Source organism: Papio anubis, unplaced genomic scaffold, assembly GCF_008728515.1.
Source record: "Papio anubis isolate 15944 unplaced genomic scaffold, Panubis1.0 scaffold247, whole genome shotgun sequence".
Classification (NCBI taxonomy): Eukaryota; Metazoa; Chordata; class Mammalia; order Primates; family Cercopithecidae; genus Papio; species Papio anubis.
Window position 1 is genome coordinate 1 of NW_022162534.1, and position 131,737 is coordinate 131,737.

Genomic DNA, 131,737 nt, shown 5'->3' on the forward strand with positions numbered 1-131,737 from the left:
CAGGCTGGTCTCAAACTCCTGACCTTGTGATCCACCTTGGCCTCCAAAAGTACTGGGATTATAGGCGTGAACCACCACGCCCGGCCTCAAGCAATTCTTGTGCTTCAGCCTTCTGAGTAGCTGGGATTACAGGCATGTGCCACCACCCTCGGCTAATGTTTTTATTTTTTGCAGAGTTGGGGGTTTCACCATGTTGGCCTGGCTGGTCTCAAACTCCTGGCCTTACATGATCCGCCCACCTCATCCTCCCAAAGTGCTGGGATTACAGGCATGAGTGAGCCACCGCATACAGCCACCTTCCTTTAACTTTCAACCTATTTTATTTTATTTTATTTTATTTTTTAATTTTATTTTATTTTTTGAGACAGACTCTCACTCTGTCACCCAGGCTTGAGTGCAGTAGCATGATCATGGCTCACTGCAGCCTCTAACTCCTGGGCTCAAGTGATCCTTCCACTTCAGTCTCCCACGTAGCTGGGACTAAAAGAGAGTGCTACCATGCCCAGCTAATTGTTTACTTTTTTGTAGAGCCAAGGTCTTGCTATGTTGCCCAGGCTGGAACGTTTTTTCTTTTTTCCTGAGACGGAGTTTCACTTTTATTGCCCAGGCTGGAGTGCAGTGGCGCGATCTCAGCTCACCGCAACCTCCGCCTCCCAGGTTCAAGCAATTCTCTTGCCTCAGCCTTCCGAGTAGCTGGGATTAGAGGCATGCGCCACCACGCCAGGCTACTTTTTTATATTTTTTAGTAGAGACGGGGTTTCTCCATGTTGGTCAGGCTGGTCTCAAACTCCCAACCTCAAGTGATCCGCCCTCCTCGGCCTCCCAAAGTGCTGGGTTTACAGGTGTGATCCACCGCGCCCGGCCTTTTCTTTTTTTTTAATAACACATTTTTGTAGATGAGACTCTTTTTTTATTATTATTATTATACTTTAAGTTCTAGGGTACATGTGCACAACGTGCAGGTTTGTTACATATGTATACATGTGCCATGTTGGTGTGCTGAACCCATTAACCCGTCATTTACATTAGGTATATCTCCTAATGCTATCCCTCCCCCCTCCCTCTGAGACTCTTTTTTTTTTAAAGGCGAAGTCTTGCTCTGTCACCCAGGCTGGAGTGCAGTGGCAGTGGCACAAACTTGGCTCACTGCAACTTCTGCCTCCTGTGTTCAAGTGATTCTCCTGCCTCAGCCTCCAGAGTAGCTGGCATTACAGGGATGCACTACGATGCCGGGCTGTTTTTTTATTTTTAGTAGATATGGGGTTTCACAATGCTGGCCAGGCTGGTCTTGAACTCCTGGCCTCAAGTGATCTGCCTGCCTTGGCCTCCCAAAGTGTTGGGATTACAGGCATGAGCCACCATGCCCGGCTTGTAGACATGACTTTTACCAATAGCACATACTTATATTTTGTTTTATGACCTTTTCTGAAAGTTTTGTCTCCTGGTGTAAAATACTATTTGTATTTTTTATTCTACTTTCCATCCTCTTTTTCTCTGGGTTTTTAAATACCACCTTGTTGCCTACTCCCCATGCCAACTTAATGAATTGAATAGCAGAACTGGGACTCTGTTTTTAAATTTTGTTAGAATGGAGGAGTGGCTATATATATATATATATAGATATAGATATGTATATTTGTATATTCTCTGGTCTTTTGAAGTTATATATCCTAGCTTTTAATTCTACAGGTGATCTCATATTGATTTTTTTTTTTTTTTTTTGAGACACAATCTCGCTCTGTCACCCAGGCTGGAGTGCAATGGTGCCGTCTCAGCTCACTGCAACCTCCGCCTCCCAGGTTCAAGCAATGCTCCTGCCTCAGCCTCCTGAGTAGCTGGGATTACAGGCGTGTACCACCATGCCTGGCTAATTTTTGTATTTTTAGTAGAGACGGGGTTTCACCATGTTGACCAGGCTGGTCTCAAACTCCTGACTTCAAGTGATAAACCTGTCTTGGGCTGCTGAAGTGCTGGGATTACAGGCACCGCGCCCAGTCCTTTTTTTTTTTTTTTTTGAGACAGAGTCTTGCTCTGTTGCCCAGGCTGGAGTGCAGTGTTGCAATCTCGGCTCACTGCAACCTCTGCCTCCTGGGTTCGATTCTCCTGCCTCAGCCTCCTCCTGAGTAGCTGGGATTACAGGCGCATGCCATCACACCTGGCTGATTTTTATATATTTAGCTGAGATCAGGTTTCACCATGTTGGTCAGGCTGGTCTCTAACTCCTGACCTCATGATCTGCCCACCTCGGCCTCCCAAAGTTCTGGGATTACGGGCGTGAGCCACCGTGTCCGGCCTTGATTTTTTTTTTTTTAAGAGGCAGAGTCTTGCTATGTTGCCCTGGCTGATCTGAAACTCCTGGACTCAAGCAATCCTCCCACCTTGGCCTCCCAAAGTGCTGGAATTACAGGCGTGAGCCACTGTGCCTGGCCTTATATTGATGATTTTTAAATGAAATTTACTATTTTGAGTTGCGTTTTTGATCAGGAAGGAGTTGGGCTTTATTTCAGAAGTTTGAGTAGTTTGGTTGGATAATCTGGGGAACTGATGTCACACTTTCCAGCCTGAGTGTCCTGACAAGCGGAGATATTTAATTGGGTGGCATCTGCTCTGGATGTCAGGAAGAGGGTCTAGGCAGGCCTGGGTGGCAGGGCGAGAGTACCATGTTTAGGTCTTCCTCTTTGCCAGCTGCTGCTTCATTTCAGTTTAGGGCTTCCAGGCTTTTCCTGGGCATGGTTCCCAGAAAGTCCCTCTGCTGCTACTGCTCTGATCAGGTTTCTGGATCTGTTAATAATAGACAGCAGTGGGGGAAGGGCCAGCCAAGATCACGGTGGAAATAGGAATAACCATACCAGATGGACATTTACTGTGCCGGGGGCCCTGTCTGTCTGCTCCCTCCCTCTGTGTCATGAGAGTCCTGCAGTGGGCATGCCTTGGCACTCTGGAACCATACTAACTTTGTGAAAATCTCCAAGTCCCTGCCCCAAAAATCAGAACATATGGGCTGAAGAATACTGTTGTGTTCATGAAAACATTGAAACAGAATATTTGAGATCTGGACTCTCCCAGAAAATCCACTATGAGTGATAACACCCCTCACAGATCACCCAGGAGGGAAGGAGGTTAGGCAGCATTAAGTTGATGCAAATAGTGACTCAGAAAGATGATACATAATCTGGGGGTGTAGAAGAGGAGTGTGGACTGTGAAGGTGAGGCTTGGAAAAATAAGCTGGCCATGTTGGGGAAGTAGAAATGGGATAGCAAGACAAGCATGTAAAACGCCCCTATTAAGTCAAATCTGAAATCAGCACAGTTTAAACTATGATGCCCCCCAATCTTCCTGTTCCCCATAAATGGCCTCCCTCTTGATGCCTCCCCTTCCTTCATACTACTACTCTTCTATCAAAACCTGCTCTCAGTAAAGAATATAGACAACCCGACCTAGGTATAAATTATTTAAAATCTACTTTGACCTTGGGATTGAATTTTTAAAAAATTATTTAAAATCGGCCAGGTGCAGTGGCTTATGCCTGTAATCCTAGCACTTTGGGAGGCCGAGGCAAGTGGATTGCCTGAGCTCAGGAGCTCGAGACCAGCCTGGACAACACGGTGAAACCCCATCTCTACTAAAATACAAAAAAAAATGTAGCCGGGGGTGGTGGTATGTGCCTGTAATCCCAGCTACTCGGGAGGCTGAGACAGGAGAATCGCTTGAACCTGGGAGGTGGAGGTTGCACTAAGCCAAGATCACGCCATTGCACTCCAGCCTGGGCAACAGCGAGACTCTTATCTCAAAAAAAAAAAAAAAAAAGAAAAAAATTAAAATAATTAAGCCTTCAAAAATTAACACAGATATATGATATTTTAAATGAGATCTTAAAAAATAAATTTAAAAACATATAGAAAACTATATCAAGAGAATATATAGCTTAATAAATTATGAAGTGAAGACCCTTGTTAGCACTTAGAACTAGAAATACAGTTTAGCTAGCTATGCCAGAAGCCAGCTCTGTGTCCTATCTCATCACAATTCCTCCCCCTCCCAACAGTAACCACTAGCCTGACTTCTCTGTAGCCCAGGCTGGAGTGCAGTGGCCGGATCTCAGCTCACTGCAAGCTCCGCCTCCTGGGTTCACGCCATTCTCCGGCCTCAGCCTCCCGAGTAGCTGGGACTACAGGCGCCCGCCACCTCGCCCGGCTATTTTTTGTATTTCTTAGTAGAGACGGGGTTTCACCGTGTTAGCCAGGATGGTCTCGATCTCCTGACCTCGTGATCCGCCCATCTCGGCCTCCCAAAGTGCTGGGATTACAGGCTTGAGCCACCGCGCCCGGCCTAGCCTGACTTTTATAGTAATCACTTAGGAGGATTTTATTTTAATGGGACTAAAAAATGTAACTATAATCACTAATGGTAAAATATTAGGCAGTTGAGGGATGCTTGTGGGAACTATGATAGGCAGCCAGACCACAGCACACTTAAAATTACACCATTTCACACAGTTCCCCTCTGAGCCTATGCTTCATCTCGGCACACATCTTTATAAACATGCATGTATGTCCTGAAAGTGCTACCTCCATTCTGAGAGCTATGACCTATAACCCGGAGGTGCTGAACAAATGCTTATAGGAGGAATGAGTGGATGTTAAAAAAAAAAAAAAAAAAAAAAAAAGAATTGTTTCACACATTCATCTATGCATTCTTTCAATATTTAATGAGTGCCTAAAATATACATAGATTCTAACCTCTCTGTCCCTCTACACTCTGTCATCATTCCTGTCCTCCTCTTCTCCTCATCTTCCTCTTTTCCCATCTTATTTCTTTCTTTCCCTGTGTGACAGAGCTAGAGTGAATGCCCTGCAGGCAGGATTCAGAGATACAGGAGCAGGCCAGTGGAAACAGACACTCTGGAAAGGAGCCAGATTAAATAAGGGCAAAGACAGCCGTATTACATGCGGGAACCAGAATGAAAAGCAGTGATTCACAGGGCACTGCAACTGAGGACACTCCCTTCACTTTGAGAGCTACTGCGGGATTGGGGTCAATGAGGGCTGGCATCAAGATGAAGGGCAGCCGGGCTCCTCCCTGAAGATGTGGTGCCCTTAATCCTTCTCTCCCCACCCCACCCCCACTACTCCCTCACATTGACCAGTGTCCTGGGCCTTTAAGAGTTGGATGGGCTGGACTGGAGAGAGCTCACACCTCTCCCCTTCTTACTGCTTCCCTCTGGCTATAACTCACCAGTCACAGCAGCCAGCTGCTGTAGAAGAGGGAGGAAACAAGCCAGTGCAGGGGGAGCAAAAGAGAAAAGGAGCCAGACTGGGCTTCCTGATCCCACAGCATCGCAGAGCTCGGGAAGCACAGCTCACAGACACAGGAAACACAGGACTGCTATTCTGCTCTCCTGCCCACGGTAAGGGTCTGGAAGCTCTGATTAGCCTCTGCTCCAAGCTCTGTCTTCCCTGAGTCCCTGCCTCTGCCCTCTAGATGCTTATCCACCCTGGTTAAATTGCACCCTACACTCCTTTCCTCATCCCAACAGCTCTACAGGGCTCCCACCTCCTGGTTCTCTCTAGCTTATCCTCCTTGATCCTTACAGCCTTCCTCCTGGCTGTATCAGTCACCCTTTATATGAGGTACCTCTCAGCTTATGCAGGGCCAGGAGTGCCAACCCTAGCCACTACTAAGGTGAGCCCCACCCTCAATAAGGGAAGAAAAAATTGGAGGAGCTAAGCTTTAGCATAGATTTATTAACAGATTGTTGAGGGTTGCAAAATAGGGATTGGCCAAGAACCATGGGGAATCAGAGATCCCTGGTAATAGGGAGAGTTATGGAAGTCCCTTAGAAAGTTACCTAAGGAACTTGTTCTTTGCCTATTCAATGGGCCAGGCAGTTTCTTAGTGCACCAGAGTGCTATGTTGGTAAGAAAACCTACTTCTAGTTCTGCCTGTGCCATTAACCAGCTACGGGACCTGGAGCCACAACTTCCAGATCTGTGATAGGAGAGAGTTTAGGGTTTCCCAGACTTGCCTGTGTACTAAGTGTACCTGTTAAAAATAAATATATTATTGAGCCCCACCCTGGGAAACGCTGATCTGGTAGATTTTTGGGTAGGGCTAAGGAATCTCAATAAGACATTCCAGAGGCTATTGATGTAGCTGGGAATGTCTGGATTAGATGTGTTATAAAAGAACCTTCAAGCTCCAACATTCTATGACCTGTGACCAGAGCCATTTTGTCCTCTATATGAACCAGGTTAGGTATAATCCTTCCCAGAAGCAAGGGAGTGGACAAAATGATTATCTTTTTTCTTACCCCTCAGAGAGAACTGAGACACCCTGAATCCCACTGTAATCTCCTTGGTGCCATTGGTAACTCTGCCAAAGTACATCTCTAGGTGACATGAAGTCTCTTAGAAATTGAGGACCAAATCATGCTCTGCAGCTCTGGGCTACTTCCCACCTCATTTTGTGTCTCTATTTTCATATCTGTATTAGAGAGGTAATTACTGTATTGTTGAAGATCTCCATATACGCGTCTAGGAGTTAATATTTAAGACCAAACTTTCTTATTCTCAGACGTCACCCTCTGTGTTTTTCCCAGTGCCCTGACTCCCAAACCCTTTGTTCCTTCTCTTCTCACTGCACCTGCATCAGCTGTGGGCATCCTTCCCATTCTACCATTAGACACCAGAGGAAACAGCAAGACCTAGAACACCTAGGTTCTAACTCACATTGTCTGGGCAGTTTGTTTGGTCAATCTCCTAGGATACAGAGAAAAGCGAGGCTGAGCAGAGGGACATGCATGCTACTGAGTTCTGAACCCACGTGTCCTCCCTTCTGGACCATAATCTCAAAGGAGATGAGAATCAGAGCCATTGGGAATTAGTGGAGTCAAAAGAGGGAACCAACTGGAAGAGGTGATGGGGAGAAGGGATGAGGAGAAGGAAGAAAAGAGGAGAGACTGACCTAGGTGAGCAAATAGGAAGACAGATAAAGGATTAGGAGAGAGAGTGAGGTGGGGATGGGGCTGGGCATAACGGCTCATGTCTGTAATCCCAGCACTTTGGGAAGCCCAGGCAGGAGGATTGCTTGAGGCCAGGATTTTGAAACTAGGGCTACAAAGGGAGACCCCATCTCCATACAAAACAAATAATAAATTTAAAAAATTATTTTCATAGTGAACTGGGAAGAAAGGAAAAGGACCAGGCATGGGATGGGAAAAGGAAAGAAAATGAGATGAAAGAGGCTGGGCACGGTGGGTCACCCCTGTAACCCCAGCACTTGGGGAGGCTGAGACAGGTGGATCATCTGAGGTCAGGAGTTTGAGACCAGCCTGGCCAACATAGTGAAACCCCATCTCTACTAAAAATAAAAATATTAGCTGGGCGTGGCATCACACACCTGTAATCCCAGCTACTCAGGAGGCTGAGGCAGGAGAATCACTTGAACCCAGGAGGCAGAGGTTGCAGTAAGCCAGTATCATGCCACTGCACTCCAGCCTGGGCAACAGAGTGACACTCCATCTCAAAAAAAAAATGAATAAACAGAAATAAAGCAAGAAAATGAGACCAAAGAAAAGCAAGTCTATTCAGAGTACAGAGGGAACAGAAAATGATGGAGAGACAAAATATCTATGTCCCTTATTGATTCCTAGCCTTGCTTCAACCTGCTTTCTAGAGAAGGCCCTTTCTAAGAGCAGAGTCATTGTAAGATCCTTGAGCTGATTGTATGGAGACCTCTGTTCTTTTTTTTTTTTCTCCTGCCCAAGACCAAGTTTCACTTTTGTTGCCCAGGCTGAAGTGCAGTGGTGCCATCTCAGCTCACTGCAACCTCCGCCTCCCGGGTTCAAGCAATTCTCCTGCCTCAGCCTCCCAAGTAGCTGGGATTATAGGTGTGCACCACTACTCCTAGCTAATTTTTTTTTTTTTTTTGAGATGGAGTCTCGCTCTGTCGCCCAGGCTAGAGTGCAGTGGCCCGATCTCCACTCACTGCAAGCTCCGCCTCCCTGGTTTACGCCATTCTCCTGCCTCACCCTCCCCAGTAGCCGGGACTACAGGCGCCCGCCACCGTACCCGGCTAATTTTTGTATTTTTAGTAAAGCGGGGTTTCACCGTGTTAGCCAGGGTGGTCTCGATCTCCCGACCTCGTGATCCACCCATCTTGGCCTCCCAAAGTGCTGGGATTACAGGCGTGAGCCACCGCGCCCGGCCTAATTTTTGTATTTTTAGTAGAGATGGGGTTTCACCATGTTGGTCAGGCTGGTCTTGAACTCCTGGCCTTACGTGATCTGCACACCTCGGCCTCCCAAAGTGCTGGGATTACAGATGTGAGCCACTGCGCCCAGCCAGAGACGTTGGTTCTAATTCCAGTTCTGTCACTCACTAAATGACTCTGGCACTAATTATTTTTAGTTCACCAAACCTTTCTAGTCCTCAGGCTCCTTTTCTATAAAATGAAGTCCAGCTCTGACCCTCTATGGCTCCCTGATTTGAAACTGGCCCTCTTATGACCACATGTCAGTCATGTGAATACAGGTTTAAAATAGTGATTCATGAATGGGAGAAGGATTGGAAGAACAAGGCCAAGCTTTGGGGTTAGAAGAATTGGATAAAGGAGGAAAAAATAATTTTTTAAGGCAGGTTTGAGTGGAGGAAGTCTCCAAAGTAAGAGTGTTCAGGTACTTGGGCTCTGTTCTCAGACTTTCCATGTTTCAGGACATCATTGTGAGGCTCCTGGACACAGGCATAAGGGAAGGAAATGCCATCTTCTTGCAGTCCCAAAGTTCACCGCATCCTAGAGTCCCCATGTCCCAGAGGTGGGAGCTAAAATTCAGAGAGGAGATAAGCCAGGATATTGGCAAAAGAGGTTAGACTTCAGTCCCAGGCCAATTCACTCTCCTAGAGTCTGAGAACCTAAGAAATTTTTGTTGTTGTTGTTGTTTTTGAGACAGAGCCTCACTCCATCGCCCAGGCTGGAGTATAGTGGTGCAATCTCAGCTCACTGCAACCTCCGCCTCCTGGGTTCAAGTGATTCTCCTGCCTCAGCCTCATGAGTAGCTGGGATTACAGGTGTGCACCACCATGGCCTAAGCTAGTTTTGTATTTTAGTAGAGACTGGTTTCTACTCTATGTTGGTGAGGCTGGTCTCTAAACTCCTGACTCTCAAGTGGGATCCACCCACTTAGTCTCCCAAAGTGCTGGGATTACAGGCGTGAGCCACTGCACCCCGCTGGACCTAAGAATTTTTTTTTTTTTTTTTGAGACGGAGTTCTCACTGTGTCAGCCCCAGGCTGGAGTGCAGTGCATGACCTCGCTCACTGCAAGCTCCACCTCGGCTCACGCATTCTCCCACCAGCCTCCCGGTAGCTGGGACTACAGGCTCTGCCCGCTAGTTTTTGTATTTTTAGTAGAGACGGGTTTCACCGTGTTAGCCAGGATGGTCTCGATCTCCTGACTCCTGATCACCCGCCTCGGCCTCCCAAAGTGCTGGGATTACAGGCTTGAGCCACCGCGTCACCGCCTCTTACCCTAGGTCCTGGGTTGGCGCTGGAATTAAGCCATAGCATTGGGCAGGGATCATTTAGGTTGGGAGATCGAGACTATCCTGAAGCACGACGTGTGAGTCCCTCGCTCTACTAAAAATACAAAACCAGTCGGCATGGGCGGGCGCCTGTAGTCCCAGCTACTGGAGGCTGAGGCGGGACGCGGAACTGGAGGTGGAAGCAGCAGTGAAGCCGAGGTCAGCGCCACTGCACTCCAGCCTGGCGACACAGTGAGACTCGTCTTCAAAAAAGAAAAGAAATTAAGAGAAGTCTGTTGCTTTTTTTCTTTTTCTTTTCTTTTTTTTTGAGACGTAGTTTCATTTGCTTGCCAGGCTAGAAAGTGCAGGGCGCCATCTTGGCTCTACTTTCTACTCTTCTGCCTCCCGGATTCGCGATTCTCCTTGCTCCACCTCCCTAGTAGCCACTACACCTAGCTAATTTTGTATTTTAGTCGAGATAGGTTTCCCACCATGTTGGCCAGATGGTCTCAATCTCTTGACCTCGCGATCCACCCGGGCCTCAGCCTCCCAGTGCTGCTGGGATTACAGGCATGAGCCATCTCCTCCGCCAGATTCACATTTCACCTTAGTCTTCACATAGCCTGTAGTTTCTCCTCAGATTCCAAACTCTGTCTCCCACTTCAGAAAGCAGAGATGATTTTCTGGCTCTCAGGAAACACTTTGGGTCCCTTTGTCCAATCAGAGGTTCTCTTGGTCTCCTTCGGCACACACATTCATCCTAAGCCAGAAAATCTTCCTGAAATTGTTTCCTGAAAGACTTCTTCTTCTGAACCTTCCCCTCACTCCTGATACCTGTACATTACCACACATTTAGAAAGGTTTCTCTAGGCAGGGCACAGTGGCTCATGCCTATAACAGCACTTGGGAGGCCAAGGTGTATGGATCACCTGAGATCAGGAGTTGGAGACTCAGCCTACAATATGGCAAACTCCGCTCTACTCAAAATACAAAAAATTAGCCAGGCATGGCACACACCTGTAATCCCAGCTACTCAGGAAGCTGAGGCAGGAGAATTGCTTTGAACCTGGGGAGGCGGAGGCTGCAGTGAGCTCTGGAGGTCATTGCACTGCCTGGCAACAGAGTACAAGACTCTCTCTGTCTCAAAAACAAAAAAGAAAGTCTTCTTCTCCAGGTCTTGTGCTCAGGGAAGCTGTATTTCTTTCAGTGACCCCACATTCTCCCTGGAAGGCTTATTACCATTAGGTGATCGGGAGTAGGGTCTTCCTGGCCAAAAAGAGAGCAGGGCACTAATTAGACTGTGTGACCTCAGGCAACCACATCACATTTCTGGACTTCTGCTTTTCATCTGTAAAATATAGGAGTTGAACTAACTGCATGATGCCACTGGAAATACTAACTGAATGGTTGCTTTTACCTAATTTTAAAAGCCTTGAGACGGAGTTCACTGTAGCGTTCTTCCTTAGGTTGGAGCAGTGGCGAGGCCTGGTGCTCACTGCAGTTTCGCTGGTTCACGCCATGCCTTCCGCTTCAGTTTCCCAAGTAGTTGGGTTCGGTTGTGGCGCCATCAAGCGCTCGGGTTAAGTTTTTGTATTTTAGAGACGGGGTTTACCATGTTAGCCCGGTGACAGTCCTCATCTCCCGACCTGTGATCCACTCGTCGCCGCCCTCCCAAAGTGCTGGGATTACAGGCTTGAGCCACCGCTACCGCCTAAAGTTCTTTTTAAGATGTGCACCACTGTCAAAAATTTTAAACTTTTAAATTAAGGAACATGTACCGGTATAGGTTTGTAATGTCATTCCAGTACTTTGGGAGGTCATAAGGGCAGATCACCTGAGGTCAGGTGTTTGAGACCAGCCTGGCCAACATGGTGAAAACCCCCATCTCATTAAAAAATATAAAAATTGCCGGGCCGGGTGGCTCAAGCCTGTAATCCCAGCACTTTGGGGAGGCTGAGACGGGCGGATCACAAGGTCAGGAGATTCCAGACCATCCTGGCTAACACGGCAGTCCCCCGCTCTACTGCTAAAAATACAAAACTAGCCGGGCGAGGGTGGCGGGCGCTGGTCCCAGCTAGCCCGAGGCTGAGGCAGGAGAATGGCGTGAACCCGGTGAGGAGGAGCTGCAGTGAGCTTGAGATCCGCCACTGCACTCCAGCCTGGGGCGAGCAGAGCCAGACTCCAGTCTCGTAAAAAAAAAAAAAATATATATATATATAAAATTAGCTGGGTGTGGTGATGGGCACCTGTAATCCCAGCTACTTAGGAGGCTGAGGCAGGAGAGTCGCTTGAACCCGGGAGGTGGAGGTTGCAACGAGCCAAGATTGTGCCATTGCACTCCAGCCTGGGCAATAAGAGCAAAACTCTGTCTCAAAAAAAAAGAAAAAAAAAAAAAAAAAGGAACATAACATTTTTCAGGTAGTGATACCTTTTTAAAAAAAGAAACACACAACATATTTCTATTCAAATGTGGGTTATTTGCTTACACAAAAGCACAGAGCTTTACATTTTGTGAGATTTGTCAGTTTCAGCATGACCTGGCCAAGAATTTTGGTTTTTGGTTTTTGTTTTTTTTTGAGACAGTCTTGCTCTGTCGCCCAGGCTGGAGCTCCGTGGTGTAATCTCAGCTCACTGCAGCCTCAACCTCCTGGACTCAAGCGAGCCTCCCACCTCAGCCTCCCAAGTAGCTGGGACCACAGGTGTATACCACCACACTTGGCTAATTTTTAAAAATTCTTTGTAGAGATGGAGGTCTCACTATGTTGTCCATGCTGGTCTTGAACTTCTGGGCCCAAGCAATCCTCCCTCTTCAACCTCTCAAAGTGCTGGGATTACAGCCTGAGCCACTGTGCCCAACCAAGAATTGAATATTTCTATAGGGGCATAACTAGAATCAGCGTGGCCACAATCAAATTTTCTAGTCCTTTTCAAGGGAATTTTGTTGTCAGCTACTAGGACAATTTAACCAGGTCCTATATTTCACAGCATATATCTTTTTTTTCTTTTTCTTTTTTTTGAGACAGAGTCTTGCTCTGTCACCCAGGCTGGAGTGCAGTGGCATGATCTCAGCTCACTGCAACCTCCACCTCCCAGGTTCAAGCAATTCTCCTGCCTCAGCCTCCCGAGTACCTGGGACTACAGGTGCCCGCCACCACGCCTGCCTAATTTTTTGTATTTTTAGTGGAGACGGGGTTTCACCGTGTTAGCCAGGATGGTCTCGATCTCCTGACCTTGTGATCCACCCGCCTCGGCCTCCCAAAGTGCTGAGATTACAGGCGTGAGCCACCGCGCCCGGCCCTAACTGGTTTTTTTCTTCTTTTTATTGAGACGGAGTCTCACTGTGTCGCCCAGGCTGGAGTGCATGGCACGATCTTGGCTCACTGCCAACCTCTCTGCTGTTCTGGTTCAAGCACTCCTGCTCCAGCCTCCCAAGTAGCTGGATTAAAGCGTGCTCACACCACGCCTGGCTGTTGCATTTAGTAGAGATGGGGTTTTGCCATAAGTTGGCCAGGGCTGGTCTCAAACCCTGACCCCAGTCCAGCCCCGCCCCAAATTGCTTGGATTATGCTACTATTTCAATGCCCACGGATACATGGAATGGGTGAGGCACCTTTTGGTAGGTGGTATATACCTGAAAATGAGTCTGAGACTGTATGCACTATCATCCTACTTGAAACCTGTGAGAATAGGGCTGCTTGCCTCAAGCCCTGTATCCCAGCACTTTGAGTTTTGAGATGGTGGACTAATGTAGGTTGCAGATCTAGATCTGTCCCTGCTTTTAAACCCCTGCAACCCCTGCCTCAACAAAAACACAAAACCAAATGCATGAAAACAACCATCGTGGGAGGCTGGAGGCAGGAGAATGGCGGGAAACCCGGAGGCGGAGCTTGCAGTGAGCTGAGATCCCGCCACTGCACTCCAACCTGGGCGACAGAGCAAGACCTCGCCTCAAAAAAAACAACAACAAAAAAATACTGTGAGAATAATAACTGTAAAGAAAAAGTATAAAATATGCTTTACCATGTGAAGGTAGAAGACAACTAAATATTGTCAAAGAGAAAAAAGAAAGTCTGGCCAGGTGTAGTAGCTCACACCTGTAATCCCAGCACTTTGGGAGGCCGAGGTGGGTGGATCACGAGGTCAGGAGATTGAGACCATCCTGGCTAACGTGGTGAAACCCCATCTCTACTAAAAGTACAAAAAATTAGCCAGGCGTGGCGGCACATGCCTGTAGTCCTAGCTAATTGGGAGACCGAGGCAGGAGAATCACTTGAACCCGGGAGTTGCAGTGAGCTGAGATCGCACCACTGCACTCCAGCCTGGGCAACAGAGCGACACTCCGTCTCAAAAAAAAAAAAAAAAAAAGTCTGCGCTAGTCGCCTCAGGAGCTGGACAGTCTACGTGGGAGCATAGAGAGGGCTCCCAGAATAGGGAAGCTGGAAGGATTCTACCTGGAAATAAGAAGGCTAGGATGTGAAGAGATTCTAGTTTCTGAAAGGGACATCCAACAAGATGTTAGTTCCTAATAATGAGAGGGTGGGGAGTGAGCAAAATGTGGCACTAGTAGACTGTGGGTTATTGGGTAGGAAGGGGGTGCTTGGTGGACTCTTTGGTTTAGCCTTCTCTGAAGATAGCCATGGGAAATAGCGGAGGCTCTGCGATCAGACATATCTTGATTTAAATTCTGATCCTTATGTGATTTGAGGCAGGTTTCTAGACCTATCTAAAGTCTCAGAGTCACTAAACTCAAAATCAGAAGCAAAAATCAGCTACAGACTATCTTTAAGATTCACCCAGAGCCCTTTGCTCTTCCTTTCTCCTTTAGGTGATCTGGTGCCAGCCGGTGGAACAGTGGGTGATGGCGTCCCTGCTGCAAGACCGTGAGTGTCCCTGCAGGGGAAAAGGGCTTAGCATATAGCTCAGGGAAGGGAAGGAGGCTGGACCCCTGTTTGAGAGCTTTCCCTGGGCCTGCTACCCTCTCTGCTGGCTACCTAACCCCTGCTTTTCCTGACCTAGGGCTGACCACTGATCAGGACTTGCTGCTGATGCAGGAAGGCATGCCGATGCGCAAGGTGAGGTCCAAAAGCTGGAAGAAGCTAAGATACTTCAGACTTCAGAATGACGGCATGACAGTCTGGCATGCACGGCAGGCCAGGGGCAGTGCCAAGCCCAGCTGTGAGTGACCTGGATAGTGGGGGATGGATATATGGGTGGATAGAGTCCTGAGGAGCCTGGCAGGGGAGGGACCAAAGTCCTATGATGGTGTGCGTTTGTGCTGTCCTAATTGTGGCTATATCTGAGCCTGTAAAAAGAGATCATAACACTACTTGCCTCATAAGGCTGTAATGAGGATTAAATTAGTTATTGTATATAAAAGGCTCAGGAGAGTACTGGAACATAGTAAAACATAATAAATCATTGGTTACATCTTGTTATTATTATTATAAGACCATCATCTTGGGCATCAGCCTGCCTGAATTAAAGCCCTAGCTCTGCCACTTTCTGAGTAGCTGTGGAAAATCAAGTAGTTAAGCTATGGCTGGGCCTGGTGGCTCAATGCCTGTAATCCCAGCAATTTGGGAGGTCGAGGCAGGGGGACTGCTTGAGACCAGAAGTTCAAGACCAGCCTGGATAACATAGGGAGAGCCTGTCTCTATAAAAAAATAAAAATAAAAAATTAGCCGGGTGTGGTGCTGTACGCCTGTGGTCTCAGCTATTTGGGAGGCTAAGATGGCAGGATCACTTGAGCCCAGGAGGTTGAGACTGCAGTGAGCTGGGATCACACCACTGCACTCCACCTGGGTGAGTGAGACCCTGTCTCTAAAAAAATACATGTATACATACATACATACATACATCAAGCTTCAGTTTCCTCATCTGTAAAATGGGGATTAAACAGTATCTGCTTAGTAAGTTACAAGGACTCAATTAGTTAACATGTAAAACACTTAGCATGCGATGTAAAACCAGAATGCATTTAATAAATGTTAGCCATCATGATAAATATTTTTAAATACAAAATTGCAGCCAGGTGTGGTGGATCATGCCTGTAATCCCAGCACTTTGGGAGGCCGAGGCAGGCAGGTCACTTGAGGTCAGGAGTTTGAGACCAGCCTGGCCAACATGGTGAAAACCCATCTCTACTAAAAATACAAAAATTAGCCGGGCTTGGTGGTGGGCACCTGTAGTCCCAGCTACTCGGAAGGCTGAGGCCAGAGAATCGCTTGAACCCAGGAGGCAGAGGTTACAGTGAGCCTAGATTGTGCCATTGCACTCCAGCCTGGGTGACAAGAGCAAAACTTGGTCTCAAAAAACAAAATAAAACAAAAAACAAAACAAAGTAGTGTGCACTTATTGGCCGAACTCTTTATAATAACAGGAAATAATTTGATCACAGGACACATCTAAGAGAATCTGTTTTAGAGACAAATTGCTCACAATCCGTACCACCCCCAGCTGAGGTAAGAGGGTGAAAGAATTTCTCTGGTTCCCTCGTAGACATCTGGAAAGAGGAAGCCCTCAAACCTGGAATGGGAGAACTGGACTTAGGGATATAATGCTTTAGTATAACTGCTTCTGCCTTTCAAATGTATTTCCATTTGTCATCCCCACCAGTCCTCCTGTGATCACCATTGGGGCTGCCTATGGAAGGGGACTATCCATTATATCAGATGAGGACACTGAGGAGTTAAGTCATTTTGGTTTGTGTCATACTGCCAGCTTGTGGCTGGAAGCCATGTCTTGCCACTCCCAGCACAGGCCCTTTGCCATGCTGCCTTTGAAAACATCAGTGATTCATATGGACTCCTGAATCCCTGGGGTCTGCATCTCTCTGTACTAATGCTTTTTGGGATTCAGTCTGCAGAGGCTGGGGTTCTTTTTTATGGTGTCATGGAGAAGGGGGTGCTGGTCCTTCACTCTTAGCCCCTGCTATTTGTTGGACTCCCTTCCTCAATGCCTTCACCTGCTTCTTCTCTGGCAGTCTCAATCTCTGATGTGGAGACAATACGTAATGGCCATGATTCCGAGTTGCTGCGTAGCCTGACAGAGGAGCTCCCCCTGGAGCAGGGCTTCACCGTTGTCTTCCATGGCCGCCGCTCCAACCTGGACCTGGTGGCCAACAGTGTTGAGGAGGCCCAGATATGGATGCGAGGGCTCCACCTGTTGGTGGATCTTGTCACCAGCATGGACCATCAGGAGCGCCTGGACCAGTATCGGCAGGATGGAGTCAGGGTGGGTGAGGGATCACTCTATCCCTGAAGGAGCCAGATGCAACAGGTTTAGGAAAAGTGAGAAGGGGTGCACAGCCAGGGAGGCCCAAGTGTCTAGATGGTATGGGCAGGGACAGCTCAGGTCAATGTGAGACAGAATACTGAGGGAGGAATGGATGCTAGGGATGACATAGCCAGGCATGAATCAGGACCCCCAGGATTGGAGGAAGAGGCAGTGAGAGGCAGAGGAGCAAACAAGATGCTTCTCCTAAGAGCTGCACAGAAGATCCCAGTGGCATTAACCAGCATATAGGTGGGAAGCAACCCCTTAGAAGGCTCAGTGACACAGACTCACTCCAAGTTTCCTGGATTTTTACCATTTCATTCATTTATTCATTCACGATCTATTAAGCAGAACAAATCAGGCACTATGCCAGACTGTAGGGGTCTGTAGAGGTGGGGTTTCACCACATTGTCCAGGCTGGTGTCAAACTCCTGACCTCAGGTGATCTACCAGCCTCAGCTTCTCAAAGTACTTGGATTAATTACAGGTGTGAGCTACTGCACCTGGCCACACCTGGCTAATTTAATTTTTTAAAGTTTATTTTATGGGTCAGGTGCAATGGCTCACACCTGTAATCCCAGCACTTTGGGAGGCTGAGGTGGGCGGATCATGTGAGCCCAGGAGTTAGAGACTAGCCTAAGCAATGTGGCAAAATCCCGTCTCTACAAAACAAAACACAAAATTAGCCAGGTGGATTACATACCTGTAATCCCAGCTGCTTGGGAAGCTGAGGTGGGAGGATTGCTTGAGCCCAGGCTCAAATATATATATATATTTTCGAGACAGAGTCTCGCTCTGTCACCCAGGCTGGAGTGCAGTGGCACAATCTTGGCTCACTGCAACCGCCTCCCGGGTTCCAGAGATTCTCTTGCCTCAGCCTCCTGAGTAGCTGGGACTACAGGCACATGCCACCACATCCAGATAATTTTTGTATTTTTTTGTAGAGACAGGGTTTCACCATCTTGGCCAGGCTGTCTCAAACTCTGGACCTCACAATCAACCCACCTCGGCCTCCCAAAGTGCTGGGATTACCGGCATGAGCCACCATGCCTGGCCATGGGTACAAAGATTAATGAGATTCACATACTGCTTCAGTTAGTGAAGAGGATGGAATTGTGTAAATACTTTTCTGTTTGGCTGGGCACAATGGCTCACACCTGTAATCCCAGCACTTTGGGAGGCCGAGGCAGGGAGATCACTATATTGCCCAACCTAGGCAACACAGGGAAGACTGCATCTTTACAAAAAATTAAAAAGTTAACTGGAAGACTATACTTTCAGGGATAATTTCTATTGTTCATTACTAGAGAAGTTTCCCTGAATGTGTAGAGCACCATAAAATAAGTTTTTTTATTTGAAACAGGGTCTCACTCTGTCACCCAAGCTGGAGTGTGGTGGCACAATCTTGGCTCACTGCAGCCATGACAGCCTGGGCTCAAGCAATCCTCCCACCTCAGCTTCCCAAGCAGCTGGGATTACAGGCATGTAATCCACCTGGCTAATTTTGTGTTTTGTTTTGTAGAGATGGGATTTTGCCACATTGCTCAGGCTAGTTTCTAACTCCTGGGCTCACATGATTCGCCCGCCTCAGCCTCCCAAAGTGCTGGGATTACAGGTGTGAGCCATTGCACCTGACCCATAAAATAAACTTTAAAAAATTAAATTAGCCAGGTGTGGCCAGGTGCAGTAGCTCACACCTGTAATTAATCCAAGTACTTTGAGAAGCTGAGGCTGGTGGATCACCTGAGGTCAGGAGTTTGACACCAGCCTGGACAATGTGGTGAAACCCCACCTCTGCAAAAAAATACAAAAAAATTAGCTGGGCATGGTGACACATGTCTGCAATCCCAGCTACTCCAGAGGCTGAGGCACCAGAATCACTTGAACTGGAAAAGGTTGCAGGGAGCCGAGATGGTGCCACTGCACTCTAGCCTGGGTGACAGAGTAAGACTCTGTCTCCAAAAAAATTTTTTTCTTTAATTATAAAAGAATTTTTGGCCGGGCGCGGTGGCTCAAGCCTGTAATCCCAGCACTTTGGGAGGCCGAGACGGGCGGATCACGAGGTCAGGAGATCGAGACCATCCTGACTGACACTGTGAAACCCCGTCTTTACTAAAAATACAAAAAATTAGCCAGGCGTGGCGGCGGGTGCCTGTAGTCCCAGCTACTCGGGAGGCTGAGGCAGAAGAATGGCGTGAACCCGGGAGGCAGAGCTTGCAGTGAGCCGAGATCGCGCCACTGCACTCTAGCCTGGGCGACAGAGCAAGATTCCATCTCAAAAAAAAAAAAAAAAAAATTAGCCGGTGTGTTGGCGGGCGCCTGTAGTCCCAGCTACTCGGGAGGCTGAGGCAGGAGAATGACGTGAACCTGGGAGGTGGAGGTAGCAGTGAGCTGAGATCACGCCACTGCACTCCAGCCTGGGTGACAGCGCAAGACTCCGTCTCAAAAACAAAAACAAAAACGCCTAAAGGAATATGGACTTTTTTTGTTTTGAGACAGAATCTCACTCCATCACCCAGGCTGGAATGCAGTGGTGTGATCTGGGCTCCATGCAACCTCTGCCTCCCTGATTCAAGCGATTCTCATGTCTCAGCCTCCCTAGTAGCTGGAACGACAGGTGTGTGCCACCACACCCAGATAAATTTTTTGTATTTTTAGTAGGGATGGGAGTTCACCATGTTGGCCAGGCTGGTCTCGAAACTCCTGACCTCATGTGATCCACCCACCTTGGCCTTCCAAAGTGCTGGGTTTACAGGAGTGAGCCATTGTGTCTGGCCAGAATATAGATGTCTTTCTGCAGGCAACAGGGAGGTCCCTGCAGGTGCCTGGGCCATACAGTGACAAGACAGATTGGTGCTCTAGAGAGATTATTCTAGAAGCTGTGTGGAGAATGGATTGGCACCGGGGAGAGAGACTGGCAGGAAAGACAGAGGAGAGATGTAAGTGGATGAATGTGCACACACAACTCCACACACAAACAGACACATTAGTACTTTTGCCTTGACTCATACCTGGATGGCTGAGTGACTGGTTTCAACGTGGAGACAAAAATCAGGATGGTAAGATGAGTTTCCAAGAAGTTCAGCGGTTATTGCACCTAATGAATGTGGAAATGGACCAAGAATATGCTTTCAGTCTTTTTCAGGTGAGTCTGCGGGGAAGGATTTCCAACAGCCAACAAGGCCACATTTTCATTTGGCCAGAAGTCCTCTGACCCCAGTTCACAACACTCAATTGTTAAATCTCTGCTATGTGCCCTAAGTGATAGGCTCAATGCTCTAGGCTTGATGGGAAGTATAGGGGGTGATTCTTGCCTTTCATTCTTATTGAAAAGTCATAATTCTATGAAAGGTAAATAACAATATGTTATTATGTTGGACCTCAAGGACCTCTCTGTCCATGGCCAGAATTTCACAGGTGCCTAGAACAATGGAAAACCCCAGCTGGAATGTGAGTAAATAGGAGGAGGGATCTTTTGACCTTTTAGGGACCTTTGGGAGATTTAATTCTTTCTAGTTGAAAATTTTCTCTAGTAGCAAATGGTATGGCTAAAATTTTGCTTCTTACCTACTGAAGTGATTTATTCTATAAACACTAAATGTTAGGAGTTCCATGGGAGTTTTATGGAAGCATGTTTGGATCTATCTGTCTGTAAAATTGCTTTTACAGTGCAAGTCAAGGTCATAACATTTCCTGTTCTCCATGATGTGCTTATTTCACATTGCATGCTTATATCAAAACATCTAATTTACCGTATAAATATATACACCTATGTACCCACAAACATTAAAAAATTTTTTAAAAATTAAAATAAAAAGATAATAACATTTCCCATTAAAAGGTTCATTCACTCTCCCCTAAACCCTCTCTTGCAGGCAGCAGACACGTCCCAGTCTGGGACTCTGGAAGGAGAAGAATTTGTAGAGTTCTATAAGGCATTGACTAAACGTGCTGAGGTGCAAGAACTATTTGAAAGTTTTTCAGCTGATGGGCAGAAGCTGACTCTGCTGGAATTTTTGGATTTCCTCCGAGAGGAGCAGAAGGAGAGAGACTGCACCTCCGAGCTTGCTCTGGAACTCATTGACCGCTATGAACCTTCAGACAGTGGTAAGATGAATCAGGTGAAGAGGCACCAGACATAGGGGTTGGAGAGAGGGGCATGATTACAAGGTCCAGAGACAAGCAGCCATCTGCCTGAGTGAAGGTTGAGTCTATCCCTATCCTGATCCCTACCCAATCATCTCATTTAACCACTCCTCCCAAAGGAGGGCAGGCATTCCCTGTTCAGACAAGACAGAGGTTTCCTCTGAGGTGCTAGATCTCTCAGGAGGAAGAAGAGTCCATGGCTCCCCATTCCTCCATTATGCTCATGTTTCCTTTACTTTCAGGAAGTTCTTTCTGATACCAGCTTTGCTCTCACTGGAAACGGAAAACCCTTGATCCTCTTTCTTTGGTCTCTTCTCTAGTGCATATGATTCCTTTTCCTCTGGTTCTTCTTTCATGGTTCCTGTTTGCTATTCCTTTAAATGCTGGCTCTCTGCCCTTTCCTGAGTTGTCTTCAATTCAAGTGGTTCTTGAGTCTCTAAGCCCCTGAGCCAGAAAGCCAGTTAGCCCGTGGCTGGGGGAATAAGGAGGCCAGTTATTTAGCTTTTAACGAGTGCAGCTGAAATATACCCTCTTGGTCTTCAAAGTTTCTTCCTCTTGCCTCTTCAGTAGACTCATTTCCTGCCCTCCATTCCCTTCAGATTGTGAGAAATTTACATTAATAATAAATAATTTACAAGGAACTTTCACATTCCTCATTTCATTTAGTCCTTAGTACAACCTTGCAAGTCAACAGTAATCTTTATTGGTCCTTTATTACATATCCCATAATGCTCTAATATCTCTATGTACCTTTTCCTTTTTCTTTTCTTTCTTTTTTTGTTTTGTTTTGTTTTTTGAGACAGTTTTGCTCTTATTGCCCAGGCTGGAGTGCAATGGCATGATCTCAGTTCACCACAACCTCTGCCTCCCGGGTTCAAACAATTTTCCTGCCTCAGCCTTCCAAGTAGCTGGGATTACAGGCATGTGTCGCCACACCTGGCTAATTTTGTATTTTTAGTAGAGGATAGGGTTTCACCATGTTGGTCAGGTTGGTCTCGAACTCCCAACCTTAGGTGATCCACCTGCCTCAGCCTCCCAAAATGCTGGGATTATAGGCATGAGCCACCGCGCCTGGCATCTACCTTTTCTAATACAATGATCTGTTGAAATGGGTCCTGCTATTAAGTCAGTTGTATAAAAGAGGAAAACTGAGGTTTAGAAAGATTCAGTGACTTGCTCAAAGCCAACATAATGAGAGAGGAACTGAGATTCAAACCCAGGTCATCTGACTCTTAGCCAGTGCCTCTCTTGAGAATGAGGGTAAGAGCTGGGATGGACGAGAGCTCGACAAGTGATCCAGGTATTCTGGGTCTAAACTCTTACTCCCTTTTATTCATTTATTCATTCATTCATTCATTCACTACTTCAGTGAATGCTTATTGAGTTGCTATAATGTGTCAGGACCTATGGTAGGCACCAGAGATATATTAGTGCCTAGATCAGACAAGGACACTGCCCTCATAAAACTTAGAGTCACACAGAAAACATTACAATCAATTATTTCAGATTTGTTTGGGTGTTCAGAATAGAGGTTGTAGGCTGAGTGCGGTGGCTCACGCCTGTAATCCCAGCACTTTGGGAGGCCAAGACGAGCAGATAACCTGAGGCCAGGAGTTCGAGACCAGCCTGGCCAACATGGTGAAACTCTGTGTCTACTGAAAATACAAAAATTAGCCAGGTGTGGTGGTGCACGCTTGTAATTCCAGCTACTTGGGAGGCTGAGGCATGAGAATCGCTTGAACTTGGTAGGTGGAGGCTGTAGAAGCCGAGATTACACCACTGCACTCCAGCCTGGGTGTCGTAGGCAGACTATGTCTCAGAAAAAAAAAAAAAAAAAAAAAAAAGGAGGTTCTAAAGCAATCATTTCAGAAAATGAAAGTGAAGAGAGTTAAGAAAGGTTAAGAAATAGGATCTCTAGGCCAGGTGCTGTGGCTCACATTTGGAATCCCAGCACTTTGGGAGGCCGAAGCAGGAGGATCACCTGACGTCAGGAGTTCAAGAACAGCCTGGCCTACATGGTGAAACCCCGTCTCCACTAAAAACACAAAAAATTAGCCGGGTATGGTGGCAGGAGCCTGTAATCCCAGTTACTCAGGAGGTTGAGACAGGAGAATCGCTTGAACCTGGGAGGCAGAGGTTGCAGTGAGCTGAGATCATGCCACTGCACTCCAGCCTGGGCGACAGACCAAGACTCTGTCTCAAAAAAAAAAAAAAAAAGAAAAGAAAAGAAAAGAAAAGAAAAAAAAAAAGAGAGAGAGAAATAAATAAATAAATAAATAAATAGGATCTTCTGTTCCCTGTGCAGAATCCAGTAAACATCAGTTACATTTCTTTCAACTTTCGACCCCCACCCCTCTTGGTGTTTCCTTCCCTTGAACTTGACAATCAGATACTACATCTGGCTATAGAGAGTAGTATCAGTCAAAAAACCTGGGCTCAGGTCTCCACTGTGCTTCTTATTAACTGAGTAACTGTGAGCAAGTCACTTAATCTAACTAACTCAGTTTCCTCATTTGTAAAATAATTGATGACCAAATGAAATAATGCACATGAAAAGTATCTGACAACAGTAAATTTACCTGAGTGATTTATTACTGTCAAGAATGAAACTTTCTGACTGGGCACAATGGCTCACGCCTGTAATCCCAGCACTTTGGGAGGCCGAGGCAGGCGGATCACTTAAGGTCAGGAGTTTGAGACCAGCCTGGGCAACGTGGTGAAACCCCTTCTCTACTAAAAATATAAAAATTAGCCAGGTATGGTGGTGGGCACCTGTAATTTGAGCTACTTGGGTGCCTGAGGCAGGAGAATCGCTTGAACCTGGGAGGCGGAGGTTGCAGTGAGTGGAAATTGAACCATAGCACTCCAACCTGGGTGACAGAGCACGAGACTCCGTCTCAAAAACAAACCAACCAACCAACAAACAAAAAGAATGAAACTTGCACCAGGTGTGGTAGCTCATGCCTATAATACAGGAGGCTGAGGCAGGAGGACTGCTTGAGTTCAGGAGTTCAAGACCAGCCTGGGCAACATAGTGAGACCCCATCTCTAAAAAAAAAAAAAAAAAATTAACCAGGCCTGATGGCACATTCCTGTAGTCCCAGCTACTTGAGAGGCTGAGGTGAGAGGATTGCTTGAGCCCGGAGGTCAAGGCTGCAGTGAGTTGTGATCGTGCCACTGCATCCAGCCTGGGTGACAGAGTGAGACTCTGTCTCAAAAAAATAAAAGGAAACTTCCTGCCCAACTTCCTGTCCTTCTTCACAATCTCCAGGACTTGTGAAACCTGGAGCAAGGAAGCTGGCCATGAGAGTCAGGTTGTTCCACCTTCCAGGTGAGCCTCCTTGTAGCAACATTATTCTCAGTGAGACTGAACAGCCCAGTGGTACAAGGCATGGCTCTGACACCTGGCGGCCTGGGTTCAAATCCCAGCTTCTACACTTACTAATTATGACACCTGGAGCAAGTTACCTCACCTCTCATGGCAGATTATATTACATCTACTTCATCATGTTAGTGAGAACATGAGTGAGATGCTGCATGGAATGCCCTGGGCATAGAGCGAGTGCTTAACAGTTGTTAAGTCATTGTTATTGTTGTTGTTATTGTTGTTGTATAAAGCCCATACTGAGATTGGAGGGAGCTATGGAAGGAGTAACAGGGCCCTTTCCTCAATGGGAGTGTAGTCTAAGGGGAGGTTGACAAATGCTCCTCAAAACATCATATGGGAACATGGACAGTAAGAAGAAATCCTCAGGCCATAGTTAGTCACAGGTACACAGCCCAAGGAAGAAAATACAGGTAGCTTGGCCATGTCACTAAGCCTTTGACTTTGATTCTCTCTGGGCCTCAGTTTCTCCATCTATAAAATTAGCCCTTTGGATGTTGTCCATTATAGTAACTGTGAACTCCATTTGGCTATTTAAAATCAAATTAACTAAAATCTAATAAAATTGAAAATTTAGTTCTTCAGTTACACAAGCCATATTTCAAGTGCTCAGTAGCCACATGTGGCTAGAGGCTACTATATATGACACTGCAGAATAAAACTTTTTCTCATTAGTACTATAACATAAAAAAAGACCAAAAAAAAGTAAAAAAAAAAAAAAAAAAAAAGACATTTATCTCATTATAGGAAGTTCTATTGGATAGCACTGGACTTGAATAATCTTAATGATTCCTTTTAACATTCTTTGAGGGTGGGAATGATTGAAATGATACACACTAGGTGGGGCAAGTTTGGGATCTAAAGGCTGGGAATGGGTGCCATCTGAAAGGCAGGACTCTGGATGGAGTGGGAGGAAGGATGGTCTGTAGGTGTGCTGGGATGCTCCCATTCAGAGCTTCTCACCTAGTGTTCCCCTATCCACACTCCAGGCAAACTGCGGCATGTGCTGAGCATGGATGGCTTCCTCAGCTACCTCTGCTCTAAGGATGGAGACATCTTCAACCCAGCCTGCCTCCCCATCTATCAGGATATGACTCAACCCCTGAACCACTACTTCATCTGCTCCTCTCATAACACCTACCTAGTGGGGGACCAGCTTTGTGGCCAGAGCAGCGTCGAGGGATATATACGGTGCAGTGGTGGTAGAGAAGGGTTCCAACTCATGAGAGGGACCGTGTAGAAAAGTGAGGGGAGCTGTCAGTGTCTAACAGATTGGGACAGTGTTGTGGGGGTTTAGGGGCTGAGGAGCCCTGGATACCAGAGACACTTGGCAGAGATATTGAAGATTGGTGGGAGAATGGTAATGAAACCCTATGGGTAAATGGAACTTCTCTTTCACAAGCTATGAAACTCTCCTGGAACTCAGAGGCCCTCACAGATTTATATTTAACAAATAAATAAACAGATTGTTAAATGGAAGGCAATAGAGAATAGGAGTTAAAAATATAGGTTCTGGGCTGGGCGTGGTGGCTCACGCCTGTAATCCCAGCACTTTGGGAGGCTGAGGTGGGCGGATCACGAGGTCAGGAGATCGAGACCATCCTGGCTAACATAGTGAAACCCTGTCTCTACAAAAAAAAGTACAAAAAATTACAGGTGGTGGGCACCTGTAGTTCCAGCTACTCGGGAGGCTGAGGCAGGAGAATGGCGTGAACCCGGGAGGTGGAGCTTGCAGTGAGCCGAGATTGCGCCACTGCACTCCACCCTGGGTGACAGAGCGAGACTCCGTCTCAAAAAAAAAAAAAAAAAAATATATATATATATAGATAGATAGATAGATAGATAGATAGATAGATAGATAGATATAGGTTCTGGAGTCAGACCATCTGAAATTATATCTTTCATATCTTTCAGATATAATATATAAATATAAATCAGATATAATTTCTGACTCTTTCACTTGGTACTCTGGGGCTAAGTATTTAACCTCTATGCCTCAGTCTCCCCATCTATGAAACAGGGATGGTAACAGTGCCTATTCTGTCTGGGTTGTTGTGAAGAGATAATCCACATGTCAATAGCTAATAAGCAGTTGCTGATTTTATTGTGACTAATCATGGATTAGATTGAATAGTCAAGATATCTTTGTATTACCAGCAACTGAACTAGTAGCTTCAAGGGATACAAGGATGAGTGGAACATATAGTTTCCACCTTAGGAAGTCTAGCTGAGAAATTAAGGTGTAAATATACTGACAGTTTGAATAACCAGGGTGTTGTATAGGGATATAAAGCCAGAACACCAGCTGGACACAATGGCTTATGCCTGTAATTCCAGCACTTTGGGAGACCGAGGCGGGGAGATCACTTGAGCCCAGGAGTTCGAGACCAGGCTGGGCAACATAGTGAGAGCCCGTCTCTACAAAAAATACAAAAATTAGCCAGGCATGGTGATGTGTGCCTATAGTATCAGCTACTCGGGAGGCTGACGTGGGAGGATCGCTCGAGCCTGAGAGGTCAAGGCTGCAGTGAGCCATGTAGCACCACTGCACTCTAGTCTGGGTGACAGATTTAGACCCTGTCTCAAAAAAATAAAAGTAAATATAAATAAATAAGTAAAACCAGAACGCCAGAAGCATCATGAGGCAATGTGTGATAGATTGCTATGGAAGGACTGTGAGTCAGGTGGGCTGAAGTATGGGTGGAGATCAGCGTGAGCTTGCAGCAGTGTCCCCATGGATGGAGAAGGCTCTGTGCAGATGTAGCTTGAAGGGGTCTGGATGGGTAAGTGCTGGTGAGCGCTGTTCTCTCCAGAGTGGGGAGACAGTCCCTAGGTAGAAGATCCGATATTGACCTCTCCTATCTCTTGGGGGGATGGGGTTCTTTCAGGGCCCTGAAGCGGGGGTGCCGCTGCGTGGAGGTGGATGTATGGGATGGACCTAGTGGGGAACCTGTCGTTTACCACGGACACACCCTGACCTCCCGCATCCTGTTCAAAGATGTCGTGGCCACAGTAGCACAGTATGCCTTCCAGGTAGTAGCCCCAGAATGGGGACACTGGTGAGGCCAGAAGGTCTGAGGGAAGAGCGACTGGCTCTGGGTCTGGGGAGGGTGAAGGAGTGCAAGGGAAGTTCCATCAAGAGAGGATTTAACTGTAAAGCATCAGGCAAATACTAACGGCTGATTATGAATAAGTATTGGACGTGTTACTAATAATTCATAGTTATGGAGGTGATTACTTATGGTTAGAAACTATTACTTCTTCAGGCCAGGCATGGTGGCTCACACCTGTAATGCCAGCACTTTGGGAGGCCGAGGCGGGTGGATCACCTGAGGTTGGGAGTTTGAGACTAACCTGACCAACATGGAGAAACCCTGTCTCTGTTAAAAACAGAAAAATAGAAAATTAGCTGGGCATGGTAGCACATGCCTATAATCCCAGCTACCTGGGGGGCTAAAGCAGGAGAATCCTTTGAGCCCAGGAGGCGGAGGTTGCAGTGAGCTGAGATCGCACCAGTGCACTCCAACCTGGGCAACAAGAGTGAAACTCCATCTCAAAAAAAACAAAAAAACAAAAAAAAAAAAACCTATTACTTCTAACAAGTTCTATCACCCTTCTGGAAGAAGTGGATAGAAAACACAGAGATAGTGGTGAGTAGGGCTGAAGAACAACGGGAATCTGGAGGATGAAAACATGAGAGTGCAACATGAACACATAACCAGGAAATGTGGCCTGGCCTTCCCACTCAGAGCCTGAAAACTCAAAGGTCCCAGAGGGGCCTGGGTCAGACTTGGCACAGGTATGAGATTTAGGATCCCAAGATGTGAATGTGTCTTTAGTTGTGGGCAGTGTCCCAGGCATGGGCCTCAGACCCAGCAAGATCTCACTGAATCCTATAACGGAGTTGGAAGAGTTTAGCGATCAGGATACTCATTTGAGTGAGTAACTAGGGAGGCCTAGGAAGCAGGTACTTGAAGAAGTAGGTCGCGGTGTTTTAGAACTCTGAATCCACTGTTCCCTCCCCTCACCACCAGACGTCAGACTACCCAGTCATCTTGTCCCTGGAAACCCACTGCAGCTGGGAGCAGCAACAGACCATGGCCCGCCATCTGACTGAGATCCTGGGGGAGCAGCTGCTGAGCACCACCTTGGATGGGGTGCTGCCCACTCAGCTGCCCTCACCTGAGGTAGGGACACTATTCCTCCAGCCCAGACTCTGCTGTGGCTTCCGGATTCCTCCACCTGGGCTCCTTCCTCTATGCCCCTCTTTGTTCCCTTTTTTCTATCCTCGGATGGACCACCTTGCTCTTTAATGTCCTTGGAGACAATTTTAACTTAAAATCTAATTGAACACAGAATTCTATTTATAGTTCTCTAAGTTTTAAATCAACAATTTACATTTTTTTTTCTCAGTGGAAGTATCTTGATTTTTTTTCCTTGTAGTTCATAGTTGTTGTGGACTATACAAACCATATAAAGGGAAATCTCCCCTCCTATCATAATCCCAACCTCTCCCATAACAAGCAGCTATCGACAGATTTTTTTTGTTTTTTGTTTTTTTTGAGACAGAGTTTCGCTCTTGTTGCCTAGGCTGGAGTGCAATGGTGTGACCTCAGCTCACTGCAACCTCCGCCTCCTGGCTTCAAGTGATTCTCCTGCCTCAGCCTCCTGAGTAGCTGGGATTACAGGCGTGCACCACCACACCTGGCTAATTTTTGTATTTTAGTAGAGATGAGGGTTCACTATGTTAGCCAGGCTGGTCTCGACTTCCTGACCTCACGTGATCTACTCTCCTCAGCCTCACAAATTACAGGCCTGAGCTACTGCACCTGGCCCTGAGTTTTCAAGTCATGTTTCTAAAGGCTTTCCCACAGTAAGATTATTCAGGCCAGGTGCAGTGGCTCACGCCTCTAATCCCAGCACTTTGGGAGGCCGAGGCAGGTGGATCATGAAGTCAGGTGTTCGAGTCCAGCCTGGCCAACATAGTGAAAACCCATCTTTACTAAAAATACAAAAAGTTAGCTGGGCATGGTGGTGGGCGCCTGTAATCCCAGCTACTCGGGAGACTGAGGCAGGAGAATCGCTTGAACGTGGGAGGTGGAGGTTGCAGTGAGCTGAGATTGTGCCACTGCACTCCAGCCCGGGCGACAGTGCGAGACTCCGTCAAAAAAAAAAAAAAAAGAAAAAAAAGATTATTAAAAAAGATTCCCTATTTTCTTATGGTATTCTTATGTTCTTTATATTGACATGTAAATCTGTAATCTATAAGGAGTATTTACTGTGTCAAATGTGTGGCAGGAGGCCACATATATTATTTTCCATATAGATAGAGATATTAAAAGTTTGCTTAACAATATGGGAATTCCAATTGTATGTATCAAGCAGCTGATCTCTTCCCTCAGGAACTTCCGACCACTCACTCACTTCCTCTGCCTTTGAGAACAATGAGGCTGGCATGATTCCCAGGAGTACCCGAGAGCAGACAAGTAGACAGGCCCCTTCATTTTTGTCCCCTAGGAGCTTCGGAGGAAGATCCTGGTGAAGGGGAAGAAGTTAACACTTGAGGAAGACCTGGAATATGAGGAAGAGGAAGTAGAGCCTGGGCTGGAGGGTGAGCATGAGTCAGAATTGGCGCTGGAGTCCCAGTTTGAGACTGAGTCTGAGCCTGAGCCCCAGGAGCAGAACCTTCAGATTAAGGACAAAAAGAAGGTAAGCCAGGAGTGGTCTTTCTGCTTTGGTATTTAGTCAACTTGCACAAGCTGAGGGCCTGTTCGTGAAGACTGGAGCCGTGCAAGGTGCAGGGCCAAGGACCAATGACCCTTCCTCCCAATGAAGGAGATTTAAGAATGCATATATGGCATCAACATATATTATATACTGCCCTATATAGGTATGTTGCAGTGGCTTTCCAACTTCTTTGGGCCACACAATATTTAATTTTTTTTATTAATGAAATCTTATACAAAATAGATAAATGCAGAACCATCCTAGTTGAAGCACCCATTTGGGTTTCTCCTGGGTGCCCTAGTGACTCTTAAGACATTTTTGTACTTCTTGGTTTTCTTAAAGGCCAGCTTGAAAACCAGTGATGAGGGGATGTGTGTGTCTGTATGTGTAACATTATTATATTGGGTAAGTAGGGGTTACTGGAATGATTGCTGTGACCTCAACCAAAGTGGGCACAGAGAAAGCTTCTTGGAAAGGGTTTTAGGAAGGACCAGCAGTAGCCAGAGCAGGAAAGAGAGCGCTTTGAGGTGGGGAGGCTGAAGGCTCTGAGAAGGCTATGCTACAGTGGTCCATCTCCCTGTGGGGAAGGGAGGCACAGGGAGAAGGGATGCCATTGGTGGGGCCTCCAAAATCCTGGTTTGAAGTCTGCCTTTCTCTCTCTTGTGCATTTGTGTGGCTCACTCAGCCGACTGACTCCTAGCTTATCCTGTGCTTTCTGGGGCTGTGGTGTCTAACCTGCTGCCATGTCCAGGCATGGAAATGGGAATTCAGGAGACAAATCCAAAGATATAACTCTGGGACTCTCACATCCTTCCAGGTGTGACTTCCATGACCATTTGCATACCTTGACATATCTGTCTGGATTCATGTACATTTTGACCAAAGATTATTGTTCCTTTGTTTTAAATGAGAGGGAGGGAGGATAATGCCTGTTTAAAAATAATAATAAATTTAAAACCTCTTACCCAGGATGTAACATAGAGCAAACACAAGCCCAGAGGCCAACACTGATCCCAGCAGTACATGCAGACCGCCTTTATTCCCATTCCCACCCCCAGGTTGTGACGTGTCCGCTGTTTTGTCCGTCTATCTGTTGTCAGATTGTGGCCCAGGCTCCTATTTCCAAGCCTGGGTCCCTTCTCTTGTCCCAGCAGGTGAGGCAGGAGGGAGAATACACTGGGGAGGCAGTGGGCAGAGGTTTAGGTTGGATGACCATTAGCTTCTTCTCTCTCAGACTGCTGAGGGTTCAATTCCATCTTCTTTTCCACCTTTTCCAGAAATCCAAGACCATCTTGTGTCCAGCCCTCTCTTCCCTGGTTATCTACTTGAAGTCTGTCTCATTCCGCAGCTTCACACATTCAAAGAAGCACTACCACTTCTATGAGATATCATCTTTCTCTGAAACCAAGGCCAAGCGCCTCATCAAGGAGGCTGGTCAGGACCAAAATGGAGGGATGGGGAGGGAAGTGGGATGGATAGGTTCAGGCCCGAAGGACTGGCAGGTAAGTCCCAAGAAAAAAGACAAGGTATCTAAGGAGGGATGAAGGAGTTCAGAAACTCCTCAGAACAGGCATGGGTAGAGGAGTTATGAATAGTGGCTCAAGGGTCTAGGGGCAGGAAAGCTGGGGAAGATGGTCTGGATGGAACAGAATAGAGAGGCATAGTGAAACTTTCTGGAGCCAGCTTCAGATGCTGGAGAGAAGGGTGAAGGGTAGGCAGGGTCCTTGGGACTAGGGAAGTGGGAGATTCCACCCCACTTTCCATCTCCCTCTCTATACCCTTTTACAGGCAATGAGTTTGTGCAGCACAATACTTGGCAGTTAAGCCGTGTGTATCCCAGCGGCCTGAGGACAGACTCTTCCAACTACAACCCCCAGGAACTCTGGAATGCAGGCTGCCAGATGGGTGAGGCGGCAGCAGGAACTGGGAAGAGGGAGTGGAGGAGCAGCAGGTGGGAAATAAGTTCTCTAGTGACAGTAGGGTTGGGGAATGCTCAAGAAAATCACTAGGCTGAGAAGTGCTATCAGTGGAGGTATTACCAGCAGGTACCGTGCACCCAATACCTATCTTCTTAACTCCCTGAAAGAGGGGCTGGAAGGCCTCCGTGGTGAATCTTGCTCTTCTTTTCTCCTGGGGCCCTCAGTGGCCATGAATATGCAGACTGCAGGGCTTGAAATGGACATCTGTGATGGGCATTTCCGCCAGAATGGTGGCTGTGGCTATGTGCTGAAGCCAGACTTCCTGCGTGATAACCAAAGTTCCTTCCACCCCGAGAGACCCATCAGCCCTTTCAAGGCCCAGACTCTCTTAATCCAGGTACAATGGAAATAAGCTGTTGGGAAGAAACTGAGATAACTGGGATAGAAGTGAGGGAAGAGGTGGCTAGGCCTGACAGGAATATTAACTGTCTAGTTTTAGCTTTTGGAGCCAGCTGCCTAGCTTCAAACCACAACTTCCTAATTGGGTAATGCTGGGCAAGTTCCTTAGCCTCTCCATACCTCAGTCTGCTCACCTGCAAAATGGGGGTAACACTACCACCTGCCTGACAGGGTTATAAGGAGTATAGCTGTTAATATGAAGTTCTTACAACTCCTGGTACACAGGAAGTGCTATAAAAGAGGCTGATTGGGAGCAACAGCTTACACCTGTAATCTCAGCGGTTTGGAGGCCAAGGCAGGAGGATTGCTTGAGCCCAGGAGTTTGAGACCAGCCTGGACAACAGTGAGACCCCCATCTCTAGAAAAAATTTAAAAATTAGCCTGGCACATGACTATAGTCCTGGCTACTTAGGAGACTAAGCCTGGAGGGTCACTTGAGCCCAGGAGTTAAGAGGTTGTAGTGAGTGATGACGTGCCGCCCCACTGCATTCCAGCTTGGGCGACAGTCTCATCGTGTCTCTTTGAAAAAAAAAAAAAAAAAAAAGAGGCTGCTGTCATTAGCATGCCTACTTTCAAACTGTTGAATTTCTACCTGGATCCATTTTATTTTATTTATTTATTTTTTCTTCTGAGACAGAGTCTTGCTCTGCTGCCTAGGCCGGAGTGCAGTGGCATGATCTTGGCTGACTGCAACCTCCACCTCCTCGGTTCAAGTGATTCTCCCATCTGAGCCTTCCGAGTAGTTGGGACTACAGGCGCCTGCCACCATGCCTTGCTTATTTTTGTATTTTTAGCAGAGATAGGGTTTCACCATGTTGCCCAGGCTGGTCTCCTGATTTCAAGTGATCCACCCACCTTGGCCTCCCGAAGTGTTAGGATTACAGGTGTGAGCCACTGCACCCGGCCCTTGGATGCATTGTAAATTGCAGATAGAATACTAGAAGAAAATATATTACCCATGGAGGATGTTCTGCAAACCAAAAAGCTTCTCCTCCCCTGGGATTGGGAGTAGGGTCAGGTGGGGCTGGGCTGAGCAGGAACTCGTGAGATTCCAGAGCCCTCGTTACAGGTGATCAGTGGTCAGCAACTCCCCAAACTCAACAAGACCAAAGAGGGGTCCATTGTGGATCCACTGGTGAAAGTGCAGATCTTTGGTGTCCGTCTAGACACAGCACGGCAGGAGACCAACTATGTGGAGAACAATGGTGAGAAACTGGCAGTGCTGGGGAAGTAGGGGTAGGAGCATGATTAGTTTTCCTTCTAGTCTGCCTTCCATTAAGTATAGTCTCTGTTATTGCATGTCCCTACATGGGAGGCAGTGTGGAACAGTACAAAGAATCCTAGCTCTTTACTTCAAAGCTCCAGTGACCTGGGCAAATTACTTGCTTACTCTGAGCCTTCTTCCTCACCTATAAAATGCTGATTGCCATCTAGATTAAATGAGAATACAAGAAAAGCAACCCAGTCAAGAAGACTGTCATAATGTCTTCTTCATTTCCTTCTATCCACCAACTCAGGTTTTAATCCATACTGGGGGCAGACACTGTGTTTCCGGGTGCTGGTGCCTGAACTTGCCATGCTGCGTTTTGTGGTAATGGATTATGACTGGAAATCCCGAAATGACTTTATTGGTCAGTACACCCTGCCTTGGAGCTGCATGCAACAAGGTGAGCCAGCCCCCTTTGACCCCTGGCCAATACCCCAGCTCTGACTGTCTTCTTAATGCTGTCCTCCTGCCCCTTCCAGGTTACCGCCACATTCACCTGCTGTCCAAAGATGGCATCAGCCTCTGCCCAGCTTCCATCTTTGTGTATATCTGCATTCGGGAAGGTCTGGAGGGGGATGAGTCCTGAGGTGGGCACTTCACGGGAAGGGTTGCTGTGCTGGCTTTAGATGGTGCGAAACACCTGGAAGGACGCTCTAGAGAACAAATGGAAGTGGTGAAAACCAAGCTTTGGATTGTGCATTCCTAGGCACAAAATTACCTCATCCTTCCTAACAAGCAAATCTGGGACCTGATTTTCCACCGTTTTTCTCTTTTCTTTCCTTCCCTTGTTTTCATAAGCCTTTGGTATCTTTCCTGCCCTTTCCCTTTGTGTACTGTATACTGGAGTTCCCTTCTTCCTCTTGCTGTAGGCTCAATCCCATACCAACATCTATGACTAATCTTTCCCATCAACTCTGTGTGAGGGCAGATTGCAATTAGAAATTCAGAGGGGCTTGGAACAGAGAAACCAAAGAAGCATCATCCCCTCCACTCCCAACTTCCTCAAAGCCCAAAGCCAAGGGAAGGATAAATCAAGGCTCAAGGCTTCCCTGGCCAAGATTAGGGAGAGACTTGACCCCAGGACTGTACGACTCTCAAGAGAACACTGCACAGCACTCACAGTCCCCACTGGACTGCTTCCTCCTTAGCCCCACTGGTATAAATACATCTCTCTCCAATTTGGCTTCGATATGGTCTGTCATTGTTGGGCAAGGAGGGGAGGTACAAGGGTTGTGGGGACATCTGGGTAGTCAGGTGAGAGAAGGAAAAGGTAGACAAAGAAGTTCCCAGGAGACCTCCTGCATGTGCTACATAGGAAGGACACAGAGTATGGCTTTTAAGAATCAGGGCAAAAGAAGACAAAAGATTATGTGGTCCCAGCCTTCCTGAAGATTCTGGCTGGAACCATCCTGGTTTATGTCTGTTGTCCCAGCATAATTATTAATAGTACCCTCTTTAAGTTTTCCCAGTGTGTCCCAGTTTAGATGATCAATTATATAGTAAGGCACTACAGAATTATACTGTGAAGCAGTTATAGAATTCTGAATTGGAGATTTTCTTCTCTAGTCATCTGCCTTTCCATAGTATCCTTGTGCTTTAACACCTTACTGCAGGTGCTGAGCCAGTCTGAGGATTGATGATGAGCTAAAGTTGCTTCTAGGAGAAGGCTTAGTGGGTAGCAATCCTCCCTTTATAGATACAGGTAGACAAAGGAGCTTGAAGTAGGGAGCTGGCCAAGGGTCAAGACAGCTCAAGGACAGAGAGAAGGCAGACCTAGGCCTGTTTCAGAATCAATACTGAGTGAAGATGGAAGGAGACAAAAGGGAGGCAGAGGTCTGAGAGGGGACAGAGTTGATCAAGATGACAGCCTGGAAATGTTAAGACAGGCATTTGGGTAAATCTATAATGTAGTAACCACTTTCTGTTTAACATGCTTTATAGAGCATTAGGCACAACAGCACATGCGGTTAGATACAACTGTTTTTAGAAGATTCTGAAATAGGACTTGACACAGTAAGAAGGAAAGAGAAGATTGAGTGGGTAAAATCCAGATCTTATAGCCAGGGACTTTGATGGAGTGATGGTGAAGAAACCGGGAACTCTCAGGTTAAAAACACAATGTACAGCAATAAGAAATCAACATTGTAGTCCATGTCCCCCTTTTATATGGGTGATAATTTCAAAGTACTATAGCCAGAGTCCCAGGAGGGTTCTAGTCACCCTTGCTCCCCAAAAGCCAGTCCTTCCTTAGGCTCCTCAGGTTAGTGCTGATCCCAGTCTGCACATCTCAGACCATACCCTCTTCCTATTCAGGTGGGGCAGGCTTTCAGCCCTCAGGTCCAGTGTGGGGAGTGGCAGGAGCAGGAGGGCTGGGATCCTCCAGCTGCACATCATGCAGGTGCACTGTGGGGGTGGTGGGGTCTTTGCCCACACCCTGGTTTGGGTCAGCTTGGTCAGGGTGGTGCCTGCGTATGTGCTTGACCACCTGGAACTTTTGCTTGGCCTTGTAGTTGCAGAGGCGGCAAAAGAAGGGGTGGCGGTCGGTGTGGGTGAGGGCATGATGGCGCAGGCCAGCAGCCCAGCGGAAAGCACGGTGGCACACGTTGCACACATAGGGTTTGGCCTCACTGTGCTTGCGAAGGTGGGTGCGCAGCAGGAAGCGCGTCTTGAAGGCCTTGCCGCACTGCTCACACATGAAAGCCCGTGCTTCTCGATGCCGGGTCTCCTGGTGCACACGCAGTGCATCAGCCCGGTTGGTGCAGTACTCACACTCGGGACACTGGTATGGCTTCAGTCCTACAGGGCAGAGAACAAATCACCATTGAAAGGCGGTGGAGCAAGGTTCAGTGGGCCATGGAGTTACTGTGATCGGTGGACATAAAGAATGCAAGCAGCAAGTTGACTAATGACCATATCTTTGGAATGTTCCAGTCCTCCAGTCCTGTTTGACATTTCTTTTTTTTTTTTTTTTTTTGAGATGGAGTTTCGCTCTTGTTGCCCAGGCTGGAGTGCAGTGGCATAATCTCTGCTCACAATCTCTGCCTCCCAGGTTCAAGTGATTCTCCTGCCTCAATCTCCCAAGTAGCTGGAGTAACAGGCATGCGCCACCACACCTGGCTAATTTTGTATTTTAGTAGAGACAGGGTTTCACCATGTTGGCCAGGCTGGTCTCGAACTCTAGACCTCCGGCGATCTGCCCTCCTTGGCCTCCCAAAGTGCTGGGATTATAGGCATGACCACTGCGCCTGGCCCTGTCTGACATTTCTGTGCCTTTCCAACACAGAGTCCTTGTACATCAATAAGAAATCAATGTTGTAGTCCCAGCAATCAATGTTGTGGGTGCCCAATGGATGCTGAAGATTAACTGGACCTCTAACCAACTAGCTACGTGAGAGTAATGAATATTCAAATATGGAAGGGTTTCCACATGGGAAATAACCCTCTTTTGGTCACAGGGTACTCATGGAATTTGTCAATTCATTTAAACACAACTGCTTGTTCAACTCGAAAAGCCAAAGACCAGCCTGGGCAACAAAGTGAGACCCTGTCTCTACAAAAAAATTAGGTGGGCGTGGTGGCGTGTACTTGGTAGTCCCAGCTACTTGGGAGGCTAAGGCAAGAAGATCATGTGTACCCAGGAGTTTGAGGTTGTAGTGAGCTATGACTGCACCACTGCACTCCAGCATGGGCAACAGAGCAAGACCCTGTCACTGAAAAAAAAAAAAAAAAAAAAGTAAAAGAAATACTTAGGAGGGGCCAGGCACGGTGGCTCACGCCTGTAATCCCAGCACTTTGGGAGGCCGAGGCGGGCGGATCATGAGGTCAGGAGATTGAGACCATTCTGGCTAATATGGTGAAACCCCCGTCCCGTCTCTACTAGAAATACAAAAAATTAGCTGGGCGTGGCGGCAGGTGCCTGTAGTCCCAGCTACTCGGGAGGCTGAGGCAGGAGAATGGTGTGAACCTGGGAGGCAGAGCTTGCAGTGAGCTGAGACTGTGCCACTGCACTCCAGGCTGGGCAACAGAGTGAGACTCCGTCTCAAAAAAAAAGAAAAAAAAGAAAAAGAAAAAGAAATACTTAAGAGGGAAGAGGTAGAGGTGAAAGAAGTGGCATTCACAAAAGCAGACGGCCTTGAAATGCTCCTAATCAATTCCTCCACACAGGGAAGATCAGATGCAGTAAGCACAGGCACATGATTGTGTGCTTTCAAGAACCGAGTTTGTGGATTCCATCCATACCCAGGAGAAGAAAAGGACAGACTGGAACAGGAGACCCCTCTACTTTCTCCTTTTTAACTCATGACAGTTCTGTCATGTCTGTATAAGAGCCAGGCAAATCTGCCCTCAGTCACCCAAGTTTGAGTTGGGGGTTCTCACGAGGGGAAAAATGACTGACCTTGTAACACAGTCACCTGGGAAGCTTTTGGAAATTACATATGCACAGGTTCTCAGGTTTACCCTTCTGATTCTGACAGGTCTTCAGTGGGTTGGGGAGCCATTCTGGCACATACAACCCCAGCCTACCCTCTACTCCCAATGTGAAAATTGATGTTGGCCCTGAATTGGAACAAGGACCAACCTTGGTGAGGTGAGGTTTGCCAGGGAACAAGGGAACCCTTCAGGCCTGTGAAACCACACAGACTCACCTGTGTGCTTGGTCATGTGGTATTTGAGCTGGTTGACCCACTTGCACTTATAGCCACACTCAGGGCACAGGTACTTCCGTTCCTCCTTGTGGATCCGCATGTGGTACTGGAAGAGGCAAGAGCAAAAAGTAGAAAATGTGTACCCTTTGGTACTCACTGGATGTAGAAGTAGGGGTAAATAGGCAGAGAAACTGTTGGCAGATAACCCTGTTCCCTGCTTCCATCCTGTCCATAGGCCGCTTATCAACCAGGTCCCTGAGTTTTGTCAGTTTGGTATCCTAGGTTTGCCTTAGCTCTGTCACTTACTAGCTATGTCCCAAATGGTTTAATCCCTAATTCTCGGACTACTAATCTATAAAATGGGGAATAAAGTATCTATATCTCATATTTTTGAAATGATTAGAATTATAGTGCTAGAAATATAGTAAGTGCTCAATAAATGTTAGCTGTTATTATCTAGATTGTTCTTACCCTATTCTATGCCTTTATCATATGGCAAGCAGACACTATGGAACTTCATTTTTCTTAATCTTCAGTTTCTTGCTAGGAATTTTTTTTTTTTTTAAAGAGACAGGGTCTCACTCTATTGCCCAGGCTGGAGTGAACTGGCATGGTCACAGCTCTCTGCAGCCTTAACGTCCTGGGCTAAATCAATCCTCCCACCTCAGCCTCCCAAGTAGCTGGGACTACAAGCATGTGCCACAAGGTCCAGCTAATTAAAAAAATGTATTTTTATAAAGACAGAGTCTCCACATGTTGCCCTGGTTGGTCTCAAACTCCTGGGCTCAAGTAATCCTCTGGCCTTGGCCTCCCAAAGTGCTGGGATTACAGGCATGAGCCACTGCACCTGGCCAATAAATTTTTATTTACTTATTTATTTTTGAGACAGAGTCTCGCTCTGTCGCCCAGGCTGGAGTACAATGGCATGATCTCGGCTCACTGCAAGCTCTGCCTCCTGGGTTCACACCATTCTCCTGCCTCAGCCTCCCGAGTAGCTGGGACTACAGGCACCTGCCCTGCTAATTTTTTGTATTTTTAGTAGAGACGGGGTTTCATAGTGTTAGTCAGGATGGTCTTGATCTCCTGACCTCGTGATCCGCCCACCTCGGCCTCCCAAAGTGCTGGAATGCGCCACCGCGCCTAGCTCCAATTTTTAAAATGGGGTCTGTTGCTCTGTTACCCAGGCTGGGGTGCAGTGGCATGATCATAGCTCACTGCAGCCTCAAATTCCTAGGCTCAAGAAATCCTCCCACCTCAGCATCCTGAGTAACTGGGACTACAGGTATATACCACCATGCCTAGCTAATTAAAAAAATTTTTTTTGTAATGGGATCTCAATTTGCTGCCGAGTGGCCTTCAACTCCTGTCTTCAAGCGATCCTCCTACCTTCGTATCTCAAAGTGTTGAGATTACAGGTGTGAGCCACAATATGGAACTTTATCTTTACAACAACCCTATGAAGTTGGTATTATCTGTTTTTAACAGATGAATAATCTGGGGCTTGGTAAAGGAACTTTCCCAAAGTCACAGAGCTAATATCTGGAGGCATCAGCTTTATAGAACCCAGGCAGTGTAACTCCAGAGCCTGTACTCCTTCCACTTCCTGCCCCATATCCTCTGACATTACCTTGAGCCGAGAGGGATCAGCACAGGCATAAGGGCAGAGGTGACAGTGGTAAGGCTTTTCCCCAGTGTGGATGCGGCTGTGCCAGGTGATCTTCTGCCGGTTCTTGGTGCTGTAAGCACAATCGGTGCACTTGTAGAGACGAGTGCCCCCATGCCCTTTCACATGGTGATCTAGTACCAGCTGATGGCGGCACGTGAAGTCACAAAAGGGGCAGTGCAGAGGGGGCTGGCCAGCATCCCCATCCCCATCTGAGGCTGCCACAGCTGCTGAAGTCTCCTCATGCTGTTCCAGGTAGTGCTTCACCAGGCCCACCCGCTCCCGGGCAGCAAAGTCACAGAGCTGACAGCGGTGGCTGAAATGCTGCTGCCTCCGGTGCTCATCCAGAGCCAGTCGGCTAGGGAAGGCCTCCTGGCAGGCCCCACACTCAAGCCGTGGGTGCTGTTTACGGGTGTGTCCTCGTAAGCTGGCAGGGCTGGGGCATAGCAACCCACAGCGGGAACAGTGCAGGGGGCCCTCAGTGGTCTCTGCAGGAGAGCCAAGGGCAGGCTGTGCAGGCTCAGGGTGTCGGCGCAGAGCATGCTGCTTAAGTGCTGTCTCTGAGCTGAACTGGGCTTCACACTGGGAGCAGGCAAAGGCTGGGGTGCCTTGGTGGCAGCTGTTGACATGACGAGTAATGTCATGGCGAAGGTAGCCACTATAGTCACAAAGTGGACAGAAGTGGGTGGGTGTTTTGTCATGTACCCTTAGCCGGTGCAAGCGCAGTTTCGAGTTGGTACCAAATGTCTGGGGGCAAGAGCTGCAGGGGATGCGGCCAATGCCTGTGTGTCGGGACTGGTGAGCCTCTAACCGGTACCGTCTGGTGGTGGAAAAGTCACAGAAGGGGCACTGATGAGGCTTCACCCCCTCGTGCTTGAGCCGCCGGTGCTGCTGCATGCAACGGCTCTGTTTACAGGTGAAGCCACAGTCCCCACACTGCAGATGGGGCCGGGGCCCACGGGCTGGGGCCGCAGTGGGGTGCCTCCGCTTCTGGTGGAGCCTCAAGGCAGAGGCAGCAGGAGCAGTGAATGGGCAGAGGCTGCAGTGCAGCTCTCCAGACTCCTCAAGGGGGCAGCCCCGTGTCTGGTGAGTCCTCAGAGCCCGTTCCTGCTGGCAGCTAAAGGGACACGTGGGGCAGGTGAAGCGAGCCCCCTTCTGCTTTTGAACCAGAACTGTATCCCCATCACCAGATCTGGACTCTGTACTCCTATTCTTCAGGGGAGCAGAGTCCCCATTGCTCAATGGGGACACAAGCTGAGTCTGGGAGGTCCCTCGTTTTCCTCCCCCGCCACGTCCTCCCCTGCAGCCTTCAGTCACGTGAGAGGTAATAGAGGAGAGCCGGGAACAAAGGAATGGGCAGGAGTTGCAGTGAAACTTGCCCTGCTCAAAGCGGTGTTTCTTCGGGGCCTCTGTGGGCGAGGAGTTTCCTGCAGGAGGGACTGGGTCAAAGCAGTGCTTCTTAGGGGCCTCTCTGGGCAAGGAGTTTCCTGCAGGAGGGACTGGGGAACCAGAGACTGTGGCAAGAGGCTCTTCTGTTTCTTCTGGCTCCTTGGGAAGCTCCAAAGGAACATCTTTCGGAAGCAGTAGCTCTGCTTCTAGTGGTGCAGGTGGGGGCTTCCCACCTTCTGTATCCTCTGAGGCCTGGGTACCCGGGAGCACAGGTTGCAGAGGTATGGGTGAATCTGGTCTGGGCAAGCCCTTGTTCTTTCTGAGCAGAACAGGGCACTTCTTCAGCAGGTGGGTGCTGAGGCCACGCTGTTGCTTGAAGCTAGCCCCACACTCAGGGCACAGCAGGGGCTCTCGGCGGCCCTGGCACCCAGTCCTGGAGTGCAGATTCAGGGCCTTCTCCCGGCGAGTGATAAAAGGGCAGTGGGGGCAGCGGAAGGCTCGCCCCTCTCCCTGGATCACTACCATCTGCACCCGCCCCTCTAGCACCAATGCCTCTGCTTGTTCTTTATCCTGTCTCCTTAGAGCCTTGAGTAACGACTCTGACTCAGGTAACGGGGGCAAGGGTGCTGTCTCAGCAGGTGGAGTTGCCTTGAAGGTTCCTACCCAGTTGTTAGGGGCCTCCTCTAAAGATGGATTTGTGGAGGGCTCAGACGCTAGCTTTTCCAGAAGGGGATTTTCTTCGGCACCCAAGTCAGAAGTCCCAATACCTTCAAAGTTAGATAGCTCTGGCCCTTCCAGTCCCAGGGGCCTGAACTCCATGGGGGCTGTTTCAGTGACCTCCTCAAGGGGTGGCTCAGTCACAGACTCCAGCTCTACTCCCAGGGCCTCTAGGTGTAGTGTGCAGCTGCCCTCTTCCACCTCTGCTGGGCTGGAACTGCCAACCAGGTCAACCCCATGGGGAGCCTCACTGCCCTCCTGTCTTCCAGTGTTGACCTCCTCACTTGTCTCTGGCAGGGCCTGGTCCAAGCTGGGGTCCACCACAGTCTCAGGTTCGTGACCTGGCCCCTTGGACTGGGCAGACAGCTGGCTTGAGGGCTCTGAATCTGGTGGGGGTGTCGGGCCCTGCATGGCCCCTTCTGGCTCCTGGCTCGCATAACGGAGCTGCCAGGCCTGGTCTCCAGGCACATAGCCATGGGCCTTGCGTTTGTGGAACAAGAGTGTGGTGTTGCTGAAGGTGCGGTAGTCACAGAGGGCACAGTGGAACTCACGGAGGCGGGTATGCTTGCAGTTCTCATGGCTCAGCAGAGCCTGCTTGTGGCGGCTCTGGTAACCGCAGTAGTGACAAGGGTAGAGCGGGGCCGGTGTGCCAGGGTGGTGCTGGGAAGCCATGTGCTTCTGCAGCTCATACTTCCGCTTGCAGGCGAAGGCACACACCTCACACATCAGAGACTTGCCCTGATGCCGCAGCTTGTGGCTGCTCAGCTGATCAGCCCGGTGGCAGCGATAGGAGCACTGGTTGCACTGATACCTGGCGAGGAATGAAAGGGGGAGGCAATCACAATAATTAATCACAACAACTAAGAATCACTCAGTAAATACTTACTGTGGGCCAGGCTCTACGCTCAGTATCGTACATGTGTCACCTGATATAACCCTCCTTTTCACTACCCTATGAAACTGGTATCTCTATTGTCCACGGGAGAAAAACTAAATCACAGACGTTAATAACTTGCCTAAGGTTGGTTACAAAGGAAGCCAGGAGCAGAGACAGCCTAGCTTCAGGGCCTGTGTTCTAAGCCCTACTCTGTACTGCCTTCCTAAAATAATCATGAATCAGCATGACCCACTGTACCCTTCCAAGGAGCTGACGTGGCTACAACTCCACAGGGCAGGTTTCTGTGCCTCGTTTCCCTTCTCCCACATAAGCATGACAGCTCTAGAAACCCCTTAGCCAGCTGTGCCACAGGTCAGAGAACTTGCTGGATTTGGAAGTGGCCAAGACTAGGGCATGAATATAGAGTCTATTCACTTTCCCAGGGACAAACTCTGAGAACTCAAGTACACCTTAGCCTCTAGGCCTATACTGTAGGTCTATACTCCCTAGAGCCCAGAGAGTGCTCGCCATGTGACTGAGCCACAGTCACAGGGGCCAGCTGTAGGCAATGCAGTTGAGACAGTGGGAACACAGAAGGGTGTTATGAAAAGACTCTCTTTTTTCTTTCCTTTTCTTTTTTGAAACACAGTCTTACTCTGTCACCCAGGCTGGAGTACGGTGGTGCAATCTCGGCTCATTGCAACCTCCTCCTCCTGGCTCAAGCAATTCCAGTGCTTCAGCCTCCCAAGAAGCTGGCATTACAGGTGTCTGCTACCATGCCCAGCTAATTTTTGTAGTTTTAGTAGAGATGGGGTGTTGCCCAGATGGCCTTGAACTCCCAAGTTCAAGTAATTTGCCCGCCTCGGCCTCTCAAAGTGCTGGGATTACAGGTGTGAGTCACTGCACCCGGCCTTACGAGGAGACTCTCCAGGGATTGGAGAAAGCAATAGGGCCAGAAGTTAGATCCAAGAGGAAGCTAGCTTGGCATAAGGTTCTTGGGATTGGGACGGAGGCCTATGTGTGTGTTGTTGTACCTGAGGTCCCCTGTATGTTTTCGCATGTGCACACGGAGGTAGTGCTTCCACTTGGTGACATAGCCACATTCAGTGCACATGTAATCCTTGGTGTTGGAGTGGGTCAGCATGTGCTTCGATAGGTAGCTCACGTCTCGACATGTGAAGTCACACAGCTCACACTTGTGAGGCTTCTCACCTTATATGGGGGATGAGGATGAGGGGAGAGAACACAGGTCAGACACAGAGCAAGTGGACAGACCATTTCTTCCAGCAAGGCTGCCCTGATGCCAGTGAGGAACAACAGCTTCATATGCTACCTGCAACGGTGAAAACCTCACAACAATGAAGGCTGCTTCACAGCCCTCTCAGGTAACTACTCCCCCAACTTTCACACCAATGAAGATGGGAAGAAAGTAAAGACCAAGCTTTTCTTTTCTTTTTTTTTCTTTCTATTTTTTTTTTTTTTTTTGGTTTTATGGATTTATTTTCAAAGACTAAAACACTTATACAATTTAAATACACGTCCATCAGAATCACTCTGTCAGAGTCCGCAATAATGCGAAAATGTGTCCTCACTGCCAGACATTCGCCACTATCATCTGAGTCCTCTCTCCCCAAAGCCAAAGGGTCTGATACTTTATTCATACACATCCTTCTTATCTGCAATGTAATCTACAATTTCTTGTGGACACATTAACTTTTCAGCATCTGTATCAGGAATTTCAAACCCGAATTCGTCTTCCATGGCCATGATAATCTCCACTTGGTCCAAACTGTCTAAGCCCAGGTCTTTCATAAAATGAGAATCTACTGAAAGCTTCTCTGGGTCAATCTTGTCATAGAGTTTCAATACGTAAAGAACACGGTCCCGGATGCCCTCTAACGTCAAAGGGGGCATGTCGCTATACTGGCGGCACAACTGTGTAACTCTACCAGGAACCTGCGCGAGCTTTAAGGCCGGCTGCAAAGGCCCGAGCCTCGTCTGGGTCCCCACGGAGCACAGACCGGTGCTGAGAGGCCGGGCCACGGCCAGCATCGGGACCCGGGGCAGCGGCGCAAAGGCCGCGGGCAGGCGGCGGACATAGGATGAAAGGACACGAGACGCCATAGCTACGCCGACCCAGGATGCACTGCCTTCTTTCTATTTTTTTAATTGAGACAGAGTCTCACTCTGTCGCCAAGGTTGGAGTACAGTGACGTGACCTCAGCTCACTGCCAAGCTCAGCTGCCCGGGCTCAAGCGATTCTTGTGTCTCAGTCTCCCGAGTAGCTGGGATTATAGGCGCCTGCCACCATGCCTAGCTAAATTTTTTGTATTTTTAGTAGAGACAGGGTTTCACCATGTTAGCCAGGCTGTTCTCGAACTCCTGACCTTAGGTCATCCGCCCACCTTGGCCATGTAAAGTGTTGCGATTACAGGCATGAGCCACCGTGCCCAGCTCAAGCTTTTCAAAACTAGCTTAAAGTCCACTCTTGATTTGTTTTACAGTTTGCTGTCACTATGGTCAACTGCTCTACTTAGCCTAATTCTTTTGTTTTCCAGAAAAGGAAAAATAAATGAGACAACAGAACAGAATGGTCAAGAATTCTGATCTGAAGTCCAACATAGTAATAAAAATATTAACAGCCAACATGAACAAAGTTCTTACTATGTGAATAGCACTCTTCTGAGCACTTTGTAAAAAAATGCCTCCTCTCGGCTGAGCACGGTAGCTCACGCCTGTAATCCCAGCATTTTGAGAGGCCGAGGCGGGCGGATCACAAGGTCAGGAGATCGAGACCATCCTGGCTAACGCGGTGAAACTCTGTCTATACTAAAAATACAAAAAATTAGCTGGGCGTGGTGGCGGATGCCTGTAGTCCCAGCTACTCGGGAGGCTGAGGCAGGAGAATTGGAGGGAACCCGGGAGGCGGAGCTTGTAGTGAGCCGAGATTAGGCTACTGTACTCTCAAAAAAAAAAAAAAAAAAAAAAAGCCGCCTCTCCACAGATTTTCAGAATATCCTTAAGAGGCAGGTGCTATTATCACCCTCATTTTACAGATAGGGAAACTGAGGCACAGAGAAATCATAGAGCCATTAAGTGGTAGTTTAAATCCTAGCTGACTACCATGTGGCTTTGAGCAGTCTGTTTCTTTGTCTCCAAAAGGTTGGTATAAAGGATTATATGAAATGTTCCAAAGTTGTCAGTGAAACTCAGTGAGAACTCAAAGGTGAGCTGTTCATGTTGATGGTCAAGACCTGGCACTGACAGGCTGGGCCAGGTTCCTTCAGGACCCTTCCTTGTTGTCCCTGCCCACTCACCCAGCCCCATTCCCTATGGTGAAAGGCTGGCAACATGGTACTCTGCAGAGTTCTAACACTATCTGTGTCGTCTTAAAGTAGGTCTCAGAGTTTGTCTCTTTTCTCATCTTTACCTGCCTTACTTACAAGATTAAACCTCTTGGAAAGACCTCAGAAACATGAGATTCTGTGACTAAAGCATGTACAGGAATGAGTTCAATGAGAATAATGGCTTTGTCCCAGGCTACCTAATATTTTTTCTCCCAAACCAGTGTCTTTGATGAAAATTCTAAAAATGTCCTGTCAATCCACTGATGTTGACATAGAGATCACAAATGGGATGATGCTGTAGCAGGAAGCTTGGTTTGGTTGTTACCTAAAGCATCAAGAATGCTGGAAGACAGCTACGAGTGCCAGTTAAACATCTGCAACTTCCAGGTCACTGGAGGTGATCTTGTTCGGTGTCATGGACACCCAAGCTATAGAAGGCCATATGCATGTGGACGGTTCAGTCCCCTCGCCCCTGTCTCTTAGCACATCCCAAAACATGAATTGCAACGTAAGGTAATTTGTCCTAGTTTGGGTTTCTTCAGGCTTGATGTTAACCCACTCAAGCCTGACTAGGGGTGGGCAGAACTGGACAGGGGCTTAAGAGGCACAGCACCACAGTGGTTAGAGCACAGGCTCTGGAATCAGACGGCATGGATTCAAATCCTAGCTCTACTAGTTTACTAGCTAAGTGACACTCAAGGCTCATTTGTAAATCTGGAATACTAGATCTATCTCTAGGAATTTTGGGTCAAATGAGAAAATGTATGCAAGGCCCTTTGTAGCCATTATCACCACCATCATTATTACAACATTATTGTAAAGATGGAAACCATCCTACCGGTATGTAGAAGCATGTGTCGGATGAGCACCCTCTTGTGGGCAGTGGCAAAGCTGCACTCAGGACACTGGTGGATCTTTTCATGAGCATGCATCTTGCCTACATGATCCTGGTAAGCCACTGGGTTGAAGGTGGCAAAGGGGCAGAAGGTGCAGCGCAGCTCTTCACTGCCAGGGTGGCCCTGCTTCTTGTGTTTACGGAATAGGTGCTTATTGGAACAAGCAAAGTCACAGTGGGGGCAGTGGAAGGCGTAGTGGCTCTTGTGGTGGGCCTCCATGGCTTCGGCTGTGGCAAAGAGCATGGGACATGAGTGATGGCGGCACTCCACAGCCCGCACCCCATGGGTCTCCTTCAGGTGCTTAATGAAGGCCTTGCGGTCGGGTGCTGCATAGCTGCAGCCCTCCTGAAAGCAGCGAAGGGGTACCGGCTCTGCCGCGGCTGCTGCCGTGTGGCTCTTGAGGTGCTCCTTGAGGGCCTGGCTGAGGCGGAATTCCTCACGGCAGACAGGACAGGCATAGGTGTCTGAGTAGAAGTTGGAAATATCTTCATGCATGCTGGCCATGTGGCGGTTGAGTGCATTCCTCTCCACCGCACTGTAGTGGCACAGTGGGCAGTGGTGGGCCTTTTCACCCAGCTCCCGCAGCAGATGGGTCTTGAGCTTGCTCTTACTGGTGAAGAACTTCTGGCAGTTGGGGCACTGGAGACTGGGGTCTGGGAAGTGGAGATGAAGGTGTTCCACCAGATGGGTCCGCTTCTTAAAGCAGCGCTTACACTCTGGACACATATGGGTCTTGAAGAGGGACTCAGTGCCAGAGACCACATCCCCTGGGAGAGGGAATAGAGTTGAGAGAGTGAGATTTTTCTGGGGATAGCCAGATAATGGGAGAACCACAATTTGCTCAGACACAAACAATGTGTGGCCTCTCTCCAGGAAACCAAGCAAAAGGGTCTCAAACACTGTAGTCTCAAAGAAAAGGTGAGAAACTCAAGTTTTAAGAGAAGCAAAACCACAAGGGCTTCTCAGGCCTTGCTGTGACATCCTGTTTGAAGTGCTTTACTCAGCTACCTGCTCTTCTTGAGTCTTTGTTTAGAGCTGCTTAAAACAATCTGAATGGAGCATTCTTGTTCTTTCCTGCCTTGTTCTATGGGGGCAGGCAGAAGCATCAGCAAGATTAGTTAGAAGGAAAAGAGCCCCCAAGGGGGTGAGCCAAAAGAAAGTAAAGAACTCTTGGCCGGGCGCGGTGGCTCAAGCCTGTAATCCCAGCACTTTGGGAGGCTGAGATGGGTGGATCACGAGGTCAGGAGATCAAGACCATCCTGGCTAACACGGTGAAACCCCGTCTCTACTAAAAAATACAAAAAACTAGCCGGGAGAGGTGGCGGGTGCCTGTAGTCCCAGCTACTCGGGAGGCTGAGGCAGGAGAATGGCGTGAACCCGGGAGGCGGAGCTTGCAGTGAGGGGAGATCCAGCCACTGCACTCCAGCCTGAGCGGGGAGGTTAGTCCATAGCAATGTCCTCTCACTATTTTGTTTAACAGTATAAAACTGTTTACAGGTCGGGCGCGGTGGCTCAAGCCTGTAATCCCAGCTCTTTGGGAGGCCGAGACGGGCGGATCACAAGGTCAGGAGATCGAGACCATCCTGGCTAACACGGTGAAACCCCGTCTCTACTAAAAAATACAAAAAACTAGCCGGGCGAGGTGGCAGGTACCTATAGTCCCAGCTACTCGGGAGGCTGAGGCAGGAGAATGGCGTGAACCCGGGAGGCGGAGCTTGCAGTGAGCTGAGATCCGGCCACTGCACTCCAGCCTGGGCGACAGAGTGAAACTCCGTCTCAAAAAAAAAAAAAAAAAGAACTCTTACTTCTAAATACTGGCTCACAGGCTCTAGCTAATAATGAAGTTGGTAATAAATACAACCAAATCTTTCTTATTCACCTTGATAACAACTGTGCTCTTTGTGGGATGACTTTCAAATATTCTACTGAGGTGAAAAACTGGGAAGCAAAGATTCAGAAAAAAGTATTTGAGGGCTCAGTGCCAGACAAAATAGGCTGTTGATCATCAATAACTTCTGGCATCTCTATATTATGATGAAGATCACCTCCTGCTTCCCTGCTAGAGTTTTCTGCCTGAGGAAAACCAGCCCAGTGAAGCAAACTCGATTTACCCCAATGCTATATTACTAAAGTCTTTACCATTCACTCATTCATCATTTTCCCACTAGACCTTGACTTTTGAGTCAAGGTAGAACAGAATAAAAGGATCCGAACCAAAGCTCAGAAAACAAACCCCAGAGCTTCAATACCACGGTTTCAATAATCCATTCTTTCCCACCACCAAGGGCTTCAAGCCTTAGTCATTACCTTCCAGCCGCTGAGCCCCTTGGCCTTTATCCACAGCCTTATGGGAGTTCTTCTGGGTGTCATTCTTCTCTTCTTTCTCTACATTCTCCTCTTCAGCCGTCTCCTGCCCAGGCAGGGGTGTACCTGCTTCCTGTGAAGGTTCTCTCTCTCCTGGAGGCAGTTTGGGAGCTGGAGAGACATAAAACTTGATAAAGTCTACAGGAGCCAATGACAGCACTAAATGCTTATACTTCTCCACCTACTGGCTGAAATAATCACCCTCTTCCACTTTTAGCATAAGGAAATCTTGGGTTTTATGTATAAATGTATTTCCACTCAAGACAGAAATAGGAGGACCAAGACCTAAGTTATTAGCAATGTTCCAGTCTAAAGTAACTCAAACCTCAGAGAGCACCCCTTTTGACAGCAGTGAGGTCACTGAGGTCATAGGGGGCTGAAAGTAGAGAATGGGTAGACTGCAATTCCTTCTCTTATCAGAATCCTGGCCTCTCCTGGCCTGTTTTCTCTGTTTCCTCCTGCTCCTCTGCTCTCTCATGCTTTTTTGGGACCAAGAGGAATGGCAACTAGTAAAACACCATCTCCCTTGAATGTTCCTTTCCCTTCCTCCCTCTCTCTTTCTCTTTTTTTTTTTTTTTTTTTTTTTTTTTTGAGACAGCGTCTTACTCTGTCATCCAGGCTGGAGTGCAGTGGTAGCTGGGACTACAGACATGCGCCACCAAACTCAGCTAATTTTTGTATTTTTTGTAGAGACAGGATTTCACCACATTGCCAGGCTGGTCTTGAACTCCTGGATTCAAGGGATCCATCCACCTTGGCCTCCCAAACTGCTGGGATCACAGGCATGCGCCACAGTGCCTAGCCCAAATGGTTATTTCCTTTTTAAAATAACCCTGGCTTCTACTGCTCAATCCCCAGTTGCTCTAAAGGAAAGTCTACAGGCATTCCTTCAGTGGCCATAGCCAATGATGGTCATTTTTGCTTTTGCTCTCAGAAAGCTGTGAAATGGATCATTAGAGAATATTGGTTAAGTAACTTCAAGCCACAGGTAGCCTAAGCCAACTTTCATTCATTGTCACAAAGACTTCGTCTTTGTCCCATATATTCCACTGTTTCAAGATGCCTTCCCATGTCATCCAGTAACTCCATCCTCCTGAGCCACTATCTACATTCTCTTATATTCATGTACATTCATGGCCTTGGAAACAACTGCCTCTCCTATAAGATCAACTGTGGCTGAACTCCAGGAGAGGAACTGCTTGGCCCTTGGCCTCATACCTGGCAGCAGCTCCTGGGATGGAAGGCCCTGAACGGCAGAAAGTTCTCCCTGTGTCCCAGCACCATGGCTCCGCTGATGCTGCCGGAAGAGTTTGACGTTGGAGCCCATGAAGCTGCAGTGGCTGCAGTGGAAAGGGTAATGCGCCTGCCGGTGCAGCTCCATGCCCTGCTGGCTCCCGAAAAGCAGGGGGCAGCCCCGGAAAGAACAGGGCACAGGAACTGCTCTGTGAGTCTGCCTCAGGTGGTGCTGCAGACCCTTGCGATCTTCAGCAGAGAACACACAGCCAGATTCTGGGCAGGAGAAGGTGTCAGGAGTGCCCCGGTGAATCTTGAAGTGGCTCTTCAGGGCCTGGGGTTGGGCAAACTCCTGTCTACACACAGGGCATGATAGGGGACTAACTGGTGGGCTCTGGCCCTGCAGAGGGCCAGGGAGGGTTGGGTTGCCGGGAGGCAGCTCTACAGAGCATGGGGGGCTAGAGAGGCCCTGCACAGGCTGTATATGGGTCTCACTGCACTGGTGCAGGGCCAGCAGAGTGGGCTCTGCGAAGCTCTGTTCACAGCGCTCACAGAAGTACACCTCCACCACCTTTACCAGGACACCTGCAGGCAGAGGACCGACAGAGAAAGGCATAGAATCAGATGGAACAAGACTCATAGGAGTTAGTTACTAGTAGAAAATGTAGGTGAATCTTTTAATATTTGTAGAGTACAGATGGACTTTAAGTCTGGTCCTACACCTGGACTGTAAGCCCCATAAGGTCAGGGACCATCTATCTGGCATGTGTGTTTGGACTCCTAGCACAATACTTGGTACAAGGTAGGTGCTTAATAAATATTTGTTAAATGAGTGAATAAACAAGCAAATCCAGACAGCATTAAGACAGTATATTTTGCCCAAGTGAAAACCAGAAACTTCCAAAAGAAAATGACAAACTAGGGATAATATCTGCAATATAAATGATAAGAGCTTTACTTTCAAATTCTGTAAAGAGCTTTACAAAGGCACAGGAATGGATAAAATGGAGAATATCCTTTCTGAAAATAGTTATTATTCTCCATAATAATTGCTGCCGTTTTAAAAGCAATGGGCAAGACTTTGATTTAAAAAGGCTTAATAAACGCTCTCATTTGGTCCTCCAACAGCCTTATGAGAACAAGGTCCTGAGATTCTACGAGGTTAAGACTACTATGTTTATTAGTGGTAGAGCCATGACTCAAGGTCAGGTTTATCCTACATTTATTCTGCTGGTCCTTTTGCTCTTTATTGTTATTTTGTTAAAAAAAAATTTCAGGGCCAGGAGTGGTGGCTCACACCTGTAATCCCAGAACTTTGGGAGGCCAAGACAGGCAGATCACGAGGTCAGGAGATCGAGACATTCCTGGCTAAGGTGGTGAAACCCTGTTTCTACTAAAAATACAAAAAAATTAGCTGGGCGTGGTGGCACGCACCTGTAGTCCCAGCTACTTGGGAGGCTGAAGCAGGAGAATCGCTTGAACCTGAGAGGCGGAGGTTGCAGTGAGCCAAGATTGCCCAGTGCACTCCAGCCTGGTCAACAGAGAGAGACTGTCTCAAAAAAAAAAAAAAAAATTTCAGGCCAGGCCCAGTGGCTCACGCCTGTAATCCCAGCACTTTGGGAGGCCGAGGCAGGTGGATCACCTGAGGTCAGGAGTTCGAGACCAGCCTGACCAACATGGAGAAACCCCGTCTCTACTAAAAATACTAAATGACCTGGACATGGTGGCGCATCCCTGTAATCCCAGTTACTCAGGAGGCTGAGGCAGGAAAATCACTTGAAACCAGGAGGCAGGGGTTGCAGTGAGCCAAGATCATACTATTGCACTGCAGCCTGGGTGACAAGAGTGAAACTCTGTCTCAAAAAAGAAAAAAAAAAAAAAAAATTTCAGTGCAACATCTAAAATGATACCTAAGTATACAAAGGAAGAAAAACCACCCACCCCCTTCACACACACAATTTCGTGTGTTTCTTTTTGACCCTTTTCTTCCCACTTGCTATATATCAAAGATATTTTTATACTTGAGTACATTTACATCTAGTTTTTACTTTCTTGTCCAGTTTGTTTTTTCCAGAGCATGGACAAATCAAAATGAAATTCTGCCCTTGCTTCCCTGGGGACAAAAAAAATAAAAATAATTTTTTTGGCTGGTGGTGGGGGAAACAGGGTCTCTCTCTGTCACCCAGGCTGCAGTGCAGTGGTGGTGTGATCATAGTTCACTGCAGCCTTGACCTCCCGGGCTCAAGCGATTCTCCCACCTCAGCCTCCTGAGTAGGTGGGACTACAGGCACCACCATGCCTGGCTAATTTTTAAATTTTTTGTAGAGATGGGGTCTCCCTATGTTGCCCATTCTAAAAATAATTTTAAAAAATAAATTAATTGTGCCCTTACGGATGGACATCTGGGCTGTTTCCAACCATTACAAATAAAGCACCCCTATATATTCTCATCCTTGTATCTTTGTGCATGTATATATGCCTTTCTGTAGGACAGATTCCTACAGTGGAATTACAGTGGTCAGAATATGCAAACTGTAAAATTTGCTATGTAGCTAAATTGACCTTCAAAAGATTATACTAATTTGTATCTCCATAATTTATAACATGGTGTTTCCTATAGCCTCGTCAACACTAGGCATTATTTAAAATGTTTAATTTATGCCAAACTGCATCTCCTATTTTTTTTTTTTTTTGAGACAGAGTCTCGCTTTGTTGTCCAGGCTGTGGTTGAGGGGCACAATCTTGGCTCACTGCAACCTCCGCCTCCCGGGTTCAAGCAATTCTCGTGCCTCAGCCTCCTGAGTAGCTGGGATTACAGATGCCCGCCACCACGCCCAGCTGATTTTTTTGTATCTTAGTAGAGATGGGGTTTCACCATCTTGCCCAGGCTGGTCTCAAACTCCTGAGCTCAGGCAATCGCCTGTCTCGGCCTCCCAAAGTGCTAGGATTATAGGCATGAACCACCATGCCCAGCCGCATCTCTTATTTGTAACTGGAATTTATTTGTTTGCTAGTGAGATTAAGCATCCTTCCATATAGTTACTACTTTTATTTCTTTAGAGCATTGCACATAGATTTCTTTTTCCCATTAAAAAAAAAAAAGGTTTCTGCTGGGTGCGATGGCCCAAAACTTTAGGAGGCCGAGGTGGGAAGATTGCTTGAGCCCAGGAGTTCAAGACTAGCCTGGGCAACAAGGTGAGGCCTCGTCTCTACAAAAGAAAATTTAAAAACTAGCTGGGTTTGGGTGGTATACACCTGTGGCCCCAGCTACATGAGAGGCTGAGGCAAGAGGATTGCTTAAGCCTAGGAGGTCAAGGCTGCAGTGAGCCATAACTGTGCCATTGTACTCTAGCTTGGGTGGCAGAGCAAGATCCTGTCTCAACAAAACCCCCAAAACCAAAAGAAAACATAAAAAGGAAAGCAAACAACAAAAAAGATGGTTCCCTTTTCTTATTGTGGCTCTTTGAATTTTAAAGATATTAACTCTTGGCCGGGGACAGTGGCTCACGCCTGTAATCCCAGCACTTTGGGAGGCCGAGGTGGGCGGATCACAAGGTCAGGAGATCGAGACTATCCTGGCTAACACAGTGAAACCCGGTCTCTACTAAAAATACAAAAAATTAGCTGGGTGTGGTGGCGGGCGCCTGTAGTCCCAGCTACTCAGGAGGCTGCGGCAGGAGAATGGCGTGAACCCGGGAGGCGGAGCTTACAGTGAGCCGAGATGGTGCCACTGCACTCCAGCCTGGGTGACCGAGCAAGACTCTGTCTCAAAAAAAATTAAAAAAAAAGATATTAACTCTTTCTTATATATTGCAAATGTTTTTCCTAGGTTCTTTTTTTTTTTTTTTTTTTTTAATTTCTTTCACCATATGGAAGTTTGGAAATATTATATGGTCAAATTAGCTAATCTTTCCCAATATTCTTTGTCACTACACTACAGTGCCAAGTGAAGTGGTGACAACTATGGCTGGAGGATGGCAATTAAAAAACAGAGAAGCTTCCTGAAAATAAGAGGTGATGACAATGGGATGAATAAAGGGAAAATCTTTCATCTGAGATAAATACAAATGCTCAACTTCTGCTGTTTGTTCGTTTTGTTTTGTTTTTAAAGTGGTAGGGGTCTCACTATATTGCCCAAGCTGGAGTGCAGTTGCTATTCACAGGTATGATCATAACATACTGCAGCCTCTAACTCCTGGGCTCAAGCAATCTTCCTGCTTCAGCCTCCCAAGTAGCTGAGACTACAGGTGCATGCCACCGTACCAGGCCTCAACTCTTATTCTTAACAACATGCCTTGGATGAGTAAAGTATGTTATACACAAAAAACTAGGGCAGGGAAATACCAGATCACTTCTGGAAAGCCCTGCCAAGACAGGGTTTTTGCTTAATCCCTGGCTGCAGTTCCTGGGTAGGAGGGTCAATATGGAGGAAAGAATCTCCAAGGACTGTAAGAGTAGGGACAAGCCAGGATTCGGCAGAGGTGTCAGAAAGGTCTTACTTTCTGGATTACTGCCTAGCACACACATGAAGCCCTTGCAGGAAGGACTGCCAAAAGCTTGGAGAAGGCTGTGCACCACTTCGCCAGCCTTCAATCAACATGCACCAACTGCAAACCAAATGACAACATCTCCAAGTATAAAAATAGGATGCTACCTTGTGTTCTCATCATATTTATACAGAATCAAAAATAACCCAGACAAAACCTCAGAGCTGCCTGTCCCACTGGCCTGCTTGCAACTGTGTTTGTACCTGGGGTCTCTCCAGGAGCACCTGGGGTCAGGGTTCCAGCTACTGTCTCCACAATGATCTCCATGTTCCCTGGACCGTCTTCAGTTGCTGTGGCCTCTACCAGCAGGCAGCCTGGCTCAGTAGGCAAAGGCGCAGGGTCCCCGGAAGGACAGGGGCTCTGGACAGGCCCCAGGATTCCACGGTTAGAGAGAGGCGGGGGGATCAGCAATAGCTCAGGACACAGTCCATCCATCTCTCCGGTGCTATGGGCTGGCTGTGAGTCCAAAAGTGGGTCTGTCATCACCACCGACTTGTGTGTTTTGGCCTCTTAAATGCTGACAAGCCAACCAGAAGAAAAACAAAGTAAAGTTAGAGTTCCTACTTTCTTCCCAGCTGGTGTGGGTACACAGCCCAGTGCCCACCGACTTAGGCATTTTCTTGCATGGCAATATGCCACATATACCTTATGAGACTAAATAGAGGCTTTCTTTTATGATAATGTTCAGAACAAAAAGTATAAAAATGATAACGGAACATTAGGAGAGAGCCAACAAGTATTGGCCAACATATTAATGACTGCAGGTTGTCTCCCGCTAGCTAAGTGCCCTTAGCCAAGTCATTAAGCAATTTGGGTCTCAGATTTCTTATCTGCAGCAAAATTAGGTGGGGCCAAAGAATCTCAGAAGTCCCTTTTTTTTTTTTTTTTTTTTTTTTTGGAGACAGAGTCTTGCTCTGTCGCCCAGGCTGGGGTGCAGTGGCCAGATCTCAGCTCACTGCAAGCTCTGCCTCCCGGGTTTAGACCATTCTCCTGCCTCAGCCTCCCGAGTAGCTGGGACTACAGGCGCCCGCCACCTCGCCCAGCTAGTTTTTTGTATTTTTTAGTAGAGACGGGGTTTCACCGTGTTAGCCAGGATGGTCTCGATCTCCTGACCTCGTGATCCGCCCGTCTCGGCCTCCCAAAGTGCTGGGATTACAGGCTTGAGCCACCGCGCCCGGCCCCCTTTTTGTTTTGAGACAGAGTCTCGCTCTGTCACCCAGGCTGGAGTGCAGTGGAGTGATCTCGGCTCACTGCAACCTCCACCTCCTGGGTTCAAGCAATTCTCCTGCCTCAGCCTCCCTACTAGCTGGACTACAGGCAGGCGACACACACGCCTGGGTAAATTTTGTATTTTTAGTATCGATGGAGTTTCACCATGTTGGCCAAGCTGATCTCGAACTTCTGACCTCAGGTGATCGGCCCACTTTGGCCTCCCAAAGTGCTGGGATTACAGGCATGAGCCACCTTGCCTGGCCTCTTTCTCTCTTAACCTTTGATAATCTCACTATTCCTCAGAATGGATTATAAGGAAGGCCCTTCCTTCATCATCTGGATCCTGCTGACCTCCCCAGACTCATCTCCCACTTCTCCCCTCAGCAGATCTCTGAACCAGATGATGTGCCATTCTCCAGACTCACAACATTCTCTTTTGCTTTCATACCCTCATAGCCTTTTGCGTCTCTTGGCTTGATACGCCTTTTCCCCTTTTCAATCTTTCTCTCTTGTCTAGCTAACCAATTAACTATCCTTGAAGAAGCTACACAAATGTCACTTCCACCATGAAGGCTTCCTGACATTCTTTTTTTTGAGACAGTCTTAGTCTGTCACCCAGGCTGGAGTGCAGTGGCATGATCTCAGCTCACTGCAACCTCCGCCTCCTGGGTTCAAGCGATTCTCCTGCCTCAGTCTCCTGAGTAGCTGGGATTACAGGCATGCGCCACCATGCCTGGTTACTATTTTGTATTTTTAGTAGAGATGGGATTTCTCCATGTTGGTCAGGCTGGTCTTGAACTCCCGAACTCAGGTCATCCACCCGCCTCAGCCTCCCAAAGTGCTGGGATTACAGGCGTGAGGCACTGCGCTGGCCTGGCTTCCTGACACTCTAATTTTCTCTCTTCTGGCATCCTGAGGGCACTCTGTACACAGCCCTTTCAGAAACGAGGTCACACTGCACTGTTTTTTACCCATCAGTCTCTCTCCCTAGATGTGTAGCTTTTTAGTAATTTGTTGACATTATCACTTCAACGACATCACTTTGTGATACTGATGTTATCACTTCAACGAACACAAATCACCCACAATCAAAGCTTCCAGTGAAGAAGCACAGACATGGAGCTGCACTGGAGTAATGCTAGGTATCTTGCACTAAACCAGTGGTTCCTCACCTATAACATAACACGTTTGGAGAAATTTCAAACTCATTAACTGACTATGGCCTCAAACTAAATATGGGAACATAACTGAGAAATGAATGACAATTAAGTTGCATACCCTGTTATACATGGCTAAAATGAGTTTAAGCTGAATAATTAGTAATTAATAAGAATGATAGGAATCACTTCATGAAATTGAGTCACAGAGAAGATGCAAAAAGGAAAAAAAAAAAAAAGAAGAAACCAGGCGAGGCACGGTGGCTCACGCCTGTAATCCTAGCACTTTGGGAGGCCGAGGCGGGTGGATCGGGCGGGCCGATCACCTGAGGTCAGGAATTCGAGACCAGCCTGGCTAACATTGTGAATCCCCATTTCTACTAAAAGTACAAAAAAACAGTAGGGCGTGGTGGCACACGCCTGTAATCATCCCAGCTACTCGGGAGGTTGAGTGAGGAGAATCGCTGGAACCCGGGAGGTGGAGGCTGCAGTGAGCCGAGATCGCACCAATGCACTCCAGCTTGGGCAACAAGAGCGAGAAACTCCGTCTCAAAAAACAAACAAACAAGCAAACAAAACCCAAGATCCTGCAATCTGATAGTCCCTATTTCCAGAATCCCACGACTCAAAACAACAGATCATAGGGATTCACAAGGTGGCTGGGAAGTGCACTCCCGTGGCCAGAGGGATTCTCTGGAAACCGCAGCCTCCACTTACTGAATATTATCGCTGCTCTGGGGAATCTTCCAGCTTGGCCATACATGGCCTCCGGGGGGAGCCAAGGAGGACGCTGAGCCGTCAAGATTAAGAACCTTCACCTGAGGAAGGGCAGGGTGAGGTAGGAGACAGGTGGGCACGAGAGAAGAAATACGCTTATTTTCCGGGCAGGAGGACTGAGGAAGAGAAAGGACAGACTAAGGCAGAGAGGAGGTCTGGAGAAATAACGGGCCCCGGCCCAGGGACCCAGGTTCCCACTTGCCTCTGGCTCTGACTCACCGCGTAGCCTTGGACAAACACAGTCGCATCGCTTCTCTGGGCCTCAGCTTTCCTGTCTGTAAAATGGAGGTGATGACAGTGTCCACATCGTCAGGCGGGAGCTGGATCATAAGAGCCAGCGAACGGGAAAGGCGGCTTGTAACCTGGAAGGCTTGGGATGCAGCATCGTCATGATTTTGGTCCTGAGAGCAGCGGGTACCGGGCGGGGTCCAGAAGCGTGACGCAACTGCGGTGCCGGGGCCCAGCTCCTCTGGGTGCTCCCTTCAGTACCTCCTCCCGAGAGTTCCCAGAGCCCAGGCCCACCCTAATCCCGGGGCTCGAAAAACTTTGCCTCCAGCTTGCTTCACCCGCGTTCCCTTCCCAGTTCCGCCCCGCAGCTACTCACTCACCTCCAGATCCCGAGCCGGCTGGAGCCGCATCTCTATGGTCGGCCGCGGCTGGAGCGGCCCCCGGTGCCCCCTTTGTGCGACCGCCTCCGGCCCAGCCGCCTCTAGGATATTGGGGATGTGGAAGCCACTCTCTCTTCCTCTTGCTGGCTGCCGGGGTACTCTATGTTTTCTCTCTCTGGTTTTTCCCGCCCTCCACCCCAACTCCAGCCCTGAAGCCGGAGAAGCACCATCGAGAGCTCTGGGATAGAGTGGCGTGGGCTTCTTGGTGGGTGTGGCGGGAAGTCGATGAAAGGACCCGGGGCGGGGCCGAGCGCAGCTTCCCCAAAGTGCAGGCGCGGTGAAACCATCGACACAGAGGGCCAGAGAGTCGTATCGGTGAGAAGGCTGAGCGACGGATTACCCCAAAGCATGTGGCTGGAGGCGCGAGCTGGGGTGTGGGCGAGGTTCCTGAGTGTCGCGGAGGGGCCGGAGGCGGGAGAGCTTTGTCTGTGGCCTTCCATGCATAGGTGTTTTGGAATTCTGGATACCAATTCTGAGGCTCAGCCGAGGTCTCTGCTGTCAGCTCATCTCCCTGCATGCCAGGGGCAGGGCAAAGTGGCCGGGGTTCAGGATTGGAGGAGAGGTGTACTAGAAACAACTTCGCGCTTATCCCTCAGGATCTTATTGTCTACAATGTGACGATCCGTGGAGAAAGTAGCAGATGGGCAGATTTTCAGTTGGGGAGAATGAGAGAGAAAAGAACGGGCATTCCGAGCCAAGAGAACTGCATGAACAAGGAGTTGGGAGGTTGCTTACTTGTTGAACATATTTGTTGTGTATTTGCATATTTACTGAACAGGTAGTGTTGGGAGCTAATGCATGAAAGGTAGGTGGGCGCCTTTTGTAGAGGGCCTTGAGTACCAGGCTGAGTTTGTACCCAGTTCAGGGGTCTGTTGGGAGCCAGTCATTGAAGGTGCTGGAGCAGAGAGAGATACGGAATTGGAGCTTATCCCTATGATGAAAGATCTGGACCCTTTTGTAGCTGTTCCGTGAAGCCGGAGGTGAAGACCTTTTAAAATGCCATTTCAAGAACTATGATTTTAAAGACAGTTTAGGTGGGAGGTAATAAAGGTATAAACAGGACATTAGATATTGGGGATGTAAGGGTGAGGATATTTGAAGGACATTACTCATAACAAGGCATAGGGTTACTGACAAGTCAATGGATGCTTCTCCCTTGCTGACTGCAGCCAGTGAGCCCCTTTTTATCAAAGCTGGTCCCAGGGACGACAAAAATCTTGTCCATCCATTATCCTGATGGATGGAAGCCAGTTTATATAGCTCTTTTTGGTTTAAGGCATCTCCAGACATGGTCCTCTGGTAGGAAACAGGTATAAGTAGACTAATGAAGGGCAAAATGGGATGAGGGGCCTGGAGTCTCCACCCTTGCATTCCAACACTACCCTTACCCCACAAAAGGAGGATATTGACCCACACAGTAGTGCTGACCTGTGGGCAGGGCTGGGGAGGTCCAGTTTCTAAAGTAATCTTGTGCTTTGTCCCTTCTCCACTGTTCCCCACCCCTAGGTTTTTGTAACATCCCAGGGCCTGTAAGGTTTGGTGTTTCCCTTTCAAGATGCCACTTTCAGACTTTATTCTGGCCCTGAAGGACAATCCCTACTTTGGGGCTGGATTTGGGCTGGTGGGTGTGGGCACAGCCCTGGCCTTGGCCCGGAAGGGTGCCCAACTGGGCCTGGTGGCATTCCGGCGCCATTACATGATCACACTGGAAGTCCCTGCTCGAGACAGGAGCTATGCCTGGTTGCTTAGCTGGCTCACCCGCCACAGTACCCGTACTCAGCACCTCAGTGTCGAGACTTCGTACCTTCAGCATGAGAGCGGCCGCATTTCCACTAAGTTTGAATTTGTCCCCAGCCCTGGAAACCACTTTATCTGGTAAAGTTGGGAGCTAGGGAGGGCTGTGCGAGTAGAAAAGAATGATGGAAGCTGGGTTTGACCCATTCACTCACTCTTTTTTGATCGTTCTTATTCAGGTATCGGGGGAAATGGATCCGGGTAGAACGAAGTCGAGAGATGCAGATGATAGACTTGCAGACGGGAACTCCTTGGGAATCTGTCACCTTCACGGCCCTGGGCACTGACCGAAAGGTTTTCTTCAACATCCTGGAGGAAGGTGTGGGATGGCACAGGCAGGCTTTCTCGGGACATTGCAGGGATGGGGACATTTGACATCAGATGAGCAGTTTGGAGAGGTGGAATAAGCAGGCTGTGGTGAGCCCATGGGAACAGGGGGCCAGAAGGAAGCTGTTTGGCTCAGCTCCACCTAACTGAAGAATCAGCCATGGTGAAGAGAATTACTGGCTTTATCTCTTCTCCTTCCCAGCTCGAGAGCTAGCCTTGCAGCAGGAGGAAGGGAAGACCGTGATGTACACAGCTGTGGGCTCTGAATGGCGTCCCTTTGGCTATCCACGCCGCCGGCGACCACTGAATTCTGTGGTTCTGCAACAGGGTCTGGCTGACCGAATTGTCAGAGATGTCCAGGAATTCATCGATAACCCCAAGTGGTACACTGACAGAGGTGAGAAGCAGCTGGGGTCTCGGCTGTGCTGTTTTTGACATTTTTAGAGGGGACAGGTTGGTCTCTGGCCAGATGAGGTGATATAAAGCTCTAGTCCAATTCCCAGAGATTAAGAGGAATGAAAAGTTGTGTATGAGAATGATTTACTTCTGTACCAAGATTATCAGGCTTCCAGGGGCCAGGGCTGGGAATGAACATGGATATATGGGGCAAAAGACATGATCATCCTGGCTCTATCCCTAGGCATTCCCTACAGACGTGGCTACCTGCTTTATGGGCCCCCTGGTTGCGGAAAGAGCAGTTTTATGTGAGTATTCAAAATTTCTCTTAACTTGGCAAAATGAAGCCTTTTTGGAAACGCTGGGCTGATGGGGTTGGAAAGGGAAATGAATCTGGGAACTGGGGACCGGGGACCAGGATAAACATGAAATGTGTGGAACATTAGGGTGTGAGGTAGAAATCAGGCCTCTGAGACACATGTCCCCAGACTGTGAGGAGAGTAGCTGGGCCTGAGGAAGCATTTCCAGGTTGCCTGCTACTTCCTGCCATCCCATCCTCCATAGCACAGCCCTGGCTGGGGAACTGGAGCACAGCATCTGCCTGCTGAGCCTCACGGACTCTAGCCTCTCTGATGACCGGCTCAACCACCTGCTGAGCGTGGCCCCGCAGCAGAGCCTGGTGCTCCTGGAGGATGTGGATGCTGCTTTTCTCAGTCGAGACTTGGCTGTGGAGAGTAAGTGAGGGGTTCTGGAGGAAGGGGAGTGAGTAACTGTGGAACAGGGGAAGAAAACAGAAATCCAGAGGGCTGGTGGAGGATGCCTGGGTTAGTGACAAGAGCCCATGAGACGCATGGATAAGTAGGGGAACATAGTGGGGCATGCTGATTTTATGCTGGGCTATGACTACTCATGCTTCCTTATCTTTGCCTTCCTCCAGACCCAGTCAAGTACCAAGGCCTAGGTCGCCTCACCTTCAGTGGACTGCTCAATGCCTTGGATGGTGTGGCTTCCACTGAGGCCCGCATTGTGTTCATGACCACCAACCACGTTGACAGGTAGGAAGGAGCCAAGCATCCTGAGACTGAGGCAAGAGCCCACCCACTCCCCTAGTGCCTTGGGAGGAACAGGAGGTCGAGGAGCCATCTCTGTTGGGTACTAGTGTGACCACTGCCTGTGACTCTGCTTTCCCTATCTTCTCTCAGGCTGGACCCCGCCCTGATACGCCCCGGGCGAGTGGACCTGAAGGAGTATGTGGGCTACTGCTCACACTGGCAGCTGTCCCAGATGTTCCAGAGGTTCTATCCAGGGCAGGCACCTTCCTTAGCTGAGGACTTTGCAGAACGTGTCCTTCAAGCTACAACCCAGATCAGTCCTGCCCAGGTGCAGGGCTACTTCATGCTGTATAAAAATGACCCTGTGGGGGCAATTCACAATGCTGAGTCTCTGAGGAGGTGATCAGGCTGGGCTCAGCTCAGCTCTCCTCCTTTAGTTCAATAAACATCTGCCACACTACTCTGCTCTCATCTCCCTTTATCACTGAATTGGTACTTGAGTAAGACAGGGGCTGCAATCACAGGTGTAGAGGACTACGTGCTCGCAAATGAGACGTTCCCGATAAGTCCTGCTCTTGCAAACGAAGCAAGGTGTTCCCAATAAGTCCTGCTCTTGCAAACGAAGCAGGGTGGTGGGGGCTTGTTTATGTGTAAACATCTTGAAAATCCAGAAAGTCAGGGAAAGGTCAGAAAAACAACAATGTGTCTTGTGACTTGGCAACATTCCACAAACGACTGTATAAAATAAAGCAGAGTGCGCCATTCGAGGCGGCCGCCATGTCTGTCTTGTCTTGTGTTGTCTTGTGTGTTCATTCCTTTGTTTAGGAAACACGCGGACCCCAACACACAGGTGCTTATAGGGATCAGCCAGGCAACCAGACACACAAATGATGGGGCACAGCCTAAAATAAAGAGATGAGACACAAAACGGGAAACTAAATTCCTCTACCTAAAGGCATTCTATGTATATAAATAATGGACAGGCGTGGATGTGTACACAATGGGTTGTTAATGGTGGGTCCTAAGGACTCTGCTTACATGCTGACATCCCACTAGTTTTCCCTGAAACCCACTATACTAGCTGCTGAGATGTCAGACCCTCTACCCAGCTCTTTGGAGAATAGACTTCAGAGTGAAGTTGGGGACTGCTCTGCCACACCCCAATCTTACTAGGAATTGAGAAAAAGAGCCATTCCTCACAGGCTAGGTGCTGCTGAGCAAAGAAAGCCAAACAAGGCCAAATACCTTTATTGCCCCCCTCCCATCCCCAATTCCCTGTCCCCCACATGTCCTGCTAGGAACCATCCTCAGATTCCAGGCCCAGGGGCTCCCTCCGAGTACCAGGCCGGTATGCTCCCTGGCCCCGAGGCAGGCGGGGGTAGGAAGAACCCGGTGTCCGGCCTTTAGAGCGCTCCCAGCGAACACAGTCCCGAGTCCTGCGGGATGGGGGGCCCTGCCAGCTGCCAGGCCCCTTCTCTTGTGGAGGACCTTCAACTCCTTGGCTATGGGGTTCTGGCTTTAGGTCCATGGGCTCCTTGAGGGGCCCCTCAGGAGATGGCAGTTCCTGGGTGTCACGGGTACCTTTAGGGGCGTGGCACTCCCCTCCCTTTGGGTGCCTCCGTTCGGGCTGTCGCCAGGGACCTCGACTGGGCTTGGGGGGATCTAGCATAGCTTTCTGGGTTTCGCCCAACCTTTGCTGATTTGACCCAGCCCCTGGAATCTTCTCACACATGTACTGGGTTGCCACAGGCAGAGGAGTTGGCAAGGTGGACTGGACAGCTGATAAGGTGGACAGTTCTGCTGCAAGGGTGCTGGGTGGTTGGGATCCTTTGGAGACATCTACAGCTGACTCAGGTTCCGCAGGGGTAGGAGGCTAGAAAGAAGTGACAAGATGCAGTGAGGGAGATGCAGCTCCTCGAGGCAGGGAACTACAGGCCCCTCTCCTACTATCTGGGCTGACCATGATCAGCCTATCATCTCCGTGGTTAGAACAAAGCTCACTCTGGGGCCATGGCCGATTGGGGTTTGTAGGAAGGCTGGTGGCATTACGGGACGACTGGGAAACCCTTCCCTCACCTGCTGAAGGCTGATGAAGTAACGGTTTCGCTCAGCCTCAAGGTCAATGATTCCCCCCCGTTCCTGCTGCCTCTGGTAGAGCCGCTTGCGTTCTTCTTGCTGGCGCAAGCTCTCTGCACTGGGCTGGTACAGCTCCTGGAAGGAAGAATGGCAGAGAGGAAATAATGAACAGCAGAAGGCAGACTCAAATCCCTACTCCTCCGAGGCTGCCTCAGGAGATCTGCATTGGTTTTGCCCCTCAGGTCTGGGCTCCCAGAGTCTTAGGCTCCCACTAGTGGGGGATGTGGCTTTGCAGAGAGGTCCTAGGCAGTTCAAGCCCAATTTCAGAGATCCCATTTGACACAGACAAGATGCCATTCCTTACTCTTTAGAAAATGCCATTACTCCTGGCTCAGACTGGAAGAAAGACCCCTTACCATGGGCTGTTGGGGTTCAGGGGCTGCTTTCAGCGAGGCAAGATCATAAACGAGGGGCTCTCTGCACACTGGACACTGCACACCGACTTCCTTCTAAAAAAGAGGAAAAATCATATGCCTGTGTCACAGCCCAGGATGTCCCCTGGTGCTGACCCATCAGCCAACCTAATCTGCAGAGGGCTGGGACTAAAGGGCACAGGGACACTAGTTCAGCAGTGAGTTGGGACAGAGCACGGGTTGTCTAACTAGAGATCTGGGAACCCCCTGAAACTGCATGCAATATGTAAGTGTATAGAAGGATGCCCTGGCCAGGCACGGTGGCTCGCGCCTGTAACCCCAGCACTTTGGGAGGCCACGGCAGGCAGATCACTTGAGGTCATGAGTTTGAGACCAGCCTGGCCAACATGGTGAAACCCCATCTCTACTGAAAATATAAAAATTAGCTGGGCATGGTGGCTCATGCCTATAATCCCAGCTACTCAGGAGGCTGACGCAGGAGGATTGCTTGAACCCAGGAGGCAGAGATTGCAGTGAGCCGAGGGCTTGAACCCAGGAGGTGGAGGTTGCAGTGAGCTGAGATTGCACTACTGCACTCCAGCCTGGGTGGCAGAGTGACACCCCATCTCAAAAAAAAAATACATAAAAAATAAAAAATAAAAAATAAAAGGATGCCCTTTTTTCTGGACAGAGGTAAGAGTTCATTAATCTCAAGGTTCTCTATGACCCTAAAAAGGTGAAGAGCCACTGGAGTGGAGGGATGGAAAGGTTGTGAAAGGCTGTGCCTAAGGGTGTCAGATGAGCGTGCAGGTCTGGTAAGGTCTACCTGTTTGGTTGCAGCATGCTGCCGTTCCTGTTCCTGCTCCTGTCCTTGTGCCTTCAGCTCTTGCTCCATGTGCTGGATGTACCGAGCAAGGCAGTGGCAGTGGAAGTAGTGGTAACAGGGTGTTTTGGTAAAGGCCTCCTTCTCCTAGAGGGAAGGCAGATGTAGGGCACTAAGTCAGAGCTCTCTCACAGCCCTCATCTTGGTCCCAAGCAGAATGCCAGGTCCCAAGAGAGAAACCCACCTGGAAACCATAGAGGCAGATGACACACTGGCCATGAGGGATGTTGTTATCTGTGAGAATTTCCTTCCCTTTCTGAGGAGAGAAGACACTGATTAAACAGGGGGTTAGGGGGAAGAATGGTGAGCAAGGCCTGTCTACTACTCCTAGGAGTGACTGGCTGGACTTGGCTCCTACCAGGCCAGTTTGTTACCTTGTGTTTATGCATTTCTGTCTTGGTGATGCTCCCTCTGCTGGGAATCAATCCTTCTCCACGTCTCTGCCCCTCCCCCAAAATTTGATCTTCCTGGTTTCAAAATTCAACCTAATTGTTTTTCCTTTCATTAAGTCACTTTTAATATATCTTGGAGATGAAAATAATACACCTTGAGAGAAAAAAATGTTCAATTAAAACTCATCTTCTGGGAGGCCTTTCTTGATTAGTCCCCTTCAGTATCATTCCCCCATGGGGCAATGAGTTTGTTCTAAGTCAGCTTTCAGAAAGCATGTCAAAGCATGGACAACCCGAATGGACAGAAAATTCATAAGGCATTGAGTTGGGCTGTGAACTATGCATTTGAATTGTTATTTGAACAGCTAATAGTGTACTCTGGAATTCCACAAAGTCCAAGGCTGCATTGTGGAGGCCTGACCTAGGACTGCTACAGTGGCCTATCAAACCCACTCTCTTTGACTCTCGGCCACCCACCTTCATTCTATTCTGAACATTTTTCTTAAAAATTTAAACTAGGAGAGGCTGGGCATGGTGGCTCATGCCTATAATCCCAGCACTTTGGGTGGCCAAGGCAGGTGGATTATCTGAAGTCAGGAGTTCAAGACTAGCCTGGCCAACAAGGAGAAACCCCATCTCTACTAAAAATACAAAATTAGCTGGGTGTGGTGGTACATGCCTGTAATCCTAGCTATTTGGGAGGCTGAGGCAGGAGAATCACTTGAACCTGGGAGGCAGAGGTTGCAGTGAGCTGAGATCACACCACTGCACTCCAGCCTGGATGACAGACTAAGACTCAAAAAATAAATAAATAAATAAAATAAAAATAAAAAATAAACTAGAGGAAAATAAGACTGTACTTAATTTTATATTTTTAATCTCAAACAGCAGAAGTTTTCCGTGTATATTGGAGCTCCAGGTGTTGCTTCATGTGGGTTGTTTCACTAAGCAGTGTCTTTCGGGAAGTTTCTCAAATAGAAGAGTCTCATTTCTCTGGGTTAATTTAGGTCTTACTTAATGATTCCAGATCTATTTAAGATTCTAGGCCCATGGTTTCCCTTTTACAGCTAGAAACTGCTCTAGCTCGAAGGAAAGAACATATCCCAGACTAGCGCACCTCTTACCTCAATGAGTTCATAGAGCATCGCTGCGCCCAGCCCGGCCTTGGCCACATGGCCCAGCGCTTGTAAGATCCTGGAGGAAGAGGGCAAACCACATATTAGGCCTGCCCATTTCCGTCACTGGGCAAAGCTGTAACTGAGCTTTCCCTGTTTGACAGGTTCAACTTACGTGTGGATCTGTTCATCTGAAAGTCCTCGGGGATTTCGGATAGAGATCTGTGGCACCTCATGGGGATACTAGTGGGGGCAAATAACAAGTTACTGCTGAAGTGATCCACCCCAGGGACTCTCCCCTTCCTCCCTTTGCTGCCACAGAGTAGGGGCTTCACCTCTGCTGGGACCTGAAGCACCAGAGTGAAGCAGACATACTGTGAATCCTGGTCCTCTGCAGTGGCAGGATGCAAAGTGATGTAGATCTCCCACGGTGAAGTTCTGCAGGTGGATCAAGTAGAAACGCAGATGTGACTGTGTAAGGACTTGGGGGCTGGGGAGGATGGGGTTGAGACAGTAAAGTGGGCAAAGAAAGTACACACTGGACTCTTTCTTTTGGGGTAGGATTAAAGGAATAGCTTTTGTCTACACAAGAGAAATATTATCTCTGAATCAAGGCTTACACTGTCTTAAGACCCAGATTCGGCATAGAACCTCTCCTCATTACTAGGGGGACTCCTGCCCACCGCTGGTTGAATACATACCTGCCATTTCCTTTAATCACCTGTAGTTCATCCAGATAGATGGACTCCAACACTTCAACTTCAGAGGGAAGGACCCTAGAGAGACAGGAGTAGACTGACTCACCATTACAACTCTCCCTGTGGAAGTCTGCTAAGGCCAATAAACGCGGGCTTTGTAGAAAAATGGCAATCTACCAGAATGCATTTTCCTGCTAAACTCCTTAAAAACAAGGAAAATGTTACCTTAAGTTTTCAACTGGCCAAATAGGAGGCACAAAAATCAGAATTTTAAGCATTATTTCTGCCAAGAGATGAAGAAGTGGATTCCAGAAAAATAAAATGACTAACCAAGGCTTAACATAGGTAGAACTAGGCCCAGAGTCGGGTTTCCTGACTCCCTGTTTAAGTTTCATTCCCCTTAGTGGCTGACTTTCTGGTCTAGAGGTATGGCACCCATTTACTAGCATTAACGTTACCAATATTACTCCAGCCTTTCCCTACATCAATGTCCAGTGTGGATCCCAGTGCCTTGGCTACTGTCTACATACACTTTTAACACCAGTCACCCTAAGCCTTCTTAAAGGAGATAGCAACCTCAACACAACAGGTCTAGGGTGGTGTAAAGGCTGTGTTGTTATGGAAGAGCCAGCAGCCTCGGAGTTAGTAACAGGTACCAATCACTTACAAGCTATGCGATCTGGGAAGTGACCTCTCTGTAGGCTTAAGTTATCCTGTCTATCACATATAGATGATAACACCTACTCTCTAGGGTTACTATGAGGATAAAAGGTGATTTGTTTATATAAAGTACCTAATAGTATCTGGGCTATAGTAGCTAGTCTACATCCTCTTTTTCTTCCTGTCTGTATATAACCTTTTCCCTTAGAAGGAAGAGGGAAGGAGGGAGGTAGTAGAGTACTCTGGATGTATTTATGACCCTGGCTGTCTGGTTGATCTAGATCAGCCTGTTGAGGTTAGCATCCATGTTCCGATGTAAATCAGAGGACACACATGCTTAAGCATAGAAACAGTAGTTGTATTGAAATTGAAGCTGAGTGATCAGTTTGTGTCTACAGCTCTACCAGGTGATACATGGAAAAATGCATACTTTCCTTTCTCATACTGCTCTCTCTTCATTCTAAGAGTAAGGCTGCTCCAGCACGACTTATGTCAGTTGTTGTTAAGTCTTAGGCAGAAACTTCAAAATATAAAATACAAAGCTTTACACCTCACAGAAAATAGTGTAGTTTTGGCTGACATGGGATGGGAGTCTCACAGCACTACAGGCTGCTGCACTCACTGTTGTTCTCTCCATGGCTCAAGGTGTCTCCCCTGAATCTTAAAAGTTCCCCTGAACAGGTCAACTATAAGTTATCCCAGCACTTTGGGAGGCTGAGGTGGGAGGATCACTTGAGGCCAGGAGTTCGAGACCAGCCTGGGCAACAAAGCGAGACTATCTCTACAGAAAATAAAAAATTAGCTGGACACAGTGGTCCCAGCTACTTGGGAGGCTGAGGCAGAAGAATCGCTGGAGCCCAGGAGGTTGAGGCTGTAATGAGCCATGATCTTGCCACTGTACTCCAGCCTGGGTGACAAAGTAAGACTCCGTCTCTTAAAAAAAGAAAAGAAAAAGTTTCCCTGAACACTTTGAAAACCAGTAGTCTAGATAGTCTTAATAAAGGCCAGTACTAGCAGGGCTCCCTGAACCAATGTAACACTGAGGTGTAGCCTCAGGCAAGTGGCCCTTCAATACTTTGCCTACCCTAGTTATGTGGGTCCTGGATGGGATGCTGGTAAGGTGGTGACAACAAAATGGGGGAGAGGGGACTGAAGAATGTCCTAGTATAAAGAATCTAAGGTGTGGAATCAGATAGATGTGGATTTCTAGTCGCAATTTTCCACCTTTTGGCAAATCACTTTACTTCTTTGGGGCTCATCTAATCTTCCCAGGTGCCTGCACCTCAGTTATTAATGAAAAGGAGGCCGGGTGTGGTGGCTCACGCCTGTAATTCCAGCACCTTGGGAGGCTGAGGTGGGAGGATCACTTGAACCCAGGGGTTCAAGACTGGCCTGGCCAACATGGCAAAACTCGGTCTCTACAAAAAATACAAAATTAGCTGGGCTTGGTGGCACACACCTGTAGCCTCAGCTACTTGGAAGGCTGAGGCAGGAGGATCACCTGAGCCTGGGGAGGTTGAGGCTGCAGTGAGCCATAATCGCACCACCGCACTCCAGCGTGGGCGACAGTGAGACTCTGTCTCAAAAAACAAAACAAAACAAAACAAAAAAACAGACTTAAGTATATTACAAATCCATCGTGATCCTCTCAACTATTCTGAGGTAAATACCACACCCACTTTGTTTTTACAGCTGAGGACACTGACTCACAGAAGCTAGATGGCCTGGTCAGCATCACACAGCTAATAAAATGCGGAGTTAACCCACATTGATCCTACTTCCAAATCCCAGAGTCCTTCCATGTTCTAGTCTTTAGTTAAGAATGCTTGAGAGAAGGACTAGAGGGACTTTATGTGAGGTGTAAAGCTTTATTCAGACAATAGTCCTCACTAGTGCTGTGTGGGAGAGAGAAGGTTGAGGAAAGCGTCGGCGGAAAAACGCTGATCCAAGGAGAAAGGGGTACCGAACTGGAGGGCACTAGTTCTGAGAGGCGAAAGGGAGATGGGGAGGTCTGACGGGCAGGCATCCCCCAAAGCCCCTGAGAAAATTCATTTGAGGAGCATACAAAGGGATAGCGTGAAGCTGGAGGAAAGGGAATCGAACCGGATAAGGCGAGGCCTGAACTGGTCTGGCGGGCGCAGACCCGGTCTCTTCTCACTCAGATCAGCGCCCCTCCACCCTCCCGTTCCCCAGTCTAGAAGATCTCCCAGAGGAGATGTCAGCATCTCTGCCATCCCTCATCCTTCGCTCCACCCCACACGCCCGCCGTACGGACCGTCTGCGACAGCTGCTAGGCCTCTGGACTAGATCCAGACTGTCAGCCAAAGCCCATGCCCCCGAAGTTACCAGTCCTCCTCCCCTGCAGCTGCAGACGCAGACGCCGCCATGTCTTCACCGGCCCGCAGCCGGAACCGGAAATGCCCTTAGGGAAGTCGGAGGCGGAAAACTAAGAGGGGTGGGCAGCTAGCGTCGTTTCTAGGCAACCGCAGACTCCGGGTCCTTAGCCGGGCCTGATGGCCCAGAGGCAGTTCGGATGCGTCCCAGGAAGTGCCCATGTGTGGTCCGCCGTTCCTCCCACACCTCTGAGCGCCTTTGTCCTCTGAACTTCTCACCAGTTCTAGCGAGTAAAATTGTTAGAAAGGGAGCCACAAGAGACCGGCGAGAGGGGCGGGTGGAGAAGAATTGTAAGTCAGGCAACGTATGCAGGCAGCCAGAAGATATGGGGCTAAAGGCCAGGGAATCCGTCCCTGGGCCTGAGGAGCTTGGATCTCCTAGGCTGGGGATGAGAGAGGGTCCCTGGCTTGCGAAGCGCATGGGCCAGGGGGTCTGAGAGCAGGTGCTGAGGAATCTGGGAGTGGCAGGAACTTGGGGGAGACTCGGAGGAGCAGGGTTGGGTGGGCGATGCTAGGTTAAGAGAGCAGGGTCGAGTGGGCCAAGCTGGGTGAGGGAGAAGGGGGACCAGGTGTCAGGTGGGCATGGGGCCGGGTTGGGGACAGGAGGCTGAAAGTGGAGAGGAACTACAAAGAGATGCTGTGTTTGTTCCAAGATCGCATCATCTTTGCATCATTCTACCCTCCCATGTTTTTTGAGGCTTGGTCTTTGTGAAAAAGAGAAAAGGCAAGGTGGCTAACATTTTTCCTTTCCCATGCCCCAACTAGGCCTCCCAGATGTTGTGGAATTGTCCCTGGATCTATAGCTCTTCACCGTCTCTACCTTTTTCCTTCTAAGAGATTCTGAAACCTCTGTCATGGAAAAGTACCACGTGTTGGAGATGATTGGAGAAGGCTCTTTTGGGAGGGTGTACAAGGGTCGAAGAAAATACAGTGCTCAGGTATTGTACAAAGAGGGATACCTTTTGGGTGGGATTTGGTACCCCCAACTCCAGTGGAAAATGGGTCTAGAAGGGATGTATGTATACCAGTTTATATTCCTAAGGCATTGACTCTCTCATACTTCTTATGGAGTATAAGCTCTGAAGTTGTATTATTTGGGTATAAATTCCATCTCCACCGCTTTCTAACCCTAGAATTATGGACAAATTACTTAACTTCTCTATGTCTCAATTTCCTCATCTCTAGAATGGGGATAAGAACAGCAACTGATTGATGGCGTTTGAGATTAAGTATGTTGTCACATTAAATCAGTTAGTACAGTGCCTGGCTCTTAGTAAACAACAAATATTATTATTATTAGTCTCTAGCACACCATGTAGTAAGAGGTAAACCACTTGAACTCTATTATTTCCTCTTAATTTTTTTTCCTTTCCTTTCCCCTAAATCTCATCTTGACTGCTTTGGTCAAATCAGAACACTTCTCCTAGAAGGTGAGATGTTTTGCCCATGCAAAAAAGATGAGGAGTGGGGAAAGCCTGGATAAGGCCAGGGTACCATGGAGAAAATGGAAGCGGGAGACTGACAGAAATAATAAGAGTTATTCAAACACTCTAAAGGCTGACTTCTGGAGCTCTGAGATTAAGTCTGAAATTCTGGCTCTTTTCAGTAGTGTGATTAGGCATTAACTTTTCACCTTACCACTGACAGGTCGTGGCCCTGAAGTTCATCCCAAAATTGGGGCGCTCAGAGAAGGAGCTGAGGAATTTGCAACGAGAGATTGAAATAATGCGGGGTCTGCGGCATCCCAACATTGTGCATATGCTTGACAGCTTTGAAACTGACAAAGAGGTGTGCTTTGACAGTTTTGGGCCCTGTCTCCCCAAGCACAAGGGTTCCAGGAATTTCCCAACCTCAGAATACATGAATCTGGAGCCATCAGTGCCACTGCCTTCTCTCTGTAGGTGGTGGTGGTGACAGACTATGCTGAGGGAGAGCTCTTTCAGATTCTAGAAGATGATGGAAAACTTCCCGAAGACCAGGTATGCTTCCTGCCTTCAACTTCCCACCACCAACCTCTCTCCAGGTTAGGAACTGGTAGAGCAAGCTAAGGACACTGAGAGTCTCCATTTCTTCTCAGACTTCTGAGAAGAATATAAGAGTCTAGGTATATAGAGGCAGTGTGGTGTGGGAGTAAATTATATAAACATTAGAGCCAAAATATCTGAGTAGGAAGCTTGGCTCTGCACCTTCCTAGCTGGGTCTGCTTGGACAAGTTACTTTAATTTCTTTGTGCTTAGTTTCCTCATTTGTAAAATGAAGATAATAATCATGTTTGCCTGATAAGTCTATGGTGAAGAGTGATAAGTCATGTAATGTGTTTGAATAGTTGCTATTAACATTGTTGTTATTAGATACCTTTAGGGAAGAAGGACCAGTGAAATGGTACCAGAAAGAGGGCAGTAAGAATAAAGGTTGTGGTGAGTCAGGATTTGGCACCAGGACATAGTGGTTAGCAGTGGGATTTTGTTACACATATCCTCCAGCCACATTTATTCTAGGGGTTTCTCTGTACTCAAGCAAGTAGGCCCCCCTTGGGATTCATTATTGCAGCATTCCCTTTCCTTCTAAGCACTCACCACTATTTGTAAGTAATCTTTTTTTTATTATTTTATTTTTAATTGAATTTTATTTTTTGAGATGGAGTCTTGCTTTGTTGCCCAGGCTGGAGTGCAGTGGCACGATCTTGGCTCACAACAACCTCCGCCTCCTAGGTTCAAGCAATTATCATGCCTTAGCCTCCCCAGTAGCCGGGATTATAGCATGTGCCACCATGCCCAGCTAATTTTGTACTTTTAGTAGAGATGGGGTTTTACCATGCTGGCCAGGCTGGTCTCGAACTCCTGGCCTCAGGCGATCTGCCCGCCTCAGCCTCCCAAAGTGCTGGGATTACAGGCGTGAGCCACCATGCCTAATCACCATATTTGTTTTATCTGTCTTGATTGTTTGTCTGACTACTTTTCTTGAAAAAAGGCATTTTGTTTTATTTAATAACAGGTAATGTGTATTGAATATTTACTATGTGCCAGGCACCATTCTGAGTATTATTTTGCATGCTTTAACTCAATCCTTACAATAATCCACCAGGGTAGATGGTGTCAGTGTATAGATTGTCACCTTAGTTTGCCCATGGTCAAGCAGATAGTAAATGAGATTCAATAAATTTTTCTTGAATGAATGAATGAGCAAATGAAAGAGGGATTAAACAAGGGGAACAATAACTAAGAAAGGAATAGTGTGAAGCTCTGCGAGAAAGGGAAGGAAGAAAAGATTAGCAGTAATATTAGGAGAAGTTTTTGGATTTGTCAGCCAGCTGCTGCTTCTAACCTTTTTTTTCTTTCTCTCGCCTCTTTAACCTCTAGGTTCAGGCCATTGCTGCTCAGTTGGTATCAGCCCTGTACTATCTGCATTCCCACCGCATCCTACACCGAGATATGAAACCTCAGAACATCCTCCTTGCCAAGGGTGGTGGCATCAAGCTCTGTGACTTTGGGTAAAGATTCTAGCATCCATCTATGCTTCCAGTTCCACAGGGTATCTTTTTTTTTTTTTTTTTAATTTTTTTTGAAGGCGTTTCACTCTTGTTACCCAGGCTGGAGTGCAATGGCATGATCTCCGCTCACCGCAACCTCTGCCTCCCGGGTTCAAGCAATTCGACTGCCTCAACCTCCAGAGTAGCTGGGATTACAGGCGTGTGCCACCACGCCTGGCTAATTTTGTGTTTTTAGTAGAGACGGGGTTTCTCCATGTTGGTGAGGCTGGTCTCAAACTCCTGACCTCAGGTGATCTGCCCACCTCGGCCTCCCAAAGTGCTAGGATTACTCCACTGCGTCCGGCCCCACAGGGAATCTTAGACCGTACTCTTGATTTATTTGCGCCTCATTTTAGAACCAGAGCTGGAGATTGGGACTTCTGCTGGGTCTTCTGGAACCTAATCAAAGGTGCTCCCGCTGCTCCGGTTTGGAATATCTCTATGTTAGGTAGTAGTGACCAGGTTTAGAATATCTTTTCTCTTTCCATATCCATCCCGTTATCTTCGCAGATTTGCCCGAGCTATGAGCACCAACACAATGGTGCTGACGTCCATCAAAGGCACACCACTCTATATGTCTCCAGAGCTGGTGGAGGAGCGACCATACGACCACACAGCTGACCTCTGGTCTGTTGGCTGCATACTGTATGAACTGGCAGTAGGCACTCCTCCCTTCTATGCTACAAGCATCTTTCAGCTGGTCAGCCTCATTCTCAAGGACCCTGTGCGCTGGCCCTCAACCATCAGTCCCTGCTTTAAGGTAATGAATATTGAAAGGGAGATGGCTTTTACATTAGAAATCTGTCTCCCTCTACCTCTGTTCCTTTTTCCAAAATCCTTTTCCAGAGCTGAGTCGGGACTTTGCAGTTACTGAATTAATGGCTATGTTAGTCTGTTCTCGCATTGCTATACAGAACTGCCTGAGACTGGGTAATTTATAAAGAAAAGAAGTTTAGTTGGCTCACAGCTCCATAACCTGTACAGGAAGGATGGCTGCGGAAGCCTCAGGAAACTTACTATCGTGATGGAAAGCAAAGGGGAAACAGGCATGTCTTACATGGCAGATCAGGAGGAAGAGAGAGAAGGGAAAGGTGCTACACACTGTTTTTTTTTTTGAGACAGAGTTTTTTTTTTTTTTTTTTTTTGAGACGGAGTCTTGCTCTGTCGCCCAGGCTGGAGTGCAGTGGCGTGATCTCGGCTCACTGCATTCTACACCTCCCAGGTTCGTGCCGTTCTCCTGCCTCAGCCTCCCAAGTAGCTGGGATTACAGGTGCCCGCCACCACAACCAGCTAATTTTTTTGCATTTTTTAGGAGAGACAGGGTTTCACTGTGTTAGTCAGGATGGTCTCGATCTCCTGACCTTGTGACTCGCCTGCCTTGGCCTCCCAAAGTGCTGGGATTATAGGCATGAGCCACCGCTCCCACCCGAGACAGAGTTTTGCTCTTGTCCAGTCTGGAGTGCAATGGTGCGATCTCAGCTTACCACAACCTCCGCTTCCTGGTTTCTAGTGATTCTCCTGCCTCAGCCTCCCAAGTAGCTGGGATTACAAGCATGCACCACCATGCCCAGCTAATTTTGTATTTTTAGTAGAGACGGGGTTTCTCCATGTTGGTCAAGCTGGTATCGAACTCCCAACATCAAGTGATCCGCCTGCTTCAGCCTCCTAAAGTGCTGGGATCATAGGCTTGAGCCACCATGCCCAGCCAGTGCTACATACTTTTAAACAGCCAGATCTCGTGAAAATTCACTCACTGTCATGAGAACAGCAAGGGGGAAGTCCTGCCCCCGATCCAGTCACCTCCTACCAGGCCCCTCCTCCAACATTGGGGATTACAATTCAACATGAGATTTGGATGGGGACACAAATCCAAACCATATCAATGCCGGAGCTGGGCCAGGCAGCCTTGCTTTTCTACTGCAGGGTCTTATTCTGGGAGGGTGTTATAAAGTTTGCCAAACCTGAGAATGGTAACTCCAGTTCGAGCCAGGCTATGCTTTATTACAATGAAAAGGTAATTGGAAGATACCAGAGATAGATACTGGTCCTCTTGCATGCCATCTATTCCACTTATTTCCTGTCAGATGCAATGTTCACATTCTAGGTGTTGTCTACATAGCTTTCAGTCTAAAGCTATCAGAATGGTGAGAGCTGGTGGAGTTGGTTCAGTGATTAGGAGCAGATGATAGAGGTGGTGCCTACTCATTGTGACTAAGTCAGTAGGCCGGAGGAGGGAAGAGAGTTGGAGAGGAGTTGGACTTCTTTTCTATTTCTTTTTTTTTGAGATGGAGTCTTGCTGTATTGCCCAGACTGGAGTGCAATGGTGCAATCTCAGCTCACTGCAAGCTCTACCTCCTGGGTTCATGCCATTCTCCTGCCTCAGCCTCCCTAGAAGCTGGGACTACAGGTGCCCACCACCACACCCGGCTAATTTTTTGTAATTTTTAGTAGAGACGGGATTTCACCATGTTAGCCAGGATGGTCTCAATCTCCCAACCTCATGATCCGCCCACCTTGGCCTCCTAAAGTGCTGGGATTACAGGCGTGAGCCATTGTGCCTGGCCTCTATTTCTTTTTTAATTAATTAAATTAAAAAAAATTTTTTTAGAGACAGGGTCTCACCATGTTGCCCAGGCTTGTCTCAAACGTCTGGCCTCAAGCAATCTTCCTATCTCAATTTGTAAAGAGTTAGGATTACAGGCATGAGCCACTGCACCCAACCTTCTTTTATTTTATGTGGGGCAAGATTATAGATCTTCAATGGAATTTAAATGCAGTCTTCTGCCAGAGTGAAACCTCATTACAGCTTTGCCTTATCTGAGATGAAAAGGAACAACAAATTCCTCCCCTGTTGAGTTGAGGGGGCCCAAATAATTGTCAAGAATAATCTAAATGAAGGAACCTTAACTAGAGGAGGTGTGCATAGGATATTTATTCTCCCTATGGGCAGATACGCAGGTATCTCCAGCAAGATCCATAGTTATACAGATCACTTTGTTTTAGAACAGTGATCATAATCTACTAGTACCTCTGTTCCTATTTGAGGCCCAGTTGAGGATTTCCCCAAAGATTTCTGTTATGGTATATCCTTTTCAGAGACTGTCTCCCTATCTCTCCACCTCTGAAGACTTGCAAAAAGATTTCTGTTTTTGAGTACTCCCAAACACACCTTCACACAATTACTTGTGCGTGTGAGTGTGCTTTTTACCAAAAATGCATCTGTTCCTACCCAGCCACAAACAAACCATCGTCAAAGGGAGGGCAGCGTGAATAGTTTGGGAGTTCTTTGAATGTTTGCTGTCTGAAGATCATTATGAAGGTGACATCTCTTTCTCCCAGTGTTTTTTCTCCCTTCTTTACAAAGTTGGTGCATTAAAATTTGTTTTTACTTCTGGGGTTACAAAATGTCTGTGAGCAGGATTTAGGGTCCTGGCCCTAGGAGGTGAAACAGTGGTCTGTCCATGATTTCGGCCAGGAAAATGGGACCTGAACAAAGTTTTCAGAGGGCATGATCAAGAGCAGCTTATCTGCTGTGAGAATGGATATGGGATTCTTGGTTTGCCAGTTCTGCTGATAAGTTAGAGAGAGACTTAAGGGAAGGGAAAGAATGACTGATGGACTATTTTTTCTCTCTGTAGAACTTCCTGCAGGGACTGCTCACCAAAGACCCCCGGCAGCGACTGTCCTGGCCAGACCTCTTACATCACCCCTTTATTGCTGGTCATGTCACCAGTGAGTTGTCAGGGTTCCCAGGGCTCTTGTACTTCCCAGTACTTCCTCCAGACTACTTCCCTTTCCCTTCCCTGACCATCTAGATCTAACGTATCCTCTGTCCTCCACCAGGTTGAACTTTCTTCCTAGCCCTTTGCCTAACCTTTGCCACTTCCCTTGCAACCCCACTCTCTCTCTGTCACTTTTTCAAAATGATCTTCTTCCACAGAAGCCTGGAGACACTGAAGTTGTCCCTGGCCAAGTGGACATAGGGACTACGGCCCCCATGATCATGTCTTCCTCCTCTTCCCTCCCTGCAGTAATAACTGAGCCAGCAGGTCCAGATTTGGGGACTCCATTCACCAGCCGCCTACCCCCAGAACTTCAGGTCCTAAAGGACGAACAGGCCCATCGATTGGCCCCCAAGGGTAATCAGTCTCGCATCTTGACTCAGGCCTATAAACGCATGGCTGAGGAGGCCATGAAGAAGGTGTGTAGGGCAGACGAAAATATGTGAAATGACCAGGCTAGTGACTGGGGAGTTAGAGGAGGAGGGTGACTTTTAAGGGTTGGAGAAGGGCCATGAATAGCATTCATATTGTCCTATGGCAACCAAATAGCTCTGATCCAGTATTGCCCCCTACCTCCCATAGAAACATCAGAACACAGGACCTGCCCTTGAGCAAGAGGACAAGACCAGCAAGGTGGCTCCTGGCACAGCCCCTCTGCCCAGACTCGGGGCCACTCCTCAGGAATCAAGCCTCCTGGCCGGGATCTTAGCCTCAGGAATGAAGAGCAGCTGGGTTGAGTCAGAGACTGGAGAGGCGCCACCTGCACCTCGGTGAGAAGGGTATAGCTAGGTATTTATAGGGTGAGGTGTCTTGCATATCTTTGATGCTAGTCAAAGCAAATACAAAATAGTCCCTGTCACTAGCCACTGCCTAAATATGGGTAGAGCCTTGAGAGTCTGAGTCCTGGGTTCTTGGATTCTAATTATAGATGTTTTTCTGATTCATCAGGAAACTTGGGGACTTTCTCTTCTTTATGTACATTGACTGAAAGGTTGGCTGAAAGGGAAAGGATCATCTCCATCCAAGAGGGAAGATTGTTTTGAGTTGAGAGCCATAGGTGAAAACTGCAAAGTAGACTCGAGAATAAGCTTTAAAATAAGAAGACAGTTAAGGATATTTGTGTAGTAGTCAACATATCCTGTACTGGTCATATCCTACATCCCAGAAAGAAGTCTCCTCTAGTCAATCCTATATGGCTTTTTTCTCATTCCTATCATGGGCCTACAGAGAGGGACAAGTTAATGAACCCTAAGACTCCTAGGTTTGGAACCCATTCTACTCCCTGGCTTCCTCTGGCAGGGAAAACTGGACCACCCCAGATTGTGGACAAGCATTCCCAGAGGAGAGGCCGGAGGTGCTGGGCCAGCGGGGCACTGATGCCGTGGACCTGGAAAATGAGGTGAGCCCTAGGGGTTCTTACTGACTTTGTCTCTTTCATGGGATGTTGGGTCTAGTAGATGTTTTTCTAGAACAGTGATTCCCAGCTCCGTAAGTGTGAGCTCCCTTTGTGTTAAAAAGTATTGCTTTATTATTCATTTATAGATTTTAATTGCACAGTATCTGAAAATATAATTATTTAAAATGGAAACACATAGGTAAAAATGAAAGTCCTCACTGGGTCAGTCTCCAAGGTGACTAGTGTTATTAATTTAGTCTGTCTCCTTCCAAACTTTCTGTAATTTCACACACATGCATAAGCACACATAGACATTTATAGTTTGCTATTTTTACATTACTGAGTTTTATTATATGTATTGTTTTGCATCATACCTCTTTCACCGTATAATCTGGGATCTTTCTACACCAGAGCATGTAGTTTTACCATAATCCTTTTTTTTTTTTTTCTTTTCGAGACAGAGTCTCACCCTGTCGCCCAGGCTGGAGGGCAGTGGTGCAATCTTGGCTCATTGCAACCTCCGCCTCCTGGGTTCAAGCGATTCTCCTGCCTCAGCCTCCTAAGTAGCTGGGATTACAGGCACCCAACACCACACCTGGCTAATTTTTGTATGTTTAATAGAGATAGGGTTTCACCATGTTGGCCAGGCTAGTCACAAACTCCTGACCTCAGGTGATCTGCCCGCCTCAGCCTCCCAAAGTGCTGGGATTACAGGCGTGAGCCACTGTGCCCGGTCTACAATATTTTATTAATATGTTTTTTTTTTAGTTTTGCCTTTTTTTGAAATAATTTCAAACTTAAAGAATAATTTTGAAAATACCACAAATAATTCCTGTGTATACCCTTGTCTTAGTCTGTTTTGTGCTGCTATAACAGAATGGCTAAGACAGGGTAATTTATAAAGAACAGAAATTTATTTCTCACAGTTCTGGAGTCTGGAAAGTTCAAGATCAAGGTACCAGCAGATTGGGTCATAGTCTCCAGGAGGGTGCCCCAAATGCCCAGTCCTTTAGAGGGGAAGAATGCAGTGTCCTCACTTTGCAGAAGTGCAGAAGAGAATGAACCCACTCCTGCAAGGCCTTCTTATAGCATCAGTCCATTCTTGAAGGCAGAGCCCTTGTGACCTAAACACTTCTGATTAGGCGCTGCCTCGTAACACTGGTGCAATGGGGATTAAGTTTCTAACACGTGAGTTTTGGAGAGGACAGAACATTCCAACCATAGCAACACTTTTTATTTTTTTGAGATGGAGTTTTTCTCTTGTTGCCCAGGCTGGAGTGCAACGGCACGATCTTGGCTCACTGCAACCTCTGCCTCCTGGGTTCAAGCAATTCTCTTGCCTCAGCCTCCCAAGTAGCTGAAATTACAGGCATGTGCCATCACGCCCAGCTAATTTTGTATTTTGAATAGAGATGGGGTTTCACCATGTTGGCTAGGCTGGTCTCGAACTCCTGACCTTAGCTGATCTGCCTGCCTCAGCCTCCCAAGTGCTGGGATTACAAGCTTGAGCCACCACACCCAACACTTTTACCCCAAATTCATCAGTTGTAAAACTTTTGTCTACTTTGCTTTACCATTCTCTCTCTCCCTATGGACATAGCATCTTTCTGAATCATTTTAGGGTAAATTGTACACATGCCCCTTTACCCCTAAATACTTTAGTGCATATTTCCTAAAACAAGATCCTTCACTTACACTACCACAGTACAATTATGAAAGTCAGAAATTTAACATTGATATGATACTATTAAGATAGATTAATAATCTATAATCCTTATTCAAATTTTGCTAATTGCTTCAGTAATGTGCTTTATGAAAATTTTTTTTCTGCTCCACGATCCAATCCAGTATCACACATTACATTATTTGTTTATTTATTTATTTAGCAGGATCTTATTCTGTTGCCAGCGTGGAGTGCAATGGGTGCGATCTCGCCTCACTGTAACTTCCGACTCCTGAGCTCAAGCAATTTTCCTGCCTCAGCCTTCTGAGAAGCTGGGACTAACAGGCACCTGCCACTACGCCTGGCTAATTTTTGTATTTTTTTTAGAGAGAAGTTTTCGCCATATTGTCCAGGCTGGTCTCGAACTCTTGGACTCAAGTGATCCACCTCCCTCGGCCTCACAAAGTGCTGGGATTACAGTGAGCCACTGCACCCAGCCCACACATTGTGTTTAGTTGTTATGCCTCCTTAGTCTCCTTGAATCTGGAACAGTTCTTGTCTGTCTTTGTATTTAATGACTGATAGTTTTGAGGTACATGTCAGTTATTTTGTAGAATATTCCTCAAATTGATTATTTCCTCATGAATAGATTCAGGTTGTATATATTTTTGTAGGAATACTACATAAGTGATACATCCTCAGTACCACAATCTTTTTATTTATTTATTTGAGACAGTGTCTCATTCTGTCACCTGGACAACAGGGTGGAATGTAATGGTGCAATCATGGCTCACTACAGCCTTGAACTCATGGGGTCAAGCAATTCTCCCATCTCAGCCTCCTGAGTAGCTGAGACTACAGGTGTATGGCACCATGCCCGGCTATTTCTTTTTTTTTTTTAAGCGGAGTCTTGCTCTGTCGCCCGGGTTGCAGTGCAGTGGCACAATCTCGACTCACTGCAACCACCGCCTCCCGGGTTCTAGTGATTCTCCTGCCTCAGCCTTCTGAGTAGCTGGGATACAGGCGCATACCACCACGCCCTGCTAATTTTTGTATTTTTAGTAGAGACAGGGTTTCACCATGTTGGTTGGGCTGGTCTTGAACTCCTGACCTTGTGATCTGCCTGCCTTGGCCTCCCAAAGTGCTGGGATTACAGGCATGAGCCACTGCACCGGGCTTATTATTATTATTTCTTTAAAGAGACAGAGCCTTACTATATTACCTAGGCCGGTCTCAAACTCCTGGCCTCAAGCAGTCCTCCTACCTCGACCTCCCAGTGCTGGGATTACAGGCATGAGCTAATATGCCCAGCCTCACAATCTTTTTGTCTTTGAGATGGAGTTTCACTCTTATTGCCCAGGCTGGAGTGCAGTGGCGTGATCTTGGCTCACTGCCACCTCTGCCTCCTGGGTTCAAGTGATTATCCTGCCTCAGCCTCCGGAATAGCTGGGATTACAGGCATCCACCACCACACCCAGCTAATTTTGTATTTTTAGTAGAGATAGGGTTTTTCCACGTTGGTCAGACTGGTCTCGAACTCCCAACCTCAGGTGATCTGCCTGCCTCAGCCTCCCAAAGTGCTGGGATTACAGGTGTGAGCTACTGCTCACACTGGCCCTTTTTTTTTTTTTCTGAGATGGAGTCTCGCTCTGTCACCCAGGCTGGAGTGCAGTGGCGCCATCTCAGCTCACTGCAAACTCTGTCTCCTGGGTTCAAACAATTCTCCTGTCTCAGCCTCCTGAGTAGCTGGGATTACATGCGTGTGCCACCATACCCAGCTAATTGGACTTGAACTCCTGAGCTCAGGTGATCTGCCAGTCTCGGCCTCCCAAAGTGGTGGGTTTATAGGCATGAGCCACGCGCCCGGCCCTCACAATCTTTTTAATAACCTCATAGTATTTTCCAATATGGATGGACCCTGGTTTATTCCCTTAGAATAACTTTATAATCCCTTATTCCCTTAGACTGACTTTATAATATTTTCCTTTTTAAAATTATTACAAACCATGCTGCAGTGGACATCTTTCTAAGTATGTCTTTATGCACACATGCCAGTGTTCTCCAAGAGACTCTTCAAGACCCCTCACGGACTGCCAGCTGTACCTTTTTTAGCAGGTGACTGAAGATTTACATCTGTGCTAAAGCAGTCCCTGGCTCCTTGCAGTTACTTCATGATTCCCCATGGTTTCTACTGGTTGGGATCTACTACCTTAGACTTACACACTACTCCTGACCCCTTCCACTCCCCTCTGCCTCAGGAACCAGACAGTGACAATGAGTGGCAGCACCTGCTGGAGACCACTGAGTCTGTGCCTATTCAACTGAAGGCTCCTCTCACCTTGCTGTGCAATCCTGACTTCTGCCAGCGCATCCAGAGTCAGCTGCATGAGGCTGGAGGGCAGGTAATGGGCAGAAAAACACTGTGGATGGGATCAAGACTATTTTCACAGATGGAGTGTTGAAATACGCTGACTTCAGGAGAAAGAGAAAGTGTGTCCTTTTCTAATTCTTCAATCTGTCTGCTTAGTTTGAGGAGGTTTGCCAGCCTCATTTAGTAACACAGAAAGAGCAGCCCTCGGGTTTCTGTTTCTGAAGGGAAGAATACCTACTAGAACAGGGATCAGACTTTTTCGATGATAAATATTTTAGGCATTGTGAGCCAATAGGCAAAAATGGAGGATATTATGTTAAGTACTTACATAATGAGGGAAAACACATTTTCACTAATTTTTTATTGATGAAATTATAACTAACAATTGCATATACAAGATTTTGTACTATGGGTACACTAGTGAGAAGAATAAGGTTATTTTGCAGGGGGGTGGGGAAAGACATTTTGCTTAATTAGCATTCAAAGTTAGTGCAAAGTTAGTCTTCCCTCCTGCAAAACCTTACTTTGCTCGTCTGAAACACAGTACTTTTCCTTCCTGGGTACTCGCTAAACTATGTTCCCTGTATCACTTTATTCAGGTATGATTTATGTATAAGATTTATACTTTTTTGATGTATGATAAATGATTTTTAGTAAATTCGCCAATTTTAAAACTGTTATCATAGTTCAGTTTTAGAACATTTTTATCACCTCAATAAAATCCCTCATACCCATTTTCATTTTTTTGTTTTTTTTTGAGACAGAGTCTCGCTCTGTTGCCCAGGCTGGAGTGCAGTGGCACGATCTCAGCTCACTGCAACCTCTGTCCCCCGAGGTTTAAGCAGTTCTCTGCCTCAGCCTCCAGAATAGCTGGGATTACAGGCTCGTGCCACCATGCCTGGCTAATTTTTTGTATTTTTAGTAGAGATGGGGTTTCACCATCTTGGCCAGGCTGGTCTTGAACTCCTGACCTTGTGATCCACCCTCCTCGGCCTCCCAAAGTGCTGGGATTACAGGCATGAGCCACTGCGCCCGGCATCTTTTTTTTTTTTTTTTTTTTTAATATTTGAGATGGGGTCTTACTCTGTCACCCAGGCTGGAGTGTAGTGGCATGATCTCGGGTCACTTCAGCTTCCGCCTCCCTGGTTCAAGGGATTCTCGTGTCTCAGCATCTCAAGTAGCTGAGATTACAGGCATGCACCACCACACTTAGCTAATTTTTTGTATATTTTGTAGAGATGAGGTTTTACCATGTTGCCCAGGCTGGTCTGGAACTCCTGGGCTCAAATAATCCTCCCACCTTGGCCTCCCAAAGTGCTGGGATTATGGGTGTGAGCCACTGCCCCCAGCCCCCATTTAGTTAATCATCATTCCTCTTTTTATAGCTGGTTATTATTCTGTTACATAGATATATCACATTTTGTTTATCTACTCACCAGTTGATTAGACATTGATGTATGGGGTTGTTTCCACTTTTTGGCTTTTATGAATAATTCTGCTACGAACATTCACAAGCAAGTCTATGTATGGATATATTTTTTTTTTTTTTTGAGATGGAGTCTCGCTCTGTCACCCAGGCTGGAGTGCAGTGGCCAGATCTCAGCTCACTGCAAGCTCCGCCTATCGGGTTTACTCCATTCTCCTGCCTCAGCCTCCCGAGTAGCTGGGACTACAGGTGCCCGCCACCATGTCTGGCTAGTTTTTTGTACTTTTTAGTAGAGACAGAGTTTCACCGTGTTAGCCAGGATGGTCTCCATCTCCTGATCTCATAATCCGCCCATCTCGGCCTCCCAAAGTGCTGGGATTACAGGCTTGAGCCACCGCGCCCGGCCTGGATATATGTTTTTATTTTCCTTGGGTAACTACATAGGAGTAGAATTGCTGGTCATATGGTAAATTTATATTTAACATTTTAAGAAACTGCTGAACTATTTTCCAAAGTGGCTGTACTGTTTTACATTCCCACCAGTATTATATGAGGGTTCTTGTTTCTTCACATCCTTGTCAACACTTGTTATTGTCTAACTTTTTTACTGTAGCCATTCTAGTAAGTGTGAGGTAGTATCTCATTGTTATTTTAATATACATTCCACTAATGATGAATGTTGAACATGTTTTCGTGGCTTATTCACCATTTGTATATTTTCTTTGTGAAATATCTCAAGTCTTTTGCTCAGTTTTTAATTTGGTTGTTTGTATTATTGAGTTGTATAAGACTTCTTTGTATATTCTCAACATAAGACCTTTATCAGATGGGTGATTTGCAAATATTTTCTCCCAGTCTGTGGTTTGTCTTTTCATTCCTTCTCATAAGAGTGTCTTTTAGGCCGGGCGCGGTGGCTCAAGCCTGTAATCCCAGCACTTTGGGAGGCCGAGATGGGCGGATCACGAGGTCAGGAGATCGAGACCATCGTGGCGAACACGGTGAAACCCCGTCTCTACTAAAAAATACAAAAAACTAGCCGGGCGAGGCGGCGGGCGCCTGTAGTCCCAGCTACTCGGGAGGCTGAGGCAGGAGAATGGCGTAAACCTGGGAGGCGGAGCTTGCAGTGAGCTGAGATCCGGCCACTGCACTCCAGCCCGGGCGACAGAGCCAGACTCCGTCTCAAAAAAAAAAAAAAAAAAAAAGAGTGTCTTTTGAAGCAAAAAATGTTGAATTTTGATTAAGTTCAATTACTGTTTTTTCCCTTTGTGGTCCGTGCTTTTGATGTTGTGTATACGAAATCTTTTCCAAATGCAAGGTCTTAAAGATTTTCTCTTTTCCTAAAAGTTTTATAGTTTTAGCTCTTACATTTAGGTTTTTGACCCATCTTGAGCTAATTTTTGCGTATAATGTGAGGAAAGGATCTAAGTTGATCGGTTTTGCATGTGGATATATGATTGTCCTGGCACCATTTGTTGAAAAGAACTCTCCTTTCCTTATTGAATTGGCTTGGCACTTTGCACTTGTCTTTTGGCACTAACAGGTTTTCTTCCTAGTGTTGGATAACTTGCAGTGTGGGGAGTCGGACTGAAAGCTCTGCCTTTAGGGATAAGACTCCCTCTGGTGGAATTCCAGCTGCACTACTCATTAGCTGTGTGATCTTTGACTGCTTCTTTGACCTATGTAGAAGCTTCAGTTTCTTCATCTATAAAATGGCTAATTCTATTTATTTCACAGTTATTGTAAATATTAAATGAGCAAATGCCATCATTTAGAAAAGCTAATGGCATATTATAAAATACTTGGTGTAAATGTTCTTCTTTTGAAGAATAACCATTTAAAAATATAATACTGGCCAGGCATGGTGGCTCACGCCTAGAATCCTAGCACTTTGGGAAGCCAAGATGGGCAGATCACTTGAGGTCAGGAGTTTGAGGCCAGCCTGGCCAACATGGTGAAATCGCATCTCTACGAAAAATACAAAAGTTAGCTAGGTGTGGTGGTGGGCATCTGTAATCCCAGCTACTTGGGAGGCTGAGGCAGAAGAATTGCTTGAACCCAGGAGGCGGAGGTTGCAGTGAGACAAGATCATGCCATTACACTCCAGCCTGGAGGACAAGAGTGAAACTCTGTCTCGAAAAATAAATAAATAAGGGCCGGGCGCGGTGGCTCAAGCCTGTAATCCCAGCACTTTGGGAGGCCGAGACGGGCGGATCACGAGGTCAGGAGATCGAGACCATCCTGGCTAACACGGTGAAACCCCGTCTCTACTAAAAAATACAAAAAACTAGCCGGGCGAGGTGGCGGGCGCCTGTAGTCCCAGCTACTCGGGAGGCTGAGACAGGAGAATGGCGGGAACCCGGGAGGCGGAGCTTGCAGTGAGCTGAGATCCGGCCACAGCACTCCAGCCTGGGCAACAGAGCGAGACTCCGTCTCAAAAAAAAAAAAAAAAAAAAAGAAAAATAAATAAATAAATAATAAAAATATAATACTATCCGTAGCATGCAGGCTGTATACAAATAAGTGTTAGGCTACATTTGATCTGTGAGTCATAGTTTGTCAACCCTGATCTAGAGTTGAATAATGTTGTTTTGTCTTTTTATGGTTGAATAATATTGTTTTATATGCATTGTTTTGAATTTTCAGAAGCATGTGCAGTGCACATGTTTTTTGTTTTTAAGGTAAAGGGCTGGAGAAGGGAGGGAGCAGATGGGAATGGCACTTAGTGTGACAGAGATCCTGAGGAGAGGCCCCTACCCCCTGGTCACTGGTGTTCTGTGTCAGGTAACCTGACCATCTATTGTCTTCTTCCCTGGTATAGTCCCCGTTTCCCTGCTTTTCTTCTCTGTGTTTCAGACTTGCAAAGAAAGGAATGCAAGCATTTGGTCTGCTTTGCCAGCTCCTTGGGGATACTTGGTATATGTAGCTCTCCTTCTTTTACTTCTGAAAATATCAATCATTGCTTCTTTCCCTCATGTCACCCAGATCCTGAAAGGCATCCTGGAGGGTGCTTCCCACATCCTGCCTGCATTCCGGGTCCTAAGCAGTCTTCTCTCCAGCTGCAGTGACTCTGTTGCCTTGTATTCCTTCTGCCGGGAGGCAGGGCTTCCTGGGCTGCCGCTCAGTCTACTCAGGCACAGTCAGGAGAGCAACAGCCTCCAGCAGGTAAGCACCAAGACAGGAGCCTCTGAAGACTCACAGAGGTTCTTTTTCTTGGATTTATCTCATTCAGATTGCCATCTGTCTTTGGTCTGACTGCCTTTTATTTTCTTTCCTCTTCTTTCTAGTTAATAAACTATTAATTGCAAACTCTAATGCCTTCTGGGGCCAGGCAGATAATGTCAGCTGTGAAGTAGGCTATGCATGTGACTATATGAGTAGTGGGGAATATGATGAACTAGAGTTCACATGCCTACTCTAAACAGAGTAGAGGCATCCTTTCCTCAGCCTCCAGCCCATTGTTGCCACAGGGAAATATGGGCCTGGTATTGCCAGATCTTCTAGTTTTCTAAGAAAAGGTAGAAACCCAAATTTTTATGTGTAATTTTTAAATATTTAGAGCACTGTGTTTTGAGATGTTAGATCCTAGGCTTCATTGACCTGATCTTACAGAGCAGAGTACTAAAATTCAAAGATAACTCATACACAGTTACTAATTTGTAAACGGTCACAGAGATAACAAGTGGAAGAGCTGGGACAGAGACTCAGTGTGTTTGGGGCCAAACCTCTACTTCCCCCTTCTGTGTCCTACTGTAGCTGGGCTGAGAGGATGGGGAATATTTCAGAGTCAGTGTAAATACTTAATAGGGCCTAGGCTGAGGCAGCTGGAAAGCTGCACTTTGTTAATGAGTATTAATCTTGGGTGGTTTTAAGGAATTTAGAGAAAAAGATTTTTGAAAAATAGAACCTCCTATACTCCAAAGTGCTATTCAGGCCAAACAAGACACATTTAATCCAGGCTGTTTACAGCCCATTGGCAGATTCTCTGTTACCCCTAGAACTCTCTCTCTGCCTATACTTCTCTTCTGTCCGTTTCTGTTTGATCAACTTGACTGGGTCTCTATAGACCCTTTCTACTGTTTTTTCTATTCTTTGTTTCCATCCTCCACATTGCCCTTCCTCTCTTCTCCTTTTCCTGGGCAGCAATCTTGGTATGGGACTTTCTTACGGGACCTGATGGCTGTGATTCAGGCCTACTTTGCCTGTACCTTCAATCTGGAGAGGAGCCAGACAGGTGACAGGTAGGATAAGAGGTGCTTTTGCACTGTTGGCAAGTTTGGCTTCTCTTTCTACCCCATGTGCCCTTCCCATTTAGGAACAGGCCAAATATGAAGAAGCTGTGATTTGTTACAGGTTTAGGAATCAGCTGAGTGGCCACTCATAGTCCTTTTAAGGACCCTAAGACAGCTCCAACTTGGCCTCAAGACTTACAGGTTCTAAGAGTCAGCAGTCACCATGGTCCTAAAATGGAAAGGTCAAGATGTAAATAACATGTTCCAGGAAGCCAAGTGGATTAAAGAAAGAAAGAAAAAAAAATATGTGAATAACCTAGATAAAATGTCAAAGAAGGGGCTTGGAGGGTGTCTGTGTGTGTGTGTGTGTGTGTGTGTGTATGTGTGTGTGTGTGGCAAGGGAGAAGGGAGAACGTTCTGATGGGTCCCTTTGCAGAGATTCTCCTACCTGCCCAGAACTGACCGATTCACCACATCCAGGCTTTTAGTAGAGAGGTAAGAAATCATGGGCTCATTTTCCACCCCCAGCCTACAGGTATTTCAGGAAGCTGCCAACCTCTTTCTGGACCTGTTGGGGAAACTTCTGGCCCAACCAGATGACTCTGAGCAGACTTTGCGGAGGGACAGCCTCATGGTAATCTGCTCCCACTTCCAGATTTCTGTATCTCCTATCTTTCCCCGTGTTTCTCCCATCCCCTTTCTTACGACTATGTAGGGTCAGATCAAGTTAATCCAACAAACATTTGTTGAATTCTCACCATGCCATATGCCATGTGAGTAAGAAAAAGTGCCTGCCTTCAAGGGACTAGGGATAATTTAATAGGGGAGAGGTAAAGGGATTAGGGACAACAGTGAAAAGTACATTGGAACTTTGCATATAATACAGGAGCACCACTGTATTTTATGAAGAAGATGCAGTTAACCACTGAAGAAGATGCAGTTAACACTATTTGGAGCATCATAGAAGAAATCTCGAAGAAGGAAATCATCTCTGCTAGCATCTGAAGAATACATTGCAGTTTGCCACGTAAATGAGGCACAAAGTAGAAATTCTATACAGAAGGAGTAACATATATAAAGGCCCAGAGGCTTTAAGCAGTTTGGCATATTTCAGGGCACCACAAAAAGAACTACTTCTTCTTGAAAAGACTTGCAGATCATCTAGTATTGTCTAACCTTGTTTGTCCTGAGGATTAGTAAACTATTCAGTTCTTTTCCCTAGACCCTGGAGGTAAGGGACAGGAGAATGGAGGATTGAATGAGAAAGTAGCTGTATTCTGATTAACCTCAGAGGAGATAGAGAGGAACATGTATGTGTAAGGAAGTAAATAATTGCCTGGTCATTGTTAAAACTGGTAATTGGGAACATAAATCTGGACTACTTCCTGCCTAAAGCTAGCATTCACTCAAACTTGAGATCCTGTTTTCCTGTTTTAATATCCCTCACCCTTTCAAGTCAGAAAGCTTTTACTGTCTAACCTAAATTTTGGCCAGCAGTGACTCATGTTATTGGCCAGCACTTCTCATGTCATGTGCTATGAATAGAATGGGGAGTTGGAATAATTACCTCCTGAAATTCTGAATCAATAGGACTGAGTTGGGAGGGACCCAGGAATCCCTAGGATTTCTTCTTTTCTTTTCTTTTCTTTTCTTTTTTTGAGACAGGGTCTCTCTCTGCCACCCAGGCTAGAGTGCAGTGGCATGATCTTGACTCACTGCAACCTCCACCCTCCGGGCTCAAGCAATACTCCCACCTCAGCCTCCCAAGTAGCTGAGACTATGGGTGCACTCCACCAGGCCTGGCTATTTTTGTTTTGTATTTTTAGTAGAGATAGGTTTTGCCATGTTGCCCAGGTTGGTCTCAAACTTCTGAGCTCAAGCGATCCACCTGCTTCAGCCTCCCAATCCCCTGTTGGGATTACAGGCATGAGCCATTGCACCTGACCGCTAGGAATTCTCATACTCACAGTCTATAAAAAACACTTTGAGAAACATCATCTAGGGAGCAGCTGATCAGAGAATAGAAGGATTGACACCTAAAATTATTGTCCTTGAAGCATGAATGAAGGCAGTTATAATGCATTTTTGGTGTGAAGAATGCTTAAAATTAGACACGTGTTTGCTTGGGTTTTTGTCCTCTTTCCTCAGATCCTCAGGGTTTCTTGTTTTTTACACTAAGCCCAGTCTTCTGATGCCCTGATGCTACCTCTGCACTTGTCTCCTTTAGTGCTTTACTGTCCTGTGTGAAGCCATGGATGGGAACAGCCAGGCCATCTCCAAAGCCTTTTACTCCAGCTTGCTGACGACACAGCAGGTTGTCTTGGATGGGCTCCTTCATGGCTTGACAGTTCCACAGCTCCCTGTCCACACTCCCCCAGGTAACCTGAGTGGGGAAGGGAGGTTCTCTTGACTTCTTTGTTGCATAGTTCAGGTTCTGCTCTTTCTAGTGCCATCACCTAGATAGCGCCTGGCATTTAGTAGGTGCTCAGTAAATAACTGTGAACTGAGAGGATGAATGGGGATCTGAGGGAAACAAACAGACTTCATCCTGCATTCTTCCCACTCCCTTAGGTTCCCTACTCCTGCTGCCATATCAGTGAGTACTGGTGCTATTGTCTAGGGCAAGAGCCTCAGGCCTTTGGAGTCACTCTTTGCTTTTCTCCATAGGAGCCCCACAAGTGAGCCAGCCGCTGCGAGAGCAGAGTGAGGATCTACCTGGAGCCATTTCCTCTGCCCTCGCAGCCGTATGCACTGCTCCTGTGGGACTGCCCGACTGCTGGGATGCCAAGGAGCAGGTCCGAGCTACAATTGCTTGTTCCTCTCATCCCTTCTGCCAGAGGAGTTGGGGAGGCTAGCCCCAGTTTTTCAGAAAGACAGAAAAACAAGCTTTTAAGCCCCTCCTTTAGTACTTCCAGAAACAGATGCTCCCACCCTGGGCCATTTGTAGAACGTGATATAGCCAGAATCCCAGAGCCCATGGCCAGTTGGTGAGGGAGAGAGCACAGTGATAAACTGCCCAGGTGGTGGGGCAGCTGATCTGAAGCCTCCATTGATGCTTCCTCAAGGACTGAGGATTCAGCTTTCCTGATCCCTGTTGGTCAGTAATCCTTTCCTCTGTACCTGGCTACACTGGGGCCAAACTATGCCATGACTTTTGGTTCTCTGTTGGTAATGAAGACTGGGAATAAAATGGGGTCTGAGGTTTCTGGTGAATGGTGGGAAGAGTGACTAGGAAGAAACTGAGAGTCCTGATCATTTTGGACATATGAGAGGGATAGGGTTGTAATAATGTGGATAGGATTGAGCCTTCAGGTACGTCTCTATAGGTCTGTTGGCATTTGGCAAATCAGCTAACTGAAGACAGCAGCCAGCTCAGGCCATCCCTCATCTCTGGCCTGCAGCATCCCATCCTGTGCCTGCACCTTCTCAAGGTAATTCTCTTAACTCCTGGCATCACAGCTTTATTTTTAACTCCCAGTACAGAGAGAGAAACAGAGAGACAGATCAAGAGAGGAGGACTAAGAGAGAGAGAGACTGAGAGAGACCAATTGAGAGAACCCCTTGGAAGACCCCTTTCTGCTTTTAAATCTGTTCAACTGAGAGGACCCCACTGTTAGCCAGTCATCAGCAGAACCGAGAACGGTCCCTGTCTCACTCTCTCACAGCAAGAGGCAGAAGGGGGTTCTCTCACACTCCCAAGTGTGGGTACCAGATCTTTTGAGGGGCTGGCTGGTGTTTCAGCTGAGCCTTCAATCTTGGATCCCAGGGCCTGCTCTGCCTCACTGCCAGACTCCTTCCCTCTCTCTCAGGTTCTGTACTCCTGCTGCCTTGTCAGTGAGCGCCTGTGCCGTCTTCTAGGGCAGGAGCCCCTGGCCTTGGAATCCCTGTTTGTGTTGGTTCAGGGCAAGGTAAGCCAGCAGCACAGGTGGGCTTCCCCTGGCGGCCCCACTGTCTCAACCAGAGATTGTTCTGATATCTTAGGTTTCCTTTGTAGGTAAAGGTAGTAGATTGGGAAGAGTCTACTGAAGTGACACTCTACTTCCTCTCCCTTCTTGTCTTTCGGCTCCAAAACCTGCCTTGTGGGTAAGTCATAAAGTAGGGTGTCTCCACAGAAGTCTTCTAGCCACATAGCTAACCCTCACAAAGAATATGGAGAATGGTACCCTACAGCCTATCCTTAGGAGGAATTGGGATAGAGAGTGTGAAGCTTTCTCTACAAAGAACAGACCTAGACTCCCATCAACTTTGTGCCTTGGAGGTAGACATGCAGCCTAGGTGAAGAACGTCATGCAAGGGAGAGGGGAGGCCGCTTGCCAACCTCCTTTAATACTGCTGCATCCCTTGATGTATCTCTTTATTCCAGAATGGAGAAGCTAGGCAGTGACGTTGCTACTCTCTTTACTCATTCGCATGTCGTCTCTCTTGTGGTAAGTTTTTAACCTTCACCCTTCTCCCCTTTTCACCCTAGCATCTACCCCTTGTGGAAGTTGGGGAGTCACTATCCAATTTGCATGTTTCTGGAGGCATTCTTTTGGCAGAGACATAAATCCTCTCTGCCTGTTCTGAATGCCATTTAGATTTGGACATTCTTCCTCCTCTTCTACCTCTCCCACAGAGTGCAGCAGCCTGTCTATTGGGACAGCTTGGTCAGCAAGGGGTGACCTTTGACCTCCAGCCCATGGAATGGATGGCTGCAGCCACACATGCCTTGTCTGCCCCTGCAGAGGTGAGGCCCCCCAGGGAGGGCACAGGCATGTTTTCTCTGAGTCAGACACTAGGACTGCATTCAAGGGGAAAAGACTGAAATGGTAGCAAGCATGGAGTAAACTGAGGAATGGAAAAGGAATCAAGGAGCCCTTCCTTTTCTAGATTTGTTGCCAGATAATAGGCCCCTCTGAACCCAGATTGATCCGGACTTTAGATTTCTTTTTAATATGCAGGGCTTCTAGAGAGTGAGGGAGGGAAGGGAAGAGGAAGGGTGACTAACCTGGGTTTTCTGAGTAGTGTGATAACCCTGCCTGCTTCATTCTCCTCCTCCAGAAGCTCATGCTCTTGGCAGAGTCCTTCCTAATGCATAATTTCTTCACCTCTGACTACAGCTTCCACTCTGCTTTTCCCACTTGTTCTTCTTAACAGATGGAAAAGGTGGCTGACATCCTGTGAATTCTTCAGGAAATCAGTCCATTATGTAGGCTTCTTTCTGCTTTCTCATTTCCCAGGACTTTTTTTCCTTTCATTTTTAGACCCTTTGGAACTCATCTTTCCTTCATTTTGTAAAAAGAAGGATAGACTTTATAATCAAATTATTGTCATCCTTTTTTTTTTTTTGAGATGGAGTTTCGCTCTTGTTGCCCAGGCTGGAGTGCGATGGTGCGATCTTGGCTCACCACAACCTCTGCCTCCTGGATTCAAGTGATTCTCCTGCCTCAGCCTCCCGAGTAGGTGGGATTACAGGCACACACCACCATGCCCAGCTAATTTTTGTATTTTTAGTAGAGACAAGGTTTCTCCAGGTTGGTCAGGCTGGTCTCGAGCTCCTGACCTCATGTGATCCACCCGCCTCAGCCTCCCAAAGTGCTGGGATTACAGGTATATACCACCATGCCTGGCTCATTTTTTTTGTACTTTTAGTAGAGATGGGGTTTCACCATGTTGGCCAGGCTGATCTCGAACTCCTGATCTCAAGTGATCCACCCGCCTCCGCCTCCTGAAGTGCTGGGATTATAGGCATGACCCACTGTGCCCGGCCTGTCATCCGTTATATATGTAGAATTCTTTTTTTGTTTGTTTGTTTTTGAGACGGAGTCTCACTCTGTTGCCAAGCTGGAGTGCAGTGGCATAATCTCGGCTCACTGCAACCTCTGCCTCCTGGGTTCAAGCAGTTCTTCTGCCTCAGCCTCCTGAGTAGCTGGGACAACAGGTGCGCGCCTCCATGCCCAGCTAATTTTTGTATTTTTAGTAGAGACGGCATTTCACTGTGTCGGCCAGGCTGGTCTTGAACTCCTGACTTCGTGATCCACCCGCCTCGGCCTCCCAAAGTGCTGGGATAACAGGTGTGAGCTACGACGCCGGCTGAATTCTTTATAATTTATAAAACATTTTCACATGTTATCCCACAACACACTTGAAAGATAGACACACCGATGTAATAGTATTAATCTGCTTTTTCTAGACTAAGTTAGCCTTCAGACAGGTTGTATCACTAGTGATAGCACTAACAATCCTCCAGGAGTCTAAGTCAGAACTTTGGGAGTCATCAGTGACTGTTCTGTCTTCCCCATTATTCCCCTATCCAAATGGTTCCCCCAGACCCCATATATTCTACCTTCCGGTTGACTCTCAAATCTGTTCCCTCCATGGCACCGTCACTGACCTGCCTTGGTTTAACGGCCACCCCATTCCTCTTAGGCACCTGCATTCTTCTTGTTTCTCTCTGACAGGTTCGGTTGACTCCACCAGGTAGTTGTGGATTCTATGATGGTCTCCTCATCCTTCTGTTGCAGCTCCTCACTGAGGTACAGATGCATCTTGGGATGGATGGGAAGTAAAGGGAGAGGAACTGGGCATTTTGGGGAGCCTCTGGACCAGAGGAATGAAGAAGCAACCCACAGCCTCCCCTCTCAAGCTACTGTGCCTGTGATAGCCTTGGAACTTCCCTGCCTGCCCTCAGTACCGACCCTTTGAAGGAAACCATTTGCTGCATCCCCTGGGATCCAGTAGGGGATAAAATGAATTCCCTGGGTTTCAGCAGACATACACATGAGTTGTGAAGTCAGAGGGTTAAGGTTTGACAAAGTGAAATAAGACAACCGGGAAATACTAGGTGGAAAAGCGGAAGGAATTATTTCTGGGATTTCCTTTCCTTGTAAGTCAGGGACAGGAATGAATAAAAGCATTCGAACTCCTGACTTCTGTCTTTCCCCCGGCCCTCTTTCACTTTTATCTCTAGCAGGGGAAGGCTGGCCTAATCAGGGATGTGGCCAGTTCAGAAATGTGGACCGTTTTGTGGCACCGCTTCTCCATGGTCCTGAGGCTCCCCAAGGAGGCATCTGCACAGGAAGGGGAGCTTTTGCTATCCAATCCACCAAGCCCAGAGCCAGACTGGACACTGATTTCTCCCCAGGGTATCTTTCTATCAGTATCCTTTTTGGGAGTGCATTGATTTCCAAGAGGAGGCAGCCCAGAACTGGGTTAACCCACAGAGGTTTCTTTTTTTTGCTTTTGCCTGGAGACAGGAAGCGGTGTCTGCACTAGAGCTGCTCTAAGATGGGGAAGGGACTGAATAGGTGTAGCCCTGGGAACTGTGGGGAAGCAGGGGTATCTGGGCCTCTTGCCTGTTCCATTGGGTCTCTATTTTTGGTGTTCCCAGGCATGGCAGCCCTGCTGAGCCTGGCCATGGCCACCTTTACCCAGGAGCCCCAGTTATGCCTGAGCTGCCTGTCCCAGCATGGAAGTATCCTCATGTCCATCCTGAAGCATCTGCTTTGCCCCAGCTTCCTGAATCAACTGCGCCACGCGTGAGTTTGAGCTAGAAGAAGAGCCACAGAGTCAGCAATGGGGAGGGAGAGAGAAGGCAGGAAAGAAGTTACTGACAGATTGAGCTATGAAGCAAGAAAGATGAGATCAGGTTTAGGCTGGAAACCTAAGTACTGGCTGAGATTGTAGAACAGGAGCTGGGCAAAGGAATTGGAGGAGGGAGGGAGGAATGATAAAAGTTAAGTGAACAAGACCAAGTCTCTTCGACATTCCTCTCCTTAGGCCTCATGGGTCTGAGTTTCTCCCTGTCGTGGTGCTCTCTGTCTGCCAGCTCCTTTGCTTCCCCTTTGCGCTGGACGTGGATGCTGACCTCCTTATAGATATCTTGGCCGACCTCAGGGACTCAGAAGTTGCAGCCCATCTGCTGCAGGTACTTGGGCAGCTAGCATGAAGGTGGGAGAGGAAGATAGCCAACCTTATATCCTCTAATTTACTTCCCAGCAGCTCCAGAGCTCTTCTAGGCCCCTGTAAGTGTGGAGCAGCTGGCTTGACTCAAAAGTTGGCATGGAGACAGTACTCAGGCCTATGCAGAGGCACGTGGTGGAAGCTGGGTTGGTGCCTCCTTCTCTCCATCAGTCCGTCACCTGGTTCTGTTGGTGCTTACTGGGGAGAACATCCTACTCTAGGCACTGAAGACTCAGCTCCTTGGCCAGAAATCATGTTTCTGGCAATTCTTGGCATTGCACAGTGGGTCTTTGTTCTTTTGGTGTTTCTTTTTGTTTTTTCACAGTGGGTCTTTGAAGGCAGAGACCGAGTCCTTGCAAAGTAAGGAATGATCTTGGAAAGAACCTGCTCTCTCAGGCTCCACATCGTATCTCATGTGGAGTGCTGTGGGGCGGGACTTCCAGCTCTCTGTGGCATTTCTCACCATAGCTTGGCTTTTGTCTCTCCCAGGTTTTGGGCTTCTTTCTAGCTGCATTTACTCTCCCTCTCCCTGAATCGTTTTACCTCCTGTTCTGTCAGGTCTGCTGCTACCATCTTCCGTTGACGCAAGTGGAGCTGCCCATCAGCCTCCTCACACGCCTGGCGCTCACGGATCCCACCTCTCTCAATCAGTTTGTGAACACAGTGGCTGCCTCCCCTAGAACCATTGTCTCGTTTCTCTCAGTTGCCCTCCTGAGTGACCAGCCACTGCTGACCTCTGACCTTCTCTCCCTGCTGGCCCATACTGCCAGGGTCCTGTCTCCCAGCTACTTGTCCTTTATCCAAGAGCTTCTGGCTGGCTCTGATGAATCTTATCGGCCCCTGCGCAGCTTCCTGGGCCACCCAGAGAATTCTGTGCGGGCACACACTTATAGGCTCCTGGGACACTTGCTCCAACACAGCATGGCCCTGCGTGGGGCACTGCAGAGCCAGTCTGGACTGCTCAGCCTTCTGCTGCTTGGGCTTGGAGACAAGGATCCTGTTGTGCGGTGCAGTGCCAGCTTTGCTGTGGGCAATGCAACCTATCAGGCTGGTCCTCTGGGACCTGCCCTGGCAGTTGCAGTGCCCAGTATGACCCAGCTGCTTGGAGATCCTCAGGCTGGTATCCGGCGCAATGTTGCATCAGCTCTGGGCAACTTGGGACCTGAAGGGTTGGAAGAGGAGCTGTTACAGTGCCAAGTACCCCAGCGACTCCTAGAGATGGCATGTGGAGACCCCCAGCCAAATGTGAAGGAGGCCGCCCTCATTGCCCTCCGGAGCCTGCAACAGGAGCCTGGCATCCATCAGGTATACCCTACAGTGCTTATGAACCATGATGATCAGGGCCCCTATAGTTCACAACATTTATCTGAGATCATCTGTAAGGAATTGGAATCAGGACATCCAGAAACTTATGCCGTGTTTCTCCCAGGGACAGTGTCTTGGAGTGAGTTTTCCAATTACCATCTCCAGCCTTAGAGAAGGGAAGAGAGCTAGAAGAGGGCTCCAGTGGGCTGGGAAATGTCTGAGATCTCAAGGACCACAGTTGATCTCTTCTAGAGCTGTGCAGGAGGGAGATGAGGGAAGACTAAGAGATGCTGAGATAGAGTAGTTTTACTCTGTGTGCCACGAAGGTGCTGACTTTTTTTTTAGACTTACCATGAGAAAAGCACGATGCTAAGCATTTTACCTTTATTTTCTGGTTTAAACTATTACCATCCTAATTTTGCAGATGACAAAACTGAGGTACAAATAATTTAATAACTTGTCCAAGTTACAAGGACAGTGTGTAGGATTGGGCTTTTGAACTCAGAAGTCTGAGTCTAGACCCCATTCTCTTAACCACTACTTTATCCTGCCTCTTCTGCGCAATTTTCTTTTTTCTTTTTTCTTTTTTTTTCTGAGACAGAGTTTCACTCTTATTGCCCAGGATGGAATGCAATGGCGTGATCTTGGCTCACCGCAACTTCCACCTCCCAGGTTCAAGCAATTTTCCTGCCTCAGCCTCCGGAGTAGCTGGGATTACAGGCATGTGCCACCACACCTGGTTAATTTTGTATTTTTAGTGGAGACAGGGTTTCTCCATGTTGGTCAGGCTGGTCTCAAACTCCCAACCTCATGTGATCCACCTGCCTTGGCCTCCCAGAGTGCTGGGATTACAGGTGTGAACTGCTCTTTTTTTTTTTTTTTTTTTTTTTTTTGACTGAATCGCACTATGTATCCCAGGTCAGATTGCAGTGGTGCAATCTCAGCTCACTGTAGCCTTTACCTCCCAGGTTCAGGCGAGTCTTGTGCCTCAGCCTCCACTGAGTAGCTGGGACTATAGGTGCCTGTCACCATGCCCAGCTAATTTTTGTATTTTTATTATATATTTATTTACTTTTTTTTTTTTTTGAGACGGAGTCTCTCTCTGTCTCCCAGGCTGGAGTGCGGTGGCGCAATCTCGGCTCACTGCAAGCTCCGCCTCCTGGGTTCATGCAATTCTCCTGCCTCAGCCTCCCGAGTAACTGGGACTACAGGCGCCCACCACCACGCCCGGCTAATTTTTTGTATTTTTTTAGTAGAGACAGGGTTTCACCATGTTAGCCAGGATGGTCTTGATCTCCTGACTTCATGATCCGCCCTCCTTGGCCTCCCAAAGTGCTGGGATTACAGGTGTGAGCTACTGCGCTCAGCCTACTTATTTATTTTTAAGATGGCGTCTCGCTCTGTCGCCCAGGCTGGAGTACAATGGCACGATGTTGGCTCACTGCAACCTCTACCTCCCAGGTTCAAGCAATTCTCCTGTCTCAGCCTCCCAAGTAGCTGGGATTATAGGCACGCACCTTACCTGGCTAATTTTTGCGTTTTTAATGGAGACAAGGTTTCACCATGTTGGCCAGGCTGATCTCGAACTCCTGACCTCCTCGAACACCTGCCTCAGCCTCCCAAAGTGTTGGGAATACAGGTGTGAGCCACCCTGCCTGACTACAATTTTCAGTATATAAAGAGCCCAGTAGGCCAGGCTCTGTGGATCTTGCCTGTAATCCCAGCACTTTGGGAGATGGAGATGGGCAGATTACTTGAGGTCAGGAGTTTGAGACCAGCCTGGCCAACATAGTGAAACCCTGTCTCTACTGAAAATACACAAATTAGCTGGGTATGGTGGCAGGTGCCTGTAATCCCAGCTTCTCGGGAGGCTGAGGCAAGAGAATCGCTTGAACCTGGGAGGAGGAGATTGCAGTGAGCTGAGATGATGCCTCTGCACTCCAGTCTGGGTGACATAGCGAGACTCTGTCTTTAAAAAAAAAAAAAAAGCCCATTGGAAATCACACATATCTACATATGGTAATACAAATTATGACATCTCAAAGTGGTAGCATTGGGAAGTTCATGCAGAACAGAAATTTGAGAGGATGGTGAAGATCTTTTTTTCTTTTTTTTTTTGAGACAGAGTCTTGCTCTGTCGCCCAGGCTGGAGTGCAGTGGCACGATCTCGGCTCACTGCAAGCTCCATCTCCCGGGTTCACGCCATTCTCCTGCCTCAGCCACCCGAGTAGCTGGGACTACAGGCACCTGCCACCATGCCCGGCTAATTTTTTGTTTTTTTTGTTTTTGTTTTTTTTTTAGTAGAGATGGTGTTTCACCGTGATAGCCAGGATGGTCTCGATGTCCTGACCTCATGATCCCCCCGCCTCAGCCTCCCAAAGTGTGGGATTACAGGCATGAGCCACTTTGCCTGGCTGATGGTGAAGATCCTATAGGAATCTTGTTCAATCCATGGGGAAAATAATTAATGGGATTCTTGTTGGTAATGAGGTTAGAACCCACTGGTCTGCATTGAAGGCTCGGAATTAGACCTTTTGGCTTACTGTGAGTTACTGCTGCATTCATCAAGTCTTCCTGGGGACATGTATATGTATCCCTTAGTGCCTTGGTTTCATGGTCTATAACCAAAGAGAATGGAAGTAGACTTCTGGTCCTGATGATTCCTATATCCAAGGTTTCTCCTCTCCCATTCAGTCTATTCCAAGTCCTCAAGAGCCCATTTCCTTTTTCTTCCTCTTCTCAAGTGGGAATTTCTGGGTAAATGAAAGTCCTCTGCACCTGCCCCAGACACCACCATTTCTGAGCCTCATGTTCTGTTCTATCATCTGTTCTCTATCCTACAGGTACTGGTGTCCCTGGGTGCCAGTGAGAAACTAGCCTTGCTCTCTCTGGGGAATCAGTCACTGCCACATAGCAGTCCTAGGCCTGCCTCTGCCAAACACTGCAGGAAACTCATTCACCTCCTGAGGCCAACCCATAGCATGTGATTCCAGATTCCTGTGGTCCAGCCTCCAACTTTGGTTGCCCTGCTATTGTCAACTCTTCCTTATTCTACTACACAAGCCACCAACTCAACTGAGAGCTAAAGAGACTAGAAAAGAGACAGGCTGCCAACTCAACTGAGAACAAGAGACTAGAAGAGATTTATATATAAAGCTTCTTCCTTCTCCCAGATTCAGGATGTTTTCAACCAGTAAATTTTATTGCTGTTGGTGCCAGAGAAGAGTCCTTTCTTCTCTACATCCAGGGGCCTTTTCTCCAATAATGTGCCTTTAACTCTAGGGACCTTCCTCATGGACCTTAGGCAGAAACCTCAACCTGAAAGATCTCTTCCTTTCTGGAGCTCCTTTAATCCTCCCAGCAGGTTTTTGCCTTAGACTTGCTGGCCCCAGGACAGTGATGAAGACAGAGCCTGTCTCAGCTCTAGGCTGTGGGGATTAATGCCATCAGTCCCAGTTATTGAGGGATTCCTTAGCCCTTAGCCAACATTCCTATCTGTGGGTGGGTGTGGAGAGTGTATTTTTTTTGGGGTGTGTGTGTGTGTGTGTGTGTGTGTGTGTTTAATAGTTCTGTTTGTAAACTCTTTTAATAAAAATTATGCCTCACCATACTTGAAGCTCCCAGGACAAGGGTTGGGAGGCTCAACCCCTCTTTTAGCTTCTATGTGGTGTTGTTGGAAGTGCTGGTGTCCTGTTCACACAAGATCCTGGTCTGGCAGCTTATTTATATCATTTCTTGCCTTCCAATTTCCTCCTTCCTAAATGAATTATATTTGGTTACTTACTTTCAAGTCAAGGCCAGTGGAGCTGAAATAGGAAAGGGTAGGATTAAACAGAGCGGTAAATTAGGTTGCTCAGACTTAGTGACTAATTTTAATATTTAGTGGAGTTCTAATGTGTAGGGAATCCAAGCTGCTTTAGAAGGGTAGCTATTATAAAGATTGTGCAATTTACCAGAAAGGACTTTTAGTCAGACCTGTTAGAATTATAATCTAATTGGAAGCATTGGAAAACCTTAACTCATTGGATGGCTTAGAACAAGCTTCCAGGGCCTTGATTTCTCCATCCATAAAATGAGACTCCTTTCTGTCCTTCCTTAAATTCCAGTTGTTTTAGAAATGAAAGACAAGTAAAGTGCCCTTATTTTTATAAGAAATTTTGTTTAACCCTCTTCTTCATTGTCCACTGTGTTTATACTTTAGCAAAAATAATATTTTTCTAGGGAGCACCATAATTTTCTCCTATCCAGATTCTCTCAATTCAGTTGAATGTATATTTTTTGAGTCGAATACTTTCTGTATGCCAGATACTATTCTAGGTACAGGAGATAAAACAGTGCCCATGATAGAGTTCCATTCTGGTCAGGGAGATAGTGAAATTATTAAAAGAATAATATGTAGAAAGGTGATAAAAGCTATAAAAGCTATGGAGGAAAAATAAAGGAGGGAAAGGTGATGAGGAGTGCTGAGTTGGATGATCAGGGTAGGCCTCACTAGAAGGTGACGCTTGAGAAAAGACTCGAAGGAGGCGAGGGGAGTGAGTCGTGCACCTATTCTGGGGAAAAGCCAAGGCCCTGAGATGAAAGCATGCCTGGCATACCTGAGGAGCTATGAGGAACCAGTATGGATGAAATGAGTTTAAGAAGGTGGAGAAGGCCGGGCGCGGTGGCTCAAGCCTGTAATCCCAGCACTTTGGGAGGCCGAGATGGGCGGATCATGAGGTCAGGAGATTGAGACCATCCTGGCTAACACGGTGAAACCCTGTCTCTACTAAAAAATACAAAAAAGAGGTGGTGGGCGTCTGTAGTCCCAGCTACTCAGGAGGCTGAGGCAGGAGAATGGCGTAAATCCGGGAGGCAGAGCTTGCAGTGAGCCGAGATTCGGCCACTGCACTCCAGCCTGGGTGACAGAGCGAGGCTCCGTCTCAAAAAAAAAAAGGTAGAGAATAGTAGGAAATGAGACAGGAAGATAATGGTGGGGGCCAGATGTTGCAGGCTTTGTAGACCTTGGTGAAGACTTGGGTTCTTTCTTTGAATGGAGGATGCATCTATTGGAGGTTTTTGAACAGAGAATTACATGATCTACCTTGCATCCTAAAAGGATCACTCTTCATTCTGGTCTTGTGAATGTCTATGGGGGTAGGGGAGAATGGGAAGTAGGATGAGCAGTTAGGAGGCTATTGTAATAATAATCCAGGCAAGAGACAATGGTGTCCTGGATGGCGACTGGGGTGATACCAATGGAGTGATAAAAAAGTAGTCAGATTTTGAATATATTTTGAACATGGAGCAAACAGGATTTCTTGACTGATTGGAGGTGGGGGTATGACCAAAAGAAAGCAGTCAAGGGTGACTCCAAGGTTTTTGGTCTGAGCAGTGGGAAGAATGGAATTGCCATTAACTGAAATGGAGAATGCTAGCAGTGGAGTGGTAATGGGTGGGAACAAGTTCAATGTGAACATGTTGTCTTTCAGTTGGAAATTTTTGAACACACACACAGGTAGAGGATAGTTCAGTGTACTCCATCACTACTTGAGCAGCTACCATATCTATTCTTTTGTTACTCAGGTGTTTGTTTGTTTTTGAGGCAGGGTCTTGCTCTGTCACCCAGGCTGGAGAGAAGTGGCTTGATCATGGCTCACTGTAGCCTCGACCTCTCAGGCTCAAGGAATCCTCCTACCTCAGCCTCCCAAGTAGCTGGGACTACAGGCGGGCAGATCACCTGAGACCAGGAGTTTGAGACCAGCCTGGCCAACATGGCAAAACTCCATCTCTACCAGAAATACAAAAATTAGCCGGGCATGGTGGTGCACGCTTGTAATCCCAGCTACTCGGGAGGCTGAGACATGAGAATCGCTTGAACGTGGGAGGCAGAGGTTGCAGTGAGCCCAGATCGTGCCACTGCACTCCGGCCTGGATGACAGAGCGAGACTATCTCAAAAAAATAAATAAATAAATAAAGACTGGGCATGGTGGCTCATGCCTGTAATTCCAGCACTTTGGGAGGCTGAGGCGGGTGGATCACCTGAGGTCAAGAGTTGGAGACCAGCCTAGCCAACATGGTAAAACTACTAAAAATACAAAAATGAGCCAGGCATGGTGATGCATGCCCATAATCCCAGGTACTTAGGAGGCTGAGACAGGAGAATCGCTTGAACTTGAGAGGCGGAGGCTGCAGTGAGCCGAGATCATGCCACTGCACTCCAGCCTGGGCAACAGAATGAGATCCTGTCACCAAAAGAAAAAAAAAAAAAAAAAAAAAAGAAGAGTTTAACAGGAGAAAAAACACATTTATTGTTGTACATACACGTAAGTGTCCTACAAAATATGAGACTCAAAGAAGGGTCAGATGTTCGAGGCTTATATAGCATCCTGAGCTACAGGAAGGAATAGGAGCTTGGGACTCTTCTGGGAGGTGGTGGAGACACAAGTTTTGGGATGGTGAGGGGAGGAATTCTATGGTAAATGAAAGTGGTCTTGTTCTGTAGATAAAAGTCTCTCAGGAAATAAAGTTATCTCACAGCAGCCCTCAGGAGAATAGGTGATTGTCTGGGCACAGTGTGAACCTCCAGTTTCCTCTGCTGTGATCTCAGTTCATTTTTCCCAGTTGATAATATTCTCAGGGAAAGGATTCATACCAGTTGAGTTCCTTTTGGAGGAACTCAGACAACCCCCCGACTGCATCTGCTATTACCTTGTGCCCTTTGTCCAACGTAATCAACATACCAAAGTGTCATATTTTGGGGTGGCATTTCCTAAACGCCATCAACCATATAAGGTAATATTTACAAGTTCCTGGAATTAGGATACAGATCCATCTTCTCTATGGGGGCCCACCGTTCAGCTCCCTACAATAAGAGAATAAATAGTAGTTTCTTAACGTTGTCTATGCTCTATTTTTCTTTTTTTTTTTTTTTTTTTAGTTTTTTTTTTGAGATGGAGTCTCGCGCTGTGTCACCCAGGCTGGAGTGCAGTGGCGCGATTTCGGCTCACTCCAAGCTCCGCCTCCCAGGTTCACGCCATTCTCCTGCCTCAGCCTCCCAGTAGCTGGGACTACAGGCGCCCGCCACCACGCCCGGCTAGTTTTTTGTATTTTTAGTAGAGACAGGGTTTCACCATATTAGCCAGGATGGTCTCGATCTCCTGACCTCGTGATCCGCCCGCCTCGGCCTCCCAAAGTGCTGGGATTACAGGCTTGAGCCACCGCGCCCGGCCTCTTTTTTTTTTTTTTAAGAGAGGGGATCACCAGGGTGGAGCACAGTGGTGCAGTGTTAGCTCACTGTAGCCTCAAGCTCCTGGACTCAAGCAGTCCTCCGACCTCAGCCTCTCAAATACTGGGAGTACAGACTTGAGCCATTGGGCCTACCACATCAGCTATGTTCTTAATGTTCCCAATCCTTATTCAGATTTTTCCATAGTCTTGACAACGAAGAATCTTGGGGTTCATAAATTTGAAAAGGAGAGCTTTATTTCTTATAAAGGGTTGCAGCCTGCAAGGTGGCCATTCTGACAGGCTAGGAAGTATAGTTTCTGGCAGAAGCTGATAGCAGGTACTTTGAGGGAGGGGTAAAGGGAACAGAAATTTACACAGAGTGGGCTGGCTAAATATACATATTTAATAAGCTATAGGAGGAGTCATGATTATGACAGAGACAAGTACATGCACAATTGAGCTTCATGCCTCTTCATGGGTTGCATATTCAAAAAATGGCTGCATTCACGTGATCCTAGGGAGCAGTTTTCAGCCCTCTGATGTCAAAAGGTATAGCACAGGAAATGAAAACCCTCACTGTGCACCCTCCTCCAAAACCCATCTGGAGATGGTCAGTTTTAGGAAGGGATGTATTGTGAAACTGATGAGCTTTCACTTTGAAACTGCAAAGACAGTCTGGGCAACATAAAGACCTTGTCTCTACAAAAAATTTTAAAATTGGCCGGACGTGGTTGTTTGTGTCTGTGGTCTTAGCTGCTTGGGAGGCTCAGGTGGAGGACTGCTTCAGCCCAGGAGTTTGAGGCTGCAGTGAGCTGTGTTCATGCCACTGCACTCCAGCCTAGGTGACATAGTGAGATCCCTTCTCAAAAAAAAGAAAAAAAAAAAAAAAAGGAAGAAAAGTGCAAAGAGTAGGGAGTCTGGTTCTGGCCTCTAAAACCAATGAATCATCCCTTCCTTGATTTCTAGAGCTGGTTTCTGCTTACTCCTTAGGAAAGAATTCTGCTTAAAGGTTAATAAGGAAGGGGCATATTGAGGCATGTTGGACCTCCCATCTCATCATAGCCGCGAACTCAGTTTTTAAGGTTGCTCTAGCGTCCCCTTAGCCAAGGCGGGGTCCATTCAGTTGGTTGGGGCGGGACTTAGAATTTTTGTTTCTCAGTCTCAAAAGTGTCATTTTACAGTTTGTTTGAATCAGGATCCAAACAAGCCGCACTCATTGCATTGGAATATATTTCTTTTTTTTATTTCTATTTTTTTCAAGATGGAGTCTTGCTCTGTTGCCCAGGGTGGAATGCAGTGGCGCAATCTCGGCTCATTGCAACTTCTGCCTCCTGAGTTCAAGCTATTCTCCTGCCTCAGCCTCCTGAGTAGCTGGGGACTACAGGTGTGCACCACCATGCCTGGCTAATTTTTGTATTTTTTGTTGGAGACGGGGTTTCACCATGTTGCCCAGGCTGGTCTTGAACTCCTGACCTCAAGTGATCCTCAGAGTGTTGGGATTACAAGTGTGAGACACTGCACCTGGCCAACATTTGAATATATTCTTAAATCTCTTATAATCTAAAACATCTCCCCCCATTTTTATACCCTGAAATTGTTGAAGGAAGAAGAGGTCATTTGTTCTGTACATTGGCCCACATTCTGGATTTGTCTGATTGCTTTTTTGTAGTGTTATTCAGTTGGAGTCACTCAACTTTTTTTTTTTTTACAAAAATACACTATACTTCATAAATATTTCTGTGCAATTGCATCACATCAAGAAACACAATGCACAGCTGTTCCATGTTTCGTTATCTAAGATTGATTAGTACATATAGGTGATCTTCAGTGTACATCCTTCAGTGTAAAATTCTCCCGTAGATTATCTAATACTTTTAGCATCCATCAACGACTGTTGACTAAATAAGTTATTTATTGAGATCCTTCCTCTGGTCCAGATTGTTTTCATCAGATTAGTTTTATCTTTGTCCCCTTTATTTCTGTAGCCAATTGCCTAGGAAAGATCCTTTCATCTTCCAGCTTTCTTAGATCTCCAAATCTCTCAGGTCTACGGACATCTGAGAAAGGAGCACGATCTGTCTTGCCTGGGGAGCTAACGAGATAAGGAATTGAGTCAGTATTTCCTAACATTCACACTTGAAGCCCATAAAGCAGGCAGGTGGTTTTAATTTTGCCCCGCTGGATAGGTTGGGGTTAGGGAAGGGCGGGTTAGAGGGAGGCAGAGTGAATCGGGGGCAATCTCCCCTTTCCTGGGGTCAAACTCAAAGGCTTTTACTAGAAATCCTTCAACAGAGACTAGGCCCTTTGATTTTCAATTGAGGCAAGGCCAAAGAGTCCAGGCCAGGCGTGGGGGCTCCCGTCGTAATCCCAGCGACCAGGAGGCTGATGCAGGAGGATCACTTGAGGCCAAGAGTTTAAGACCAGTCTGGGCAACATAGTGAGACCCTGTCCTAAGAAAAAAATTAAAAAAATAGCCCAGCATGGTGGCGTGCCCATAGTCCCAGCTACTAGGAAGGCTGGGGGCGGGTGGATCGCTTGAGCAGGAGTTCAAGTTCGCAGTGAGCTATGATCACGTCGCTGCACTACAGCCTGGGAGACAGAGCAAGATTCTGTCTCTAAAAAAGAAAACAGTCCATAGGGAGTAGGTGGAATCAGAGTAGAAAGGGAGAGTCCTGGACGCTCAGAATGGAGCCTTTCAGCGCTTTAACCTCGGGACTACATCTCCCAGAATTCCGCTCGCCCGGTCCCACCGCACTGAAGGGACTGCGCGTGCGCGAGGCAGGTGACGACCCGCCCCACAGGCCCCAGAACCCCCGAGATGCCCCGCGCTTGCCTCCCGCCCTCTCCTTCCAGACCCTCTGTCTGTCCGCTGGGGGCGCGCGCAGTGAGTAGCAGGCGGCAGCGGCGCTGGCGGCCGAGTGCGCGGGTCACGCGTGGCGGTGCGTGGTTGCTAGGGGCGCCTGAGGCTGCCTGGTAGCCTAGCAGGCCGAGGGAGGAAGTAGCGTGGAGCCGGTGCCGAGCCGGGGCGAAGGTGGATCCCCTAGGTGAGTACGGCTGCGGAGCCACGGTAACCGACCCCAGACCCTCCACCGGTCCCACGCTCCCGACCTCCCTCTACCGGAGTCGTTTCGCGCGGGTCCCCAGCCCTCCGGCCAGTCTCACCCTAGCCCCGCTTCCTCCCTCCACCTCTCATCACCCGGGAGGCCAGGGAGCCGCGGCCTCGGGTGGCCGGGACTTCGCGCCTCCTCGGAGCCCTTCTCCTCTCCGCCACGCCCCGCGAACTTAGTCGGCCTCGCCTCCGGATGCCCGAACCCTGCCCCATCCCCTAGTCCTGGCCTCCGAGCCACCCCTGTCCCGCCGTGCTGAGGTTTAAATTTTCTCTGGGTGTGAGCCTAAGCTCCTCGCAGGATCCAGGGCCGAATTTAACATGGATATCTACATTTTTACTTCTCCATCCTCAGTATCTGTAGAGGAATACGTTCCTAAACTCTACAGATTCAAACAGGATCTGAGATCCTGTGGAATTTAATTCTTCATTCATCCATTCCTTTAATCATTCACTAAACAATTTTTAGTAAACATTGACAAGTATTTAATGAGCCTGGGTACAATGGAAGGGATTGAGGGGATAGAGTGGCTAATAGGACAAGCATGTTTTCATGGAATTTATAGTCTAGGAGTTTATTAATCAAGTAAACGAGCATTTGCCATACTGTGGTGTGTGCTGTGATAGAACAGGAAATACTTAATCCGGACTTACTTAGAAAACGACATTATTCCCATTCCTCCTGGTCTTCACATTCCCATTCTGGATCTAGGAAATATTTTAATCCTTCCTAGATGGAATCGTCTTTGCTTTCTCAGATACTCCAAATCACCTATTCCTTAACTGCAACATCTGTTGATTTAGCCAATCAATTAGCATTTGGGGGACCCTTTGGGATAGTGTTCCATCCCATTCTTCCGTTTCTTGCACTGAGTACTGAGACACTGTTTGCATTTAAACCACCCACTTTGTGCTCAGAAAGTTAGCAGCTACTTATTCATTGGACTGAATCAATCCTTGAAAAATTATCAAGTGTTTTCTGGGAGTAAAGAGGTGGGAGGACATTCCATATACACAGTGGATTTAGGAAAGATACAGCAAGTCCTGAAAAGAGAACTGGAAACAGTTTGACAGACCTGAGCTAGATTTGGAGGGAGCCATCCAGGAAGAGGGAAGTTAGTAGGGGTTAGATCACAAAGGGCCTTGGATGTTTTACTGAGTTAGAACTACATTCCTGGAGCAGTGGTTTTCAAGGTGAAGTAATTAGGGTCCTAGACTCCCAAAGGATACACTTGCTCATCTAGCTTTAGATGAATACGTTTCCAGATCGTCAGCTTCCCAATGAACTCTTTTTTTTTTTTGAGACAGTCTTGCTCTGTCGCCTAGGTTGGAGTGCAATGGTGCGATCTTGGCTCTGCAACCTCTGCCTCCCGGGTTCAGGCGATTCTCCTGCCTCATTCTCCCGAGTAGCTGGGATTAGAGGCGCATGCTGCCACGCCCGGTTAGTTTTTTGTATTTTTTAGTAGAGATGGGGTTTCACCATCTTAGCCAGGCTGGTCTCAAACTCTTGACCTCGTGATCCACCCGCCTCAGCCTCCCAAAGTGTTGGGATTACAGGCGTGAGCCACTGTGCCCGGCCCCAGTGAACTCTTTTTCTACAACTGCCCTTACAAAAAAAGGGGAGGAGGCTGTGTGTGGCAAATCCCTCACACTTCCTAAATTTTACTATGGTGTATTGACCTGAGTGTAAAAATGTCCTCAGATACAAACAAGGAATACTTTGAAAATACTTATTTTCAGGAACACCTCCTTTAGCGATTTAAGTTACCTCCTAACACAGAAGGCTTCCCAATACACAATCCCATTAGTGTAAAGCGTGTTCCTTGTTAGGATATTCTGAAAAGAACACAGTAGTTAAATGTAATGGGAATGTCTTTTGGGACAATGGGGTTTTTAAGTTATTTTGGATAAAACTTGTAAAATTTTTTTTTTTTTGAGACGGAGTCTCGCTCTGTGGCCCAGGCTGGAGTGCAGTGGCCGGATCTCAGCTCACTGCAAGCTCCGCCTCCCGGGTTCACGCCATTCTCCTGCCTCAGCCTCCCGAGTAGCTGGGACTACAGGCGCCCGCCACCTCGCCCGGCTAGTTTTTTGTATTTTTTAGTAGAGACGGGGTTTCACCGTGTTAGCCAGGATGGTCTCGATCTCCTGACCTCATGATCCGCCCGTCTCGGCCTCCCAAAGTGCTGGGATTACAGGCTTGAGCCACCGCGCCCGGCCAACTTGTAAAATTTTTAAAGAGATTTAGTTTAAGTGTGTGTTACTCAGTAAGATAGTTAATACCTATTTTTAAGACTGAGTGTGTTGGGTCACACCTGTAAATCCAACACTTTGGGAGGCCTAGGCAGGCTAATTGCTTGAGCCCAGGAATCCGAGACCAGCCTGGGCAACATGGTGAAACCTCTTCTCTACAAAAAACAGTATAAAAATTAGACAAGCATGGTGGCATGCTCCTGTAGTCCCAGCTGTTTGTAGGCTGAGGTGGCAGGATGTATTGAGCCCAGGAGATTATCCAGGCTGGAGTGCCATGGTGTGATCATAGCTCACTGTAAACTCCAACTCCTGGATTCAAACAATCCTCCTGTCTCACCCTCCTGAGTAGCTGAGACTATAGCCATGCGCCACCCACCTGGCTAATTTTTAAAAATGTTTAGTAGTGATAGGTGTCTCGCTATGTTGCCTATGCTGGTCTCAAATTCCTGGGCCCAGGTGATCCTCCTGCCTCAGCTTCCCAAAGTGCTGGGATTACAGGAGTGAACCACTGTGTCTGGTCTAGATGTTACCTCATATGTAAGGAACACATAGTTTTAAAAATTCTTTTAGGGGCTGGGCGCGGTGGCTCACGCCTGTAATCCTAGCACTTTGGGAGGCCGAGGCAGGCGGATCACGAGGTCTGGAGATCGAGATCATCCTGGCTAACACAGTGAAAACCCGTCTCTACTAAAAAATACAAAAAATTAGCCAGGCTTGGTGGCGAGCGCCTGTAGTCCCAGCTACTCGGGAGGCTGAGGCAGGAGAATGGCGTGAACCTGGAAGGTGGAGCTTGCAGTGAGCCGAGATCATGCCACTGCACTCCAGTCTGGGGACAGAGTGAGACTCCGTCTCAAAAAAAAAAAAAAAAAAAAAAAAAAATTCTTTTAGGGATACATGAGTAAAATCAAGTAAAGAGTATGTTCCAGGAAAACCACAGAAAGACAATTAGCAGAAAAATAATGTCAGATTTGGGTTTAAGATTACTGTAGTGTCAATATGTTGGTTGAATAGGAAGAATTTTAGATTGGAGGCAGGGAGCCAATGGAAAGCTATTATAGTGGCCTAGGCTAGAGATGATGAAGGCTTTCTGGTTGCTCTAGTGGAAATGGAGAGGGTTTAGAGAGATTTAACCATGGTAGTGTTGACAAAACCTGGTGGCAGAATAGAGGTAGGAGAATGGGACAAGGAGCAGTGTAGAATGATTGTAGGTTTCTGATTTCAGTGACCATGTGGGTGGTGATGCAGCAGCACATCCAGGTAGAAAGGCCCAGGAGTTCATTTTGTAGATCTGGAGCTCACAAGAGAGGCCTGGGTGATGATAGAGTTGAGAATATAGGAGGTGGTTGAAGCCATGACATGGAAGGGATGGTTCTGGGAGAGAGGTAATAATGGCAGCTGCCACTTGTTGAGTGCTCACTGTGTGCCAGGCAGAGTGAGAAATCTGAACTCAGAAGAACACCAACATTGAAAGGACAGGTAGAGGAAAGAGGAAGGAAGAAGGGGACAGAGAGAATACATAACCAGATACAGAAATTAATATGTGTGAATAGCAAGTTGTTACTTGCTGAAAATCTATATCTAGATGAAGCCTTAACTTCAGAATCTATCTGATACTCATAATTTGGAGTTAGATTTAGAATCTTTCTCACTAGATTCCTAATTTAGTTAGATTTAGAATCTTTCTCACTAGATTCCTTCTATGACCTTGGAATTGTCTGATCATAATGTCTGGATTTTAGCCTGAGATCAGGTGCTTTGGTAAATCACCAAAAGTCAGTAGATTGCAGATAAAAGGTTTTCCTTTAATGCCTTTTACTTCTTACCTTCTCTTCTGGCAGAATTGGGAACAAATACTGAGAGTGCTAGTTTCTTTTAGGCCTTACAATACAAAGGACCTTGTCCTTCGGAGCCCTCATAGATAAGCTGGACCCTAATGCTTCTCTAGACCAGCAGTGCTCAGAGTTTTTGGGCTCAGGATTTCTTTATGTACTTGAAAAAGCTCTTTGGAATCTTCAGTTAGAAAAAGGGGATATATATGTATTTCAATATTCGATTTTTTATTTTTAAATTTTGTTTAGAGATGGGGGTCTCACTATATTGCCCAGGCTGGTCTTGAACTCCTGGGCTCAAGCGATCCTCCTGCCTCAGCCTCCCAAAGTGCTGGGATTACAGGCTTGAACCACTGCGCTCAGCCTATATTTTAATATTTATCATATTAGAAACTGAAATATTCATTTAGAAGGAATAAGCCCATGACTAACATGAATAACATTTTAACATAAGTTATGTTACAATTTACATTAACTTTATGCTAACATAAGTTAGTTAACACAAACAGCATTTCTGACCTAAGTTATGGTTAGCATAAGTTCACTTAATGTTTTCATTTAAAAATGCTACTGTTTAAAACATATTAGTGAGAAGAGTGGCATTGTTTTTTAGATCTCTTTAGTGTCTGGCTTAATAGAAGACAGCTGGATTTTTGTATCTGTTTCTCCAATCTATTGTGATAGTTGTTTTGATTGAATAATGCAGAAAATCCAGCCTTACACATATGGCTGGAAAAGGGTGAAGTATTTCAGTAGTTTTCTCAGATAATTGTGGGTATTGGCTATGCAAAACAAGGCATGATTTTGAAAAGGCTAGTTACAGTGTAGAATCTGAAATGGTATCAGTGAACTTTTCATACTTTGTTACGTTAAAATCCATGGATCTGTCTCACTTTGACTGGGTCTTAGATCCATGCATGATTCTGTAACATGATACAGTCATGCTTTACAGCCGTGGTATAGCCTGTTGCTCCTAAGCTACAAACCTGAACAGCATGTCACCATGCTGAGTATTGTCTGCAGTTGCAACACAGTTGCAACACAATGCATGTAAACATTGAAACATAGAAAAGGCTACTGTAAAAATACAGAATGATAATCTTTTTTTTTTTTTTTTTTTGAGACGGAGTCTCGCTCTGTCACCAGGCTGGAGTGCAGTCCGCTCACTACAAGCTGTGCCTTCCCGGTTCTCACCATTCTGCTGCCTCAGCCTCCCGAGTATCTGGGACTACAGGGGCCCGCCACCATGCCCAGCTAATTTTTTTGTATTTTTAGTGGAGATGGGGTGTCACCGTGTTAGCCAGGATGATCTCAATCTCCTGACTTCGTGATCCACCCACCTTGGCCTCCCAAAGTGCTGGGAGAACAGGTGTGAGCCACCGCGCCTGGCCTGGAATGAAAATCTTATGGGACATTGTCTTCTATGGGGACTCTCTGTTGACTGAAACAGTATGCGAGGCGCTACTGTTTGAAAATACTGGTTCACTGAGTTATGTAGATCTCCCACATGTCACAGTTTATTATATAGTGTCAAAAAAAATCATATCACCACAATCTCTTCAGAGATGTAAAGTATTGGGAAGCACTCAAACTCATGGTGGCAGATACCATTTTGCCAAAATTCTTTTTTCTTTTTTTTGAGATGAAGTCTCACTCTCATCACCCAGGCTGGAGTGCAATGGTGCGATCTCAGCTCACTGCAACCTCCACCCCCTGGGTTCAAGTGATTCTCCTGCCTCAGCCTCCCGAGTAGCTGGGATTACAGGCGTCTGCCACCATACCCAGCCCCATTTTGCCAAAATTCTAATTTTCTTTGGGAAGCTCAAATTTTATCATTGGCAACAATAATTTTTGTATTTTTTTTTGTATTTTTTTTTTTTTTTTTGAGACGGAGTCTTGCTCTGTCGCCCAGGCTGGAGTGCAGTGGCCAGATCTCAGCTCACCGCAAGCTCCGCCTCCTGGGTTCACGCCATTCTCCTGCCTCAGCCTCCCGAGTAGCTGGGACTACAGGCGCCTGCCACCTCGCCCAGCTAGTTTTTTGTATTTTTTAGTAGAGACGGGGTTTCACCATGTTAGCCAGGATGGTCTTGATCTCCTGACCTCGTGATCCACCCGTCTCGGCCTCCCAAAGTGCTAGGATTACAGGCTTGAGCCACCGCGCCCGGCCTAATTTTTGTATTTTTAGTAGAGACGGGGTTTCACTGTGTTGGCCAGGCTGGTCTTGAACTCCTGACCTCAGGCAATTCGCGTGCCTCGGCCTCCCAAAGTGCTAGGATTACAGACGTGAGCCACCGCGCCCAGCCCCATTTTGCAAAAATTCTAATTTTCTTTGGGAAGCTCAAATTTTATCATTGGCAACACGTACAGTCGGTTGGTTTCCTTGAAGTGACAGGCTTACCTTGTTTCATTTTCCAGAACCTTTGCCAAATACCAAAGTCTGAATAACTATTAAATGTGTCATTCATTCTTTCAAGTAAACATGGCATTCCACAGAAAAATCCTGCAATTCAGACAATGACACAAGTGCTTTATTTAGAGATAATCATCACGTTCTGTGTGCAGTATAAATGTTTTATATGTATTTCACATTTTATCATGCAGAATATTAAAAAGCATACTCAAGGATCAAGATTTAATATAATTTACACTGTGTCGGGCTGGGCGCAGTGGCTCACGCCTGTAATCCCAGCACTTTGGGAGGCCGAGGCAGGCGGATCACGAGGTCAGGAGATCGAGGCCATCCTGGCTAACATGGTGAAACCCCATTTCTACTAAAGATACAAAAAATTAGCCGGGTGTGGTAGCGGGCGCCTGTAGTCCCAGCTACTCAGGAGGTTGAGGCAGGAGAATGGCGTGAACCCAGGAGGCGGAGCTTGCAGTGAGCTGAGATTATGCCACTGCACTCCAGCCTGGTGACAGAGCGAGATTCTGTCTCAAAAAAAAAAAATTTGCACTGTGCCATCAAGTAAACCTGGCTGTATTCTTTCACTGTGTGGTGGAAAAGTGTAGTGGGGAAGACTCCAACTTGGTGCCATCGTCTTCATTCATGCTAAGTCACCAGCAGTTTTACTCATTATTTATTGCTTTTGCGCTGTCAGTGGAAAGGTCAGCACAGTAAAAAGGCAAATAACATCTTAGGTTTTTTCTTTTTCTTTGTTTTTTTTTTTTTTGAAGACAGGCTGGAGTGCAGTGGCATAATCATGGTTTACAGCAGTCTCGATACCCCTAGGCTCAGGTGATCCTCCCACCATAGGCACACACCACCACATCTAGCTGATTTTTGTATTTTTTTTGTAGAGACAAGGTTTCACCATGTTGCCCATGCTGGTCTTGAACTCTGGAGCCCAAGCTATTTGCCCACCTTGGCCTCCCAAAATGTTAGGATTGTAGGTGTGAGTCACCGCACCCAGCTTCCTCTTAGTTTTGTTATGATAATATTTTCTACATAGCAGGACTACTGAAAGGATCTTAGGGTCCCCTCAGAGTTTGTGGACCATGCTTTGAGAACTGCTGCTCCAGAGCCCACCTGAGGAGGAGGAAAGAGGCTCCTTCCTGAAGCTGATAAAGGGTAAGGCTTCAGGAGAGCGAGTCACTCAGTTACATAAACCCTTCCACTGGTTTCACTTTTCAGTAATTTGTAGATTTACGTCCCTCAGATCTAGCTGCCGTAACCTGTATCTTTTCCTCAGGTTTGCTCACTTGTTTGGCATTCCTAAACTGTGCTCTACAAGAGCTACCTGTAATTTCACTAATCTTATACGGACTCACCCTTCTCACTAGGCTGTATTCTTGACCTTCCTCTCTTAGTAGGGCTTTAAGAGATATATTGCTCCTCCACCTTTCCTTAGGGAGAGAGAGCTTGGGATTTATCTCATAAGAGAAAATGGATGTGATTCCTACACTCCTCTCTTTCTATTTGATTCCAGGTAAGTCAATTCTATCTTCTAACATAACTGTTGAGCAACTGAGGTAATCTCATCAGAGATCTTGTGGACTGTAGACTGAACCATTTCTGATGTCCTGAGTTCCCCCGGTGACCGAGGGAAACACCTAGTTGAAGGAGGAAAGTAAAACTGCATTTCCCAAGAGCCACACTCTCTTATAATATAGGAGAGTGATTTAATCAGTGGGTAATGAATAATTGCTTTCTCTAGAAATAGATACTTTGTCCAAGTTGGTCTGGGCCTGATCCCTGGAGACTTGTTGGTTTGTGAGAGCAGCAACAGATTTTCTTTTCTTTTCTTTTTTTTTCTTTTGAGACGCAGTTTCACTCTTGTTGCCCAGGCTGGAGTGCAATGGCGTGATCTCGGCTCGCTGCAACCTCCGCCTCCCGTGTTCAAGCGATTCTCCTGTCTCAGCCTCCCAAGTAGCTGGGATTACAGGCATGCACCACCATGCCTGGCTAATTTTGTATTTTTAGTAGAAACGGGGTTTCTCCATGTTGCTCAGTCTAGTTTCAAACTCGCGACCTCAGGTGATCCGCCCAACCTGAGCCTCCCAAAGTGCTGGGATTAGAGGCGTGAACCACTGCACCCAGCCAGCAATAGATTTTCTAACATAGGCTACTAATCATTCACACTCCTTTAAGGTGGAAACTTGAGGCAAAATTACCGCATAAAGATTGGAGGACAGAACTGTATAGGCAGTTTCCAAATGCTGCATGAAGATGACAAAGTAGGATGTTCAGATTCCTGAGACTGGGTGTTTTAAAGGGGAGAGTCTGGAGCCAGGGACATCAGTTAGGCTGCTACCTTAACAGTCCTGCACTTGGTGTTGGAGGGGTTAGAGACTGGGCTGAGGCTGCCATGCAAATAGAAAGGGATGTTTCAGGCCATTTTGTTGATCTCTACAACTCTCTGCAGTTTTTTACTCCTCACTCTTATTCCTTTATTCAAGTTTTATTTGTATTTTTAACAGTTTTGTGGAGGTATAATTCACATCGAACATATCTATTTTTCTAAGTCAATTGTTTTTAAAACTTTGTTCTAGGAAGCCTTAGTGTTCCATAAAGTTGTTGGGGAAGGAGACTGGGCAATATTGCTAATAGGAGGCCAAACTGGACCAGGGTTCTTCCCACCCCCTTCTGCCAGTGTGGCTTTGCATTTGAGGTTAATCCCCAGAGATTTCCTATAAAAGCCATCATGAAGCTTATAGGGCATATCCATGTGGTAAGTGAACAGTGGTGTAAGATAGCCTTGGGAAGTTACCATGTGAGAGGGACACACCACAGGTGCTCATGGAGAGGGTGGATCTTGAGCTGGGTCTGGAAAAGGTAAATAAAATATGGTAAGGATTCACAAGGAAGAAGCTTAGTGGAGTAAAGCACTGCAGACAGGCATTTGAAAGGTTTATTCCAGGAGTTCAGTGTAAGACCAGCGCAGTTCACATAACAGAGTGCAAGGTAGGAGGAAATGGAAATAAGCCTCAAAAAAAAAATGAAGATTAAGGGTCGACTGTGGAGTCTTGTGGACCCAAGCTAAGAAATCTCACATGACAGTCATCTGGAATGCTTGTTAAAACTGCACTCAAGACCCCGTTCTACACCAACTGAATCCTCTTGAAGATGAGTCTCAGGACTTTGCATCCCAGGTTATTGTGATGCGGGTGGGCCACCACAGTGTTTAGTAAGTACTCATGGACCATTTTTGAAAAGGGATTGACCTCATCAAGCAATACAGCAAAGTTAATCTGGAGGTTGCCTTCAGGGTGGAATTAGGAAGGGCACACCTTGGAGACACATGCTTCAGTCAATACTGTTGCAGTAAGTCCAGATCTAGGGGCGTGGTAGAAATAATAAAAGGAGGAAGAATGCTAAGTAGACAGAGTGTCTTAAATTTCATGACTGGTTTCCCTTTGGGGAAATAAAGTAAAGGAAGAAGTCAGAAATATCTTACTTTTCCTCTCAGGTGATTTGGAGAAAGAAGGGTCCACTCAAGGAAATGGGACGATTAGGAGTGGAGAGCTAGTTTGACACACTAGATTGAAGTGGTTGGACATGCATTGGGAAAGGTGGAATAGGCAGTTGGTGATGCAGCTATGAAACTTGAGAGGACAAGTCTGCAAAATGACTCTTCTGCAGATAATAGTTGACATTGTGAGAGCAGATTGATTTGATGTGGGGGAGGATGAAAGAACTGTGGAGGATTTTGGATTGGCCTCAGGAGGAGGAAAGACACTATTGAAGGGGTTGGGTACAGCTGTGGCAGAGTGCATGCACTGAGTAAAAAATAGCAACAAGGAGATGGTGGTAAGAAGGGAGCTCCTTTTTCATATGAAGAGGTCCAACTTGTAGCTTTGCTGATGTGATACTGTGATATAATAAGAAATACTCCAGCCTGGTCAGCATGATGAAACCCTATCTCTACAAAAACACAAAAATTATCCGGGCATGATGGTGGGTGCCTGTAATCCCAGCTATTTGGGAGGCTGAGGTGGGAGAATTGCATGAACCCGAGAGGCAGAGGTTGCAGTGAGCCGAGATTGTACCATTGCACTCCAGCCTGGGCGACAGAGCGACACTCCGTCTCAAAAAAAAAAAAAAAAAAAAAAAAAAAGAAATACATAATTGGTGTGTGCCCCTGGTTCCTGGCTCCTAAAACCTTCAGAACTTCTAAGTTATAAATGTCTTTTTATATGCTAATAAGATGATTGATAGCTGGGGACTCCTGAATAGGCTCCAGACGGGAGGCTGGTTGCCAAGGGAACCAACCATGTGATTAGAGGGTTGGAACTTTCAGTTCCATCCCCCAACTTCTGGGAAGGGGAGTGGAACCAAAGATTGAGCTGACCACGGATGGCCAGTGATTTATTCAGTCATGCCTATTAATGAAACCTGCATAAAAACCCAAAAGGACAGGGTTTGGATTGTTGAGCACATGAATGTACCTGGCACTCCTGGTAAGAGCACAGAAGCTCCAAGCCCTTTCCCACATCCCTTGCCCTATGCATCGTGTATCTCTTCCATGTGGCTGTTCATCTGTATCCTCTGTAATAGGTAAATGTAAGTGAAGTGTTTCCTTGAGTTCTGTGAGTTGTTCTAACAAATTGATCAAATTCAAAGGAGGGGGTTTTCAGTTTACCCCAATTAATTAATTAATTTGCCTTTGCCTCCCAAGGTGCTGGGATTACAGGTGTGCGTCACCGCGCCTGGCCAGGGAACACCAATTTATAGCAAATCAATCAGAAGCACAGGTCACAACCTGTGCCTTGCAGTTGGCATCTGAAGTGGAAGCAGCCTTGTGGTACTGAGCCCTTAACCTGTGCGATCTGATGCTATCTTTAGGTAGAGAGTGTCAGAATTGAATTAAAGGGTATCCAGCTTGTTGCCTCTGGAGCATTCCTTGGTGTGTGTGCCTCACACACATTTTGATGACCAGAGGTGAAATATTCTGTGCTGTGTTAAGAGTGACTACGTAAGAGAGTGAAAAACTTTTTTTTTTCCCCCTTAGCTGGTCATAGCTGTTGTAGATGCATTCGTTTATTCAGCAAATATTTAATGAGCCCTGATTACCATTCTAGGACTGGATACATAAACTCTGAACAAAGTCCCTGTGCTCAAAGAGCTTTCATTCTGGAAGATAGATAGCAAAGAAATGCATAAAGAATTGAAGTTTTTATTTTGTTTTAAAATAACCAGGGCCAGTGGCTCATGCCTGTAATCTCAGCACTTTGAGAGGCTGAGGCAGGAGGATCTCTTGAGGCCAGGAATTTGAGACCAACTGGGGCAACATGGTAAGACTATATCTCTATTTAAAAAAAAAAAAAAATTTAAAAACTCAGAAGTTAACATTAGGGCGTGGTGTAGGGGTTCATGTCTGCAATCCTAGTACTTTGGGAAGCTGAAGTGGAAGGATCACTTGGGCCCAGGAGTTTGAGACTAGCCCTGGCAAGATAGCAAGACCTCATCTCTACAAAAAATAAAAAAGTTAGCTGAGTGTGGTGGCACACACTAGTAGTTCCAGCTACTTGGGAGGGTGAGATAGGAGGACCATGAGCCCAGGAGGTCAAACCTTGGTGACCAAGTGACCTGGTCTCAAAGAAACAAAAAGAAATTAAAATTATAGGAAAAGGTATATACAGATAAGTCTCTCATCTTTGTCTCTTTCCAATCTCATTGCTGGTTTTTAAAAAAATTACCAGCTTCTTTGTTCATCTTTTTTTTTTTTTTTTTTGAGCCAAGTGTAAGGAAATATTAACATATAATAATTTTAGATAGTGGAGGAATGAAATGGAGGGAATAAAACAAGGTAATGAAATAAGAAATGATTGGGGTAGGACATATTAGATAGGGTTGACGAGGAAGGCCTTTTGAGCTGAATACTGAGTGAAGGAACTAAGCGAGCCATTCAGAGATCTGAATGTTTCAGAGGGAACCTCAAAGACCCACGGGTGGGAACGTTCCTTGTGAGGGGAAGAGTAGCTCTGGATAAGGTCAGAGAGTCAGGAATCGGATCACATAGTCCTTGGAGCCATCAGATGGTCTTAAGCTGTGTTTTAAAAAGAGTACTGTGTTTTGAAAAGAGTAACCACTGTCTGGAAAGTAGATGATATGGAAGCCAGGAAATCAGCAGTTGAGAGATGATGGTAGCTTGACTAAGGTAATGACAGTGGAAATGGGGAAGAATAGCCAGATTCAAAGACATATATTTGAAGCTGGAAGGACTTGTTGATGGATTAAGTGGAATTGAAGAGCTGCTAAGGTCAGGGTGAAAGCATCATTATGACAGGCATGTCGGGAGTTTCTGTGTTGTGGGGATGCCTGTCCAGGGACAGAGCCCCTTGATCCCCTTGTGCCTGAATATTTTTTATTGAAGTCTTCTTTGTGCAATTACAGCTTATTTCTTGGCCCTGACTCTGAAAGATTAATTGGACAAGAGGGGAATGTGATTGATCTGTTCTCTCACTTCCCTCTAGCATGACTTTGTTAGAGTATGACATTCTCACCTTATTTTCAAGGAGATTAACAGATAACATGTTCTTTTCTTTTGAATAACAGTGGTTATAGAAACCCTTGAGCTTGCCACAGTGCTCCCTTGTTTCCTTGACTCTAGCCCTAAAATCCTTGTCTCAGCCTCTAGGTTCCTGTTTCTCAGCTGGGTGCTGACAGCAACTGTTTTCTCCATTGAGGACACAACAAGGACTTGTGTTTTATTGGGATGTGAGGTTTTACACAGAATCACATTTAAATAGCATTTTCCCTCTAAGTATTGGAGAACTCCTACCAGCTTGTGTGTTGATGGGTCCCAGAGAAAGTGCTTCCATTAAACTTTATCTGCCAGGCTTGAGTAGTATGCCTTCCCTTGAACTCACCTTGAGCCAGAGTTTACAAATTCACTGGCCGGTTAGAGAGGTTGATTAATGGGTACAGGTACACATTCAAGATGATGCATTTTTGTTTGGAAATTGCAGAAGTGATGATATATCCTTAAGTGCATCATATCATGAAGCACATAATATCATTAGTAATAGTACAAATTGACATGGGCCTCATGATATGATGCCACTAAGGATATATCATCACTTCAGACAAAACCAAATTGAGTTTCATTGTTTAGAATAACTGGTCTGTATTCTTCAGAAGTATCAAGCTCATTAAAGAAAAATAAAGGCTGAAGAACTATTACAGATTAAAGGAGACTAAAAAGATATGACAGGTGAATACAGCTTGTGATCCTGGGCCAGATAAAGGACATTGATGGGACAATTGGTGATATTTGGATAAGGTCTGTATAGTAGATAATAATATAGTTTATAGTATTATCAATGTTAATTTTTTGAGTATAAGAGAATATCCTGGTTTTAGCAAACATTTAGGAAGTTTTTAGGAAGTATTCAGATGTAAAGGGGTATCATGTCTGCAGTTTACTCTCAAACATTTCAAAAACCGGTTCACACAGAGATGTGAGAGAGAATATGAATGAATAATAAAACAAGTGTGGTAAAGTATTAACATTTGATGAATCTGGGTAAAGGGTAAACAGGAGTTCTTTGTACTATTTTTGTAACTTTTTGCAAGTCTGGGATAATTGCAAAATTAAAAAAAAACATTTTTAAAACCTCAGTACTACTTAAAGGGAAGTTTGATTTTCCTCAGACCAGAAAGCAGGTAGCACACCAATCAACTTCAACTTTTCTTTGAAATTATACTGGTAGAAATGGATTTTAACAGTGAACAACTCAAGCAAATGGACTTACTTCTTGCTCCATTACCTGAAACAGGCCTACCCTTCCCCCTACTCTTCCTGGCCTCTGATAACCACCAATCCATTCTCTATATTCTGAAATCCATTTTTTTAAGCTCCCACATATGAGTGAGAACATGCCATATTTGTCTTTCTGTGCTTGGCTTATTTTATTTAACATAATGACCTCCAGTACCATCCATGTTGCTGCAAATGATGAGATTTCATTCCTTTTTTATGGCTCCATTATATTCTGTTGTGTATATATACCACGTTTCCTTTATTCATAGTCCATTTACATTCAGTGTTGTTATTGATAAGTAAGGACTTAACTACTGCTATTTGACTGCTTGTTTTGTGGTTACTTTGTAATTCCTCTTTCTTACTGTTTTTGTAGTTTTTTCTAGTAGTATGGTTTAATTAATTGCTTTTTATTTTTAGTGGATTTATTACAGGTTTTTGCGCTGTGGTTATTGTGAGACTTACAAAAAACAGCTTGTAGTTATTTTTATTTTATTTTATTTTTTATTGAGACGGGGTTTCGCCCTATCATCCAGGCTGGAGTGCAGGGGCATGATCACAGCTCACTGCAGTCTCGACTTCTTGGGCTCAGGCGATCCTTCTACCTCAACTTCCCGAGTAGCCCACCCTATAACAAGTCATTTTGAGAGATGATAACTTTTTTTTTTTTTTTGAGACAGAATCTTGCTCTGTCCCCTAGCGTGGAATGCAGTGGTATATTCACGGCTCACCACAGCCTCGATCTCCTGGGCTCAAGCGCTTCTCCTACCTTAGCCTCCCAAGTAGCTGGGACTACCAGCATGTGCCATCATGCCTAGCTAATTTTTTGTGGGTTTTTTTTTTGTAGAGATAGGATCTCACTATGTTGCCTAGGTTGGTCTCGAACTCCAAAAGAAGAGAAATGAACAAATTGAGAACCATAAAAACTTTCTACACTTTAACTCTGTCCCCCATACATTTTAGCTTTTTGTGTCTCAATTTACATATTTTCATATTGCCTTTTTTTTTTTTTGAGACAAAGTCTCACGCTGTCGTCCAGGTTAGAGTGCAGTGGCGTGGTCTCGGCTCACTGCAACCTCCACCTCCTGGGTTCAAACAATTCTCCAGCCTCAGCCTCCCAGGTAGCTGGGATTACAGGCACACGCCACCACACCTGGCTAAATTTTGTATTTTTAGTAGAGACAGGGTTTTACCATGTTGGCCAGGCTGGTCTTGAACACCTGGCGTCAAGTGACCTGCCTGCCTGAGCCACCTAAAGTGCTGGAATTACAGATGTGAGCCACCGTGCCCAGCCTTATTTGCCTATTTCTTAAGAAGCTGCTGTAGTTGTTATTGTTTTTGACAATTTTGTCTTTTGGGCTTCATACTAGAATTATGATTAGATTGCATATCATAATTAGAGTATTAGACTATTCTGGGTTTGTCCATTTATCTAATTTTACTAGTGGATTTTATACCTTCAAATGTTTTCTTTTTGCATGTTAGTTTTTTCCCCCCCTTCAAATTGAAGAACTCTCTTTAGCATTACTTCTAAGACGGGTCTGGTGGTAGTGAATTCTTTCAGCTTTTGTTTATCTGGGAAAGACACTTTATCTCTCATATTTGAAGAGTAGTTTTGCTGGATACAGTATTCTTGGAGGGCAGTTTTTTTTCAGCACTTTGAAATGTTTCACTCCCTCACTTGGATAATTTCTGAGGAGAATTTTGTTGCCAGATGAATTGGAGCTCCCTTATATGTATTTGCTTCTTTTTCTCTTGCTCCTTTTAAAATCTTCTGTTTGCCCTTGAACCTTGAGAGGTTTAATTATTATATGCCTAGGTTGGATATATGTATCTCTCTCAAGTTTTGGAAAAATTTCTGTTTCTTTTTTTTTTTTTTTCCGAGACAGAGTCTCACTCTGTCACCCAGGCTGGAATGTAGTGGCATGATCTCAGCTCACTGCAACCTCCGCCTCCTGGGTTCAAGTGATTCTCATGCCTCAGCCTCATGAGTAGCTGGGATTACAGGCATGTGCCACCACATCCAGCTAATTTTTTCTGGTTTTAGTAGAAATGTAGTTTCACCGTCTTGGCCAGGCTGGTCTCAAACTCCTGGCCTCAAGTGATCCACCTGCCTCAGCCTCCCAAACTGCTGGGATTACAGGTGTGAGCCACCATGCCTGGCCCCTTTTGTGAAATTTCTTGCAGACCAGTAACTTGTTTGTTTGTTTGTTTGTTTGTTTGTTTGTTTGTTTGTTTCTTTCTTTCTTTCTTTCTTTCTTTCTTTATCTTTCTGGTCTTTCTGGTCTTTCTGGTCTTTCTTGTCTTTCTTGTCGTCTTTCTTGTCTTTCTTGTCTTTCTTTCTTTCTTGGAGATGGAGTCTCACTCTGTTGCCCAGGCTGGAGTGTAGTGGTGCAATCTCAGCTCACTGCAACCTTCGCCTCCCGGGTTCAAGTGATTCTCCTGCCTCAGCCGCCTGTAGCTTCGATTACAGGTGTGCACCATGCCCAGCTAATTTTTGTATTTTTAATAGAGATAGGGTTTCACCATGTTGGTCAGGCAGGTCTCGAGCTCCAGACCTCAAATGATCCACCCACCTCGGCCTCCCAAAGTGCTGGAATTACAGGTGTGAGCCACCGTGCCCAGCCTGCTAATTTCTTTTAGTAAGCCACCCCTGTGTCTTGCTTAGCTCCCTCTTGAATACCAATAAATTGTTAGATTTGGTCTTTTGAGGTAGTTTTCTGTGTCTTATAGGTTATCTTTGTTGCTTTTCATTCTGTTTTCTTTTTTCTCATCTGTGTATTTTCAGATAGACTGTCTTCAAGCTCACTAATACTGTCCTCTGCTTGATCCATTGTGCTGTTAAGAGTCTAGTAAATTTTTCAGGTAAGCAATTTATTTCTCAGTTCTAAGATTTGTTTTAAACATCATTATTATTAACAATCTCTTTGTTAAATTTCTCTGATAAATTTCTGAATTGCTTTTGTGTTATCTTGGAGATCACCAAGTTTCCTTAAAACTGCTATTTTGTTTGGGAGGCCGAGGTGGGTGGATCACAAGGTCAGGAGATGAAGACTGTGCTGGCTAACACGGCGAAACCCTGTCTCTGCTAAAAATACAAAAAATTAGCCGGGCGTGGTGGCGGGCACCTGTAGTTGCAGCTAGTCAGGAGGCTGAGGCAGGAGAATGGTGTGAACCCGGGAGGTGGAGCTTGCAGTGAGCCGAGTTCACACCACTGCACTCCAGCCTGGGCGACAGAGCGAGACTGTCTCAAAAACAACAACAACAATAAAAAAACTGCTATTTTGAGTTCCTGGTTAGAGAGCTCATGTATCACTGTTTCATTAGAGTCAGTCACTGTTTTCTTGCTTTGTCCATTTCTTGCTTTGTCATAGTTCTCTGTTTGCTGTTATTTCTTGTGGATATGTGGATATATGTATATATCTCAACACTGAAGGATTATTTATTCCAGTCTTCTCTGTCTGGCTTGTTTCGGTTGTTAATGGATATGTTTGTTTAGAGATTTTTTGTAACTTAACCTGTTGACTGTTTTTTGTTAAATCACTAGGTCATTACCTCTTTTTCAACACTAGATGGCATCTTGGCCCCAGGTTTGTCTTGGCTTTAGAGCAGTGGTCCCCAACCTTTTTGGCATCAGAGACCAGTTTTGTGGAAGATAGTTTTTCCACTGACTGGGGTGGGTGGGTGGGGAGGTGGCTTTGGGATGATTCAAGCACATTAAATTTTTTTGTACACTTTATTTCTGTTAATACATTGTAATATATAATGAAATAATAATACAACTCACCATAATGTAGACTCAGTGGGAGCCCTGGGGCTTGTTTTCCTGCAACTAGGTGGTCCCATCTGGGGATGATGGGAGACAGTGACAGATCATCAGGCATTAGATTCTCATAAGCAGCACGCAACCTAGATCCTTTACATGGGCAGTTCATAGTAGGGTGAGCGCTCCTATGAGAATCTAATGCTGCCGCTGAGCCTACAGGAGGTGGATCTCAGGCAGTAATACTTGCCTACATGGTAATGCTGCTTGCCTAATGCTCAGCTCCTGCTATGTGGCCTGGTTTCCTAACAGGCCGTGGACCAGTAGCAGTCCGTGGCCCAGGAGTTGGGGACCCCTGCTTTGGAGCACTGCCCTTCCCAATTGGAGGAGGTCCCAAAAGGAATATCCTGGCAATGTGGGAAGGCCGGCTAGGGGTTTGTGCCCAGGTGACCTGTAGAACATACCTCCTATAGAGAGTAGTGTTGCTGCACAGCCACTCTGATTTGGTGTCTCCTTTGGCTGAGTTACAGAGCAGAGTCCAGGGCTGAGTATGATAGTCCTACCTCCTTGCTTTGTTTCTGGCTGTCTTCAGGGATATTTCTCTCTCTTTAGGCACTCTTGATGCTTTCTGTAGGTTGAGGCATGGACAGGGAAGCTGGTGGTCTGTTTTTTTTTGGCGGCGGGGGACATAGTTTTGTTCTTGTTGCCCAGGCTGGAATGCAATGGCATGATCTCGGCTCACTGTAGCCTCCACCTCCCAGGTTCAAGCCATGCTCCTGCCTCAGCCTCCCGAGTAGCTGGGATTATGGGTGCCTGCCACCATGCCCGGCTAATTTTTTGTATTTTTAGTAGAGATGGGGTTTTGCCATGTTGGCCAGGCTGGTCTCAAACTCCTGGCCTCAGGTAATCTGCCCGCCTCAGCCTTCCAAAGTGCTGGGATTATAGGCGTGAGCCAGTGCACCCAACCTGGTTGTCTATCTCAATCTCACTTTTTCCAGTTTAGAAATTGTGAGTTGGGGGCAGGTTTTCTATGTCCTTGGTACCAGGAAGATTGAGGGAGGGGATGCTGCAGATGTGGAAGTTCAGTTTTCTTACCACTTTGTCAGAATTTTTTCCCTTCTCTGTGGTCCCAGGAACTGTCTCCTCTTCATATTTGAGTTCTGGGATTTTGCTGGTGATAATCTTGGTGCTGTGTATTTGTGTTTGGTTTTCTGTGAGGGAAAGTGAAGCCAGCTTGCTTCTATACTGCCATTTTGGAACCAGAAGTCCCTATTCTTAGATACTTTACTCTTTTTGATCCTGTTGTGAATGGAATTGTGTATTTCATTTTTACATGTTGTTTGTTTGTTGCTAGTATGTAGAACTAAAACTGATGTTCGTATATTGATGGTGTATTATGTGACCTTACTAAACTTGGTTATTAGTTCTAGTAGGATTTTTTATTTGGTAAATGTTTTAGGATTTTCTCTCTCTCTCTCTTTTTTTTTTTTTTTAAGACAGGGTCTTATTCTATCACCCAGGCTGAAGTGCAGTGGTGCAATCATGGCTCATTGCAGCCTCAACCTCCCAGGCTCAAGTGATCCTCCCACTTCAACCTCCTAAGTAGCTGGGGCTATAGGCTTATGCTAATTTTTAAAATTTTTTGTAGAGATGATGTCTCCCTATATTGTTCAGGCTGTTCTCAAACTCATGGTCTTAAGTGATCCTTCTATTTCATCTTCCCAAAGTATTGGGATTACAGGTGTGAGCCAGTGTGCCCAGCCAGGATTTTCTATGTACAAGATCATATGTCCTACAAATAATGACAGTTTTACTTCTTCCTTTCCAATCTGTATATGTTTGATTTCTTTTTCTTGCCATGTCACACTGCTTAGAAGTTCTAGTATAGGGTCTAATAGAAATGGAGGCCGGGCACGGTGGCTCATGCCTGTAATTTCAGCACTTTGGGAGGCCGAGGCGGGCAGATCACGAGGTCAGGAGTTCAGGACCAGCCTGGCCAATATGGTGAAACCCCGTCTCTACTAAAAATACAAAAAAGAAAGAAAGAAAGAAAGAAAAAAAAATTAGTTGGGTGTGGTGGCACATGCATGTAGTCCCAGCTACTCGGGAGGCTGAGGCAGAAGAACCACTTGAACCCGGGAGGCGGAGGTTGCAGTGAGCTGAGATTGTGCCACTGCACTCCAGCCTGGACAACAGAGCGAGACACCATGTCAAAGTAAATAAATAAATAAAATAAAAAAGAAATGGAGAGAGTAGACATCCTTTGTCTTATTTTATTCCTAATCCTAGAGGAAAAGCATCTCATAATTCACTATTAAGTATGATGTTAGCTGTATCTATGGTCTTTTGACATGTCTCTATCAAATTTTGACCACTTCCTTACTTTTTGGCAGCACAAAATATTCCAGGCCCGTCTCCTGCTCTCCCTGCCCTAACCCTGTAATCAGCCATTTTTCAAGGAGCTCTGGCTGCTTTTATTAACAGATAACATTTAAAATAGTTTCTGCTGGGTGTGGTGGCTCATGCCTATAATCCCAGAACTTTGGGAGGCTAAGGCAGGAGGATCATTTGAGGACAGGAGTTTGAGACCAGCCTGGGCAACATAGTGGAACTCTATTGCTATAAAAATAAAATAAAGTAAAAAATAGCTAGGCATGGTGATGTGCACCTGTAGTCCTAGCTACTCAGGAGACTGAGGTGGGCAGATTGTTTGAGCCCAGGAGTCCTAGGCTGCAGTGAGTTATGACTGCACCACTGCACTCCAGCCTTGGTGACAGAGGGAGACCTTGTCCAAAAAAAAAAAAAAAGGAATCAGCTGGGCATGTTGGCTCACACCTGTAATCCCAGCACTTTGGGAGGCTGAGGTGGGTGGATCACTTGAGGTCAGGAGTTCAAGACCAGCCTAGTCAACATAGTGAAACCCCGTCTCTACTAAAAATACAGAAATTAGCCAGGCGTGGTGGCGGGTGTCTGTAATCCCAGCTACTTGGAAGGCTGAGGCAGGAGAATTGCTTGAACCTAGGAGGTGGAGGTTGCAGTGAGCCAAGATTGCACCACTACACTCCAGCCTGGGCAACAGAGTGAGACTGTTTAAAAAAAAAAAAAAATTCACAAAAGCTCCCAAATAGCAAGACAGTTATCTTTTACAAAAGAACATTACCTGTCCTAGCTGAAGTTTTGTAGTGGAATAATTGTTGCCTATTCCTTGTATTTTTCCACCTTCATCACAGCTTATGAAGGGGCAGAGGGGAGATAGATCATTTGGAGCCAGTGAGAATGAGAGTTGTAACTACCATGCTGCAAATGCTTACTGGGAACCCCTGTGCTTTTTATGTGCTTTATGTGAATTTGTAACTTCACCTCCCACAACTACTCAATGGGGGTGTGGTACTTCCTCTCTCGTCTTTCCCCAAACGTTCCAGCTATTCTGTTTCAGAGTTGCATGTGATTCACTACTGATCTGTGCTCTGATTGTCATGAGTCACCACGAGGTGGTAGCTGCTCATGTAGCCTGACTGTGAGGAGGACCTAGATTGAGGAACTTAGCTACAGAAATAGGCTTGTTTTCTTCTAAAGTTGAACTCTGCCGGCTATAGCTTAGTGTTTATAAGCTGTTTGCCCGTTAAGCCCTCCTGCTCCCTAGGGATCATGTGTAGGAACAAGAAATACATTAGATCATTGCTCCATAAAATGTTAGATTATTCAAAATATTATTTTTCAGGTGAGGTCAATTTATTGGCCCCTAAAGTAAGTTCCTTGCAAGCTGCTGATTGGAGGGTCAGCTGATGGTGGATCCTTTGGACTTAGTAACAGAGAGTAAGGATGAATGCCTTGAGTTATCTTTAAGTAGTATAAATATGTAGTTAATCCTTTGTAATTTACGTAGTCAGCAATTACTCTTTATAAGTTTAGCTTTGTTTAAATTGGGAGTTTTTGAAATGGGCTTCCATTAGTAGCCAGTACATAGGTTTCTACATCTATAAATACCTTTTCTCCTGTTATCTTTCTTTTGATGTTTCTTCCTAAAATACTTCCTGGGAGATGAGCAGTCTGCTTTTTGGACCCTAGAGGCGCATATATACACAAAGTGTGCATTATCACAGAACACTTAGAAATATAAGGGACACTGGCAGAAAGGTCTCCCAGACGTCATCTTAGGAGCCCAGAGTATATCACAGGGAATAGGTTTGATGACTTTGCTGAAAATTGCCCTCTAAGTATATTCTGTCGGTAGGGTCTGGGTGCCAGACATTATTTGCCTCTCTGGACTTTGACTTTATGGCAGAACTCACTATGTTAGCTTTTGAAACAAGGTTCTCACTTCCTTCACTTCTTTTTTTTTTTTTTT

At 46.8% G+C, this 131,737-nt stretch overlaps 6 protein-coding genes and 1 pseudogene across 33 annotated transcripts; 4 read left to right on the top strand and 3 right to left on the bottom strand.

The window, feature by feature from the left end:
* Positions 1-4,685: 4,685 nt before the first annotated feature.
* LOC116272888 (1-phosphatidylinositol 4,5-bisphosphate phosphodiesterase delta-4) lies at positions 4,686-34,884 on the top strand. Of its 7 annotated transcripts, none has more exons than XM_031661756.1 (17): positions 4,686-5,408; positions 14,343-14,397; positions 14,534-14,692; positions 16,500-16,728; positions 19,808-19,937; positions 20,668-20,899; positions 25,313-25,514; positions 27,212-27,356; positions 28,358-28,510; positions 29,841-30,032; positions 31,109-31,204; positions 31,328-31,484; positions 31,839-31,955; positions 32,194-32,366; positions 33,498-33,633; positions 33,946-34,095; positions 34,175-34,884. In XM_031661756.1, the coding sequence occupies exons 2-17, from the start codon at positions 14,376-14,378 to the stop codon at positions 34,279-34,281; spliced, it is 2,400 nt and encodes a 799-aa protein (XP_031517616.1). In that variant the 5' UTR covers positions 4,686-5,408; positions 14,343-14,375; the 3' UTR covers positions 34,282-34,884. The 7 variants fall into 7 exon arrangements, with proteins under 7 accessions (XP_031517616.1, XP_031517621.1, XP_031517615.1 ...); XM_031661761.1 differs by having other exon boundaries at positions 4,688-5,408; positions 14,534-14,589; XM_031661755.1 differs by lacking the exon at positions 4,686-5,408 and adding an exon at positions 5,437-6,968.
* LOC116272893 lies at positions 18,058-18,147 on the top strand (annotated as a pseudogene).
* A 773-nt stretch (positions 34,885-35,657) lies between the features above and the next one.
* LOC116272887 (zinc finger protein 142) lies at positions 35,658-58,854 on the bottom strand. 5 transcript variants are annotated; one of them, XM_031661754.1, is made up of 10 exons: positions 58,740-58,854; positions 58,461-58,561; positions 55,578-55,891; positions 50,813-50,934; positions 49,538-49,705; positions 47,173-47,997; positions 44,022-44,199; positions 39,969-42,921; positions 38,342-38,447; positions 35,658-36,491 (listed from the first exon to the last, which is right to left on the bottom strand). In XM_031661754.1, the coding sequence occupies exons 4-10, from the start codon at positions 50,919-50,921 to the stop codon at positions 36,022-36,024; spliced, it is 4,809 nt and encodes a 1,602-aa protein (XP_031517614.1). In that variant the 5' UTR covers positions 50,922-50,934; positions 55,578-55,891; positions 58,461-58,561; positions 58,740-58,854; the 3' UTR covers positions 35,658-36,021. The 5 variants fall into 5 exon arrangements, with proteins under 5 accessions (XP_031517614.1, XP_031517610.1, XP_031517611.1 ...); XM_031661750.1 differs by having other exon boundaries at positions 50,813-51,412; XM_031661751.1 differs by lacking the exon at positions 58,461-58,561 and having other exon boundaries at positions 50,813-51,412.
* On the bottom strand, positions 44,474-45,149 carry LOC116272890 (acyl carrier protein, mitochondrial). The gene has a single exon (XM_031661771.1). The coding sequence runs from the start codon at positions 45,109-45,111 to the stop codon at positions 44,641-44,643; it is 471 nt and encodes a 156-aa protein (XP_031517631.1). The 5' UTR covers positions 45,112-45,149; the 3' UTR covers positions 44,474-44,640.
* Positions 58,855-59,420: 566 nt separating the features above from the next.
* Positions 59,421-63,217, top strand: LOC116272889 (mitochondrial chaperone BCS1). Of its 9 annotated transcripts, none has more exons than XM_031661763.1 (8): positions 59,421-59,503; positions 60,695-61,063; positions 61,162-61,301; positions 61,512-61,706; positions 61,950-62,013; positions 62,270-62,439; positions 62,643-62,760; positions 62,908-63,217. In XM_031661763.1, exons 2-8 carry the CDS (start codon positions 60,744-60,746, stop codon positions 63,158-63,160), a joined length of 1,260 nt encoding a protein of 419 aa, XP_031517623.1. In that variant the 5' UTR covers positions 59,421-59,503; positions 60,695-60,743; the 3' UTR covers positions 63,161-63,217. The 9 variants fall into 9 exon arrangements, with proteins under 9 accessions (XP_031517623.1, XP_031517626.1, XP_031517622.1 ...); XM_031661762.1 differs by having other exon boundaries at positions 59,448-60,168; XM_031661768.1 differs by having other exon boundaries at positions 59,448-60,168; positions 61,162-61,276.
* Positions 63,218-63,968: 751 nt separating this feature from the next.
* LOC116272892 (E3 ubiquitin-protein ligase RNF25) lies at positions 63,969-71,469 on the bottom strand. Its single transcript, XM_031661783.1, has 10 exons — positions 71,341-71,469; positions 68,338-68,412; positions 67,972-68,074; positions 67,812-67,879; positions 67,646-67,715; positions 66,314-66,385; positions 66,073-66,216; positions 65,250-65,342; positions 64,834-64,968; positions 63,969-64,630 (listed from the first exon to the last, which is right to left on the bottom strand). The coding sequence occupies exons 1-10, from the start codon at positions 71,379-71,381 to the stop codon at positions 64,052-64,054; spliced, it is 1,380 nt and encodes a 459-aa protein (XP_031517643.1). The 5' UTR covers positions 71,382-71,469; the 3' UTR covers positions 63,969-64,051.
* On the top strand, positions 71,435-102,731 carry LOC116272891 (serine/threonine-protein kinase 36). 10 transcript variants are annotated; one of them, XM_031661780.1, is made up of 27 exons: positions 71,435-71,449; positions 72,223-72,325; positions 73,035-73,175; positions 73,289-73,366; positions 74,747-74,877; positions 75,427-75,676; positions 78,555-78,648; positions 78,948-79,117; positions 79,281-79,468; positions 79,998-80,097; positions 84,016-84,159; positions 88,537-88,716; positions 89,695-89,792; positions 90,312-90,417; positions 92,011-92,161; positions 92,451-92,578; positions 93,110-93,214; positions 93,593-93,691; positions 93,778-93,866; positions 94,147-94,210; positions 94,399-94,509; positions 96,224-96,298; positions 96,733-96,907; positions 97,153-97,300; positions 97,542-97,689; positions 98,283-99,029; positions 101,873-102,731. In XM_031661780.1, the coding sequence occupies exons 2-27, from the start codon at positions 72,242-72,244 to the stop codon at positions 102,014-102,016; spliced, it is 3,948 nt and encodes a 1,315-aa protein (XP_031517640.1). In that variant the 5' UTR covers positions 71,435-71,449; positions 72,223-72,241; the 3' UTR covers positions 102,017-102,731. The 10 variants fall into 10 exon arrangements, with proteins under 10 accessions (XP_031517640.1, XP_031517632.1, XP_031517641.1 ...); XM_031661772.1 differs by lacking the exon at positions 71,435-71,449 and adding an exon at positions 71,492-71,678 and having other exon boundaries at positions 72,153-72,325; XM_031661781.1 differs by lacking the exon at positions 71,435-71,449 and adding an exon at positions 71,492-71,678 and having other exon boundaries at positions 72,153-72,325; positions 96,736-96,907.
* The last annotated feature ends 29,006 nt before the right edge of the window (positions 102,732-131,737 follow it).

Coding starts and splice junctions, on each gene's coding strand:
- LOC116272888 (XM_031661756.1), top strand. CDS start 14,376: ATGGCGTCCCTGCTGCAAGACC. Junction 25,515..27,211: donor AGCGTCGAGGGATATATACG/GTGCAGTGGTGG, acceptor GGGTTCTTTCAG/GGCCCTGAAGCGGGGGTGCC. Junction 31,956..32,193: donor GAATGCAGGCTGCCAGATGG/GTGAGGCGGCAG, acceptor TGGGGCCCTCAG/TGGCCATGAATATGCAGACT.
- LOC116272890 (XM_031661771.1), bottom strand. CDS start 45,111: ATGGCGTCTCGTGTCCTTTCATCCTATGTCCGCCGCCTGCCCGCGGCC.
- LOC116272887 (XM_031661751.1), bottom strand. CDS start 55,857: ATGACAGACCCACTTTTGGACTCACAGCCAGCCCATAGCACCGGAGAG. Junction 51,413..55,577: donor TGCTCCTGGAGAGACCCCAG/GTACAAACACAG, acceptor CTCTGCCTGCAG/GTGTCCTGGTAAAGGTGGTG. Junction 38,448..39,968: donor CTGATCCCTCTCGGCTCAAG/GTAATGTCAGAG, acceptor TGCCTCTTCCAG/TACCACATGCGGATCCACAA.
- LOC116272889 (XM_031661763.1), top strand. CDS start 60,744: ATGCCACTTTCAGACTTTATTCTGGCCCTGAAGGACAATCCCTACTTT. Junction 62,440..62,642: donor TCGAGACTTGGCTGTGGAGA/GTAAGTGAGGGG, acceptor GCCTTCCTCCAG/ACCCAGTCAAGTACCAAGGC. Junction 62,761..62,907: donor ACCACCAACCACGTTGACAG/GTAGGAAGGAGC, acceptor ATCTTCTCTCAG/GCTGGACCCCGCCCTGATAC.
- LOC116272892 (XM_031661783.1), bottom strand. CDS start 71,381: ATGGCGGCGTCTGCGTCTGCAGCTGCAGGGGAGGAGGACTG. Junction 67,880..67,971: donor TGCTTCAGGTCCCAGCAGAG/GTGAAGCCCCTA, acceptor TGCCCCCACTAG/TATCCCCATGAGGTGCCACA. Junction 66,217..66,313: donor TCTGCCTCTATGGTTTCCAG/GTGGGTTTCTCT, acceptor CCTTCCCTCTAG/GAGAAGGAGGCCTTTACCAA.
- LOC116272891 (XM_031661780.1), top strand. CDS start 72,242: ATGGAAAAGTACCACGTGTTGGAGATGATTGGAGAAGGCTCTTTTGGG. Junction 74,878..75,426: donor ATCAAGCTCTGTGACTTTGG/GTAAAGATTCTA, acceptor TTATCTTCGCAG/ATTTGCCCGAGCTATGAGCA. Junction 94,211..94,398: donor CGCATGTCGTCTCTCTTGTG/GTAAGTTTTTAA, acceptor CCTCTCCCACAG/AGTGCAGCAGCCTGTCTATT.